Raw genomic sequence first — 133,493 nt, 5'->3', positions numbered from 1 at the left:
CACGGCAGAGCCCGCTACGGAATCAGATAATCAGTGCAGCGATACGGTCAATTCAAGACTCTTGAATCGTTGACACGAACAATAGTAGCAACATGAGCGAAAAAACCCAAGGATTTCGCAGCGAGTGGAAGGGCCGACATGGTCGATGTAGCTAATAATTGGCAAGATCACAGAGCACGCAGGTACAAACAGGCAAGCTAACTGAGGACCGTGCGAACAGACGCGTTACGCCGGGCACCAGTACGTTGTGGCATTAATGCGGCAATAGCCTAGGGACGATGCACTCATACGTTCGCCTGAAGTCGGTGATAATGTGTTGGGTTGGCGTCGGGACGGGGAGCCGCTAGGAAAGCGGGAAACATGCTTACGAGTTAAGACAAACGAGAGATTCTTTGATGTTTACACTACACGAACGGCATTGATGACTTATATCGATATCTTGATGGAATTACGGTGCGTAATGACTTCAGGGGAGTGGAAAGAATATTCTGCTGGAAAGTGTACGAGTGAGCCACGTCGAACAGCTCCACGTCGTTGCTAGATCGAGAGGAAAAATACATCCGTGCCGAGTTATCACGGTTCCGAAGTCCGTACTAACTGTTGTTGACGGTACCGTGACTGCGCCGGTAATTCGAAAATCACGAGCTCTCATAGCTTTGTTGTACAACGTCTTGGTCAATCATCCTCTAACCTTGCCAGCACAAAGAAGATGGCGCCTAGACCAAGAGTCGATGTCAACCAACAGACAGCTGTTGATATGAACGCAGCACGTTCACAAACCTCAATCAACGTTCAGACTGTCAAAAACTATCTATATGGTGAACACTCCAAGACATCCTAGTTCTTGTAACACCCTAACTTCCCTCAGGTGGACAGAAAGCGTGGGATCTGCGTCAACGCCTGGAAAAGATTATTGCGCAAGAACCATTATTTGACAAACAGCACAGGTAGGCGCCGGTCATCTGGTCTTTCGTACGACTTATTCTCTCAGGGACTTTCTAGGCCGGACAGATCAGTATATCAGAGCTGCCGCCATCACAAATAGGCTGACTGAGTTGCAACGAATGCATGGCTGGTCTCAAGAAGAATATAGAACAGCCTCGTCACTTCTATCGGAAGTAGTATCAATCGCACTACATGACGCTGGTATGCAGACATATATCCTTCACGCAGACCACTCACTCATATATTTTTGTAGCATTCCAGCCCGTTTTCCTCGGTCAAGGATCTCCCGCATTGATGGACAACTATTGGGACTTGGTGCATGAGAAGGGTATTCAAGGGTGTGTTGACTTCAACTCATTTTCTCCTGAACTATACTCACTAGGAAGCTTCAGGTGTTATTTGCAAACAGAACTCGGTCACGGTACAAATGTAGCTCGTCTAGAAACTACTTCGACATATATCCCGGAAACCCAAGAGTTCGAATTAAACTCTCCCAGTCTTACGAGCACCAAATGGTGGATCGGTGCTCTGGGAAAGTCTGCAACTCATGGCATTGTTCAAGCAAAATTGATCTTGCCGGATGGGAAGGATATGGGACCTCACCTTTTCTTCGTGCAGCTGCGCTCACTAGGTTCGCCTGGGTGTTGCCTTGTTTATAGCGGCACTGACTGCTTTTGCAGAGGACCACAAACCTCTCCGAGGAATCGCTGTTGGTGACATTGGTCCAAAGGCCTCGGGAGGTAGGTGAAATCTGAAGCCATTTTAATGCCCTGTTTGATGTATTCTCTACAGGCATGGCTGCACAAGACCAAGGCTTCGCGAGATTTGATCACGTACGGATACCCAGGACAAACATGTTCTCGAAGTTTGCTGAGGTCACGATAGAGGGTAGTTATATCCAACCTCCTCACGCAAAACTCAGCTACGGAGGAGTAATTCTCTTCAATTCGCCCTGATATCGATATTACTGACGCGGTGTGCCAGATGATGTATATCAGGGCAACGTCCGTCAATTCTCTGCACTTCTGCTCAACAGCACTAACAATATAACATTCCAGCATGATACCAACGGCCGGATGGACCATAGCCAAAGGTAGAGCTCTAAGCATCCAGCGTAATCCCAAGTGTAACCCTTTCGCAGCTGCAACAGTTGCTATTCGTTACACGACTGTCCGAAGACAAGGTGAACTAGATGCAAAGGGACTCGAACGCCAAGTCTTGACATACCCTTCAACATACTACCGCTTGTTGCCCATCCTCTCTAGGGCATTTGTGTTCATTGAGCTCGGGAGGTATACGGTTTGTTCTACTTCTTCATCCGTTAGTCCAAGTGCTCACCTCCGCGATGGCCAGATTAAAGCGTTGACTCAGATGCAAGAGCGGCTTGCAAGTCGGGACACTTCCCTTCTTCCAGAGATGCATGCTCTCTTGTGTGGCTTAAAAGTCTTTGTTACTACACAAGGAATTATTGATATTGAAACCGCTCGGCGTTCTATGGGTGGACATGGGTACAGTGCATTTGCTGGGCTAGGGCGATTATACATTGAATACCTCCCCTCCGCAACGTGCGTTTTACCTTCTGAGCGTTAATTGACATTGAAGAGGTATCCAGGTTCGAAGGGGACAACTTTGTCCTGGACGGACAAGTAGTGCGTGCCGCCACAAAGCTATGCAAAGCTGTGCTTTCGTCAACCTCAGCTGTTGCCAAGCTTCCCCTTCCATCGGCTTATCTGCGTCTCTTGTCCACAACCAGCGAGGCCCCTCCACAAGTCACCTCATCAACTTGGCACGATGTCCACAGCGTTGTCCTTCTTTTAGAGTGGCGTGCTGCTCTTATGGTAAAGAACTTCACACAAACGCCAGCGAGTGGAGATGTCGATGCGAACGTCAATCAGCGCTTGGCCAGAGCTATAACAGAGGCTTTTGTCGCAGCACAGGTCAGTGAGATGATCAACAATCTCACCAATTTACCTTCGGAGGACGCGAGGGTCGTCGGCTGCCTTTATAGGCTGGTTAGTTGCTATCTTCGCCACCGCAAACGTTCTGATTGCATCGCTTTAACAGTACTTACTAACGAGTGCTGAAAGTGCGCTCGTGGACCTCCTTTCGGTTGGGTTGATTCGTCATACGGGTGCTGGCGATCCTACGCAGGATCTCCGTTTAGCCGTCAAAGCCCTTTGTCTTGAAGTCATGCCCAATGCCATTGGTCTAACAGATGCTTTCGGCTTCTCGGATCGGATCTTAGACAGGTACTTGCAAACTGTATCTATACGGTTGACGTACTGACTACGTTCCATAGCGCACTGGGAGTCTCCGATGGCCGCGTTTACGAGGCACTCTGGAAACGAGTGCAGATGGAGCCGATGAACAAGGATGAAGTTACTCCCGCTTATGCTGTAAGTCCTTGTTCGTTATTTGGTATCATTTACTTAGTCAACGTAGCCTTATATTCGACCCATGCTACAACGCGGGCAAGCTGCAGCTCAGCAGAAGATGAAGCTCAAAAGTAGACTCTGAAATTACCAATGATCATGACATGTTCAGAGCAGAATGTACGTGTTCCTCCTTAAACACATACCCAGACGAGTAATTTGCGCACTCCAGGATGTTTAGTAGTGATGTAAGCTAGTATGTATGACCTGAATCCATTCTTGGTTTTTTTGAATATTTGTCATTTTGTGGGGTATATTGACATGCCGATGTTTCTTTATATTGAGTCAAATTACTCATAACGACCACTCAGTTCGGCACTGGAAGTAATTTCAAAGGCTGATGGTATCCAGATGTGTCGTTCTCTGGCCGCTATGTATGACGAGAAGCGCGTGGTGCCCGGATCATACTACATATTATGATCGTGATAGGCCCGCCTACTCTGGAGTGCCGATCGAGAACCAAACGACTGGCTATATCATGTTTCCTCGGTATGTGTTGCGTGTTTCGCTGGTTTTAAAAGGGGGTCCGTAAAGCTTTGGCTTCCGATTGGGAGAGCCCGGCTCACATCAGACGATGATTCGCACAACATCCTGCCCAAAGTCCTGAGACCCGCCTTGGGTGCTTTAGTGAAGATGTATTTAACCACCATTCACACATCTGGCCTTGACTACTCAGTCTTTCCAACGCCAGCGTCGCCACTTATGGAAGCAGCTATCACATATCACTATGATATCATGGTAACCTGCCGGGACAATGAGCTATCTGAAAGTGGATGAACATTTTTGGGGTTGCTACTACTTGCTCGTAGTTCTTCGGCAAGGTCCGGACCGAGCTGTCGTCTTGATTCTTACGACTTAACTTCATATACATATATCGAGTTTATAAACCATGACATGATATTCTTAACGTTCTCCTTCGAGAATGCTGATATCATGCAAGAACTGTACAAAAAGCGCAAGCAACAGGAGATATCGATGCGGGCGTCAATCAACGCTTGGCCAAAGCCGCCATAACCGAAGATTTGGTCGTTACGGAGGTCGGCGAGGTGATCAGCATTTGATTATCAGAGCCCAGGTTGTCGGCTGCCCTTATGGGCCTCAGTTAGTCATTATCTTCGTCACCGTCCTTATTGATAGCATCACTCTTCTAGTACTTACTGACATCGTTCTTGTGGGTCTTCCGTCCGTGACGGATTCCGATGATCGCACACGGGATCACCGTCTATTCAATGCTAGAAGTTTCGAAGCTCTGCACATGGAATCACCGTCTATTCAATTGCGAAAGTTTCGAGGTTCTGCACACGTAATGTGATTGAACCAATGAATGTTTTGGCTTTTCAGACTGGTGCCAAGGCTTGTGTAATTCACATATGTAATGCATATGGTTTCAGTCGAGCAATTCTCTGGCCGGAATGAAAGAATCGGATGGTATTTATGTAAGTCACGTGTACGCCTAAACTAACTTTCTCAACACCAATCTGATTCTTCGTCTGAGTTGTTTATAACCTAAGGCCGCTGGCCCGGGGGTGAGGACCCTACTTCACGACCAAGCCCTCAATCCGTCATCCATGAATACGGATAGCAGCTGATCGGATAGTTAATTCCCTCTGAATCGGACAGTCGAAGGTACGGGGTGTTCTCAATTCAGAAGGGCGAGCTGTTACAAGAGTTTAGGCTCATCAGTATGCCCCTGATAAGATCTTTTACTGCATCGATACTGTTGCCAATCCGTCTCCCTAGCATCCCCCTACTCAAGCTGACAGAACCATATACTCGGGGACAGCTGACTGCCGCGGGTGCAATGGATGTAGTCTGCTTAGCAGCGCTTGCTTGTATGCTGTCTTCGCTGATCCCACCTGTTGATTATATCTTTGTCATTCTTCACACGGACCGAGATATTCAAGTGGCGTCCAAGAGCCGTCCGCAGTGATGGGCTATCACGAGACTTCTCCAATGATATCACCCTGGATAAGACAGGTCACAAGCAAGTTTGAAATTCGTTGACCAAGGTATTTATACGCAAGGACTGTTGTAAAGACCATCTATCCCCAAAGCTTCACTCGCATCTATGTCTATCCCAACTAGCGAACTCGTCATTTTTGACACTACAGAAGCAGTTCGTAAGGACCGCTCAATTTTGAAACCTGCATTCGAGCTAGTTTCAAAGGCTAATGGCATCCAGATGTGCGTATTGCTCTCCTGGTGGTATACATCACCCGGTGATACAGGCGCCTTAATCATACTATTATTGCAACAGGCCTGCCTACGTTGGAATCCAGATCGAGAATGCTGCTAAAGGCTATGTCTTCATGAGTATGTGTTACATGTTTCATTTACTCTTGAAATAACACCCTTGCTTCAGACTGGGATAGCCTAGCACACCATAAGACGATGCTGGCGTCCCCCTCGTACCCAAACCTGCTCGAAGCTCTGAAACCCGCATATGGGGGCTGGTCGAAGATGTACCATGTGATTTTTAATGCTCAACCCGTCGCAGTCAAGCAGCCTGTCACGGAAGTTCTCCTCCTCACCATCAAGAACCCCAGTAACCGCACAGAGGTGTTTGATATCCTCACCAAGTTCTCGGACTCGACTAAGAAGATGGTCGTGTTTGGTCCTACGCTGGAAGATAAGAATGTGATTATTCTCGTTGGTGGTTGGCGGAGCGTTGAGGTATGCGTGGAGATTAGTTGCAATTTTAGACATACTGATGCCGTCGACTTCTAGGCTCATTGGCAAGCGGTCGCTAAACCTGAGACGAAAGCTGCGCTTGAACGATTGTACACTCTCGCCAACAAGGACCATCTATTCCACACCAGCTTCACCTCTTTCACGGGAAAGTAGTGTTTGTCTCTTAAGGATACCTAAGTCGAATTCAAAGCATGTAATTCTATATTATAAGTTTCGGTATCACAAACTTGTCATGGTGAGACATCACAACGACCCGGAAAACACACCCAGACCAAGCCCAGACTCAGTATAAATTTAGATAGGGTGTAGAGAGATCAGAAGGGGGCGTGACGCAGTAAATTGATATTATCCATATCAAACTTTGAGGAGCTGGCGCAACGCGAGGAGTCTAATCTGTACATGTGATCGATGTGTCCGCTAAGTCACCTCGGCTTTAGTGCTTCAGCAAATGAAAGCGTGCAAATTGGCATTGTCAGTAACCTACGTAACGCCGTCCTGACATCATGCATCAATTCCGTGCCCCATGATTATACTTAATCACAGCTTGTGCAAGGTCGGTCAGACTGGTCATATGCTGGATCTCATCTTGCATGCACAGATAACGGCAAAACCCGATCGTGTTTGTATTTTGAACTTCGCTCACATATATAACCAATATGATTGTTAAGTCTGATGCCTCTTAGACTGCTTTATGAACTAAGTTGCATTCGAAATTTCATTCGCATCAAAAACAACATCAGCAAAATTCAGGTCAAGGTTGAGGACAAATTTACGTCGGACAATGCCGAATCTTCATAGGTGTTTATTGTGAGTGACTTTTGTCCTATGACCGATCAACGCCTCAGACCATATAGGACACATTGATGGGAAGCTGATATACTCCCCGTGCACCAATGAAGACCTATGTAGGAGACTGTCATCCTTGGTCGTAGGCAGACCAATAGAAGGAGGGCAGTCGTTCCCTCTATCAAAACAAAATGGTGACAGGTGTCGGCACATATGCAGCACATGCAGCGCTATTGGGGTTATTAATGGTAGCTCATTCAAGCAAGATCAACGCCGGTGAGGGCGCCTAGTGCATAAAGGCCACAAAGATCATGCATGCACTTACATGGGGAACGCCATTGTGCATTCATTTCATTACCAAGCGCCCAGGACCCGAAATTCCCAGACCGCCGCCTGCTGTCGCAACTCGTTGACTCGGAAAGTCGCTGAATGATCGCAGTCACAGCCTATTACTCCGCACCAAGTCCACCTGGCGTTTCTGCTACATCGCATCACGTTCATCATGTTCATGGTCCAGACAACCAGCACAACTATGCGACAGCAGTGGCCGGAGAGACTTATTAGACAATCTAATAGGCCTTTTGACTTATCGGACAGGTCCGCTCGTGTGAACCTGGTACACCCGTGCGACTCGACGTATCGATAACGTGCCAGGATTTTTGTTGTAGTATTGTACGATTCGTATACATGCATCTTTGTTCGATCATTTGTTTGTCATTTATATGATCGCTGGTCAATGGCGGCATATGCGAAGTTGCGGCTGAGCAGAAGATACATCGATGAAGCTCGAAAACTTTGAATCCGTTAGATCTGTATGGTATCCGCAGAGCACCGACTGTCCTTACCTGTGAGGTGTAGGTGTTCCTCCCACCACATGTTCGGATGGATAGGATCTGAAATTCTAAATAGCAGCCTTGAGGTAGACTGTCAATAGACGTGCTGGTCACGAGTCCGTTGTTCGTATGACATTAATATTGCTCAGTATCTCATAAATACTTGTGTATTGAGCCTGCGAATTAGTAAACGCACCGATATTGATAACATGTGTGCTCATTAATGTAATTACTGGCTTGGATCATCGTCTGTCGGATCGGACGGATCCACGAAGAGGGTGGCGGGTAGAACTCTGCCATTCTTCCACATGACAGAGCAGAATCTCCTGTGTAGAATGCGGCAGAACTACAGGTTCTTTATGATGTTCAAGTCTGGAGGCCGTCCTCTCAATTCCCTTGTCGAAAGTAGGTTTATAAAGCTGGCTTTACTACCGTGACTGCCAAGTGGCTCGAGACTGAACTTAAAGCTGAGTTCGGTCGACTAGAAGACATTTGTAATGGGAAAATAACGATGCATGGAGAATTTTCCTTGACTGGGATGTGAAACGGAGGTATTAGAAGGGAGAGCGCGAAGCCACCGCGTGTTGAGGTCGAAGCCACAGCCTTGGTAATCACAGGATAAATAATAATGTAGTTCCCACGTACCTGACCTAATTAGATACGACAGCGACCTGTTCTGCCGCCGCAGACAGGCTTTTAAATTCGACCTCTTTCTGGTTGTTACCAGCCAAGGCTGCCAACTTGAAGCCGGATACCGAGGAGCCTTGCAGTGCAGAGTGAGTGCTGGTGGTGCTCTCGCTATCTAGCAGTCTCACATCAAAGTAGCAAATTCTACCACCCGACAGAATATGGTTCTGCCGAGAAATTTTGTCAGTTGGCAGGCCTGGGCTGCTTCAAAATAGTTCTGCCCACAACACTATCCACGAACCGCTTCGTGATTCCCTGGGCCAGCTAAACTTCAATCCAGACATTAGCAACACTACTTATCACGCTATTTCTTTCGATGTCAACCAACCATTCAGCTACATACCAAGCTAGTCTCAAGCAGTGCTAGTATGCCCTCTAGCTACAGCCTCTTCCCACACATCAGCTTGTTGTCACCGCAGTGAATTAACTCTATTTTATGATATAGTTTTTTCCGATAGCAGGGGCACTTCCAGAGTCCGACTATATATTTAGGGGATATTGTAAGGGGCTCTTTCAGAAATTCTCCCGCAACCATGTCTACTATCCCAACGACTGAAATCGTCATATTCGAGACATCAGACAAGTTTCGTGAGGACGTCTCATCTATACGTCCTGCATTCGAGATAGTTTCAAAGGCTGATGGTGTCCACAAGTGCGTATGGTTCTCTTGTTGGTAGATATTACTCATAGCATTGGACACCATAATCGTGATGTTATCACGATAGGCCCGGCTACTTCGGGCTACAGATCGAGAACCCAGCTACAGGGTATATCTTCCTCAGTACGTGTTATGCATTTTGCTAGTCGTTGAAAGGGAACCCATTATGCCCTGGCTTTAGACTGGGATAGCCTGGCGCTCCATCAAGCGTTCATGAATTCCTCCTCGTACGGTCCTCTTCTCGAAGCTCTGAAACCCTCCATTGGGGGCCCATTCAAGATGTATCATGTCATTTTCAACGATTATCCCACATTCCAGCAGCCTGTCACGGAGGTCCTCCTCATCACGCTCAAAGATCCCAGCCATCGTGCAGAGGTGTTCGACATCCTCAATAAGCTCTCAGACTTAACCGAGAAGAAGCTCATATTTGGTCCTACGCTGGAGGATGAGAATGCCATTATTCTTGTTGGCGGCTGGTCGAGCGTTGAGGTAGACTTTAATATTATCATGATTTTGTACGTACTGATGCTGTCGTGAATGTCTAGGCTCACTGGGAGATGGTTGCCAATCCTGAGCCGAAAGCAGCGGTCGAACGGCTATTCGTTCTTGCTAACAAGGATCATCTGTTCCACACCGCCTTGAACTCATACGCAGAGAAATAGCGGTCGAAATCAAGTATCTGTACATTATCGCATGTCCTCAAATATTGTAGGGTATGTTAAGAATATCAACAACATATTTCACCATTTTAATCGAGCGATTGATGGAGTGATGTAAGATTGTGTTGCACACGTGCATGAACGAATTGACGAGAACAACTTGAACGTGTGCATTGACGACAATACGATACGTGACACGCTGTAATAATGCAATGCAAATCGACGACGATGAAACGTTTTGACAATGCGATGCACGCAGTCACGGACAATGGTGTCGTTGAAGATTATATGCTGCCAGCAGTCAACTGGCTCCATCACTCGATTGAATATACTACAACTCAAACAATTGAACTTAAGTGAATAAATATGTTAGAACACTGAGTGCAGCACCAGTTTGTCCCCATGCAGCGAGTCAAAGGAAAAAAATGCATCAGTGGCCAATGCTCAGAGGAATTGTAAGTTTGCATAGCAATTTCTGCGGTGCTGTCCCATAGTGTTACCGATTGAATACATAACTCACTATAGTCAGTTGAAAGCGAGTACATTAGGATGCACAACAAATACTGAGCACAACTCCCCGTATTTGTCCGGGGTCCGGCTGTGAATGCCTCGGAGTCACTGGCCAATGCAAGGACAATGTATACAACAATATTAAACATATATGATGCGTTCCTGAGGATCTTGAAAGCAGCAAAACGACACCATGAAGGTGTGAAAAACAGATCCCAGTGGTGGGATATCCGAGAGATACTAGGTGGCTGCACAGTATGAAAGAGACTGTGGGATTCAAAAAATAAATAGATATGTATGACAGGAGACATGCGAGAGAACATTAGTGAGTTGAAGTGGCTTGGAACACCAAATAAGAAGACATAACTTAATCAGTAGCATCATGAAGGTGGGAATAAATCTCTCTGCGCAAGACAAACGCCGAGCATCACACACTACTGCAAGTTGATATATGCATGTGCTCCTGGAAAGCGATTGAGGTCATACCAGTTGCTACGTCGGCATCGGCCCGCACGAGCTTGGCGTGGTATTCTCGGACGCCAAGAATCAGGCCTGCAGGCACGGTCCCTGCACAAACAGCTGCACGTCGTTCAAAATCAGAACAAGTCCAGAAATAATTTGGGCATCCAGGAAATGTTACTACGGAGACGATTGACCGTGGTAGCATGCATAGGTAAGTGAAAGACTGACACACCGTCAATAATATTGGAGAGAACTCGAGAATGAAAATGAAGCAAGAAAAGGCAACAAAGCTACCACGTCCGACCCATCAGTGGAAAAAGGAACAATACCCCTGAAGTATGCATCGTTGCTATTACGCCTAGCTACCACTCCGTCGAAAATATCGACAGCCAAGGTGACAATGAGAAATTTCTGGATCTTTCTGGATCTTTGATAGTACATAGCATGTAACCGAGCGATCATGATGACTTGCAGCATGTTCCAGTCAAGTCAGCATCACTGATATCTCGCAAGTGCCAAGCTCACCCCACAACATGGCAAATACCCAAAAATTTGTCCAATTGTGCACGACGTATATAATCGAGCCTGACGAATCCAATCAGTGACCAGCGGTAGCACACACTCCAAATAGATCTTACATATATGGCAGTATAGCGTGGCGGTCATCAGTGAACCAAAAAGTTAGTAAAGAACCACACTCACTTCTACGGGGAACCACAATTAATTGGAAGGGAATCGTAGGCATCTATACAAAAGACTCACTGCATCTATCGGCGAGATGGTCTGAACATCGACTGTATGCTGTTGGTAAGAAGAAGCGAAGATAGTGGATGTAATAAGGAGACATACCAGGCATGCTGATTATGAGAGATAGACGATTAGCATAACACCCATTGTTTAGCCTTTCCAACATACGCAGCAACTAAGATTCCAAGGTAGCTCACCTAGGATACTTTCAAGTCAGCACTGCATTACAATCACGGTAAACAAGCTACATACATTGAAAACATATCCAAAACATGCCACATTGGATCTATCTTGCAGTTGATGCCCTTCCGTTGACTCACGCTTCCTGGGTGAGAATATAAATTGGAACGCCATATATTTGGAACGAACCAGCTGCTATAACGACGCCTGAGATTATATCGACACCTCAGAACTCTGACTGATGATCAATATCCGAGAACACAGAGAATGCACGGCGAGCAAATATCAAAATGCACAGATTGTGCACAGACAGGCGATCCAGTTCGGCAGTGAGGTAAACGGTGGACATTCCTTTTCGGGGGGTGTAGCAGGATGTCTACATCGTTCCGAAATGAATGTTAGCAGCGTCTGTGCCTCACTACCTTCCTCTGGGGACTTGAGTCTGGGATCGTATTGAATGCAAAAATATGGTAAGTACCTAGGGTTGGCCCAGGATGGCTGATGGGAATTCACGTACCACACTATGTTCATCATGCATCCCACAGTTGACATTTTGAATGGCTGAGGTGAGCGGGTGGGAAGTGAAACAAGTGAAATGGCGTAACTCACCCCTCTCGAGTCCGGACGGTCAACGCGTACACACCACAACCATGTGCCTGCCTCCTATGTTGCAAATACTCTCTTCAGGGATCAGTCGCCAAGTGACGCACACTTGTTCGCTTGAGTCAAGAGTCACCTCTGCCAGTCAGTGGAACTTTGATAAAAATACATGCAAAATGTACCGCACTAAATTATTCAGTGGCCATCATTTTCAAACCAACCTGGGTGTTCTTCAGACAATCTAACCACTTCGCGTGTAGCATTCGGCTGTGGCTACGCACAACATGTCGTATTTTTAATTGTGCGTCAAGGACTCAGGATGAAGTTTCAAAGTCGTAGAATACGTATTGCAACTTCGAGGAACAAGGCAAGAACACAAGAAGAACCTGTGACCTATGCAGTGACCAGTCTGATTTGTTAGCTTACAAAATTGACACGTGACCTAGTTACAAGAGATAAGATAAAATTATGTCTAAACAACTATCGCTGTTTGAATTCGGCCATGCCAGTTTTTACTAGGCCTGGTTATAATTACACGAGTTAAGTTTGATTAGTTTTATGTACTTACATGAGCGCAGGTGCCAATTCAGTCACCCACTAAAACCGTCCCACACAGTAGACAGAAGGTCTGAAAAGCTAATATTATGTAATTGTAATTGTATTTAGATAGCTAATTCAAAATCGTTTATCGTTTATAATAGATATTGCTACTATGCAACTCCTGCTGTGCTGACCCAACTTGACCCGAGCTCTTACCATTATAGAGGACCCATACGAGACCTGTGATACGTCGTACCCATCGCAATCCGCCTGAATGGAATAGCCGGATAGAGAGCACTCAGATCAACGAATCAACGATAAGACACGTTGCTCACTAACTTAGTTTTAGCGGTGCTGGCGATAACTCCAAATGTCAGGCATTGCATCGCGCGCAACGGACCGGAACTTCATGCATGCATATGCATGACCAGCCAGTATCCCGGAAGCAGATTGCAGTAATACAATGTTTCGTGTTCCCAGGCGATTCGATTTCAGCGTCATAGTGCCTACTTTTACGAAAAAACCTCACGTGCACTACGATATCTAAGCCAATACAAACGCAATTAATATTAGTTCTTCGGGTTATGTAGAACTTGCCCTCCGATCAATCTAACATTGTAGCAATATTTGCAGGGACGGTTCGTGGGTAGTAATCGAATTGGCACTACGTAGTGCGCTCATGTAAGCAGGTCTAAAACTAACTTAATCCGGGTAATGATTCAGGAATATTCAGGACCCAGGTGTCACACCGTGTCTACTGGAGTGTGTCACCAACTCAAACTTGCTTGACCCAAACTTATCTCCACGACTCGCAGAACTCAGGCAACTCACTTAATCCCGATAATCAGGTGCCTGTGGCACCAACTCAAACTTTCTCGACCTGCGGTCACCAAACTTGTTTCCACGACCCGCAGGGCCTTGACATGTGGGCATGCATGAAACTTTGACTCGAGTACCAGTATCACGACTCGATCAGATACTATATCTATGCCCTTGGTGCGGATATGTAATAGTGGTTGGTTGATTCGCGCAAGCATTGGAAAAAGGAATCCGAGTCAATCAGTGAGTGGCATTGAGTTTACAGGCACTCGACGTCCAAATTGACTATTTGGGCGGCATCTTCAAGAGACTGCGATCAGGCATCCGCGCTTTCATGGAGGAGCCCACCAGGATGTCTATCAGTGCAAGTTGTGTGCTTCACGTAACTCATATGAAGGTAGTCTTCCCCCTAGGCAGACCGTTACAGAAGGAAGACAGTTTCTTACGCGAAGATATCTCTGCTGCACCCTGCCTCTGGAAGAATAAATTTGTCCAATGAATGTTGTCGCAGTTAAGACTCAAGGTTTGTGACCTGGATGGTGCGATAGACTAACACTAGCGAGCTTCTGAATCTGCCATGCATCAGCAGAAACCCACAGGGAAAGAGATCTACAAGTTGTTCACGCTCATCTATGTTCAAATTTTTTTAATATCATCTATCCCCGAGTTACTCGCACGTCCGATGGTGCCTACCAATCGAAAATAGCATTTGACAGAAGTCCTAAATCAGGATGAGTGCACTGACGTCTTGGGCAGCTCATTCCAACATTCAATATTCAATCTTATCTTCTACGCTATACGCCGTGCATAGGTTGCCCGGAGGCCGGGGCTGCAACCCGTGACCGTGGCACAGTCCCTACTCTACCTCATGAGGCACACGTGCCCACGCTTGTCATCATTCAGAACAGTGAATATACAAGCTAGGCTTATCCTTCCATAAGCCTGTCATAGTCGACCGTATACATGGAGCAGATTCGACATTTTGTCTTCGCTCCTCGGCCACGGGGAGTTTCCTACTCTAAATGTTTACTGCGGTAATTCATTCTTCCTTGCAGTGTTCCTTTGCGTTACCTTTCGTCGAGAATGGGTTTATTAATTGGATACCCAACAGTCCGGCAACCATACTGCGACCGTCTCGTCTTACCCATCCCTATTATAATCGTCTTTGCAAGCATTCTGACTCTCAGTTAAACCTCCCGGGCCCTCTGCGGAAGCTCATGTGCATGAGAATTTGGATAAACATTTTGACAAACTTACTCAACAATTTTAATAACATTATGTGCGTCCACATGACATACAATTCGAGTTTATCGGATAACGAATCATTTAGACACAGACCAAGCCCTGACTGTCAAGATGCTTTGAGTGATGGATCTTCATGGCAGCGGCCGCCCGGAAGTAAATTTTGACCAGTAACTACGAAAGGATGATTTGTTTTACCCTCTGGCTCAAAGGATCAGTGCCGACATCTTCAAGTAAGAGACTACTCCTGATTCCAATTCAGGAGCCAGAACCCACGGGGAAAAGAAAACGACTAGCCAGTCATGGATTTGGGCGCGGAACTCCTGATGATTGGATCGATACGATAAAATAAGGTACATTCCGGTTCTCCTTAGCAGCCTATATCAATAGTCCATCCACATCAATCATCAATCACTTTCAGTCCCCTCTATCATCCCCACTCTGTTATCTCGAAGTCCTGCTCTTTGAGTGATACAATGAACGCACAGCAATCTAAAACAGTCAGTATTGATGTGGGCTCTATCAAAACGGAGCTATGTGCTAACCTTCTGGATACCTCAGGCTGGCTCGACTCAGCCAGACCATCTATACAAAGGAAGGCGAGCTTCAGCTGCCCCTTAACATCGTAGTCATAGGATGTGGTCTGGGAGGTCTCGCTGCTGCATATTGCCTTGCACAGGCAGGCCACAACATCACCATCCTCGAAGCAGCGTCGGCCATCGGTGATGTAGGCGCCGGCATCCAATCCAGTCCGAATGTCTCGCGTCTCTTGATGCGTTGGGGTCTCGGCCCACAGCTTCAAGAAATTGGTGTCAAAATCCAGGCATTAAGCCTTAAACGATGTAAGTTACGTCGAAATGTTCTGACGCTCTTGCTTGATGCCAATATCCAGGGAGCAACGACGAGGTCATAGGGTGGACACCCCTCGGAGATTTGGTTGATAAGGAATACGGGTTTCCTTTCTACCTCTTACATGTTAGTCCTCTCCATATTGCACCTATTCTTTCTGACGAAGCTAGGACAGCGAGCTGATTTCCACCGTGTGCTCTACGAAGCCGCTGAGCCACACTGTAACGTCCGTGTTAATAGTCGCGTTGTATCCGTGGACCCGTCGAAACCTAGTGTGACTCTTGCATCTGGGGAGATCATATATGCCGACTTACTCATTGGCGCCGACGGAGTCAAAAGCGTTACTCGGGAGTATGTTGTTGGCGGACCCGATCAACCCAGGGCTACTGGAGATGCTGCTTACAGAGCCCTCATCCCTGCCGAGAAACTCCTACAGGATGATGACCTGAGACCATTGGTGGAGAAAATGGAATCGAATATATGGATGGGCCCCGGGGGTCACATTGTCGGCTATACTATTGTAAGCCGACTGTTCGCTTAATATGGTTAACCATGAAGCTAATGCGAGGGCTGTGTAGCGTGCCAAGAAAGAATTTAACCTCGTCATGATGCATCCTGATGATACTGAAGGGGGCATAGAATCATGGACTGCTGAAGGTAATGTGGACAAAATGATAGAAACCTACAAGGGATGGAATACTACGTTAGTGACTCTTTTTTAATCCCCACCTTGTGCTCATGCTGAATGATGGCGGGACGCAGTGTTCAAAAGCTTCTGGCACTTGTTCCGTCGACGCTCAATTGGAGGTTGATGGACCGAGACCCACTGCCTTCGTGGATTCACAAGGATGGCAAGTTGGCCTTGTTGGGCGACTCATGCCACCCAATGCTGGTTTGTGTGGATTCTCGATCAAAATAGCGCATGCTGAATGTAATATCTTTATAGCCTTACCGTGCACAAGGGTCGGCCATGGCGGTAAGGAGGAGTGTCGACAGTAAAACGAGTGCTAATATCAGAGTTCTCCAGATTGAAGACGCTGCCGTCCTAGGCAACCTATTCTCGCACTGCTCGGATCGTTCGCAGATTGCACCACTGCTCTATGCCTATCAGTCTATCCGGTACCACCGTGCTACCGCGACACAGAGGTCCTCAAGTCTAAACCGGTTCATATTCCACAAACCCGACGGGCCAGAGCAAGAGGAGCGTGATCGTGAGATGCGCGCGGCCAAGGAGGACGCTTTGCGCGTTGCACGGGGCGAGAAGAGCACATATACACTGACAGGCAATTCGAATCAGTGGGCCGATAAGACGAAGAGCGACATCCAATTTGGATACGATGCGGATGAGGAGGCAGAAAAGTGGTGGCTCGTGAATGGGAAACGGCTTATGGCCCTTGTTCCTTCAATGGAACTCAAGCCAAGAGTCATGTCTTCTGCAAATCGCGATCACTAACTGCATAGGAGTCTTTTGTTTATTTGTTCTGGACTATCTGGCTGATACACGAGAATCTGGTGGCTTTTTAACTCTGCCGTTCTATCCCACACTTGTACTGTACTTATTGAGCAGCCGACCTGTACATAACATTTTGAATCTTCACAATATTCTTTCATTGTTTTTAAACATCTTTTTTTTACAAGTGTAACAATGTAACAATGCAACATGACAAATTGACAGTAATTCTTATCTCAATCTTATCTCATATATTTATGTAAGCAGCCGCCCAGTTGCGAACCGAGTGAAACCCACGACTCCATTTAAAAAATCCTAGGGCAGAACTTCACAGCCAGAAAGTTCAAGTCCTTGTCCATCGCTGTCCATGTGTCCATTTTACGTGCGACGCTAGGCCAGCTATATATACTTAATCGTGCCCACTCAATCCTCGTGATATTGAGTACCGGTATCAAACGCCACTCCGTCTGGTGCCATTGAGTTCTACTTATGTGTCAGAAATCCTCGGGATTCGTGCATGTGAGTCGAATCTGTTGCAATGGACCCGTCTTTGGTTCCTAATGTCGTGTTGGTTTTTTTAGCATTTAGGTTTATTGTTGGTCGTATTTGAGTCGCGCCTCGATTCTGAGACATCCATGATCCGACGCGCTTACCAGAAGCATCACGAGCTTGCATGCAATAGAATTGTTTTAGGTTGACATGGGTCGATCCAGAGCTGGTTGTTCAACGATGGGAACGGCTGTGTAAAGAAGCTACGTCCACTCATGTGATATCGTCAAACGTCACTGCGAACTAGTGATATGTCTGGTATGTACTTTTCGTTTGCCGACTCACCGAGCAACCTTATAAACGCAGTACTCGTAGTTCTCTGGAGTCGAGCCTCGAGTTGCGCAGAAAGTGTGGCTAATGGACAGTCTTAGGGCAGGTCCGTCACGGACTCGGGAATTTTTAAAATACTAGGTATTTTATTTGTTCGCCAAATCTAATTCACTGTTACTTGAATAGAAGACTCAGACGCAAGCCACCTGCCTCTCCCTAGAGCCTTCCCTCAGCTCCTTCAAAAGTACAGCAGCACCCCTCACGGACTCGTACATTCTCGTTAGGAGTTCCACCGGTCCTAGAGGCTGAAAACCCCCAGCATGTTATAAAAGCTTCTCCCGCCGCCGTCGGTATCTTCTACCTCAATTCCTTAAGATGTACAACAACATCCTTGCAAGCCACTCCGTCGTCATCGTTGAGAGGGCAGGCCATGCCGGGGTGCCCCAGCTCGTTATACCAAGCTTCTCCCGTCGGCATCGGTATAATGACCCTCCTGTATCCTCCTATCATCTGTGTTACCACTTATGTTATTCTTATGCGATCATTTGATGAGATGATCCACATACATTCCATGCCTTTCCCGAAAACGTGTCGCACCACTTGTGGAATAAGGATACTGCCGGAGCTCGGCCTTTTCCAGTGATAAACCTCTAACCGAATTCAGCCAAGCGATTGACACGGATCTAGAGCGTCCATTTTCTGGACGTTCTCGCGTGTCGATGCCTTGCCATTTTCTGAGGATGAGGCCATCAGTCTTCCGACAAGACATCAGATGTTCCCGAGACTTCTGGTTCTACTATCGCGCGTCTGATTGGATGTTTGAACGCCTTTCTGCCGTTACCGCTTTCCAGCGGATCCTCCATTAACGATACTCGCATAATCGATTATCCATGGCAGAGGAGCGCTCGACAGCACTTCGACTATGGACGCATATGTAACATATTTAATATCAGATAAGTTGCAGATAAGCATCGTAAGCTCCCAGGTGTAAGCGTCCCTATTTAATCTTGACAATTCAATTATGTACGCTGTCCCTGATGGGCTCCGATAGTTACAGTGTCCGTTTCGCAAGTGGCTTATAACCTGTAGAACTGTTTCTAACTGTCACAGTCGCAATTTGTGGCGAATTCTTTGCTCATTAGAAACAAATTGGACAGGATCATCATCAGCTCAAGTTGAGGCCACGGGTCTCTTACTTTGGCTTGGCTATGTAGAATCACGACAGTATTACATGCGACGCGAACGTTTAATGAACTTCTCGACAACATGCCCACTTTATATCCAATCAGGTCAAATCGGAACGGCTCTTGTTGCACAGGCACAAATCGATTTGATAATAAATAATAAAGTAATCGAAATAAACTTACAAGAGCTGCGTTGAGAGGCAACTTGGCAAGGTACTGCTACATACTTTGATCACGGCAGTGGCGACCTCAAATTTCAACTTGAAGGAAGCTGGGCCGGCAACTGTGAAACTATCGTAAGTCACTGCTTCCAAATCAAAGAGCCAATGCTCAAGTAAGACGGCACTCTTGCTTCCAATTCAAGAGGCCAAATCCACGAAGGGAAGAGAAACGACTAGTCAGCGAAGACTGACGCGAATATCGATATGACCTGATTTCAGTATTTAATCTATTGATCAGAGGGAACCGACTCGGTGACGATAAGTATAAGGCGGCAAAATAGTAAACCCTCCTTTACAGCCTATATCAATCTTCCACTCACACACTCCAGGCCCATCCATCATTTCTAGATCCTTCCAACCCTTGTGTGATATGGACACCACAGAACCTCAAATAATCAGTGACAATGTGAGACCGATCAACACGAGACTATGTACTGACCTTCTGGACGTCTCAGGCTGACACGACCCATCAGCCCGACCATCTATACAACGGAAGGCGAGCTTCTCTACCTCTCGACATCATAGTCATAGGATGCGGTCTGGGAGGTCTCGCTGCTGCATACTGCCTCGCACAAGCAGGTCACAAAGTTACCATCCTTGAAGCAGCGTTCGCCATCAGTGACGTGGGCGCTGGCATTCAAGCCAGCCCTAACGTCTCGCGCCTCTTGAAGCGTTGGGGTCTCGGCCCACATCTCGAAGAGCTTGGTGTCAAACCACACAATTTGAGCATTAGACGATGTGAGTTACGATTAAATGTCCTGGTATTCTTGATTGATGTTCTCCAGGGAAGAATGATGAGGTCGTGGGATTCACGCCATTTGGGGAGACGTTCGTGAAGGAATACGGTTCCCCTTATTACCACGTACATGTTGAGTGCTCTCCCTGATGCACTGATTTTGCCTGATCAGGTTGAATCAGCGAGCCGATTTTCACCGTATGCTCTATGTGGCGGTTGAACCATACTGTAACATACGTGTAGGTTGTCGTGTTGTATCCGTGGACCCGTCAAAACCTAGTGTGACGCTTGCATCTGGGGAGATTGTATCTGCTGACGTACTCATTGGCGCTGACGGAGTCAAAAGTATTACTCGGCAGTATGTCGTCGGCGGGCCCGATGCACCCATGGCTACTGGAGACTCTGCTTACAGAGCCCTCATCCCGACCGAGAAACTTCTGCAGGATGATGACCTGAAATCACTGGTGGAGAAGACGGAATCAATCATTTGGATGGGCCCTAAAGGTCATATCGTCGGCTATAATATTGTAAGTAGTCCGATCAACATAGTCGACAATGGGAGCTAATAGGAGCTGCACAGCGTGCCAAGAAAGAATACAACCTCGTCATGATGCACCCTGATGAAACCGAAGGGGGTGTGGAATCGTGGACTGAGGGAGGTAATGTGGAACGAATGAGAGAGTGCTACAAAGGGTGGAACATTGTGTCAGTGACTCCGATTTGATGCACTCATTGTGCTCATGCTAATTGGTGACAATGGATGCAGTATTCAAAAGCTTCTAGCGCTCATTCCGACAACGCTCGATTGGAAGTTGATGGTCCGAGACCCACTGCCTTCGTGGGTTCACAAGGATGGCAAGTTGGCCTTGTTGGGCGACTCATGCCACCCAATGCTGGTTTGTGTGAATTCTCGATCAAAATAGCGCATGCTAAGTGTCATATTCCTATAGCCTTACCGTGCACAAGGGTCGGCCATGGCGGTAAGGAGGAGTGTCAACAGTAAAACGAGTGCTAACATTAGAGTTATCTAGATTGAAGACGCTGCCGTCCTAGGCAACCTATTCTCGCACTGCTCGGATCGCTCGCAGATTACGCCGCTGCTCTATGCTTACCAGTCTATCCGGTACGAACGTGCCACTGCGACACAGGTGTCCTCAAATCTAAACCGGTACATTTTCCACCACCCCGACGGGCCAGAGCAAGAAGAGCGCGATAACCAAATGCGTGCGGCAATGGAGGACGCTTTGCGCGTGGCGCGCGGTGAGAAGAGCACGCTTGTGCTAGAGGGCAATGCGAATCAGTGGGCTGATAAGACGAAGAGTGACATCCAATATGGATACGACGCGGATGAGGACACGGAAAAGTGGTGGCTTGCGAACGGCGATAAGCTGATGAGCTTCGTCCCTAGTGTATCCGAAGCGGTGAATTAAATTTGTGGCAGCACGAAGTTCTGTAACTTGTACTAGAAGTTGTGAATGTGATCCTAGCAGTTAAGATAATGTAGTACATACTCGTGTGAAACAAGTACCTTTTGTGATCCTGGCATTGATTCTGGTGACCTCTGGTTTGACGTTTATGGTTGCATACTTATTGTTGTATGACTATTTCGTTCAGCACAAACAGAGCGTGAGCAGGGCTGCTCAATTCTAAAAGTTCGAGTTCACTTGGATTCAAGCACCGCTAAGCCTTGTCCTAAACGGGAGTTGTACCTAAACCTTAACCCTACTCAATGACAGTTTATTTCTTCAGTTTATTTGCTGTTTGAATGATAAGTGATGGGAAATAAACTGTCAGAGTTATTGAGTGGCAGTTTATTTCATACCCGAAGTTGTTGGCAAGGTATCAGAGTAAACTGAGTCTGATTGTGTGCCAAGCTGCTGAAGTGCAAAGATTACAAGCAAAGATCAAGTATGATACAGTAACTTAAGTATATGAGAAAAACAACTTACTGCAGCCAGACTTCAAATGTTCTATCTGATGAGACATCAATAAGGGTGTCAAAGAAATCCTTGGACTATACCTACCACTGTGTCTGTCCCATTGTTGGCAGTCCAAGGCTACCAATGCGAGTGAAACAGCAACAAGCTGATCTCCAGAGTTTTTTTTGCCTCAGTGAGCAGCACAACTGCAAGTGGTGCTGCCGTGGTCTGGTCTGGTCCAGTTCGGAGGGTCCTAGATGAGAACCAAGAACCAGACCATCAGTTCAGTTCTACAAAATGTCCAAACCCAGAACTGGACCATAGAGAACCATTCTCTATGGTCTGGTTTGGTTTTTTTTGGGGTCTGAACCCAAACCAAACCAAAAAAAAAATAGAGCACAAGCAGCAGTGAAGGATGGCGATCATGAGCATGGATCAAGGATGGCGGCGAGCAGCAGCGGGAGATAGCAATGAGCAGCAGCGTGAGATGGCAGCGAGCAGCAGCATGAGATTGAGCATCAGTCCCTGAGTCAGAGAGGTAGCAGGAGGGTACTCCAGATTCTCAGCAATGCTATCACAAAACAATGAATTAATCCAAAAACAGTAACAGACACCCATATATACGCAAGCTCACAAACCAACAACTTATTCCCTGTAATCTTCTGCAAATAAGCCAGTGTCCCAGCATCAGCTGTGAGCCCCACATCGACTTCCTATACACAGCAAGCAGCCTACATCAGACAAACAAGTGAGCAGCCATTAACAAGCCTTGATGGAGAACTTGGCGTCTGATGCTGTGTATCAGACATTGCATGCGGAGATGAGGTCTATCCTGAGACCGATCACAAGCCCGTGTGTTGCTGCTGTCATGGGGATTGGGCACTGCTCAGGCACTGCTACTGTGTGTTGGATGTTGAGGATGTCGGCGTGGATGAGGAGTGCGTGGCGGGCAGGGTCTGTAGTGTTGTTGGAACCAAGGTTTATGAGTCCTTGGACTGATGGAGATTAGTTGGTGGTCATTGAGGTAGGTTGGGAGTGGGCAGCGTACCTTATTTGTCTCCTCAACGACTTTCATTCTCCCATTCCTCCTTTCTCTTTTCCCCGGCGTCTTCCTTTCTCCTTCACCAAAGTGTTGTCTGCATTCATCTTAGCCATGCCAGCAAATGCTGGCATGTGCTGGGTGCATATGCTAGACACTGGTTGTTGCTGGAGTGGGGTGGTGGTGGGGTGGTGGTGGCGGCATGGTTGATGCTGGTGGTGATGTGGGCAGGCAATGAAGGTTCAACGATACAGCGAGGCACGAACAATGCTCCAGACTGTATCTATAATTGTTGTAAGGTCATGCGTTGCCTAGTCTGCTATACTTGAGACGACAAGTGCGTTCGACCCTAAAGGGGAAGCGAGTGCAGCAAGGATCTAGAGGTATGCGCTGAAAGCGCTACTGGTTGGCCAATGCGAAGCGCGAGAAAGCGCAGGTGCGCGCAAGGCGCGGGAATGTGCGCGTGTATGGCGCGAAGCGTGGGAAAGCGTGCGCGTGTATACAGATATGAGAGAGAGTAAGAGTGAGTTTGCTTAAGTGATGATATGATGTAAGACAAGAGAAGAGAGATGCGAGGTGTAAACAAATAGATTTCTACTATGTTCTGCTAGGTAAATAGTGGGTAGTAACCAGTAAGTCCTCTGTCGTTCTGGTGGGAGAGTAAGTCTGTCGTTCTGGTGGGAGAGTAAGTTCTTTTGTAAGTATGTACTGCTGGCGCTTAAGTATGGCGCCTAAGCGCTGTCATGCGGAGCCGAAGTGCTACCGAGTAAGGTATGTAAAGATATATGTAAGTAAGGGTCCATGATAAAAATAAAGATGGAACGATATGCAAATGTGAGAAATGGAAATATAAGCACTAGGGAACTTGGTGGACAGTGGATGGATGCTTCTGGATGGCTGGCGCTATAGGGCACTACAGCGCGGGAAAGCGCGGGCGCATATACATCGTGAAGCGCGGGAAAGGTACGCGCGCATGGCGCGCATTGCGCGGGAAAGCTGCGCCTCATATAGAGATAGCTGCAGGTAGCACACAGAGTGATGCTACAAGTTCGTGCCATGTACTCCCCAGTGAAAACTGCCATATTGCACAATGAGAGGCATGAGTCTCTACAGCGATTCACACTGAACCAGATGCTCCATGCCCTTGATGTGGATTCACCATTCACCATAAGCAAATGGTAAAACTGCGACATATTTAAACAAATGTCAGTGTGTGAGAGAATCAAAATTTTGATTAGTTAGTATGTACCTCCAAAAAGGCTAAAGGCAGAGGAGTAGAGTGCAAATCCTGAAGTTCGGTCGATGTCGAGGTAAGTGGCATTGAAGTCAGAGTTGAGAACAGTTCGGAATGGTTCAGCAGGACCTAGAACTGAGAACTGATTTCTGGTTCAGTTCAGGCTGACATCAGAGCCATGGACAGAACTGTCCAGAACTGGACCAAAAGTCTGGTTCAAACCGTGGTTCTGAACTGGACCGCAGCAGCACTAACTGCAAGAGTTTCCAAGAGGTTCATGGTGGATTCTCTCTTGGTGCTCCATTGGCGCTAATGTTGTTGATTTACTCGCCCCATGAGTATACTGAGTGTTCTTGTGGCCACAGCAGTCTGTTGGCAAGTCAGTCAGCTGCTCATATTTCACTCTCCGCAACAGAAACAGCACACAAACCTTGACAGTTTATTCCAGTTTATTTCATTATGCATGCTCAAAAAATAAACTGGCGAAATATACTGTTATTGAGTAGGGTTCTTAGGTGCTGTTTAGCGAATTCCATATTCAAATTTTGAATTCGTGGTCACATGCATTGTAATTATATAAGCTGGGTTACCATTAGGTTCTAATATGATAACAATCAATGCTAGTATGATGACATGTCAGCTGCTGCCCTACAACAAATTGACTATACCAGACCACTTGGGATGGTGCAACAAGAGCATATACAGCACTTGATGTTCATTCTACATCAGGAAATTACCAAGTTCCTTATTTTCCTTTTTGTTCCTTAGATTACTTGAAAAAAATGGAATTAAGGCGGCTAAGTAAGTCTAAGGTGGTTAAGTAAGTCAAGGAGTCTCAGGACATATGGTTTGAAACCTTCTAAGTCCAACTTTTGTACATGTTTGTTCATGTGACAGTGCACTCAACTTCTGTTGCTGCAGTGCTCAACCTACTCATTCCTGCTTGTTTCCACATGTTCTCAGTTGTTTTCACTTGCTATTGACAATCTCCCCTCATTTTCATTTGTTTTCACTGGCTCTCATCTGTCTCTGCTCATATCTGCTCATATCTGCTTATTCTCATTTCACACTTCACAGGGAAGCACTAGCCTTGTACCCCAACAATGAAAACTTGGATTAGCTATTGCACTCTACAGGGAAGTGCTGGTTTTACCTCTGGTCAGTCACACAAATTGGTCTATGTCATTAAATAACCTCGTGACTCTCCTCTCCTCCTGCTTTGAGCACCAAGGCAACAATGAAGACTTGGATGAAGCTATCCTTGTGTCTAATTGGTCACATACAGATCAGTCCAAGTCATTAAATAACCTCGCCATTTGACTCTCCTTCCACTTTGACCACCAAGGCAACCATGACAACTTGGATGAGGCTATTGCACTTCATAGGAAAGCATTGGCTTTGTACCCGGCAGATCACATACATCAGTACCAGTCATTAAACAACCTTATACTTTAACTCTCCTGCTTTGACCAGTGAGACAATGTTGAAGACTTGAATCAGGCTATTGTATTTCAGAGGGAAGTACTAGCTTTACTTCTGGTCAGTCACACAGATCAGTCCATGTCAATAAAAAACCTTATGAATCAACTCTCATCCTGCTTTGAACACTGAGGTAATGGTGAAAACTTACATGAGGCTACTGCACTTCACAGGGAAGCACTGGCTTTTCACCTGGTCAGTCACCCAAATCAGTCTTCATCATTAAACAACCTCACAAATTGACACTCTTCCCACTTTGATCATCAAGAAAAGTGCTGGTTTTGCTCCTGGTTGGTCACATAGATCGGTCTGCATCATTAAACAACCTCACTGGTCAACTCTCCTCCTGCTTTGTATTGGTTTCTACTCCTACTATTGTTGCTTGTTTCAGACACATTTGTTTAATTATTTTTTGGAGATTTTCATAGGACACCTTGAACTCATGTATTAGCCTTAGTGTACTTAGTCTATGTCTCAAAATAATAGTATTTTTGATCTCCTTATCTGCCTTAGTTTAAAGAAAAGTTTTTTATTTTGAGGAAATGGATCTTCTTATTCTTCTTATTTTTGTGTGACCTTATTGTGTGAATTAAGGCAAATAAGGAGCAAATAAGGAACTCAGTGATTTCCTGATCTAGCTACTGTTGTTGCCTAGGCCCTTGTAGACTATCAGACACTCTTCCTAACCTGTTGTAGAGACTAATATCTCTGTAGCCTTGTAGAGGCCATATCTATAACATGTCTTAAAGTGCAATTTAATGCACAACTTGTGCTAAACACCTCCCCAAGCATTACCTATGTGAAGTACAAAGTGCATGCTACTTTCCTGTGACAAGTGCTGCATTCCCATGTGCATGCCTAGTGTGCTTTCCCATGCTTGAAGTGCCCTATATCACACATCCATCCATTATTCAAACTAACCTCAGTGGTACATTTTCATGTTGTTATCTTCATATTGGACTGTATTATATTTAGATCTTAATAATTTGCTCATTTCTCATGTCATGGACCCTTATTACATACTTACCTACTCGCTTCACAAGCACTTCAGCTCTGCTTCATAGGAGCATTTCTAGATATATATAAGCATCTGTAGTTCATGTTTTACAGGAGAAAATCATATAAAAGCTCCCTGCATCACACTATCAGTGTATAGCTCATCCATCATGAAGCCATGGTCAGTAGCTATTGACAATAAGATCATCCTATAATATCTATCATCGCTATCTAATGTCTATTCATCCCTTATGAACCTATCCTTATATCCCCCACCTCACGCTGTCCTGCATACTTTTCTCATACTTTATGCTCCTCAAGCACTCCGTTTCCATACTTGTGCCTTATGTACTTTATATTACCCAATAAGCAGCTCTATTAGTGTCAACTCCTAGATCTCTGCTGCACTTGCTTCCTCTTTAGGATTAAATGCACTTGTCACCACAAGCATAGTGGCTTAGGCAAGCAAGATCTAACACATTTTTCAGTATACACCATCTGAATTGCTGTATCCACAGTGCTTGTGCATGCAAGTGGCCAATGAAGCATGAATGCATGCGAATGGGATATGAGTCACACTGTGTTTGGATAGTGATTAGAGCATTGGAGGATTAGACCTCCACAAGACTATAAAGATGTCAGTTTCTACAGCGGGATGAAAGCTATAGAAACTCCAAAGTATGATTTGAGGCATCTATGCTCAGGATGTAGAGCCATGTCACATGGAGCCCAGAAATGTTTTTGGATACAAAAAAGTACATCCACAAACACTGTATAAAGCAGATGTTTGGGAGTGCAAGCTATAACGTGAAAGTAGACATGAGTCAATGTCAAGGTATGTTCTCCCAGGAAAAAACATATATCATTCATGAGAAAATATTAAGGTCCAATTTTATAAAATAAAAATATTATCATTGACAGGTTTCAAATGTGCGCAGTCCAAGAGGAACAGATTTTGACTCTGATATTCATTTGGAATTTCATCTTTAGCAGGTTTTGAACCCACACAAACAGATTTGGATTCTGTTATATTAACTATTTGATTATAAGAACAGTTGAATGTACTCCCAATGGGCCCATTCACAAGTGAATCCTCAAGGTATATTTATTTGCATTTTGTCAGTTCTAACATTCCTCTTGAGTTCAATCATATGTGATTCTTTCATTGTCAGTTGTCACTTATGACCCAATTGTTAATTCAAAGACATCACAAACATCATTGACCTAATGGTGGTCTACCATCAGTACATTTTTGGAGCAATTGCTAGATAAATATGTCTTGAAGTAGAGGTCCAGAAGAAGTCTGATGTCTTTTGCAATAAGAGTAGAATAAAAAATCAATTATGGCAACCATATTATTAAAAGAACTAACAAAATGCAGATAAATATGCTTTGAGGATTCACTTGTAAATGGGTCCATTAGGGGTGCATCTAATTGGTCTTAGCTGAGCAGTTAATATAACAGAATATAAATCTGTTTGTGTGGGTTCAAAACCTACTAAAGATGTCATTGTTAAGTGATCACCAGAGTCAAAATCTGATTCTCTTGGAGCATGCAGGTTTGAAACCTACTAGTTGCAACATTTGTTTTCTATGAAAACACACCTTAAAATATGCTGATGGTTGGTTTGCTTGCAAGCTGATCAAAGTTGTATTTGGCCAAGTGGTTATCATAACAGAATCAAAATTTGTTTTTATTAGGATGCAATAGGTTTGAAACCCATTAAATGTCACATTTTTTCTATGAGAATATGCCTACATTTGCTCATAGACAGTATCTCAGACATTGATCTTGATTGGTCTTAGTCAAGTTGTCACCAGAGTTAAAATCTGTGTCTCTTGGACTTTGTAGATTTGAAACCTGCCTATGATTATATTTTTATTCTATGCAATTACACTCTGATATTTTCTCATGGATAGTTTTCTCTAAAACCCATCATATATGCTTTTTTCTATATCATTGCCACAATAGATTCAAAATATATTTCAATCAAAGCCTACAGGTTTGCAATCAGTCAAATAATGCATTTCTTTTTCATGTTGCAATATGCTCAATTGAATATTTGCTCATAGATGGTTTCTCAGACTTTGATTTTCATTGTTGCTAGTTCAGGCGTTATCAAAGTCAAAATCTGATTTTCCTGGACATCTATGAGCAAATGTTCAAGATATATTTCAATTAAAAAAATGTAATTATATAGGTTTCAAACCTGCTTAGTCCAGGATAATCAGATTTTTATCTATTGTAGCAATAACATAGCTAAGACCACTTAAGATTCACAAGGAAATGACAAGGTGTGATTTCATAGAATAAAAATATCATCACTGACAGGTTTCAAATCTGCAAAAGTTCAAGAGACACAGATTTTAACTCTGATAACAACTTGACTAAGACTAATCAAGATCAGATACTGTCTATGAGAAAATGTTCAATGCATGTTCTCATAGAAAAAATGCGATGTTCAATGGGTTTCAAACCTATTGCATTCCAATAGAAACAGATTTTGATTCTGTTATGATAACTACTTGGCTAAACACAACTTTGATCAGCTTGCAAGCAAACTGACCATATGCATGTATCAATGTGTGTTTTCATACAAAATGAAAATTTATCATTGCCAGGTTTCAAACCTACGCATTGCAAGAGAAATAGATTTTGACTCTGGTAATCACTTGACAATTTCATCTTTAGCAGGTTTTGAACCTACACAGACAGATTTAGATTTTCTCATATTGACTACTTAGCTAAGACCTGTTGGATTCAATTTCCATGAATCCATTCAGAAGTGAGTCCTCAAGACACATTTATCTGTATTTTGTCAGTTCTTTCAATAGCATGATCACTGTTAATTCTTTTATACTGCTTTTATTGCAAAAGACATAGACTTTTGCTGAGGCTCTTAACTTTAAGACCTGTTTATCTAACAATTTCCTTGAAAAAGTGCTGATGGTAGACCATCACGGTGGGCCCATGAGTGAAAACTGACAATAAAAGAATTATACAATTGAATCTAAGGGGAATATTAAAAATGGATGTCTGCACCTAGTGTAATGAGATGAAATCTCACAGCTGGGCTAATGGTAGTTATGTACAAATGCAAGGGTCAGGCCTAGTTGGATGAGATAGAATTTAATGTCTGGGCCCAAAGTGATGGTCTTAAATCTCACACTTTTACTTATATATTGTTCAGCTTTAAGTGTGTGATTTGAGTTCTTCAGAATCCACTTTTATTGTAAGCTTCACTCTTGTGTAGTCTGGATTAGTGTTCCCTTTCAGACCCTTTGGTCTGTATACTTTTTAAACTCTACATACTCAGAAGGTCTGTCTTTGTTGATCACAAATCCCTTTGAGCATTAGCTGACTTTGTATGATTCATTATCCTCACTCAGACCTCTGCTTTCCTGCACCAGTATGGGAAAGTCAGATCTTCCCACACATAAAACAAATTAAAAATCTGACAACACTATTTTGATTCACAACCAAAGTCTTGAGGCAAACTTGGAAGGATAAGTAAAAGAACAATCCAATTCTTTCCAAAGGTCTTGACTGGATTGAAGAAAAAAAAAAGTAGATTACACATCAAACCTTCAAGTGTGATGCTGATGACCTGGGAAGAAGAAATACAAATTTATCAAGGCTGATGTAGCACTTGGGTTGGCGTTGGGCATGTACAGATAACTTATATTGCACCCCTCAACACTCCCTTGACCTTCTGAAAGCTCCATGCATTCATCTGAGTCATCCAAAGGTCGCCCATCCATTTCCAAAGCCTATTCCTACCTGCGAACCTCCATACCATGTCCTGTCCGTGTCCATTTGACTTCACTGGTGCATTTTCACTTCATTTGTCTGTTATTGATTATGTCTTAGGGGCACATATGTTGTTGGCCCATCGAAAGCTTGGTTAATACATATAGCAGCATGCCTTGCGCATTATTACATGCATATCTCTGTAGTGGCTTGCCTTGAATCTTATTACATTTTAGATAGCTTATCTCGCTACTATTCTCACCTACACAGTTTTCAAACTTTCATGCTGTAGGATATAATCTGGCTCGCTAGCTACTCACACTTTACTTTACTTCCCTTGCTATGAGTCATAGTTAGTAGAGTCACTTTTGGATAGTCATACTTCACACAATTAATCTTTCTTGCTCATTTGGAACAATTGTTTGGCTTGACTGCTGTCATTTTGCACATTGTTATCTCTTAGTTCTTTCGATAGGCTTTGCTTAGTTGTACTTCAGTACTGCTGCAAGTCTTATACTTCAACATACTTTGACATACCCACCATATTTTACTCAGAAACCTCACTGTTTCATCAGAAGCTCTTTAGATGCTTCATGCAACCTTAGACCTTCATTTCTTGACTTCGGACCACCCATTGGTGCATACATTACTTGATTCATACTAGACTGACCATAATTCCAAAGGGATGTAAAGAGTTGATTCTGTGTGGGCTCTACAAAGTGTTACCTTCAGAACTCAATGTGTGAGTGATGTGCTCGTCCCAAAGAGACTGCCTATAGAAATACTCCTTGATATAATGCAAGGGATATCTTGTTAAGATCAAGGATGAGAGAAAGGAAAGTCACCAAGAGTATGCTCGATGTTCCGAGGATGTGTCCGAAGTACTGAAGTACTCGTCCGAAGTGGTCCGAAGGTGGTCCGATGTCAAGAAACAAAGGTCCAAGGTTGCGCGAAGCGTCCGAAGAGCTTCCGATGAACAGTGAGTGTTCCGAGAGAAGTACAGCGGGTGTATTGAAGTATAAGACTCGTGAAGTATAACTAAGCAAAGTCTATCGGGAAGAACTTAGAGACAGCGAGGAGCGAAATGGCAGTGGTCAGGCCAAACAATCATTCTGAATGAACAAAGATCAATTGCGCGAAGTATGACTATCTGAAAGTGACTCTACTGACTATGACTCATAGCAGGGAAAGTGAAGTGAAGTGCGAGTAGCTAGCGAGGCAGATTATATCCTACAGCATGAAGGTCCAGAAACTGCATAGGCAAAAACAGTAGCGAGATAAGCCATCCGAAATGTAATAAGACTCGAGGTGAGCCGCTACAGAGATATGCATGTAATAACGCACGAGGCGTGCTGCTATACGTATAACCAATGGTTTCGACGGGCCGACAACATATGTGCCCCTAAGACATAATCAATAACAGATAACCAAGTGAAAAACACACCAGCGAAGTCAAATGGACACGGATGGGACATGGTACGGGGGATCGGAACTGTATACAGGCCTCAGAATTGGATGGACGAATGCACAGAACTCTCGGAAGGTAAGAGGAGTGTCGAGGAGTGTGTATGTGGAATACCTATGAGATTGGCAGGATACGAACCCAATGCTGATCTGAGTGTTACAGCAATATTGTTTATGTTCTCATTATCACATTATGGACCCTACTTACATATGTATTACTGCTACCTACTCGGCTACGAATAGCTCTTTGGCACTGTAAAAGAAAGATATGGGCTGGGCAAGTACAGGGAAGCAGTATGTTCAGCCCAAGGGCTTCTGATGAGGCCAGAGCTCAGGAGGAAGTGAAAGTGAAAGTGATGCAAACACAGCAAATAGTAATTCCTAGACAGCAGGTAGGAAGTGGGGAATCTAATACCAGGAGCTTTCGACAGAACTACAGCCTATAACTACCTATCGGAGGCATCAGGCATACTGGGATAGCAAAACAGTGAGTATTCAGTAGAAACTGTGTAGGGTTTGGAGTGCAGGTGTCAGGGTACTAGGTGAAGGAAAAGATAATTAGGTAAGCAGTAAAAGTGCAAACCTATTGTGAGGAAAATGACTGTAAATAAAGATGTAACAAAATAAGCCAATATGAGCTCAGCCAGGGGCCAGTGCTACAGCACACTCACATATATATTCATACTTACAATTTTTATGTATTTATTTATCTTCTCTGTGGAATTTATCCTCCATCTGCATGCTATAATGCCCCAACTCAAAATATAAACCTTGGGCAAACTTCCACGCATGCATCTTTATTGGCCACACTAATATTTGCACAAATTGCATTCAAACACCTGCATATCATCTAACTTCCTCTGGTCTCTTGTTATGCCATTTTGCTTTCACACTTTCAGCTTGTCTTTCAGCCCTAGCATAAGTATTGATACAAAGAAGCCTATATACATACTATTATAGAGGCTAGGAATCCTCACTGAATATCCTGTTACTATCCCTGGGTTTGTATTGATAATTATAACAGGATACCCTCCTATTGCCTAGCTTACATGAAGTTGTAAACATCATTGTTGGCGATAAGAGAGAGCATCCACATGGTATGAGTCCCGGAGGATTAACCTCTGGGTGCCTTTGCAAGTTTTCCTTTTTCCTTTTTGATCCTTATCAATTCTTGCCACCTTCGACACCTCATGCTGTCCATAGCTTCTCTCCGTGTCCGTAGCTTCTCTCCATCTCGGACTTCTGCTTCTTTCCATGTCCGTAGCTTCTCTCCATCTTGGACTTCTGCTTCTTTCTGTCTCGGACTTCTTGATACTTGGTACTTAATCCCTCCTTCATATGCACTTCACCTTAGCATTTCTCTACCGTCTGCTAAGGTATGTATATGTCCTGTCGCTTGTATTCTGTCTTGTTAACGTGTTATCTAGACCTTACTCCGTGTCTAGGTACATAACTAATATAGGTGTTTCTCTACCGTCCGCTGAGACCTTACTCCATGTCTAGCTCCCTACAGGTTATGAGCCCTGAGCTCTAAACAAAGCTCAGATCCAGGAAGCTGACTGTTCTTGCACGAACTACAAACACTCCCCACTGTGGGCATACATATCCATTCACTTCCATCATAGGGAAATACGACTTCATTATTGAACTGACTGGTGCAGACGACTATCCTTCTTGGCGTCGTGCGGTCACTCCCACTTATCAAGGAGATGGACTATGGAACCATTGCAGTTCTGGCACTGACCCTAACAACTATGCAGAATTTGCTTTAGCAATGCCTTCACCAGCCATCGTTGGTTCTCCCACCGCTGCTGAGAAGTTAAGCGCAATCGAATGGATCAAAGAGGACACGCAGGCTAAGGGCATCATTTGTAGAAAGCTCTCTGCCATTGTCCAAGGTCTCCTCAGTGAGTCCTGGACTGCGAGAGAACAATGGAATACCTTGGAGACTCACTTTGGACGACTTGATGTCACATCCCAATTTGAGCTTCGTGCACAATTATTTGCCGAAAAACTCAAGGATCCTGATGACACACCCCATTACATCAGCACGTTCGAAAATGCCAGGCATCATTTTGCGGAGATGGCCATTGTAGTGACCGAGGATGAACTAGTATTTCTCCTTCTTCACGGCCTTCCGCACACTCCAGACTGGCTCATCTTCAAACGTATGACGATGAATTTATATAGTACTCCCTTGCCTGTGGCGTCCACTTCCTCTACCACAGTCTCAGCCGCTGCTGTCACTGCAAAGATGACCTTTTCTGCAGTGCTGACATCCTTCTCTGAAGAAGCTAATTGTCTGCGGGGAGAACACAAGTTAAACAGACCAGGATCCGAGTATGCCAATGTCATGTCGTTTAAGTCATTCCTGGATGCAAAAACAAACCCTAAGACAGGTGTCCGAATTCACAAGTTCAACCCCAAGGGGGTGAGCTGCAACAATCCTTTATGCACTGGACTTCCACGCTCACTTACGCACGACTGAGAACATTGCTTCCAGACTGGTGGGGGCATGGAAGGTCAAGGAGGTAATAGAAGCCGTGACTGGAAGCCAAAGAAGCAAGACATTGCTGCAGCCGCTGATAGTACTGCAGCTCCTCCTTCTAACCCTCCTACATACTCTGCCACTGCAACTAGTGCTGTTGCTGACGAATTTTGCAACCTTACATGTGCCCTCATAGAGGATCTCGAACCTGACCCCGAATCCCTTCCCAATTTCAACAACATGGCCTGCATCGTGCGCCAGACCCTCTCCACCATACTTGAGTCAGGGACTACCTCAAATCTCATTGCCGATCGTAGCTACTTCTGGACCTACTCTGAGAGCTCTCGAGTAATGGTCAAGACCGCTAATCATGGCAGTTTGGCGACCTCTGGGCGAGGAAACTGTGTCGCAGACTTAACGCTAGGTGGACGGACATTCAGGATCACCTTCATGGACTGTTTGCATGCGCCCGGTGCCATGATCAATCTCCTCTCCGTAGGACACATGTTGAAGAGGAAGTGGTCTTGTAATTTTGAGCACTCACCAGCGCATTGTCAGCTAAAATATCATGGTGAGATCTTAGGGGAAGTCCCAATGACCGGGAACTTGTTGTTTGTCGACCTGAAATTCATCCATCCAAACATCACTTCGCCGGCACACTTTGAGCCTCTGAGAGAAAAGGTGGCCATCAAACGACTCGAGCACATTGCTACCGGCATCACATTCAACTCTACTGCTCCTCTTCAGCGCTGTGAACCATGCATCATGGTGAAACACCCGTGCAAGCCCTACTCTCCTTCAGAAGAACCATGTACCAATAATATGTTGGATCTTGTTCACTCGGATTTGTGTGGTCCATTCCCCATCGTAACTCCTCATGGAAAACACCACTTTATAATCTTTCTGGACGATCACACGAATCTTCGCAACATTCAACTTCTGGCCACCAAGGACCAGGCTCTAGACGCATGGCATGTTATTAAGGCCCATTGGGAGAACCATTTGGGGCGCATGGTTAAAGTTTTTCGTTCAGATAATGGTAGGGAGTTCTTAAGTAACGCCTTCACTAAAGCACTCGAGGACTCAGGAATTGAACGCCAACTCTCTGCGCCATATGTGCACCAGCAGAACAGTAAAGCCGAGCGAGCCATTTGCACTATCAAAGGGCATCTATTTGCAATGTTAGAAGCCGCAGGGCTTCCTACAAATCTGTGGGGGGAAGCTGCATTGACGGCATGCTATCTTTGGAATCGCAGTGCTTCATGTGCCTTGCCCTCTGATGTCACACCATTCGAAATGGTCAACGGTCGCAAACCGGACCTCTCTCACATCTGCGTTGTGTGTGAGGAATGATAGCTAGATGAGAAGGGGAGAAAGGGGGAGAAAGGGTGAAGTGGGGTAAAACTCAAATAGACCTCTGGACGCGAGTATAGATTCGGCCCAAGGGGATTGCTACTGAGAACAATTCCTCTAAGTAAAATATGGAGGGGAAACTTGGAAACTAGTAAGAGTAACTAAGAATGAAGGAGCATGCAATGTTGCACTGATGCGACGCGAGCACGAGCGAACCGCCGAAGGTGCGATACGATATGCGACTGAGCGGCCAAAATTTGACTGCATGTGAAGATGCGGAGAAAAGCCGAAGGATTTATGAGCGCACTTTTAGCTGATATGCGAAGGAGATGTGATGCGACTATAGAGCGGGAGAAGAGTCTGACGATGCGTGCAATGAGCGAAGTTCGAACGTTATAGTGCAACCATTAATACAGTGCGTGATGTAGTTGGCCGAAGGTTTTAGACTTTGAGTCTGAGTGATGCGTGCAAATGGATGATAATTTTGATAGCGGGAAAGAAAAGATACATGGAAAATCATAAGTCTAAGGTATATATGATAGCATGTGTAGTGCTGTTCGGAACCAAGAAGATAGCAGTAATATGTATTAAGGGTCCATAATGCAAGTAACAAAACATACGCGATATCACCTTCGGAAATATAATCAGTTTAATGCAAATGAGATAAAATACGCACCAATGGACAAGCAGAGGACATGGATAGGACGGAGGAAGGATGCGCAATGGAACTGATGAAAAGCGGATGTGAACCAAAGTGCGCGTGTGAGACGTAGCCATCAGCTGATGATAGGAAGGATGTGCGCCGTGGTAGTGATAGCGCGTGCTGCGCTAGGACCTGAGGGACACTGCAAAAATAGCCTCTACGAGGCTACAAGGACTACAAGTCCTACATCACATACAAACTTTAAATCCTGACTGTCCCCAGTCAGCCTCTATAGAGCGGAGGGACTTAGCGAAATTTCGATGAGATAAGTCACGTGACCGTGTGCATTTCGCACTGTATGTGGGGCACAATAGTGGACCACGGATATGTGGAGCGCCAACCATGGGAACTGTGGCCAATTTTGATGTATTAAAACACATCACGTGCCATGCTTCTCTTCTTCCCAACTTCTCATCGCAAACTTCGCGATTATCTTTTCATATCACACTACCATGTCCTCCACCATCTTTAACCCATCTATGCTGACTGCGTCTCCTTCTCCTTCTCCCTCACCCGAACCTGAGGAGCACCCACTAGAGGGTGGCGATGCATCCGTTGATGACGCCACTCTTGATGATGCGGCTCCAAAGGAGCCCGAGGAGTCTGAGTCCGACCGGGTGGAACATGCTTGGGCTGCCATGCTCAATACTATGCACGTCTGCGTGGACACTGCTCCTCCCTCCAAGCCAGAGCCCTTGGAGGAGCAGGAGTCTTGGCTCCACGACTGGAATGTCATGATGGTGAGTGGCGTGTCTCTTTTTATATGCTTACTCTTTGCTAACGACACGTTGTCAGTCCAATATGACCGTTGTCTATGAGCAGGCGTGTGCAGCTTCACTGCACATGTCCCTTAATGACGTGGATGCTGTAACATTGGCCGAGGGCAAAATTGCTGCGAGGACACTGACAAGAGCCGTGAAGGCTTGGAAGGAGAAGGCAGAAGAGTCTGCGGTGACTGCGCGCCTGGCGCGCGCCGACAAAGGAAAGGGTAAGGAGGTCATCGCGACTGAGAAGACAGTTGAGAAGGTGGCGGAGCCTGTATTGGCTGATATGGGGTGACCGGTAAGTTCATTTTTCTTTTCTTGCCTTTTTCATTTGTGCTGATGTGTCATTCTAGCATTTGGGTGGGCGGATGACCGCGACCTTCAGTCAATTGTCCCGCTGAGCATTGTGAACGCTGCGCCACATCCAGCGCCAAGTGCGTCGTCATGCATGCGGGCGGGAGATGTGAAGGGCATATCAAGGCACGGAAAGGCTGTTCGTTCGGTGAGTCTGTGCTGTCCCTTCTTTTGCTTATGCTTTTTACTGATGCGATGTTTCTTTTCTTTTTAGTCGCGGCTAAGAACAAAGGACGTGCACTGGCTGCGCCCAAGCGCAAGGCACTGCCTTCTGTGCAAACGACTGCACCAGATGCTGGTGAGTCGGAGGTGGAGATTGTGGGTGAGGCTACAGCCGATGAACCTGCTGCTGGTCCTTCCAAGGACATTGTCATGCAGCATCCAAAGCGTGTGCTCAACTCCGGCGCTGTTCCTGCGGCCAAGCACCCTCGTCTGGAAGCTGACCCCAAGTTGGAAGAAGCGCGCATGGAAGCTGTCCGTCTTCGTGCCAAGAACGCTAAGCTCTGTGCACAGAATGATAAGTACCGCCTTGCGCTGATCGATATGCGCCAACACACGTGCACTCAGGAGTCCGAGTTGCTCCACATGAGCAACCAGCTCTATATCTTGGCGCATGACTGGGGGAATTGGGAGAAGGAGCTTGGGGAGATCTTAGAGGATTAAGAGGGACTTCTTAGAATACTTGTTAGATTAGAGTCTCTTGCTGGCGCCAAAGTGCCTTGTACTATAGTGTCTCTGTTTTTCTCCTGCGCCTGGTGCACTCAATAGAATAGTCCTGTCGTGTTCTGTCCATGTCCAAATCCATATCCCATGTCCAGATCTGCTAAGTCCATTGGGCTATAGATAGGATTAAAACGATAGTAAGTAATTGAGTGCGGTGGCAAAAAAAAAACAATTGGAAATGAATACGGAACATTTGCGGGTTGCGCGCCCGACTTGTCTTCTTCATGCGGCTATCGTGTCTACTCTTGCTTTGGCCGCTGATGGCGCGGCTGATTAGAGGTGAGATCTGTAAGTCTATAGTAAAATGTGCACGGCGCGGCAGCGCGCGTTAGAAATGGAAAGGTCTAGGGGGTTAGCGCGCGCGTCTACTGGAATGTTATGTGTTATATATATCCTTGATTCGTTATTATTGCTTTGCGGTGCAGTAGCGATATAGTCTGTTGAATATGTGCGGTCAATGCGCTTATGTGCGGTTATATGGGAAAATAAGAGAAAACAGTCACTGGCCGAAACCCAGGGTAAAACAGAGAGTATGTACTATAGTGGTATATTTTTGCGGTATTCTTGTTATTTTGATGTTTTTGGTATTTTCGATTTTATTGATGCGGGAGCGGTGATTTACAGGTGGAGTGTTGGGTGGTATTCGGGAAGGGGTGTATGCACTAATCATCTTGCGCGCATTCTGGTTCGTCTTTGTCCAGTTCCTCAATATCCTCATTGGCTAGCCGATCTAGCGCTTCGTCATCTTTTCCGGTGACGCTTGTTACCATAACACGCTCACTGTTGCATGGGTGATAGGGGATTACGCAGAACGCTGCGTAGTGTAAGAGCAATATAGCGCTGTCCAACTCGGCCAGAATATATGAGCCTCCCTTCGTGTGGCGCACTACGATCATAGGTCCCAAGTACCATGGCTTCGTCTTCTTGCTCAACTTGTACTCGACCTTGGAATTGCGCACCAACACTAAAGTGCTGGGCGCATGGTCATGTCACGGATGGTATTTTGGAAGCGCTTTTCAAAGTCGCAAATCGACATGAAGTATACTCCTTTGTGACCTAGGTCGTCGTGCGCTTGTTTGAGAATGTTATAGCGTTTCGGCGGCGTCAAGACGAGTTGGTGTTTACCGTGGCACTGGCGGCGCCATAGATTGCCATTGAGCACAAAGAATCGCGCTGCTTGGTTGACCATCATGGTGTAATCTTCGTCTGATAACCCTGACGGGTGCTTGCGTGTTACTAGGAACTGCTTGAGAGTCAGGAGCTTTGCGTCTAGCACGATGGCAGCTTCTGAGTGCGGAATGATTTGCTCGTCGGTTGATGGAGCGACAACATCTAAGAAGACACAAAGGATAGGTAAGCGGTTTGGCGGCATCACAATCGGCGCTAGGCGCGCCACTCACATAATGTGCGCTCCGGCAGATTCTATTGTGAATGCGCGATCATTGAGCAAGGTCAAGCCGAAGGAATAGGCTCGGTCTAGCCAATCCTCATGGTCACCATCTTCAGGATCATCATCATCAGCAGCCAGCCTCCTTGAGAGACCATCGGCGCCTTTGTGCTTTGCAGCGGGTATGTGAACAAGGTTAATCGGAAATAAAAGGATACCTGCGATCCACCGATTGATGGTCGTGTTGGGCTGCAAGTCCGGATTATTGATCATACCTTTGATGTACTTCGCATCGACTTCAACCATAAGGTTGGTAACGCCGAAAATGAAGATGCGCATGGCACGCAATGCGTGGAAGAGTCCGTATAACTCAAGCTTTGCTTGCAAGTAGCGGCTTTCGACTTCGCTGAGCGTGATAGAGCCAAAGCAGTTTGGATAGCGCTTGCCATCCTCACCGACTTGGAGCAGGATATAGCCAACTGCAATGGTGGACGTGTCAACCGATAAGATAACTTCCCAGCCGCTCTCATAGTCAATCGGGCGCAATGCCGGCAAGTTAACGATAGCGGCTTTGAGTAAGTCCATTGCCTCGCGATGTTCGTCTTTGAATTCGAACGGTACATCTTTCCTGGTGAGGTTAGTAAGTGGTCACGTGATGCGCACGAAATCACGGATGAATATATGGAGGACACCACATGTGCCCAAGAACCCGTGCACTTGCGATTGGGTTTTCGGCTCTGGCCAATTACGAATCTTTTCAACTTTCGAGTCTTCTGGAACTCGGCCGTCGAACGTGCACTTATGCCCGACAATTACCGCCGATGGCGCGGCTAATACAAACTTTGACGCGGATACTGTCGCGCCGACATTTTCCAGCCACTGAAGGATGCGGTTGACTACAATAAGGTGCTCCCAGACAAAGCGGCAGATGCCAGCGTTTTTGGGTATAGTCTTGTATGTGCTGTCGGCATTCTGGTAGCGTGTCTTGACTGACTTGATCGGCACGTCATCAATGAATGGCGATGTGAACTCTGGAATCTCGTGCTGCAAGATAAAAGCGGTATCTCCTTGGTATACCTGCATGGCGTTAGCATGTCCTTGCGGTAATGTGGTTAGCCGATGGGGGCCTAGTGGCGTCCCAAAGGTCGTCAGGTTGCGCGAATCAATTTGAAGCGCTCGCTGATCATAACCCGCGTATAAGTCAAGGATCGCGTAGATTGCATAGCCCGCAAAAGCGGCGGCTAAATGCTCTATGAACGGCGGTAGCGATGCATCCCAAATTGTTACCTTGTTGAGCGGCTGCAAGTCATGGACTAGCCGAAGTGACTTCCCATCCTTCTTTACAACACAAAACCATCTTGAGTGGTACGTGGCCATCGATGGCTCGTACATGCCTGAAGAGATCTTTTCTTTGACAATGCGAATGACTTCGCCGACGATAGCTGGTGGGATCGGAATGTTGCGCTGATTCCAAGGCGTGTGCGGGACTGTAGGTATCTTGTATGGCGGGAAATATTTTTCGTCGAGGCGGCCGCACTTGGCGGCACACCAAGTGAATGTGAGTTCATGTATGAGAACAAGCCATCGTACTAGCTTGAGTTCTTCTGGCCATAGCCATTTGGCAGGATCAAGATCGAGCTTGTTGGCTCTTTCTTGCGTGAAGCGGGTACCTGGGACAAAATCGGGAGGATGAGCAGGTAATTCTGGCAAGCCAGCAAGTGGGTCTTCGGGCAATTGCCGCACGATTCTATACTCGGCTGGCATAGCCGTCGGTACCATGTGGACTTTCTTTGCGACTGGTTTATATACCAGCGTGTGCAAATCGTGGTCATAATAATACCACTCATTAAAAGCAGCAATATTCGCCTTATTAATGGCGGATCTGGTGGATGTTAGTTGCGCATAATGCGCCGATTGAAGCGGAGGCGAAGGGAAAACGGATAACAGGGGCGGTGGACGATGTGATGATATGGAAAACGATGTGATGTAGGACTTGTAGTCCTTGTAGCCTTGTAGAGGCTATTTTTGCAGTGTCTCTCAGGTCCTAGTGCAGCGCGCGCTTCGGTTCGCATCCGCTTTTCGTCGGTTCCATCGTGCATCCTCCTCCATCCTATCCATGTCCTCCACTTGTCCATTGGTGCGTATTTTATCTCATTCGCATTAGACTGATTATATTTTCGGAGGTGATATCACATATGTTTCGTTACTTGCGTTATGGACCCTTAATACGTGTTACCGCTATCTTCTCGGTTCTGAACAGCGCTACGTGCGCTATCATATATACTTTATACTTGGGAAATTTTCATGTATCTTCTTTTCCCGCTATCGAAATTATCATCCGTTTGCACGCAACATTCAGACTCTAAGTCTAAAAATCTTCGGCCGACTACATCGCGCGCTGTATTAACGGTCGCGCTATCATTCACGCATCGCTCATCACATCTATCGTCAGAACTCTCCTCCCTCTTTATCATTGTGTCGTGTCTCCTTCGCATATCCACTAGATGTGCGTCTATATAAACCGTCGGCTTTTCTCCGCACCTTCGCACTCCGTCAAACTTTTGGCCGCTCGGTCGCACATCATATCGCACCCTCGGCGGCTCGCTCATGCTCGCATCGCTTCAAGTGCAACGTCGTGTGTTCTTCCATTCTCAGTTACTCTTACCAGTTTCTAAGTTTCCCCTCCATATTTTACTTAGAGGAATCGTTCTCAGTAGCAATCCCCTTGGGCCGAATCTATACTCACGTCCAGAGGTCTATTTGAGTTTTACCCCACTTCACCCTTTCACCCCTTCTCATCTGGCTATCATTCCTCACACAACAATATTGCTCCTTAAGAGCGGTAATGCTTTGCCCTCAGCGTGCGCATATTGCAGCACTTTGGCACTTGAACGGAGATGCGGAATATAATGCGAAGAGGAAACATGGTTAGCGGAATATAATAACGGCAGGTAGATGTCTCCCCACATCAACTGCAGATCATCGATACCTAAAAACCCTTCTCCTCGGCTTTCGCCTTTGCGGAGTGCTTGGCGCAATGTTCGCCATTGAGACAATGGTCGCAGCGCTTGACCCATGGAATGGTCGGGAGGCGCAACTCCTTGTGCGTGTTCGGGTCTGTGATAACAATATCTTGATCTCCGTTAGGGAGATCGTTAGTGCGGCAAGAGGATAATTTGAAAAATGGTCGACCGAGTAAAACTTCGAACGTTGCGCGGTTGGTCACCTGTACTTGGAAGTACATTGGACCACCACTGAAGTTGAGCGGGACATTTTCAATGACGCCAAGTGTAGCGTCGCGAGATGTATTTACCGATTCCATGTTGAGCTTGTGATCCGAGCATAAGCCGATGCCTAATGATTGCCATATCGCGCACGGCATGACAACGACCATGCACCTTGGTCAAGAACGCAGGTTAATACTCGACCGCCGTAAGTGACTGCACAGATACAACGCAATGGCGCGAAGTGGTCAGCAATGACTTTGCTGTCGTCACTTCACATGCGGACGCCGTCATATGCGCCAAGCCATTCTTCCATTGCAGGATGCCCTGATAATTCATTAACGGAGACTGCGCCGACAGTTACCCGTTTGGTAGCCATCATATCGTGGAATTGCTTCCTGATTTCGGATGATACGGCAAACAGTTCTCAAACTGGGATGTTGAGGCTCGTGTCGAGTAGGTGCTCAATAACGCGCTTGTCAGCTTCCTTGTCTTCTAATGCATGTGAATACCGATATTGACCGGTTGATGTTGCGGCGGCAGTGGGCAGGTTGGCGGTGGTTTTTGATGGTTCTGGCGGTGACATGGCGGGCGATGATTTGGTCGATTCTTTGCTGGATGATGCTGTTGGTGGTGGTGCAGTAGTGGTTTTTGAAGTCTCAGCCGCCTTTCCTTTGCCTTTGCCCGACGTAGCTTGAACCTCTGGAGGGACAATCTCCTCAGCCATGGCTATTAGTCTGGATGTGGGACCCGGACGCGTGCGAGTTTCTCTGCCGACCTTAACGCTGTTGAATCGAACGGTCTTGCCCTTGGCGTCGTCTTTGGCACTTCCGCACTTCAGATCCCACCGGGCCGTCGCTAGCGCAAGTGCTTGTGCTGCGCGTGCTACATCTAAATCATCCTCATCCTCGTCGGATTCGAGGTCAGCAATGGTATGGATAAATGCAGATGAATCAACGTCTATGACGACTTCCACACCTGGCGATGCGCGGTAAAACATACTAGTGCTAACACTAGCGCCCGGCAATGCCTCGTTGGCTTGTTGATTGCCGTGATACCGATCTAGGCGCTCTTTAAGTGTGCCATCGCTCTGACAGCCGGGGATCCAATTGCCATTGGGAAGTACAAGCTTATTGATCGTGACATCGAACTTGCATTTACCGGCTGCAATGTACTGGTCGTGTTCGTGACACCAACCCATAAAATGATCAGAGCTGCTGCAGAATATGCAGCTGTTGGGGCCGTAGTTGCCACCATGCTTTGTGAAATACTCCTGCTTTACCACAACATTGGGTGCGGCTTGTTGCTGTACCGGCGCCAGTGATGGAACTGTTGGTACATATGGCGATGCTATTACCAGTATATTTGCAGGCACCGTGCTGGTAACGCCAATGCCCAGCAACAAGAATGTTGCGGCCGTAACAACATCATTAAACAGGTATGGGTCCCACAGGTGATGATCTGGAAATTTAATCATTAGGCGGGTGAGGGTCTGCGCTTGGATATCGCTTGGAAAACCATCTATGAAAATGCAGTTGCGTTCCACTTTACCTATACGATCTTTCTCGATGAGCACCTGCACAATTTTGAGAAATGCGCACTGGTAATCGCCCAGCTCCTTGACCGAGTGCATCGGGATGCTCTTTTGATTGCGCGCAATGGCAACTAGGTCATCAACAGCGTACCGCTGGTCGCCTTCGCAGCCGGGATACATTGTCTTTACCTCTTTGATATAGATGTCATAGTCGCTGCCCTTCGCCTCGGGCATCTCTGCCCATAGTTCGCACTCATTTGTTGACAAGTAGCAAATGATTCCTTTGATGCGGTCCCCGTGTATGAGGCGCGCCTCATTGGCGAGAACCTCATAGTTGTCGATGAACGCTAAAAGGTTTTCGGTTGTGCCATCAAACTTTGGCGCGCCTTCTGTGCCGCGGATCAGCATTCTGAATGTCGGTACAGTTGACATGTTGATTTGTGCGGCAGGTGGGGGTTGGGATACTGATTGTTGGATGAGAGGCGACGGTCCATGCAAGAAAGTAGCGACTGCGGTGCGGATGGAATCGGGTGCAGCTTGTACGGCAGTTGGGTAGTGCAGAATGGTCGATGAAGAGGCGGCGGTTGTTTCGGCTGTTGGGATACTTGGGAATTCTCGATCTAGATCACTGATGGATGTTAGCACGCTTAGGTTATCAGTGTTATGTGTGCTAATAAGTGCCGGTTGTTCGGGTGTCGCGCAGAATGTGCCTGGTAGAAAATTCCTAGGATTATCTAGTGCTTCAAAATCGTCGGACGATTTGCCTTGTACTGAATCCTTTGGTGAAAGCATGACTGGCAAAGCAGGCACACAGTTGCATGCTATGAATAAATCCGGGTCGGGGCAGGTTGGTTCTGAAATGTTGCATGGGTGGCGCTTGTTTTGTGTCATGAATAATTCTTTGATGGGCATTAGCTGCATGTGCGGGAAGGCACAGTTAAAACTGTCAATCGCTTCTTGGTGCGTGGTGCGGTCCTTCGTAGGTCTCAGCTTCCTACTAGTCTTCTCAGATGATCCCCTCGCAGTGGGCTCCAGTTGTGTGTGAGGAATGATAGCTAGATGAGAAGGGGTGAAAGAAGGAGAAAGGGTGAAGTGGGGTAAAACTCAAATAGACCTCTGGACGCGAGTATAGATTCGGCCCAAGGGGATTGCTACTGAGAACGATTCCTCTAAGTAAAATATGGAGGGGAAACTTGGAAACTAGTAAGAGTAACTAAGAATGAAGGAGCGCGCGACGTTGCGCTGATGCAATGCGAACGCGAGCAAACCGCCGAAGGTGCGATATGATATGTGACCAAGCAGCCAAAAGTTTGACTGCATGCGAAGATGCGGAGATGCGACGCAACTATAGAGCGGGAGAAGAGTCTGACGATGCATGCGATGAGCGAAGTTTGAACGTTATAGTGCGACCGTTAATACAGCGCGCGATGTAGTCGGCTGAAGGTTTTAGACTTTGAGTCTGAGTGATGCGTGCAAACGGATGATAATTTCGATAGCGGGAAAGAAAAGATACATGGAAAATCATAAGTCTAAGGTATATATGATAGTGTGCGTAGCACTGTTCGGAACCGAGAAGATAGCGGTACTACGTATTAAGGGTCCATAATGCAAGTAACACAACATACGCGATATCACCTTCGGAAATATAATCAGTCTAACGCAAATGAGATAAAATATGCACCAATGGACAAGCGGAGGACATGGATAGGACGGAGGAAGGATGCACAATGGAACTGATGAAAAGCGGATGCGAACCGAAGTGCGCGCATGAGACACGGCCGTTGGCCGATGATAGGAAGGATGCGCGCTGTGGTAGTGATAGCGTGTGCTGCGCTAGGACCTGAGGGACACTGCAAAAATAGCCTCTATGAGGCTACAAGGACTACAAGTCCTACAGCATGTTCGGCTCATGGTGCTTCGCATGAATTCCCACCGAGTTGCAGACTAAGCTTGGCCCACACTCATGTCCTGCCATGTTCGTTGGGTACCTGGAAGGTACCAAGGGTTACCGTTTGCGTGATGCTAATGGCACTTTCTTTGTGGCTAGGGATGTTATCTTTGATGAGCGTCTGCCCAGCATCCATCCCTTGGCTGATTCTGACTCCGACAATGACTGCTCTCAGCCTGTGCCCTCCGCATCTGCTCCACTCATCCACACGACCATTCCTCCTCCTATCACTCTCCCTTCACAGGTATCGACCACTGTTCCTCGTCGTTCAGGCAGGATGATGGTTCAAATGCCAGCTGGAAGGGCCTATGCCAAAGAATTGGCCGCCACCAAGGAGAGGCTTGGACAACTGCGTGCATCATGTGCGTCACAGGCTGCTGGACCTGCTGCGGCATTGAGTGAGGGGGTGACAGAGGAGCAAAGAGCAGGTACAGAGGAGCAAAGAGCGATGGGTCAATTGGAGGACAACTTAGAGGACAACTTGGAGAATATAGAGCCAAATGTCAACATCCCCGAGGCCTATGTGAACGTCGTGATAGAGGAACACGCACACATTACCATTCGCAGTGACTGCAAATGGAATCCAAACGACCCTGGCTATGACATGGTTGTTCCCCCAGCTACGTATGAAGAAGCCATGCTACACACTGATCGAAATGAATGGCTTGCCGCCATGAAGAAAGAACTCGGCATCATGGATGAAATGCGTGTCTACAAGCTCTCTCCCCTCCCAGACGGACGCAAAGCGATCAGTAATCAATGGGTTCTGGAGTTTAAAGAGGATAATAAGGGTGGATCGGTTTATAAGGCACGTCTCATTGCACAAGGGTTCTCCCAAATACCTGGGGTAGATTTCGGTGCAACCTTTGCACCGGTGCTGAAAACTGCCTCATTATGCCTCATAGCTGCATTGGCTTGCAAGAACGACTGGGAGCTTCATTCATTTGATGCTACATGCGCTTTTCTCTGGGGGGTGCTTAAGGAGGATATCTATATGTGTCAGCCCAAAGAATTTAAAGAGGGAGACTGAAGAATGCTGGTTTGGTGTATGCTTCGTACGATCTACAGATTGAAGCAGTCCGCTATGGAGTGGTATGAGCAGGTTCAAGAAATCATGGAGGAGTTGGGTTTCACTCACTGTGCTGTTGACTATGCAGTATTCCTTTTTGACAGCAGCGCCTCTGGGACTCACATAATCTGCATCATTGGCTTTCACATCGACAACGGGCTGGGGACATCTAACAATTCTGCCTTCTTGGTTTGGGTCAAGCAGAAGATCCACCAATGATTTGGCATCAAGGACATGGGGCTGGTCACCAAGTTCATTGGCATTCAGTTCGAACACAACCGCAGCAGCTGTGAACTTTGGATGCATCAAGGCGAGTACATCACTTATCTACTCGACGAATATGGCCTCCTTGATTGCAACCCCATCCATCTCCCACTTGACTCGCACCATCCCTTTGGAAAACCTGGCGACTTGCACAACACCATTCCAAACCTCCCAATGCTCTTCCGTAAGCTTGTCAGCGAATTGCTTTACCTCGCCATTTGTACTCGCCCAGACATATCATTTGCAGTCAACTCACTTGCTCAACACAGCACAAACCCTCTTCCTGCTCATTATGCATCTGCAAAGCGGCTACTCCGCTACCTCTCTGGCACCATCAATCTGCATCTACATTACGGGGGTGCCAGCATGAATGATGGCTTGCATGCGTATTGCAATGCGGACTGGGCTGGTTCTCCAATTGATCGTTTATCAATCTCGGGTTACATATGGTTTTATGCCAGGGGAATCATAGCTCACGTTTCGAAGAAACAAGCGACTCATGCCCTCTCCTCCACTGAAGCCGAATATATGGCCGTGACTCATGTTATCCAAGAAGGTCTTTGGATCAAATCACTCATTATCACTCTCCATATTCACCTTCCCTTTCCCATTCTCATCTACATGGATAACACCGGCGCCATCTCGTTGTCGACCGAGGCTCCTAATCACATTCGCTTGAAACATATCGACGTGCGCTACCATTTCATATGGGAGCATATTGAGAAGGGGACATTCCTACTCAAGTGGCTCCCCTCTCACAAGAACACTGCAGACATTTTTACAAAAGTGCTTCCCCGTCCTCTGTTTGAAAAGCATTTGCCGGCCTTCAGTTGGTGTCTCGGTGAGGGGGTGTGTTGGCGATAAGAGAGAGCATCCACACGGTACGAGTCCCGGAGGATTAACCTCCAGGTGCCTTTGCAAGTTTTCCTTTTTCCTTTTTGATCCTTATCGATTCTTGCCACCTTCGACACCTCATGCTGTCCGTAGCTTCTCTCCATGTCCGTAGCTTCTCTTCATCTCAGACTTCTTGATACTTGGTACTTAATCCCTCCTTCGTACGCAGTTCACCTCAGCTTTCTCTACCATCCACTGAGGTATGTATATGTCCTGTCACTCATATTCTGTCTTGTTAACGTTGAAGGTACAACAATTCAGATGGTGAGTCTGAATAATGTTGGGTCTTGCAGAACCTAGCTGCTATTCGACCCTAAAGGGTTTCTGGACCAGGCTCAAGGCTCAGAGAAGAGGAAATATGATAGAAACTTGCTGAATACTCAGACTCATAGTAGAACTGGTGAAAAGGTAACTTGATTATGTAAGCTACAAAAGTGCAAACATAACACTAAGGTAAAAACAGTCTCTGCAAGCCCAGCCAGAAATGAATCCCTACAACGTGTCATCTAGACCTTACTCCATGTCTAGGTACATAACTAATATAAGTGTTTCTCTACCATCTGCTGAGACCTTACTCCATGTCTAGCTCCCTACAATCATTGTAACATAATACCAATAGTTCCTGATTACAATCTATTTCAGAAATTTGTGACATATGGAAAGCATGTATGGCCAATGTTGCACTTTGCATGCTTATCATACTTTACAGTGTTGTCAGTGGTCACTGGCAGTGACCTGACAGCAACTCGCGCGAAAGTAGTGCCTTTCTGGGTTAGCTAACTTTATTATATGATGTTTGGTCTGGAAAAACGAGCCAGAATATGTCTGTGTGGCTCAGTGTGGTTCACCTCTGTATTTTCGTGACTGAACGTGGCTGAGGCTGTCGTGAGTTTTAACTGGGCGTCCTAGGGAGATTAAGGCAAATGTTGAACTTGAGAGAAAACGGTGTGGAGCCTGAGCTCGTCTTAGTCAGCAGGGCCTTGAAAGAATGACGTTGCGGCGGAATCCGTGGGAGCTCTTACTTGAATACTCAATATGTTGTCCACCGCAAAATCTGCTCTGCGGCCCTCTCTGGCTCGTCTATTTGCCGCTTCCGCGACCAAAAGGTCTCTTCACACTCTTCCGGAACTACCTTATGCCTACAATGTTGGTGTTTCTTTATATATGAGTGCGGAGGATGCATCTGAAGCTTAATGGTTCAGGCTCTTGAGCCATACATCTCCGAGGCAATAATGAAGCTCCATCACTCTAAGCATCATCAGACCTACGTTAATGGACTTAATGCCGCAGAGCAATCTTATGCGAAGTCACCTTCTGTCAAGGAGAAGATTGCCTTGCAGTCAGCACTGAAATTCAACGGCGGCGGTAGGGCTCAAGCTCAAGGCTTCTTTTCTTGAAAGTTTGACTTTGTGTCATCTAGGCCACATCAACCATTCGTTGTTTTGGAAGAATCTTTCGCCCTCTAATGTTGACGGCGGCAACCTTCCCGATGGTCCCCTGAAAAAAGCCATCGAACGTGACTTTGGATCTGTGGAAGAATTCAAGAAGCAGTTCAATACTGCCACCGCAGCTATCCAGGGTAGCGGATGGGGATGGCTCGTAAGACATTTCACAGGTTGCCTCATTCATATTGTTGACGTTGGCGTGCGAAGGGCTACAACTCTGCCACCAACAGGCTTGAGATCGTTACGACCGCCAACCAGGATCCTTTACTTTGTACGTAGGCTTTGAAGTCGGACGGGATACCCCCCTGACACATTTACGCAGTTCATACACCCATTATCGGCGTTGACATTTGGGAACATGTAAGTGTGGCTGGTCACCAGCCCAGGGTAGTCCACTGACGTTAGCTGTTCACAGGCTTTCTACTTACAGGTATGTCACGATATGGCACATAATGGAGCTATATTTCATGTTTCTTTTTTCTTTTTTCACAGTACCAAAATGTCAAGGCAGATGTACGTATCCCTCTCTCCGTTCGAGGATTACGGCTCATACGTATGCAGTACCTCACCGCAATTTGGAACGTCATCAACTTCAAGGAGGCAGAGCAAAGGTTGGCTGAGGCTGCCAATTAGCTCGGTTGTTTGTGTGTTTTTGCGTCAATTGCATAGTAAACTTCCGTCGCATAATGTGATACGTTCTTATGAAGTTAAACACACGTTGAAGTTGCAGTTAAGTACCAGTCTACACATGTTGTTTGCCTCCACTGTATTACCTGCAACAAAATTTAGCTTTCATGATAGCTGTTTGTGAAGATTCCCCGTGGCGAGGTCAATATGATCCAGACTATAACAGAATATTTGCAGGGTAGGGAATTGGCCCGTCAGAACATCCACAATGTTACGCATGTTCTTTTCTCATGTTCAGAATACCCATTCTACGACTGTCTCGTATAGCCTAGGTGGGCACATCATATATCGAGTACTGCGCCCGCTCGGTGCGCATTACGTTGTCTCGCCATGGGCGTTTACAAGCAGTCCGATTCACGCAACTGCGGTTCAATCCGAGGTTCGGTAGACAAATTAGCCCGATATTTATGTGAGTGTTCTGCGGGGTCATGGCTGGGATGGGCCCCGCTCAAAATTTAAAAGTAGGTCCTGAAAACCTTTTCAGACCCTTTGTTCGGCAAAGGATTGGAAATACCCGAAGGCCCTTAACCATTGACATCTGGTCCCAAATTGCCCAAGCAGGCATGCACTCTAGCGGAAATGAGGACCATGAAGTTTGATAAAAATTGTCCACGAATGACAGGGCATCTCACTTTAACCACTGGCGTCGGTTAACGATCAGGACTGTTCCTCGTAGGCGGTCATCGAGATCAATAATCTTCTGGAAAGAGCAGGTGTCTTATCCCCACGTCCATGTGCGACAAGGTCCAGGAAACTAGCCGAATCCCGAAAATTGCACATGTACACTCTTCGAGAGCGCCACCGGCCTCTACGTGGTGGATATAAGCGAACTCTAGCATCCTCTTCCTTGCTGAAGCATGTGCTTATTTAAAACAGCGTACTAGAACGGTACTACTAGATAGGCTGATTATAAAGGTTTCATTTTTTCAATCTGACTGATATGACTGACATCGCTATAGGGCCCTGACGTGCCCTGACACGATCACAGCCTTTCCTTCATTATCACGTTGCCTTTCATTCTTGATATAGACGATACATAGAGCCTCATGAAGCCTACTGAGTCAAGTTAAGTATAGTTGTCCTTGAGCTGTCCATCGAACACGAGATTCATTGACACCGCCACACCACAAGACAGGCTTCTAAAGTTCTACCGCTATGTCACATTACAACTGATGATAGTGGCGAAACTCACTAACCGTTGGAGCTGATCATTAAGATAGATCGGTTAGATCATGATGCATAATGGATGATCGATTTGAGCTTCGGACCCACTGCGTTTCATTTTACTGCGCTATGATAGTATTCGGCACTAACCGATAGGAGTAATGGGCCTTTGATTGGGCATTCAACTTTGCGAGTCGTTGTGGTGAGTCCTATATCAAGGACACACAAACACTTTGCCATACATTATGGTTTCAGGTGAGTAGCGACGTCGGCCTCATAGCTCAGCGCTAGGAGTTCAACACCTTGTTTCATGAGGCCAGCTTGACCGGACCCGAGTCGGATGTGACTTGATCTAAGTTTCAGTTAGTATTCAGCATGAACAAGCGAGTGATATATGCTCTACTTATGTAAGTACAAAGGTGGCCACTAGTGCTGTAGTTGTAAAATTGAGCGATGTGTCATGAGACACTCGGACCATGGATGAGGCCTAGGTTGTGAATCTGTGTGAGTTCGTCGATTATGCGTATGGTGCCACACACATCATGGAACGTAGAGAGCTGGATTGGTACAGAACTGATGGAAATACCCAGCTGCATTGCTGCTCTACAAAATGCCGACTTCTATTGCAGGGATAGTAATACCAGAATAACCATCGGACTTCCAAATTTAAGTCACGTCAAATCAGCAGTTCCTATCGTCCACTATATGCACAGTTCTTCAGAGTTCTTCCCGGACTTTCCGCACGAAGCAAGCTGGTTGAGACACACTATAATGTACGTTGAAAGTTTTTTTTGATTACCCCAATTGGTTTGCTGGGCGACGACACCGGAGCAGATAATTATTTCCATGAGCGGTTGAGCTCATAGACTCCTAGATTCTGCTCGCAGAGCGTCAGCGGCTTAATGTCAAAAACCTGACAGCGACAAACACCTCCCACAGACCAACGTCTCGATACATTGCTGCTGGTACATACGCATGCAGACAAACCCCTATGTCGCTTCTAGTACGCTCAATACGGCACCCGTGTCTGGTGAGATGCGTTAGACCAAACGCAGCTTAGTTTGATCACTCGATGGCTACCGGAAGATCTTGGTTGACCAGGGCGATATGGTATGTAGCCGGAATCGGCGTTTATTCCAAAGGTGTCGAGGTCATCATCAATCTGTATTTGCTGCCCTGACCCCAAGACAAGGTGACCACACAGATTTGGCACAGATCGATCCCTGCCCAAGACCCCGAGTCTTCACCCGTAATCATATCTAGGCCTTGTACTCGGACGCTAGTAAGCAATCGTCATAGATGACGGCAGGCAGGCCAACTAGTAAGTACCGGCGGATGACAAGCGTGTGCACCCCACATTTTTCTGGTACCTAAGAATACAATGCAGTGTGTAGCCTTGGAACTGACGGAGGGACAGTACACTGGCGGCGGGCGCCCTGACATATTAGCGACGAGATATATGGTGCGGCAAGTACGTCCGAATCGCCGCCGACCAATTGCTTGATATATGTTCCGTATTTACCCAGTGGGAAATCGGCGTTCGGAATAATGGTTCGATTGGTGCAGTCACAGTACCCTCCGAAGACGAGTCTCGACGTTGTGGGTCTCTGAGATCACAGCAGTTCGTCATCCGGTATTAGTGTGAAGATTGCACCACTAGCACTTGTTCACCGAAAAGAAGACTTTAAAACCACGCTGGCGGCACGTTGCTGCCTCGTGTTCTTCTCATGCCGTTCACACATCCCGGCATTTGGTCTTCATGAAAAGTCTGGTTGGTTGGCACTATCCCTTGTCGATGTCTTTCTCGCTATAATGCGGCGCAAAGCACAACCGAGCCTTGTCAGCATCCGCGTTTGAAGTTGTAGAAGTCGGACCTACACTTCTATTCCCGTCACCACCCTTAGATCTAGATTCCTTGCCAGGTGACAACACTACACAATGCGAAGGAGAGTCAGGTCGCCGATCTCCTTTAATCCATCAAGGAGATCAAAGAATGAGATCCAGCATCTTGCATTACAAGACAACGTGAGCCTATACGTTCCGCCTCAAACGTCGTAGACATTTTCGGTGAGTCCTTCCGTGCCCTTCGCAATCAAAGATATCCCAAAATTTCCTCATTCATCCTCGTTTGAGCACCACTCAAACCAGTTAGAGCTAACTGACATGTCAGCAGGCTTTACACTCTTCTTATCTCCAAGACACCCACCACTTGCCGAAAGATCGCAAATCAAAATCAAGGGTGCCAATGGGTCTTCACGTGTAATGTGTCGTGATGTACTGATGATGGTGTGGGCGTCGCCTCCTCAATTTATGTCTTTTTTATACACTTTCGTTTAAGAAGTCTAGCTTCGGACAGGACTGATATGAGGACCCCTCCCTTTCGGTTTTGAATAAGAAGGACCAGATATCCTCTCCTCCTCCACTGTAACCCAAGTACCCATCTCGAGCAAGTCTAAGCTGTATATTCTGTGCAACACACTGTCCTCATAATCATCATGCAACGATACGAATCCCTTCCACCACAATTTTACCTCAAGGATCTAGCTGCCATCACTGGCCGGGTCTGCGAGCTCAGAGTCAATCCCTATCAAGCCGACGCCGACCGTGCAGCGCGCTCATGGTTCAACCAGTGTGTATCATTCACCGTCCATGGCATATACTTTGCACTAACAACCAATTTTAGAATATGTGTGTACGATGATAGGAAGAAGTCAAAGTTCCTCAACTACGGCAAATTCGATCTCTTTGCTGCATTAAGCTTTCCAGATGCTGACTCTGCGCATCTTGAAACTTGTATTATGTTCTTTTTCTGGGCTTTTTCGGTGCACAAGCTAGTCGTTATTCATGCAGTTCTATCAACTCACATACTGTATTTTAGACCGACGATCTTTCTGACGAAGGCGACCTACAATCCAAACCTGACGCAGTGCAAGCTGGGCATGATATCTCCGTTAGTGTTTACACAAACCCTGATGGTTCCCGCCCAAAATACCCATATGCTGCAATGTTGTACGAGTATGTATTCTCGTTGCTAAACCCTGTGACGTAACTTATGTGTATGTTATCTAGCTTGCTAACACGATTCCGCGGAACATCTACCAGTGGAGCCTATGACCGGTAAGTTGACGCTGTAGTTCAAGGACTTTTATTCTGATGCGGAACTCCGTTCAGGTTCATCAAGGCATTTGAGGCATGGAGTAGCTCTCAAGTATCACAATCTCGCAACCGTTCTCAAGATCGAATGCCCTCGGTTGAGGAATTCATTCTCATGCGTCGTGCGACCATCGGCGGCGCTCTTGTGGAAGGTGAGAATATTCGTATCCCCCTCGGCCTCACATGTTGCTGAAAGTGTCACTTCAGCGATGATCGAGTATTCTCTTGACCTGGATCTTCCGGACGTTGTCTTTGAAAATCCTATCATCAAAGCGATGTCAGACGCGACAACCGACCTTATGACATGGCCAAACGTTTGTTATTCACTCATTTGACCTTTTGACTTGGAGGCTCATGTTTTCTCTTGAAACAGGACCTTTGTTCTTTTAATGTGAGGAAAACGACATTGACCACTGGATCATACTGACTTGTTCATTCCTCTTCAGAAAGAACAAGCTGACGGCGATTACCAAAACCTTGTCTTCTGTATCATGCATGAACGCGATGTCGGGTTGCAGGAAGCCATTAACATTCTCACTGAGATGTTGAATCAACGCGTGGACGACTATATCAATCTCAAGAGCCAGCTTCCGTCGTTTGGTGCCGATGTGGATGCCGAGCTGGAAAGATACCTCCATGCGCTGGAGAACTTCACGCAGGGGACCGTAATGTGGTATTATCTCAGCCCGAGTAAGTGCCGAGCGTCACTTTCTTGACAGCAAGCTTGACACGGTCTGTTGTACAGGGTACTTCCGCGGCGTCGATGTCACCAATCGCGAGTACCTCGTTGTGCCACTCTTCGAGAAAGGAGCATTCTAATGTGTGGCGCTGTGTAACATATCTTGTTTTTATTTTGTAAATAATGCTCATATTACGCGGAGTTTGTGATAACACATCTAATGAGGTTGTTGTTGTACTACCACTAGACCACTCACTTAATATGACCTGTTTGTGTATGTTCTGCGGTCCATATCTTATGGGCCAAGATTTCGCATAAATGTTACTGCGGCTGCCAAATACTGCAATCAGGAGAACCAAATTACCGAAGTACCGCATCTGCAGCACCATTTCAAGGTTAAATCTTAAGCTTCATAATCTGACTAGCGCCAAGAAATGAACGTGACATACACATAGAAGGCATCACTCCTCTTCAGCCCCTTGAGCATCAAAGGATATATGGCATCAGAACGTTGTAGTACTAGTAGTAGAACCAAATCATTTGCACTGAACCAGAATAGTAACCAAGTGTATGAATTCTAAAGTAAGCACTACTAGTAACAGCTAACACCGCGAGCCCGTGACCGGATGATCGAGGATAACGTACTATTGATCCGACTTATGTTATGACTTCTGCCGCGCGTAATAATTTTCCACTTCTACTTCTGGGGTCTTTGAGTTCAAAAGGGACTGCTTGGAGTATCAGTATGTAAAAAAACTGGCAGGCAAGGGCGCGCAGGTGACAGGATCCTCAATTGGAACTAGTTCTGGTAATTAAAAATAATTCTGCTGTTTAACCTTTTCCCCTTGAGTCCTACGTTTGCCAAATCCTGGGAAGTTTTCTGGAAGTTCATTCACTCTTAAGTTTTCGATCTCTCTAACCCTCACGCAACTCGGAACTACTGGCAGGGGATTAAGGGATATGACATTTCTCCTGGTATGTATAACGGTTTCACTTTCGCTACCGCATCGGTCATTTTGACAGGTCTCTGTTTCCTAGACTCGGAATACTAAGCTTGATTTAAGATTCACCATAGTGCGGATAGTGATATGCTGATTGCAATGGAAGGTTTAGTAGATTATGCCAAATGATACCCAAGCTATGGCTCGCGGGAGCTAATCGTGGCTTGCAGGTCCCTTGTGGTACTCTGCGTGCATCAGGTGGGTCTGTCGGCAATTAATGATTCATTGACAGATCGGAAATTGCATTCTACAGATGCCTCGTGCAAATTCTATCTCTTATGGACAACTGGCAGCATGCTGTTCGTCTCTCGTTACGATTATTGAAATTGAGCGCAGGCGGGATCCGGGACCTCATCGTGAGCTAAGTGTCACGTACCTGCCTATCTGGAAAACTCGTGGTTTCGATTTGCAAGGACTGATAGACCCGCGGCTGAACAAGACCCTGAAGTTTGCATTTACGGTCAGGTGGAAGGCCGCTTCTGTAATGCCCGTTTTTCGGGTCTGACATGTATACCATCATTGATGGCAGAATACTGATTGTGAGTATTTTATCGAAGCAGTCGAAACGGTAATGTTGCATATTAGCATCAGGCAGACAGCTGATTCGATAGCAAATGACCTGAATGATGGTACGCTTGTTAGTGAATCATATCGTGCACGATGCTCTTTTTGAGGTCATTCAACATGGCAGATCGAGGTGTTCCTTCCAGATCCTAATGCGCCAGAGGTGGCCAAACCAGAAGCAAAGCTTGCTCAGTGACGACGCTCACCCGAACACTGATAGCTCATACGTGAGATTGGCATGATAATCCACCGGAGTTCGCAATCTTTTCGGTTCCTGTGCAACGACACTATTAGACCAGACTTCTCGACGCATTGTCAAATGAACTTCTGTGCTTCGGAATTAAGCTGATTTGGAGAAGCTTCCCTGCTGTCCCCTTTATCTCTGCCGCACCACAGAGCCACTACTGTTGACTTGCCGTATGGTGCAGCAGAAGTGAGCGGTCCGCGATTTTTCGCTCCCGTTCTGACCATACTAATAGCTACATCATTGCCTGCCTCTATTGTCTGATAAGGAGAGATCATTTGCAAACTCAGAGCTCATGTTTTTTCGCACATCCATAGGCAAAATTAATTAATATTCAGTCAGTCACACCTAAACCTAATAAAGTGCGTCGTATCTCTACCATACAATAATGTCAGTTCAAGTCTAGTGAGTCGCAGTCCATCCCCCAGGACTCCCCCTCCCGTCTCTCTTTCGAAGCACTGATTTTCTAGTGATTCAAGATGATCGAGGGAAGAGGTCTATCACACTTTAAGCCGCCAAGGTTCAAGCCCGAACGTAAATCCTGACTCATGGGCTTCTCGTATTCTCGCCAAACGCGACCTGACGCTGCGGGACAATCCTATGCATGTGTATTACTTGCGAAGTATTCGAGAACAGCTAGGTTCCACAACCATAATGCAAAGGCGTACTACTATGTGATGCGGGAGACATCTAGCGGCTCATCGAAATAGGGTAAGGCACACACGTAAAATTTCCTCTGGACTCAGATCAGAAAATAAATGCTCATGCCGAACAACTCTTATGATAACATTCAGGGTCCAGGAGCTTTCGTCAGACGAGCACAATTGGAGGGCTTTCTCCATCAACCGGTTTTCAAACTCCTATTGGAGCCGATTGATCTATCACGTGATTAATGCGTGCTTTTATTGCGGAGTACTGACTTGGGGGGCGTCACTTTGTACTGAAGGAAGCGATCCATCATGACCTCCAAACGCAATTTCTTTGGTAAAGGCTCTGTCGTGGTTGCTACCGACGATGGCAGCCCAATTCGACGCCTGGCAATCACTGCTGACAATCTCGTGACTCAACCATTCGAGGGCATCGACATCATTCCAGATGTCATCGACTACGCCGCCCGAACACATGGCACGAAAGATGCTGTGGGTTGGCGTGATATCGTCGGCATTCACGAAGAAGAGAAGGAAGTAAAAAAGACGGTCAATGGAAAGGAGGTCACCGAGAAGAAGATCTGGAAGTACTTCCAGCTCAGTGACTACAAGTACCTCAATTTCCTGGATGTCCAAGAGCGAGTTTCGGAGCTTGCACGAGGTCTTCTTCACCATCAAATCACGAAGGAAGACATATTCAATATCTATGCTCAGACGAGGTATGCCTGATTTCCTGCAGAAACCTTCATGGCTGACGCGTCACATAGCGTAAACTGGCAGCTTATGTCTCATGCATGCACAGCAATTGCAACTCCTGTAGCCACTGCCTACGATACCCTTGGCGAATCTGGACTCACACATTCATTGAACGAGCCAAATTGCGTTGGTGTTTTCACTAATGCCGACCTCCTGACGACCCTGAAGAATGTGCTTCCGAATACCCCGTCGGTCAGGCTCATAGTCTATGATGGTGATGCCAAGTCATCACTTCTAGATGATATCCGCAACATCAGGGAAAACGTAGTCATTCTCTCCATTGATGAACTGCGTGAGATTGGTGCAAAGCAATCCAAGGAGGGTCTGAAGGAGCGAAGGCCATCTAGAGACGATGTGGCTCTGATCATGTATACCAGCGGCACTACTGGTGCCCCTAAGGGTGTGGTACTTACTCATGGCAACGTCATTGCCTCTGTCGGTGCTGTCTACACGCTTCTTGGTCACCACCTCGGTAACGATGACAGTTTCCTGGCATACCTCCCGCTCGCCCATATTCTTGAATACATCGTGGAGCTTATCTTATTTTTTGTCGGTATGAAGACAGGCTACGGCCGCGTGAAGACCCTCACAGATGCATCCGTACGGCAATGCAAGGGTGACATTGTCACTTTTCGCCCCAGCATCATGGTTGGCGTGCCCGCCGTGTGGGAACAGATCCGTAAGGGGATTACCACTAAGGTTAACGCTAGCGGCAGCTTGAAGAAGGCCATCTTCAATGGGGCGATGGCGGCCAAGAAGGCTGATGTTCCTGGCCTTAGCCAGCTGGCAGATGCTGCTGTGCTCAATAACATCAAGCAAGCCACCGGAGGACGACTCCGTCTCGCATTGAGTGGTGGCGCTGCTCTTAGCAAAGAAACTCAAGAGTTCTTGTCCGTTGCACTCGTCACTATGCTCCAAGGTCAGTAACTTCTTGAGCCGATTTGCGAATATGTTAACGTAATTGAGGGCAGGTTATGGTATGACTGAGTCTTGCGGGATGTGCGCCATCTTACCCCCCGAGCTCATGCAATATCGCTCCGTTGGACTGCCTGTTCCTTCAGCTGAAATAAAGCTCCGGGATGTCCCTGAAGCGGGCTACAAGTCGACTAACAACCCTCCCCAGGGAGAAGTTTGTATTAGGGGCCCGTCGGTCACCAAAGGATACTACAAGCGGGACGACCTCAACAACGACGAGTCTATCTTCACTAAGGATGGCTGGCTTAGGACTGGTGATGTCGGTCAATGGAATGCTGATGGGACTCTTTCTTTGATCGACAGGTAATCTGACCTCCTGAACAATCTTCTTCGTCTGATACGCATTCATTTCAGGATTAAGAATCTCATCAAGCTGCAGGGTGGCGAGGTGTGTTAAGTTGTCTTTTTTTGCCACAGATCAACTAATCTGCCGCTTCTCAGTACATAGCCCTTGAACAACTCGAATCGACGTATAAGTCATGCTACCTTGTGGCGAACATTTGTGTATACGCAGATGCTGAAGCCAAACAACCCGTTGGTATTATCATCCCCCATGAAGCCAATCTGCGCCAGGCTCTCGAAGCCAAGTCCATCCCCACAGATGCGAACGCTCAGTTATCGGATTTGTGCGCCAACAAGGCGGTGCAAGATCTCATCCTCAAGGAGTGCAATGCCATCGGGAAAAAGAACAGCTTCAAACAGATGGAGATTCTAGAAGCTGTTATTCTGACGGCAGAGGAGTGGACGCCCGAAAGTGGCCTCGTTACCGCGGCACAGAAGGTGCAACGCTCCAAGGTTGCGAAGAAATTCGAGAAGGAGATTAAGGTGAGCTTCAACCTTTATGCTTTTCGGCCTTCCGTTGACGACAGCTATAATAGGCAGCATATGCTGTCCAATGATTTCATGTAATTTGGTTGACTAACCATTTGTGTTTTTACTTCTCGATTTACTTCAGTCTTTGACAATTTCACCTATTGTACAGTTTGTATGTTTTAGTCGGATTTTTAGTATGATAAATGTGATAGAGTACACAGTTTGTTGTTGCTTCTACGGTTTTTGATGAGCGGGAGTGGGTGCTATGTATAGTACTAGTGTGAGTGGCATCTGACTGCGGTTTCTCTGCAATTGGGTTTTGTATGGTCAGACTAGAGGATGCGGTGCTGTGATGGCTTATATAAGTGGTCCCAACCCGCGCGCAAGAAGCCAGCGGTCAAACGCAGTCACCGTGTTCTTCTGCTTCTCACCTCTCTTCTTTACTTGGGCTTCATTCTCATCACAATACTCATTATACACCTTTTTGTTTTCTAACGCTCCTTGTAATTGTTGAATTTCATCGCGGCTAGCGCGCAGGCTTGCCTCCGTCTTCCATTAGTCCGAATAATCTGACCGCTCACAGCCCAGCAACATTCATGTCGTCCCAAAACCCGGTACGCATATTTTGTTCCTCTATTCGAGTACTGGCTCTCAAGTCTTACATTCCGGCGCCTTGTTTGCCTTGCGCGTAGATTCGCAGAAAACTGGTCATCGTCGGTGACGGCACGTAACCGCAGCCCTTTGTTTCTGGACATGTCCGGCTAAACTTGGGCTATACTCACAGGTGCTTGTGGGAAGACCTCCCTACTATGCTCTTTTGCGCTGGGAGAATTTCCAAAGGAATATGTGAGTCTATATACCGTTGTGGCATGTGCCTATCGAGCGCAACTGATCTCACTCTCAAGCAACCGAGTAAGCTCCCTTTGGAGGGGCACTTATCCGGCACTGGCTTACCTATTGACCCTCTCAGCTATATTTGAAAATTATGTTGCGGAAATCAGGCTAGATGGTAAACCTGTGCAATTGGCACTTTGGGATACTGCGTTTGTGCCTTCTCTTCTTGTATAGACTTCTCTTTTATCTAACTATTGTGTCATGCAGAGGGCAGGAAGAGTATGAAGTAAGATATTGATATTTCATTACCGAGTTTTCCCGCTTGCTCATTATCTCCTGCGTCAGCGTTTACGACCACTGTCCTACTCCAAGTCACATGTTATTTTAATTGCTTTCGCTATCGACACCCCAGATTCTCTGGATAACGTATCTGTAAAAGTAGGTTTATATCGACACGTTTTCTTGGCGCGCCTGTCGATCCCTGATCCGTCCTGTCTAGTGGATCGAAGAAGTTCGGAGCATATGTGGCCCAACTATCCCAATTCTACTCGTTGGGTGTAAAGCCGACCTGCGTCCATCTCCCAATTCTCCTGATATCGGCAATTTCGTCTCGCGTGCTGAAGCTGAACGCGTGGCATCAATGATCGGTGCGCGCGCTTACAAGGAGTGCTCCGCCCTCAAGATTGAGGGTGTGGATGATGTGTTCGAGGCTGCCACCCGAGCAAGCATGCTCATGAGAGAGGGCGTGCCTTCCTCTGCTCATCATAGAAGGAAGAGCAGTGGACGTAGTGGTGAAGCGTCTAACGGAGACTCGACTGGTGGAAGCTGGAAGTGTTGCGTTGTCTGCTGATAACCTCACTTACCCGCGTTCATTTCGGGTTCATTGATAGCTCTTCGGATGGCCCGCTTCTTCCTCGGCATCATCATTGATCTATGGACTAGCTTCAGCTTTTGCACATACGTGATATGTCGCGTTGTTCTCGCTTTGATTTCGATCCGGAGCTAACTTGTTCACATTGCCCCACCTTCCCCAAGTAGTCTGCTAATATCACAGGATCTCATTTGTCTGATTTTTGTTCAATGCATAGCATACTTTTCTTTTTCGTTCGCTCGGCGTTTGCCCTATACGCTATGTCAAAGCTAAGTCTTGGACTAGGTTCATGTTTAGACTTCGGATCGTACTTAGCATCTTATACATGCAATATCTGCACACCGGAGAAGCTGGATGAATTGTCAAACAGAAGCTAAGTAAGGTGAAATTGTACATGTGGATCTGTCGAACCCTGGACGCACATCTATCGTATACAAAGGATGCATAAAAGCGAGGAATTGTCGCAAGGGCTTTCGCGGGAGTCCGGGTCTGGCCGCGCATAATTGGCTCCGACTTGTAAATGCCGTCGACCCGTAAGATCAACGAAGTTAGCCTCAGCGACCATCACATCACTCTCAGATAACCCGGAAGGGCCGAAAGTTCCAACGAATTAAGTGAAGGGGGTCAACCAGCGTGTGAGTGAGTCGTGAGGGTTCGGTGGCAGTGGCAGATACAGTTGCTCTGGCACCTCCGCAGAGCTGTGACCGACGGGAACAACTTACATCGAAACATCATGTACGTACTAGGCGATGTTCTTATGTGCAAAGATAGTGCCAGACATGGATAGAGGCTGGCCCGGGTCCTCGCAAGTCGGCAGTCAATGCAATGAACAGATGATCAACTTGAACGCTCCATCACGACTAGAAGACTTCCTCATTCCTTCAATGCTCTATGCAGCTAATCTAAATTATGTGGTCAGCGCTAGCTGATTTAGGCCCAGCCATGGTAGCTAGAAGCTTACACAGATTGATGTGACCACCTGTTGAAATCAACGGAAAATTCAAACCCACGATCCTGAACAAATCTTGGTGGCGGCGCCCGTATACATGCTGTAACGTTCAAGCATCAGATCTCAGACGCCGGACAAGATCCGAAGGACTGAATAGTGGCGCCTTCTGCTTTTGAAGTGAGACTTATCAGGATCACCAGTCGTAATGCTGAGCTGTCAATGATTAATGAAGTTCCAGGTCAGACCGCGCACGCGTAACGGTTGCACCAAAAAGTAGAATGCTGAAATTCGAAAGCTTATCTTTCAGCATCGCATCAGTGACAGTACATATACTGAATATGCAGGTGAGCCAGCTTGCTTACATCCCAATTGAAACCGAGCGCTGGAAGTCTGGGAACTTTACCTCGGGGTCTGAAAGAGAAGGTTGCCCGGAAAATTTGTTGCCACACTGTCATGGACCATGCAGTGGCATCGCATTGGGTCGCGTTCTTCATTTCTTCTTGTGAGCAGCGATTCAAAAATGTTGATGAGAAAATGACGATGCATTATGGGAAAACGAAATATGTCTAATGTTTGAATTTGAACTTTGAGACTGTTCTTTAGCGGCATGTACTTATAATTTACAAATAATATTTACCACATTCTTGATGTGTACAGCCATCTAGGGGAAATCTAGTGAAGAATGCGGCGAGAATTGGAATTGTCCCTAAGACTTGGAATTGTCATAAAAAAGGACGAGTCAAAAACTGTTCCCATCAAGCCTGAGCTTCCCGGAAGACGAGCTCATCGATGTGTCCACGGGCGAGGTCATACACCCATCCGTGCACAGTGACTTTCTTCGCATTCGGGTCTGCCCATACAGTGGTGATCGGTTCCGAGTTGCAGATATTGTCGACTTGCGTAATGACATTGGTTTGAACGACTTTATCCAACGCCTCACTTGCGGAGCACGCGGAAAGGTCGAGGGATTTGACCAGCGCAATGAGGGGGCTCAACCAGCGCGTGAGTGGGGTGTCGGGTTGGGGCGCTCCGGTATCGGCAGCTGCGTCTTCAGCTGCTTTCAGGCAAGCAGCAGCACCTCCGCAGTTGGTATGGCCAACAAGGACGACTGTTAACGATATATACCCGTTAGAGGAATAATCGAAACCTTATCATGAGTATAATGAGACACTCGCCGTGTTCGACGCCGACTACTTTGACAGCATAAGTGAGAACGGAGAGTGCGCTATCATCGTTGAGGTGGAATTGGCTGCAAGGACGGTTGTGAGCTCCATGGCCTCAGCCTTCGATGGTTATACGTACTTGGCGATGTTCCTGTGCACAAAGATATCGCCAGGCTTAGATGCTGTAATGACTGATTCTGGCACCCGCGAATCGGAGCAGCCAAACCAAAGGATCTGAAATGACCTTCATAAATGGAGTTAGATAGGACATGGGGTGGGCATACCTTGGGGCTCTGGCCCGTGGCCGACTGAGTGAAAAAATCGGGTGTGTCCTTAATTACTTTTTGCGCCCACTCCTCATTGGCGTTGAGTAGGGTTTGGATAGGCTCGTGGGACATCATGCTGTAAGGAAGTGGGAGGCGAAGAGGTTTCGGAGGGCGGTCGGACTACAGATGCCAAGGCCCAATATATAGCCGATATCGATAGTGGCACCATCATGCTTATATATCTTGACTGGCACTGCTAAGTAGATAATCAAGGGCTCACTGATGCCAAAGATAAAGTTCGGTAAGTAATTTATTCTATAGCTGTTTTTAGTCTACTGATGTAAGTATAGCTGTACTTATAACTACGGCCTGTCTGATCCCGCTGTTCCGTACACTCACGGGTCGGTCATTTGACAATGACCTCCAAAATGACCAAAGCTCGTCCAGCAAGCCAAGTCCTTCCAACAATTCCAGCGACTTGTGATATTTTATGGACAGAGCTAGTATCATATGGTCCGCATCATTCCTCCTGCATGCTTAAAGCCCGTCTTGAGGGATGCCGACAAATACACGAACAGCTTCTCGCTTGGCGTCAGTGTCTCCTTTGATGGGCAGACCATAAGCCTTGAGAATAGCCTCGTAGCGCTCCTCTAAATAACACCACGCGATCAGTGAACCATTCCAAACCCAAGTTCCAAAATGCACTGACTTGTAATATGCTCGAATTCTCCCCTAGTAGCAGGGAAGTTCGGCGGTGGCTTGCCATCGCTTCCAACGGGCGCCTTGAGTGGCGTATTCAAAACTGAACACCGAGAGTTGTTCAAACGCGCAGGAAGTCGCTGTTGGCTGTGGTAGACAGAAGAGGTACGTCAGCCTCCATATAGTTCATCTCAAATACTAACGTACTCAATTTCCACGATTTTCTTAAGTGCCTCGATCTTCTTGTCCAACTCCTCCAACGCAGGTCCTTTATCCGTGTTCAACTGCGTAAACTGCTCTTTCAAGGCAGCAAACTCAGCCGCGAGGCGTTCTTGTGTGCTCTCAATCGACGCGAGTTTCGACTTGAGAGACGCAAACTCAACTGTCACGTCATTGCCGCTGAATGCCGTGGAAGGAACAAGCGCGAGTGCTTGTGATGCAGCTGCTATCTGGTCTGCCATCGCTGCGAATGATGCGGAGAGACGGTGTGGCCATAACGGCGCATTCAAGCTAGCGTAGTCAAAAGATGGACTCGCCAGCGAGACATCAATAGTCGGCGCGGATGACCCAGGTCGGGACTCTCCTGAAAAAAGGCCGTTTGGCGACTGAGGTTCCCTGCTAAACATGGTGGTGAATGATCGGTTCTGCCAAAGGCTAAGTTCTTGAAGGATTTATGGCAGAAAAAGAAGGGGCGCGGCTGGGCCCAGCAGGGGGAAGTTCCAAGCTCACGGACACAGGAACATGAGATTGAATATGTTAACCTTGACAAAATTCTCATACGATGTGCGAGAAATTTTTCGTCGATGGGACTAGGAGACAAAAGAATATATGCCTATTGGACATGCCATGCCAACGGATGTGAACTGGCTATGAACCGTGAGCGAGGGCTTACTATATATGCGCGAGTCTGATCATTGACAGAGTGCTCGGCAATTCCTGCTGCGCACCCGGTGTGCGAATTTGTAAAACTACTTAACAGACAGCCAGGAACGATGTTGTGTTGTCCTAGGTTGTCCTACACGGCGAATCTCAGACGTGGACTCTGGTGGAATCGGCTTATCGCATGTAATTGTAAGATGTAGTACCTACCGAGACCATATCACTCCAGCCATGGCCAATTCGTCGTCGATTTCCCAGATTCAGGCAAGCTGGGACCTTAGTGCAGTGCTTGGCGTTCACTGCTCCGCGGCCATCAGTCGCCATTCCCCATTCTTCGAGCGAACTCTTGAGGTACCCTGACACTTTCTAGTGACCCTGAACAACGGGGCGTAAATTGCTGAATGTCCACAAATTACTTCATATCATTTCACTTCTGAGGAATGAAATGAAATCCCCACGAGTCCAACGGATACACATCAAGTACTGTGATCGACCCCATGTCGATGTTGTTTTCACCAGCATGCATCCTTATCTTCATGTCCTTGCCTAATGAATCGACAAGCTTAGCCTATCATGTAGGATTTAAATATAAAATCGCACTATCAAACATCCACCGGTGGTTTACGACCTGCTGATAGCTAACTGCATAGTCAAGCGAGGGACCTTCGGGGTCAGGCCAGCCCCACTAAGTCAATCTAGGGTGTTGACACAAATATACATGGTTACAGAATGACACACATATAGGGGTACAGGGTGGGTAATGCCGATATTTTCCAAGTAGTCTTGTGGACAAGACAACGTCAGTGAGTACGAGAGGACAAGCAGACCGCAAGCTGAGAACCTGATAGAACACAGACGCCGTAATGTTATTTCCGCTGTCGTTTAGCGTGAACCGGAGCCGCATCAAGGTCAGCGTCATTATTAGCGGCCACGTTGCAAGCAAGAGGTAGCAAAGATCTAGATTGGAACTCATCTGATCATCCATACGACATGGGCGGCAGCGGGGTAGTCTCGCTTGAAGTTCTGGGGTGCTGTGTAGTCGTGCAAGGGGTCTGTTCTCTTCCGCGAGATTTGCGTAACATTAATTCGAGAAGATCAAAGAAGATCAGATTTACCATAGTATTTTTTGTCTTCGAAATCACCATGAGGTCATAGAGTTTAGAAGAGACAAAAGGAAGGCTAACTTTGGAAATTCCGTGATCACTTCCGTACGAGTCGATACCCTACGGAGCCAGATATCAGGGTATATTGATCATTCCGAATGGGTGCAGTTGTAGACTGACTGAGAGGGCAATTGCAGGTTGAGCCTGAATGTTATGTTCACTTCTGGAGTAGTCAGATATCGGGAATGGCCAAGCTTGGTCGACGTCCAACGGAAGGTATTAGACTGGCAAACGTGCGTACTTGGGACGTGCGTGACACCTCAAGTACTTACAGCAGACAGCGAGTCCCCAATGCACTGGAAAGCAAATGGAATGGTTCATGCGGCAGAAAACTGGCACCCTGGTTGAACAAGATGTGATTAACTGACAAGACACCCATCCCGATTTTAACCATTAAGCTCAATGCTCTAGAAAGTTGTCTTGTGGGTTGTCTTGTCATCCTACCCAGTCGACCTTCACTACTGTATTCGATGCAGAAAAGAGGTCGCCGAAAAGGATGTCATTAATCCTTTGTGTAGCATTAATAGTCTAGAATTCCCGTAGCTTATTGACATCTAGAAAACGGGATTGGACGTGTAGGGGCCCAGGTTCGATGTCAGGGTTTCGCACATTGATCTCGAAGCCAGAACTGGTCCTAAGAATCGCTGGATAAATTTGCTGGGAAGACAGACTCAGAACGTACCAGTATGTCTCTGAGTTATCATAGGCAAGCACGACACCCCCAGCTTCAGCAAACTCTGGATGCAAAGTAGAAAGAGTGCTGCCTTGACCCGTAACAATGAAGAAATAAACTGTGCTCATTGTGGAGGATGACATCGATGACGCGTGAGGATCGGCATCACAACTTTATACAAAGACTGCATTCTGCCGTTCGGCTGTGCGCTCTATTCAGTTGCCTCAAGTTTCAGCCCGATAATGATAGTGAACGCTTGCGGATTTAGAGATATCCATTCTTTAACTTGCCAAAGCCTATATTGCTGCATATAGGTCCTAGGTTGGGCCGATGACTTGTGGCCAATGGAAGGGCCCTTAAATGAGTTTACAGTGTTCGAGGTTGTTAAGGATATCGGGTGGTCGGTATGCTAGCAGTGGTAAAAGTCTTTAGACAGCACACACAATCAGGTATCTCTTCACGTCAATCTAAGCAACACCATCAGTAAGGAAAGCTGTTGACCGAGTAGTTTCTTACGTGTGGTTAAATCTAAATTGTCCATCCTGTAGTGTTTCATTCGAGTCTGGGAAAGGATCCGTAAACCAGTCATTTGTAGGTGACGCCCATCCATATCAATTAGATTGCATGCTCGGCGACTCACGTTACAGCATTACAGCATAATTCTGTTAGGTCCATAAGCCAAGCTTATTGGTTCGGTAATGGTTGCAGGGACATGAGATCGAATACCCAGAAGAACGCTGAAAAGGCATGCTATAATGGCTCGACTGTGGTGCATGGTGGAGCGTTAATACTGGATTTACATTTGGCACTTGCACAAGCCATCTTTCTGTGGCCTTGAAAGTCGCAAATGACGAAATGTGGGCTCACTAGCAGTCAATGAACAACAAAGAGATCGCGGGAAGCGCCTCCTTGGCCGTTCCCTCGGTTTTGTATTTCTCCTTATATGAGATATAGATGTCTAGGGGCGAGTTGAGGTGTGCCTGCAATCCGCTAATCGATAGTCAGTGCACGAAAAGTAAGCACTAAGTGCCCGGATGGAGGCGTGGCCTCCATTAGTCCGCCATTCCGCCGGCCGTTTAAATGCGCAAGTCTTCCAACTCGCGGAACCACTGTTGTGCTGTTCGTGGTATAGTGATCCCTGGCGTTTGTTGTGGATGGTACAAGTACTCGGATGTCAACCCCTCCACCCTGACCGTTGGTAGGGTCCTGTTTCCCGTCGTTGTCAACTGGGGAGAAATGAACCGGCGACCTGCGCCCGTTGACGAGTGTGAAATCTGCATCGAGTCTGCCTGTAAGAAGACTAGTCATCATTCGTATTTACGAGCCCGAGGAGATACATCACCGAAGGTGGCATGTAGGTGGCCTGAGCTTTTGACACAACAGACTCAGGTGAGCCGAGCACCTGCCCTCGAGGAGAGATTCGGCGTTAATTGACTTGAAGTAGCTAGCATCACTTCTGTTTATGTAAATGGCGTCGCTCAGCGCTCGAGCGCCCAGCCTCCAATAAAAGCGGAAGTGAATTCTGGTCTATCGATATATAGGGCATTTGTAATCATATATATCTTACGTTGAACAGTGAACACAGCTTCCCGGCACCAATTTGTAGTCTTTCGATGATGCCAAGGTCTTCAAGTTGTAAGGCACTTTGAAGGCACTAACTAAACCTGTGGCATTATAGGTTTTTTTCCGACGTATGTCACATAGCCCACAGTATCTGCGTCTCGGTATTACCGAAACTTTGAAGGTCGTCTCAGTGACAATGCCAGCATCATGATATCGAGCGAAGTTAAGACGTATCCATGGAGCTGGTAAAGGTTCAGCCTTCCAAGTCATCCCTGGTACATCCCTTGTACATCCCCTCCATTGCAACCATGACTTCAAGAGGCATTCCGCTCGATGTGGCTGCCATAATGTCAACTACACTGGAAGGTATTCTATATGGCGAGTAAAATAGTTCATTCATCACATGTGTACTCTAGTACTAAGCTACAAGTTGCTCTTCAGGGTTCTCCATCCTCATGTTTATAGGTACCATTTGGGCGCTAACCTACAAGCGTCGCCTGCGGGAGGTCAATCGCCTAATTGTTGCAGTGACCGTCATGTTGTTAATACTGAGCACCGCAGTTAGTTTCTCGCTTCTTTAATGCTGTATCAACTACTGAAATTCCCCAAGCACATGATCGTAGACATCATTCGCCTTGAAGATGGATTGATGAAGTATCGTGACACGTTTCCAGGCGGGCCCGCAGCATTCTTCGCGGACGTGTCCCAAATTACATATGTGATCAAGAATGCGATATATATTTCGCAGACTCTGCTTGGCGATGGGGTTGTGGTGGGTCCAACTTTCTGACTGCCAGCTTGGAACCCTCTTGACTTATAGAAATGTAACTCCAACCAAAGATATACCGGTGTTACGTTGTTTGGCGATCTGCCCGGATCGTTATTCTGCCAAATATACTGTGGTGCTGTAGTGCATGTAAGTTTACAACCATGCTCAAAAAGTCGTGTGTTCTAACGTTGCCTTGAAGTCACCGGTTTTTCTGCAGTCTACAGCGTTTCGCAAGCAACTAGCAATGCTGGAAATATCTTCACGAAGGCTACTGGACAGTCTTTCTTCGCTTTGACACTTTCGACTAATCTAATAAGTTCAGGTAAGTACGTTTCTATGCCAGCACAATGTCGAAGTTTCATCCCAACCTGAACGTAACCAGGTTTACTGGCATATCGCATCTGGAAGATTGAGTGCAACGTCTCTGCATTACGCACTTCAAACAGAACCTTAACGCCCATATTGCGGGTTCTCGTGGATGCCGCCATTTTGTACTCTGTGGTGCTCTTCCCCACACTCATCTGTTTCGTCTGTTCGAACAATGGGCAGTATGTTATGCTGGACATGGTGCGTCCGCTGTTAACACTTGTTATCAAGCATCTGAGCTTCGATTATCTAGCTCGTGCCGATCATCTCAATTGCTTTCTACATGGTGCTCCTTCGCGTCGCGATCAGTAAACACGCTCAAGATTACGTTTTGACGACTTTCCATAGAGGGACGACGACAGAACAAGAAACCTTGCCTTCTGTGAAACCTTTGCGGGTGCATATATCCCGTATTACTCAAATTGACGATACCTCGACGCACGACATGGAGAGTGAGAACCCACCATTGACATGCAAGGTATATCCTATTGAAGAGCAATCTTGCGCCGTGTAAACTATTGCAATATTTATCGCTTCCTCCTATGTTTCCAACACTATCAATGAATGGGGTTTCCACAATCGTCTTTACCAATTTGGTGTCGGATCATCTGCGATGTAGTATCAGAAGAAGACAAGATTTACATGTGCACCCAACCAGATCCGAAACAAAAGGACCTGTTGATGGCTGTGGATCCGGAATAACTTATCACGAACGGGTCGAAAATCAAATGGACCAGGACGATCGGACGCTCAGTTTCGGTTAGTATACTAGCAAACAACTAGCCATCAGTGTTTAGCCCCACTCAATTCTTATTTTATTCTGCCATTTTATTGTCCCGTACGTGTGTTTTGTTCCCTCTCTCTGACCCCAGCTTTACTGACGCGTCTGCAGGATGGAGAAGTCAGTATATATAATGCGGTCTTTGGCCATCGTTATACTAACAATGCCTTTGGCACCAACTTCAACTACTCTTTCATGTCAAACTATGTGTAGCTTCTCTATCTGGCCCGAACTCTGGAGGGTCACCGTACATCGACTCCACGAAATTGCGTGTTTGACAATCGTCATGCAGACAGCCGGCCACAGGGCCCCGTTGTCGCTACGCTACGACAAAGCCCAAAGGACACTCCTTGGATGACTACTCGAAGCTACGACCCTACTGCAATATAACGTTACGCTTCCGGACAGTAACTGACTAGAACTCGTACACTCTCATAGAATCATTGCACACTGCGAGTTTGCCCGTGATAATTCTGGAATCTGAATGGCAAAGGCAACGTCAAATGCTCCATACAGCAAGCAATTTTTTTCCTTCGGAGCGGCCATAGTAAGGCTTGGGACTATCTGATATCATGACCCTTGCTAAAAAAAAACTCTTCTTCATGATAACACAAATACTCTAGTACTGCGCGCACCTGGCCCTCATAGCCTCTTGAGTCTTCTGTCTTCCCAACAGCCAGCTTCGCGACCGTAAATATATCATCCATCATGGTTTCTTCACACCACACATTCTCTCCATGAGGGATCTTCATTTCGCTGGGATTCAATACGCAACATAACTCACTTTGTTTATCGATGACAAATATACGGCAATATTGGACCTGGTGTCCATCTTACACTTGGAATTCTATCGAGCTTGCCATCGTGCCACCCAGAAAATTGGACCAGGTCGTGCAGGAGCAGACAGGAAGATCGTCGCTCTGGGAACTCAGACACCTAGCGGTATTCATGGAGTATCATCCTCATTGGATTGCTTGTATGTGAATGCGTTTCCTAAGCAACGTTCTGACTACACCTATTTTAAGCCATTCGCCTCGTAATTCAGTAGTGGCAAATTAACATGATGCAGAAAACGAACTGCCGTCATTTAATCACCACTCCCCGTGCTCTCTCAATTTTCTCATCGACGGGGATTTCGAGTCTCAGGTACTGAAACGAGCTGTACCCTGCACTCGTCAGGGGTTCTCCAAACGGAGCTCTTCTTCCATATCCTCCCTCAGCTTTACGGCCGCCGTCTGAGAATGTCATGATATTCTGCATGCATTCCTCAGGTAGTACTGGCTTCCCAAAACCTATTTCAATATCTAATGTGACTGTTATTCACTACATAGCCCTAATCCTGTGAGTCACTGAAACAATCTGTGCATCTAAGATGGTTCTAGCATCCCATCCGCGTTGGTTCTGCACATTTGCCATAGTTTTATTGGTTTATATATTCAGCTGCTCACACCAGTCGCCTCCCTCAGCAGTGTGTCTATTTACCCACTCGCATCCTCCCAAATCCCCTCGGCGGCCCCCTATGATTCCCAACTTGCAAAATTTCTTGAACTCTGTAGTCAAGGCGAAGTCGAATACTTCAGTAGTAGTCGTGCCCAGCTTCCTGGAGCAAAAGATGTTGTCGCACAATGTTGTTGACAAGTAGAAGACGCTCGAATATGTTGTATGTCATAAGTTCATTATTGAGTCTTCAGACAAGGAATGGCTCACATTATCTGTAGTGATAGGCCTTTGCCGGTGGTCCGCTCACACCCAAGATAGTAGGAGATACTCTAGTGGATGCAGGGGTCAAGCTGCATTCTCTTTACGGTGCTACAGAAGTGGGATACACGACTTGCTTCTTCCGAGATGAAGTTGTGCGAATATTAAAGGTCTGGGTGCGATTTGGACCAAACTTCAAGATCAGGTGGATCCATCAGAAAGACAATATATATGAATGTCGAGTTTTGGTAGGTCTCGGTCTTTACATCCCCTCTCAGTTTTTGAATACTTCAAGTTGCTCGCGAATAGTTCTGGCACAGAGAATCTCTCGGACATCAAAGGTTATGCTTCTTCAGATGTATTATCAAACATCCAACAGTCGAGGGTATGTGGAAGATGTAACACAGAAGCTCGTGTCATCCATATCGCTTTCTGATATTGTCCTTGCAGCGTAGGAAGATGAATGACGTGTTAGTGCTCTCATCTGGCGAAAATCCAGTGCCAGCACTCATATAGAGTACTATTGTCGCCAACCCCTACGTGAACGGTACCGTCATGTTCAACCGGGGGATGCAACCATGTCGGAATCCTCATAGTACTACGGGCGGGGCACGAAATCGACGTCGATGACGGGAAGCGGCTTGCTGGGTTCAGGAATGGAGTTTGGTAAGCTCGTGCCACATACACTTGCTGCTATCGAGTCTGACGATACCGGTGAACTTGAAGGCCAGATATAGAAGCGAATCAGGAGGCTCCTGCTTCCAGCAGGATCTTCAAGGAGATCGTTCTTGTGATACGCAGTGAAAGTGCGTGCTGCGAGTTGGAAAGGGAACTGTCAAGTTTAACGACGAGGAGATCAATGCCCTATGAGCATTTCATACATCCGCCAATGCGCGAACATGACATTCATGGGCGACAGGTACGAAAAGGTGGAGGGCAGCACTACAGCAGGCATTGATGTGCCTTTGCCTAGTACGAACTAGACTATAGATAACGTTGAGAGCTGGCTCGTGGCATGCTGCTGCTGTGAGTGCTGCCAACGTGGTTGATACTTGATAGTTCTTTGCTCAAGGCTTTGACAGGCGGGTCGAGGGCAAATTAAGGTTTATGTTCTACTGACCCCCCTTACGTCTAGTCTGTCCGCGATATTCCTCAAAAACATCGGCTCCCTGAGGGATCGCGCAGAACATCGTTTTTTTTTTCAAATTTTTCGATTAGCCAGCTCACGAGAGTCATACAATACCGGTTGATACCAAAATTGGCATCGAGAACATGATCGAAATGACTCTGTTACTTTGATTGACGGACGCAGGCGAGGTGATTATGTGGTTATCTTGACTGGGTCCACAGTTGGTCCACAGACGGTCTTGGCTCATACCTGCTTTCATATCTGCTCCAGCACGGGGATGTGTCTGTAGCGTATATGCCTTAGATCGTCCATCAGCATCTAACGAACGATGACAGAAATTTGGTTTCAAAGGAGGCAGCCTGGATATCACCCTTCCGTGTCGGAGGGGCTGGTGCATGTAGAAACTGATACTTCTCACTATGATCTGGGTCTGGATGAGCAATTGTATCACAAGGTTTGTTTCATTGCCAGTCTGACTATAATAGTCAATTCAAATACATTCAAACATAACGTAGATCCGCACGTCTGTAACCGGCGCCGCCGTCTTAGAGCCTCAAGCGAGGGGAACGCAGACCTCACACTATTTTCTTCGCGCCATCCAAGGCCGGGTTCCATGTTCACCTATCCTGCATCAACTGCTCAAGGCTGGGATAGAGCGAATAGACCTTTCCTGGAAAAAAATGCAGTGCGACGCGTGTATAGTCACAGAATTTGGCCCTGGCTGTGCTGCGAGTAAATACGTTTGTGAAAGGGTAAGTCATATCCTGCTTCTAGGAGTGTACAAATCTGCCAAACAAGGTCAACAAGTGCACCCTCGTTTAGGTTTAGAACTGATCAAAGGCACCCACGAGGAGCTTGGTCGACGACATGATAGCTGTCGATCATCGTCAAGTCTGTCGGTCTAGGTGGGCTTCCGAAAGCCCGATAAGTGTATCTTTCCCGAACGTACCCAGGAGGTACCCATCATTGACACACGGTTCAGCTTCTAAGCTGGATCCCTCCCCACGCTGTATCAAATGCTATTCTTGATGTGGCTTTCGCGGAAGAAGTGCCTCCCTTTGCGGTTAATGTCGTACACCCGAGGCCGATAGCGTGGGGGCAGTTATGCGGCCTGTTGTGCACGCGATAGTCGACCATAAGGTCACAAGCATCTCGTTGCGTCTCGTTCCATTCTTGGTGTGGCTTGAAAAGCTTGAACCGAGTGCCAAGGACGCGAAGGATGAAAGTATTAAGCGTATCGTACGTGTGTTTCAATGGCTAGCAGAATGATTCCCACCTGACTTCGATTGCAGCCTGCTATCAAGCTTCTGAACTTCATGCGTTCCATGACACGATCAGATATCACGATCAGGGCATCTTGCGAGATGCCCTCAGAAGCAGGTGGCTTTACTCCATTGGCCACGGATGTAGCTCAGCGCGTCAGTCCGACGGTCAAGGAACTGGAGCCGCTGCCGTCGGCAGATGCAGTGAATACAGTGGGTGGACTATTGAGCGGCGGTGAGGGTGTTGAAATGAATGAGCAGGCCGCAGGCAATCCCTGTATTTGCTTCTAACGCAATGTGGTTACTTGGAACTTGTACTAAGATAAGTCGGAGTCCTCTCAGGGCCATCTTACCCTTTTAGGTGGTTTCATCATGCATGCATTAAGTGCGTGCAGCTCCCGAACTTTCTAGCTGAGCAGATAGTGGAGTAAAATCCATTTGGGTGCTTTGCACGAGAAGGGCCCACGATTCTCTGACTGTCTTCTGTTTGGGCGAGGGACTAGCTATTAGAGCTGGTGATACCCTGTAACCGGTAGTGCTAGGGTTCAAATAGCAAGTCGAAATCATGGGAGGATGTGTCTCTCCACAGGACAGCCTTCTTGGAATCGGATCTGATTCGAATCAGGACAGCACAATCCAGATGCGGCACGCGGTCGACTGCAAACTTGAGAGATAAGCTAAAAAGTATCACTGTTCATCTCCGACGTCCTCGAGTATTGTCGACGACAGCTGTCAAACACGTACTGATCATGCATGGCCGAGATGAGAGTGCCTTCGAGTTGTTCACGTGAAACGAAACTGCAATCAAAAAAAAAAGAGACAGGCAGAATTCCGGTGGCCCGGCACGTGGCGACCCAAATTGTGCGGTTTGCTTGTTAGGCTGGTGATCACCTTATAATGAACCTACTGTGCCAGGGCGTGCGCCATTGCTGTGTATCTTCCGTGGCCTCCACCTTGCTTCCTGGATAAATTTGAAGACTTGTACTGCGGCTAGCACCAGGATTTTGTAATTTTACTGCCCAATTATAGGCCCAAGATCACTCAGGTGCGCTGCATTCATTCACTGCGCCACCGCCCGTAGTAATAGACTGTTTGAATTCTCTCTCAGTCCCTGTGAAACAATGGCCATGGATTGTCCACTTCTCGTCTGGATGCTCTCACTGAATCGTGATGTATTGACAGAGGTTTGACCAATATTGTTGTTGATAGTCCAGCGCCTGACCTTGTCTCCGCAGGAGTACGACAAATGTTTTCACCTTGTGCAGGATTGCGTCCCTCATGCCAGACTGCCGTACCAGCCTACTTCTATAGATTCTTTCCGTGAGCACCACTCCACTACTCGCTTGATTTGGGTTCTGACGGCTCAGCAGGACAGCTTATTTGCCACATGTTACCCCTTCTTATGATGCGCCACCGACGAATATCGCGTGCAAAATGGAAAGACTGCGTTACCTCGAATGGAAAGCACTGGATCGAGCAGGTGAGCGGTAGTATCGACTCTCAGAGTAGCATAACTCATCGATACTCATGGCACTTCCCTACAACAGTCACCGGATGACATGCCCCCAGAAAAATTTCTACAGTCCATGATTGGATACCACCTCGCATATGACAACTCACTCTGCGGCATGGTGATGACGCAGGGACGGCAGCGCCAAGTAATAAACATCGGGTTGGGCATTAAACAGATTTCCGTAGAGCCCAAGGGTGTCTCAGTAGCAGCCTACGCTGAATCCTTTGCACATAAAGTAAGCCAAACGACAGGCACAGAATATCACCAAAGACTAACGAGCTACTGGCCACAGCTAACCCCGCTAGAGATGACCTTCCTCAATCCTGAACTCGGGGACGAAGTCGTTCTTCGGCGCCTCTCCATCCTCCTCTCGCTTAAAGCGGCATATATCAAAGCTGTTGGCCAGAGCACCGCTTTCGACTGGTCACGCCTCGAATTCAACATTCCCTCCGAGTCCGCGCGCGGTGATGACCACCCACTACAGGGATGGGAGTTCCGTGTATTCAAAGCTCAGCTCGGCGTACAACGCATGGGTGGGGTCATGCTCGAGGAATCGTATCAGTGTGCATGCGCGTTCTTCAGGGGTACGAAGGAGTCTAAATTCATCTGGCATGATAACGCGAAAGATCTAGAGGCTTGGGTCCAGTTTATCAACATTGACCAAATGGTCAAAGTGATCCCGAAACTACGCGCGTAGTGAAATCGGGCGTGATTGCTCCCTCCAATCATATCATTTCACTGCACTTGCTTGCTATTGTTATACCATGTTTCCTGCTGCTGACACTCGTTGCATGATATCTCATACCCTCTAATACCTGTTACCATTATTTAGGAAGGAATCTGAATGTGATTCATTGCAATCAAAGCGCAGGGAACTCAAGACATTTTGTACATAGTTTGAAAGTAATACTGTAATAGCAGGGAGACCATGACATGGTAGACCTTCGACTTTTTAAATCATCCTTGAAGTGGGGAGGTCGACCGATTGGATTCCGAGGAAGCCGCGGACTCTTCCGGGATGGGAGGCCCTGTATAGTGAAACTGGCCATCTAAACCACGATAAGCAAGTTGCCAAAGTGCAAACAAAAAACCTACTGATCAAATACCACACAGCGCTGATCACCCCAAAGCCCACAAACACTACCGAAGCATAGTCTAACCGATTATATTTAGCGTCTCAGCCCACACACGCAAGACAAATACACTCACTCATCGAAACCCTCGTGACTGGGATGACAGCAGGCATTGAGAATAGCACCATAGCGAACATGATCCACAGTACTGCGACTGCATTGATCGCGGTACCGAACCTGCCAAGGTTGAATGGGGCATCATGCATGTCTCGCCGGGCGTTCATGAGCGACATCGCAACGGGCATGGCGTAGGATGCTCCGAGGCACATGACAGCGACGCCCACGAAGGCATTGAATGCAGCCGTGGAGCCGAGGTAGATGAGTCCAAGGAGAATCTGGATGACGGTGGAGAGTAGCAGGGCATTGACGGGGACATCGTCGAGGTATGGACTGATCTTTGAAAACAACTGATGGAATGGGATGGCTTTGTCGCGTGCAAACGCCCATGTTGCGCGAGAAGCGGCGCAAGATATGGAGATCGCACAAAACATACCGATACCAAATACTTCGAATAGTGAGATAAGAGGGCGAGGTTACTTGGTAGAGACCAATTGTGACGTACCAATGAACCACTGAACACCAATCCAAATCAGAGATGCAGCACCGGACGAAAGGTCGTGACAGACTCACCAGCCCGAAACCACCAGCCTTAGAGCCCATGATCAAAGTAAACATAACACCAATCGGTTGACCGGAAGAAACTGGTTGACATATATAAATGAAGAGCACAAGTTCCTCCAGCGTGAAACTGACCTTGAAGCAAAGTGTCGATATCCGGGAGCGTGAAAAGGATTGGCAGAAGGAATACTATGCCAGATAATGTGCCAATGGGTATGGACCAGGTGATAGCCTTCGGGAGTATTTCAGAAGGGTTGTGAACCTCTTCGGCCATGTTGGTGACTGGTTTCAAGGTGTAAGTCAGTGAACATGATGCAAAGGTATTGGCGTACTCATTCCTATAGCAGAATATGTGTATGCTAGGATGTTGTTCAGCTCTGAGTCTTACAGCTTGGTAAATAACAGCTTCTCACCAGGCTGTTAAATGCATCGTGAGTATTGAGTAAGAGTTTCAATATCTAACAGCGATCATACCGGTAATGTACCAATAAAGAAAGACCACCCAGGCGTCCATCCTGAATAAGATGCATCGAAATGTCCAAGCGCAAAAGAGATAGAATGGCGTCCTGCCGCAGCCTTGACGGATACACATATCAAGATTACTTGAAACGACTCAACTCAGCGCAGAGGGACGAGCTACAATGCAAAACGTACCGATGATGCCTAAACCAGTCCAGCAAGCGCAGATAATCTGGCAACGTATAAATTTCAGAGTAGATCCGTAAGTGAGAGCTTACATCGATGGCCGGCAGGTGCTTGTTAAAGAATAGGCAGAACAAACAGGCAACAGCAGTCACGCCGAGGAAAATCATATCTAGAATGAGTCATAGACTGGTCAGAAAACCATATTGATGGACTATAGATGAAGCCTTGCATGTTTGCCACGCCGTTGCAGTCCATTCAGGGTGGTATATTCCGGCACCAGCCACAATAAGTTGAGCGGTTCCTGATAGACTGCATCAGTTATACTCGGAAGTGATGTGCACAGGATGGAATACCAAATGTGACACTCAGAGCAATCGTCCAAACACCAACGACTGTCAACCAGCCATTGATCCAAGAGGCAAGAACTCGCGTGTGTGGAGATCCAAGTCGATAACACCAGTAGTATGCCCCTGCCGATGTGGGATATTTGGAGCATATCTCTGCAAGTGAAAGAGCGAGTGTTTGGGTCAAGATTGACACCAGGATCCATCTACACCGTGTCAAATCATGTTCGAGCTATAAAGGGTAAATTTACCCCCATATCATTACCGCTGGACCACCTCCAACGAGCGATGTCGCGATAGGAGCCGCAAGACCGTATGCTACAAGGGGCGTAAGTCGTAGTATTCATCAAGACTGCTGCTTAAACGCACGGACTGCCATGATTGCTAATTGAATCGTTAAACTAACAGATCAGGATGTGTCTTCGCTTGAACTGAAGAACTGACCCAGCGTCACTTTTGGAATGTATATTAATTTGTGCGACACGACGAGAAGGGCGCCCTACTCACTGAACAAGATGTGTACCAGTCCTCTAGACTAGTGACGACCAAAGGCATGAGATGCGGACCGAGGTGAACAAGAACAAGCACAAACCCGTGTCATCTCCTGCTTGTAGCCTAGCTTCTCCAGCCCGACACGGGCAACAGCGTCCACATCGACTGGATCCTTCAAGCTCATCGTGGTAGCACAAAGAAAAGTAACGGCATCTGATATGGGGCAAGGGTGATGCATATATTGCTTCGGATGCGAACAGAACTCTAGCTTGGGAATAAAGATTGCCCATCATATGTACTCATGCGGTTTAGATGCGCAGCGGCCCTTGTGGAGAACCTTAAGTATGAGCGGCTGATAAGCAAGGGGTGTCCATCAGCGTGAAAAGAACTACAGTGAAAGTTCTTTTCGCGTCCCACTACCACATTAATGGCGTACTACTACTAGTAGACGATGATGCCGTAGGGGGGGCGAAAGAACTGATATATAGGAAAGAATTCCGCGGCTCTACGGTTGGGAATTCTATCCCGAAGTGAGGTACGAGTGTAGGGTTAGGGTTCGTACAGTGGCCGTGCAGCATGTGGCTTCTCCCTCAACCACACAGCACCCAGGATACACTCCAGTAAGCTCCGGCGCCCTGTCTGCAGCCTGCCACCTTTCGGGTTTTCTTTGTCACAAACTTCGGTGAGCTTTGATGACTCAGGTCTGAACTTGTGTGCCATCTGCATGCAATGAAGGCAAGTCCGGCGGGGGAAGCCGGCCATAAGTAGAGAGCACTCGAGAGTGCTATAGCATTGCTCTCTCAAGCTTACTCGTGTAGGAAGTTCACCGTTGTGAACTCTCTCACCACGGAACCTGATCATTAAAGGGAGGAATCACCCACCCCAGTGGCAAACGAGCGGCCCCAAAGTATCTCCTTGCCAACACCTGCTGCAGTGCGCATGTATAGATCCGCGCACTTCTGTGGACATGGACACCTGCATTGACGCAAATGGGCCCGCAATTATGCTTTCTTGCTACCTTTGTTACTAACCGTCCCCTCATCTTAATGCGTCGCTTTGCGGCTCCTATGATTTTGGGATCTGAGGTTCACTTCGCTCATATAATCCTACTGTGGTCAGGTCACTACGGGGCCGGGTTGCCCGTCAGGCACCTTTGATGAAACGAGCGGTCCGTCTATTACCGAGACTAGCGGGCAATCAACGCATGATCAGGATGCGACTCTTAGTAGTTTAGTTCCCTGCCTTCTATCTTATCTGTTCTACCACTCTATTTGATTATTTCCTTCTGGAGCTTCGCCACAACTCTCTGATCTAGCTCAACGTGCCGCTGACATTAGATCAAATGCACTTGCAACCACAAAATCACCATTGGAGTGGTACTAGGCTTTTACTTTGAAAAAAAAGGGGTTCTTCACCATCATGCGACATCTAGTCTAGTCTAACACAACATCATGTTTACAGACTCTGCACAATGGCTTAACTGCTATAAATAATCACAACCATATGCATGGGAGACCGAAAGGCGAGAGCTACCATGCGCTGACACCTTGATCTTGACCACCATCGTTTGATGATAGTATCTTCACCACGATTGTCGCGGAGAATTATTTCAATTCAAAGCAGAGTCCGAGGATCCGGACGAGCTAGTTGAATCCTCCTGGATTGGAGGTCCTCTATAGTAAAACCGGCCGTCTGAATGACATTAATCCCAAGAAGTTCCCAAACAGCAAGCAAACGACCTACTGATCATGTACCACGCTGCACTAATCACCCCGAACCCCCCAAACACTACCGAAGCATAATCTACCCGCACACATTCAGTGCATCAACCCACCCACGTGACCAAAAGCCACTCACTCATCGACCACATCGTTACTGGGATGACCGCAGGCATCGAGAATAGCACGGTGACAAATATGATCCACAGCACCGCGACTGCATTGATGATGGTACCGAACCTGCCAAGGTTGAATGGGGCATCATGCATGTCTCGCCGGGCGTCCATCAACGAGATGGCAATGGGCATCGCGTAAGATGCTCCAAGACACATGACGGCGACTCCTGCAAAAGCGTTGAATGCAGCTGAGGAACCGAGGTAGACGAGTCCAAGGAGAACTTCGATCACGGTGGAGAGTGCACACGCGTTCACGGGGACATCTCCAAAGTAAGGGCCGATTTTGGAGAACCACCGATGAAATGGAATAGCTTTGTCACGTGCGAACGCCCATGTTGCACGAGAACTGATACACGACGTGGACATTGAACAAAACATACCGATACCGAATACTTTGGAAGCTGATGAGAAAGCTAGCCTAATCAGTGGTGGAGACCAATTGTAACGTACTAATGAACCACTGGATACCCCGCCAAATCAGAGATGCAGCGCGCCGGACGAAAGGCCACGATGGACACTCACTAGCCCGAAACCACCAGCCCTGGAGCCCATGATCAAAGTAAACATGACACCAATAGGTTGACCGGAAGAAACTGGATGGCATATTACGTGAGGAGCACGAGTTACCTCAGCATAAAACTAACCTTGAAGCAATGTGTCGACATCTGGGAGTGTGAAAAGGATTGGGAGAAGGAATAATATGCCAGATAATGTGCCAATGGGTATGGACCAGGTGATAGCCTTTGGGAGTATTTCAGAAGGGTTATAAACCTCTTCGGCCATATTTGTGACTGATTCTTGAATATCAGCCGGGTGAATATGGTCATGACCGCTGTGAGAGACGTACTCATTCCTATACCGGAGAATGTATATGCTGAGACATGGTTCAGATCCCTATCCCACTGTGATAAATAACGTTAACATCTTACCAGGCTGTTTTGATTCATTGTGGTAATATTGAGTACGAGTTTCGATAGGTAATAGCGATCGTACCGGCAATATACCGATGAAGAACGACCACCCAGGCGTCCATCCTGAAAATGAGGGATCGAAGTTCCAGAGCGCGAAAGAGGCGGGATGACGGCCTACTGCGGCCTTGGTTAACAAGCATATCGAGATAACTTCAAACATTCAAATTTAGGATAATAATAAACAAAGAACAGTCACGGTAAAACGTACCGATGATGCCTAAACCCGTCCAGCAAGCACAAATAATCTGGCAGGTTATGGGTATCTCGGTAACAATAAACAGGCGAGGACCTACATCGATGGTTGGTAGGAGCCTGTTAAAGAATATGCAGAATATGCCAGCAATAGCAGTCACGCCGAGGAAAATCATGTCTACATCGGGGAATTAAGTGGTCAGCGAGCGAAATATTACTACACAGAAGGATCCTTGCATGTTTGCAATGCTGTCGCGTCCCATTCAGAATAATATATTCCGACTCCGGCAACAACAAGTTGAGCAGTCGCTGGGAAAATGCGTTACTGATATAGGTAATCGGAAGTGACAAAGCATAGGGATAAATACCAAATTTGACACTCAAATCAGCCGTCCAACTACCAACGACCGTCAACCAACCATTGATCCAGGAGGAAAGAAGTCGCGTGCGGGGGGACGCAAGTCGATAACACCAGTAGTATGTCCCTGCTGATGTAGGATATTTGGAGCATATCTCCGCCAGTGAAAGAGCGAGGGTTTGGGTCAGGACTGAAACCAGGATCCAACTACAATATGTCAAATCACGTTCTAGATAAGGTGGAAAGTGTACATTTACCCCCATATCATTACCGCTGGACCACCTCCAATGAGCGACGTTGCTATTGGCGTTGCAAGACTGAATGCTACCAGAGGGTAAGTCGTGGCGTTGAGAAAAATCGCTGCTCAGACATACGGACTGCCATGATTGCTAACCAAATCATTGGGTCAACAGTTCAGTGGGCAGTTTCGCTCAAGCCGGTGGACTGACCTAGCGTCACTTGTTTGGAAGCATTCAATTTCTGTGACGCAGTGAAAGGAACGCTCTACGCACTGAACAATATTTGTACTAGTCCTCGAGACTAGCAACGACCGCGAACATCACATATTTATCGAACAGGAACAAGCACAAGTACAAACCCGTGTCATCTCTTGCTTGTAGCCTAGCTTCTCCAGACTATCCCGGGCGACAGCGTCCACATTGACTTCATCTTTGAAGTTCATCTTGACGGCACAATGGGAGAAATAGGTAGCAGACCCATATGCGAAGGAGAAATTTATGTACCAGGTGCTAACAAAAATGCAACGTGGCACCTGGGCCTTTGGACGGGGAACTGTTTATCATATTCATGCAGTTCACGGGTGCCTCCGCCGTGGGACGCCCGTTGAGAAGTGGTACAACCTATTCAATAGAAATACGTCAATATCATAGCAAGTACGACAGAAGACAATTCATGTTCCCACACCACTTGCGAATGGCGGAAGTGTATGGGTTATTTGGGTTTATCACACCGCAGACAAGTAAACGTGCACCGATAAAACGAATGATAGTGAGGAGGAAATGGTAGGACGCCTATTGGGTATCTGCAAACATATAGCCACTTGGGAAACTCGAGCCTCGTTCGTGGTTATTAAAAGCAGGTGATATACTCAACTGCGCCAGCGCCCGACATTCGAAACTGAGCGGTGTTACCAGTACCGGGGTCCAGAGATGTGACGGTGTCTCTTGGATCCGAGACCTGAGGGTCTCGTTCTACGGAGTACGATACAGAATTTTGAATTTTGTCATGATTGACACAGACTTGCCCGTCATTTGGCCACTGCAGATATATATCACAAGGGTGCGAAATGACAGTGGGTTCAATGTATTGGATAGTCGTTGGATACATCAACGTGTGTTAGCCAACAAACGTCAAACCCCACAATCCAACGTGCTGAACTCACCCCCATTTGAAGACCAAAGCCGAACTACATTATCATTCTCTTGAGCCTGACTCACATTGCCGCAATGCGCCACGAAGAATATTGCCTTTAGAATCTGCTAGAGTTATCAGTGCAACGTCACAAGACCGCGATGGCGTACCGTAATGGGCGTACATGCGGCTGAATATTTCTAACCCCATTGATTGTATCTTCAGAGCATTCAGGATTCGAAAAAGCCGCGAGACGGTGACAGTGAGAGTAGGAAGATGCGGGAAGGTAGCCTTAATCGTCACCTTGCTTGATCATATGCCAACCCCGAATCGTCTACAATTACAAACAACGGCATTTTCCGCATTCGTAGTCCTCGCTCATACATTTGCTAGGATTGTGACCAGTCTCTGTCCTTCCAAAATATCGTTTCAAGTGCGCTCGTTCCCTTCGTCTTTCCAATTACAAACGAAAGCAAGGTCATCGCCGGCGATGGCGCCTAGTAATGTATACAGTCGAAAATTTGAAGTGGATTTGTCAAAGCCGGGTTCGCCGAATTCGGACTTGGTTCCACATCGTCACGCTTAGCGTCTGCAAATATCTAGATATCTATTGGTCACCGTAGCTTCAACAGATCAACCATGCAAATGACTCCGAGTCTTTAGAGAACAGCTTAGCCCCAGAAGACATAGCGGAAGACTAACTTACAGCACTATGACTTACACGGTACTGCCATCATCTGCTTGATAAGGTGCCACGTAGGTTCCAAAGCGAGCTCGAGGCCATTCAAAAATTCAACTTCAGCATCATGCTGCATGGTGGTTGTCAATAACTTGCTTGATAAGGCAACGAACACTAGCCACTGACGACAGCTTGGGGACTCACACGACCATCCTCATCGTGTCAAATTCCGTGATTGCACTTGATCCATTGCCACTGCTGTGACGATATTTTACCTACCGAGACACTGCGTTTGTCTTCCGTCCCGCTCTGTGGTTGACGGGTGCCAAGTTCATACGTTCCTCCGACGGTTACATGAACATCGCGGAACGGCAACGTCAGGTCATCCTGTGAGAGCTGGAGGCGCCATAGCACTCGCTATTACGGGAATGACACCAGATCTCATTCAGGTAGCAGGTCAGTGGTCTTTCGATGAATTCAAAAAGTACATGCACCAACATGCGTTCTTACTAAACGCTCTACTGCATGGCTCAGCTCGGGCGCCTTCAAACACGGACACAACACCATAACTGTCTCGATCTCGGCTCACAGGACTCATTTTCTCTGAACGACTCTCGCCCTACTTTATTCGCATTGTTGACTTTGACTCACCACCGTGACATCAGTGAATCGGTGAGGAAAGTAGAAGGCGATATATCGCAATATATAGTACATGATCAGAACAATCAACATAATTCTGTTATCGAGCATCACATTATCATATTTGCTCTTATATAGGAAAGGAGTTTTACATGATTTCACTATAAAACTTCAAGATCAGGAAGAGGTCGCATCATCGCTCAAACTGAAAGTCAAAGGGAAGGTGGAACAACAGCTACTGGTTGATCTACATGAATCAAAATTGATTTTAACACCACTTTGATACCAAATTCAAATGTAAACACGAATGCTCATATCCTCTCAACTGCGAGATATTCATCCGAGCGCGTGACCACAAAAAAATACTTTATGGCTTCGACTTTGAAGGGAAGGTGGAACAACAGCTACCGGTTGATCTACATGAATCAAAATTGATTTCAACACCACTTTGATACCAAATTCAAATGTAAACACGAATGCTCATATCCTCTCAACTACGAGATATTCATCCGAGCACATGACCACAAAAAATTCCTTCATGCTTCGACTTTGAACGCATCAAATATGACGTTTGGAATGTTTGTCAGCAATGTATCAATTTGAAATGCGTGTGAATAAGCTATACTGTAGAGATACGACACTAGGTTCGTCACAGGTCACAGCCCTTAACGAATCGAATCTATTTGGTGTGACTGTCACATGAATTTTTGGTGGGACGAAGCTAATTTGTGACATATGGGAAAAAAAACATAGGTTATGCGCTAATGGGACCAGAAATCATCATACATCGAATTTGCGATGCGTCTACGCTTTCCACGCCCGTAATCAACCTTCGGAACACTATTCGAGCCACTCTCCACATCTTTGGCAGTAATGTCACCCACATCATAGACTTCGGAGTGGTTTGAACACAGAAGTCCGCCATCTGCATCGATACGGCAGTCAGAACGGACGTGTTCACCCCCGGAAGCCATATGATCAAGGAGTGCATCCATTGGCACGTCACTGGCATCGAGGTCATGCTCGCTAGCATCGTCGAAGGGGGATTCGGCTCCGGTAGTATCAGTGGCCTCGTTCTCTGACTCGGAGTTTGTTGCCTGGTCAACGCTGACAGTCTTGTACTGAGCAGTAGCAATCCTCGTCCATCCAGCTGGATCATTCTTCTGAACATCACGTAAATATTGCAATGCCTCTCGACTTGCGAGGCTCGCGAATCTCCAATTCCACTCGTTACCAGTCAGCGCTATGCGAGGCGAATCCATGACAGACTGAAGCAAGTTGCTTGAATCACGAAGCAGCATGTCAGATGGTTGCAAACGGCGTTGCGAGCGGCGAAGCACTACGATCCGCAGGCGAATCTATTTGGGTAAGGTCACAGGTCACCTGGACATTCGAACCTGTAAGACTAAGCGTGACATCGTCACGGGCTGCACGTGACGAACCTAGTGTCGTATCTCTACAGTACCTTTTCGTGGCAGCCCAACAAGTGGCCGACAACCAATTTGTATCATGCCTCTAGTCTCAAGGCGACCTTCTTTGTGTAGCTAATGGCTAACAATAGTATACTGCTTGCGACTGTGTCCTGAGAAGTTAGATTTGCTCAGAACAGCGGAACATGTCTATCAAGTGCGTGAGAACCAACATAAGTCTTGCTTTGAGTTCGTACACGACATTCTACTTTTATCTGATGACTAGCAGATGCATCGTACTTATGAAAACCAACGATGTGTTTACTGAGTGAGTGAAAGCAAACGTAAGTACTACTTTGAATTTTGACGTTATCTGCTCTAGATTTCCAAGGATGATTTGTTAAATGTCGACTTTCAAGAATTCATCGGTGGGAGTTTGAATTAAATATTTCTTTCAATTGCGCTCATCTCACAGTCTATGCTTTCTATTCTAAGATTGACATGAAGAATAGAAATACAGATATCTTCATGATCGTGCTATATTTTTTGGATCCAGCCCATTAAAGACAGGTAGCCAGATCTGCAGGGTAGACGAACCTTATGTATATTTCGCCATGCATCATCGCCCTGCGCGTCTTTTCGCGCTTCAAGAGGATGCCTTTATGCGTGTATTTTGGAGCAATGTTATATATTCTGCCTTGCATCAGTGTTCTGCATTTCTTTTCGCGCTTTAGGAGAAAATCTTTACGCGTGGATTTGGGACCTCGGTGATTCAGCCCCCCAATGCAAAGCCGCTGTTACTATTCGGTAAAGGGGTATCTCTATTCTACCTTCTCATGTATTGTTCATTAGGGTATTAAATTCCACATCGGAAACACAGGTAGGCGAGTCTAGAACAGAGCTTCAATGAGTTGTGCCCCAGAGATCACTCTAATTATTCAGTTGCACACAACATTAAATTTATCAACATCATTAAATTATCGCATTGATTAGCAAACAGCAGATCTAATATGGAACATAGTAATATCTAGGGTGAATCAAACACAGTGTCATCACGTTGTGCTCTCTGCCTTGCGAGAGCATTGACAGACATATTGGCCTTCATTGTGTCGCTAAGTCCGCCTCGGCGATTCCTCCCAAAAACTTTTCTAAAAATGAAATTCTAGTAAGGCTTGGTTTGGAGGGAAAATTACGCACCTAGTCCACCATTTGAGAAGTTTCGCCACCCTGCGCTGCGCTTCTCGACCAGGGGCCCTTTCGAAAAAGTCAACGATGGTCCGCCAAAATTGTTGGTAGTCGAAGTCACCATCCATGGACCGCCAAGAGGTACAGTGATCCCACAGTCCTTTGTACAGGACCGCTCTATTGTACAATTCAATTTCCTCGACGAGTTCCTCATCAACTCCTTGTAAATCTTGTATCATCATGTTCAGAATATATCCTGCTATTTAATAGTACCAAAAAATACAGTACTCAAATTTAGAAAATCATCAGAATCTGCAAAATATCACTCTGGAGCAATATGTTTGAATTTCTCGAGCATCAAAACCTCACCATTGCATATAGTTTCACCCCTTCCAATTTATCTGCAAACAATTAGAAGTAGTGGAGATGATTTTAGTTAAAGTTTCATTGGTGCAACACGTTGTGATCCACGAGTGATGGTCCAATTTTGTTAGCCAGACTAAGCATGGACACGAGGTGTCCTCAGTTTGACTCAGTCTCGCTCGACATCTCCTTTTCACTGCCAGTATTCAATATACCTTCAAATCACACATATAGTCTTCCAACATGGTTGGGAGGCCAAAATCATTGACGAAGAAGGCACAGGTCACACGTGAGGAGAAAGACAAAGTCATGGCTCATGCTGTGGCTAAGTACCAAGCTGAACTTGCAAAACCGAGCTCAGAGAAGAAACAAGGCCTTCGGAAAGTGTGCATAAATGTTCAGAAGGAGTACCTCAAGGAGACGGGATGAGTTATCAGTTTAAATCATAATACTTTGGCCAATCTTGCCAAGGGAGGAGTTCGGCTTAGTGAATTCAATAGCTCGACGAAAAGTTGGCTCACACTTGCAGAAACAGACAAAGTTCTCAAATATGTTGTGGAAATGGCTAGACGAGGCTTTCCCCTTAGCCACAAGTGGCTCAAGGAGCATGTTGATGAAGTATGTCAAGCTCGACTTGGAGATTCATTCCTGGAGTCTGGAGTGGGAAAAAACTGGACTCAGTGTTTCGTCAAGAAGCACTCTGACCATCTACGAGCTTACCGAGCACATTCACTTGATGGTGCTCGTGGCCGTGCTGTGAACCCAACAACTAACAAGGCATGGTTCGAAATGTTGAAGGATGTCCTGGAGAGTGGAGATGACGACAAACCTATGGCACCAGAGTGTATTTGGGGTGTTGACGAGACTGGAATTCAACCAGGAGGAGGGAGCTCACAAGAATGAGCACTTGGTGGAGCTGGAACACAGGTTCAATATCAGCAGTGAAATGGAAATCGTGAAAACATTACTGTTTTGGTCACAATCTGCGCAGATGGGAGTACAATTGCACCAGCAGTGATCTTCAAAGGAAAAGCATATCAATCAAAGTGGAACGAAAACAATCCACTCAAAGCATCGTGAGTCCAACTCATGTGTTGTCTCGTACCTTATATAACATTGTTCCTCATAGTATTGGTTATTTGAAGAAGGGCTGGACTGACGGCGAGATTGGTGCACTCTGGATCAAGCAATTTGATGAGCAGACACGCAACAAAGCTAATGGTCATACTCGCCTACTTCTTGTTGATGGGCATAATTCTCACTACACTCGTGCATTCCTGGAGTATGCTCGACAGCACCGAATTCACATCCTCTGCTATCCTGCACACAGTACCCACATCTATCAGGGCCTGGATGTTGCAGTGTTCAGTGTCCTTAAACAGTATTGGTCAGAAGAACGTGACAAATGGGAGCGCAAGAACGGAGAGAAAGTGACAAAGAGCAACTTCCTTGTGATCTATGGTGCTGCCCATGTTCATGCACTCACACCAGAAACAATTAGATCTGCATTCCGAAAAACCGGTGTATGGCCTTTCAATCCTAAAGTTGTCACAGACAAAATGTTGGCTCCTGCTTGTGAATCATCTAAACAGGGATTCCACCTATCCCCCAGCTGATCAGGCTGTCTCATTTTCCCACCACGACTCAGACTTCTACTACCGTGACGACTTCGTGAATGTGCAAATGTCACTCCTCCATGACCTGTTTCAGCTCGCCGTTAGTAATGCACACACAGGGTATCATCCGGTGTAGAGACTCATGCCTCTCATTGTGCAATATGGCAGTTTTCACTGGGGAGTACATGGCACGAACTTGTAGCATCACTCTGTGTGCTACCCGCAGCTATCTCTATATGAGGCGCAGCTTTCCCGCGCAACGCGCGCCATGCGCGCGTACCTTTCTTGCGCTTTAGCGCCTTATAGCGCCAGCCATCCGGAAGCATCCATCCACTGTCCACCAAGTTCCCTAGTGCGTATATTTCCATTTCTCACATTTGCATATCGTTCCATCTTTATTTTTATCATGGACCCTTACTTACATATATCCTTACATACCTTACTCGGTAGCGCTTCGGCTCTGCATGACAGCGCTTAGGCGCCATATATAAGTGCCAGCAGTACATACTATTAGGGAGGGACTCACTGGTTACTACCCACTATTTACCTAGCAGAACATAGTAGAAATCTATTTGTTTACACCTCGCATCTCTCTTCTCTTGTCTTACATCATATCATCACTTAAGCAAACTCACTCTTACTCTCTCTCGTATCTGTATACACGCGCACGCTTTCCCACGCTTCGCGCCATACACGCGCGCATTCCCGCGCCTTGCGCGCACCTGCACTTTCTCGCGCTTCGCATTGGCCAACCAGTAGCGCTTTCAGCGCATACCTCTAGATCCTTGCTGCACTCGCTTCCCCTTTAGGGTCGAACACACTTGTCATCTCAAGTATAGCAGACTAGGCAACGCACGACCTTACAACATTTATAGATACAGTCAGGACCTTTGTTCGTGCCTCGCTGTATTGTTGAACCTTCACCGGTTTATTACCCTTCTACTATGTCTTATGCAGACTCCGAGCCACCACATTTGTATCCTCCTCCCATCGTGTCTGTTGACGGGATATCTACTTTGACGCCAGAGGCAGAGGATATTCAGCCTCTTCAAATCGGAGAGCCGCTGCTACATCTCAACGAGCCACTACCTCTTGGAGATACATTTGCTGTCAGGGAGGCCTCGCCTCCCATTCCTGATCTGTCTGGATCACAGAGTCGCCAACTGCCGGCAAAACCAATGGCTATTAAATTTTGGCCGTACCCGCACGCCCGACCAAAGCTGAGGGGCCTCACTAGCGCTAAGGTGAGCAATCATAATTTACAAATCGTCAATTACTCATGACTTATCAGGGCTCTTCGGGTGCTGCCCTGCCTATGGTGCTCCCACGAACATCTGCCCTCGCACCTTTACAGTACAGCGACAAGATCCGAATCCACCAAAGAATTTTCGAAGAGGCACGTGTAACGCTCATTCGATCCGCACTCGTAGATTGTCCCTTCTTGAGCGAGCAAGAAAGAAAGGAGGCAGCTCTTCGAGCACTGGCTTCAACAGCAGAGGTACATGATAAAAGTAAGCCGCAGTACTACCTACCTTAAGATTGACAGTGTCTGATGCTTCCACCAGAGCATGGGAACGGATGGGCTACAGAAAACCTACCTGCGTTCTATAGAACCTTCACTGTGCTGCCATTGGCAGATATCATATCAGCCTGCAAAAAAGCCGCCCATGCCATTGTTCAATTTGGATACAAACTGCACCCCTCAATCTGGTCTGAAGAGTCCGAACCACAGTATCAGATCGATGAGATAAAGGACCTCATTGACGACCCTTCATTCCCCTTAAAATACATATTCAGGAATTCATCTGACCTCCAACGCGACAAATTGTTTGCATTCGAACATCCCGTGATAGAAACTGTTCTTCTGAACGCGATTCTGAAACTTGGTTACGTGCCTTTCATCACAGAACTTGACAGCTTGTATTGCACAGCTACAGTGGCCGTGGAGTGCATTCTAATGGAGCTAGTGGGTGGGCGGTTTGCAGTGACCATTGATTTTGGGGTAACTACTTTCAAACCTAAGCATGCATTGCTACAGAAGTATATTTGAGAGTTCATTCTACCCAACCCAGAATTATCGACGCGATGGCAGCAGTACAAGCTGCGCACTCGTGATAGATTGATAGATATATACAACGCAAACCAGAGTAATACTTACTAATGTTTGATTTTTGTATAGTCGATTTACCAGTATATAATCAAATCTATTGTGAACCTACTCTTTGTTTTTCTCACTGTAGAGGGCACCTATCGAGTGGAACACGCGGCGAGCCAGGTATGTTCAATATTATATGTTTATTATAACTTGTCAGGGATTCTAATTCAATAGTAGGGTGGTGCAATTTTTTGTTTACTATTGTTTGTCTTCTTCCTTTGTGCAAGCTGACTTGAGTCATCTGCTGGCATAGTGACGGCTACTCAGGCTTTCTACTCTTAGCATGAAACCCATCCTTATTATTCATGGTTGGATTTGTAAATTCTTTGTTGTGCTATCATACTGATCGACTGTCATGGTGGTGACCGCTTTGTGAGCTTTTATAATTTATCTACCATCTCCAAGTCATGATTGACCATTTTATTTTGCTTGCTAGATCAGTGGAGAAAGATTTGCACTTTCTTCAGTTACCTCTTGACCACCCAGAACTGCCACTCTTAAAGTGGCAGGTCCAAAGGGGCACCACTTGATTGGGAGAACTGCAATGCAGAGATTCTTCAACTTGAGCTTTCATGGGCTCTTGATTGCAAAGAACATGATCATACGACTACCCAGGTGATATCTTTAGTATATCCTCAAGTTTCAATGCACTCGTGATATATAATCATGGCCACTATTTGGTTTATATAGATGGTGACAAATGGATGACACCTTTTGGCCGATCACAGCGATCACACTCTTATTCATGCAGCATCACCATAACCTGCACCCGGTCTGAGGCCTCTGCATCATTGGGAGGAGGATTGCAAGCAACTGCGGTAAGTTTCTGGACATTACTGGGCACCTTTCAGGCTCAACGCAGGCCATGGGACGTCTTCAAGTTGCGGTGTCATTTTGAAATGCGCAGATTGTGGCGAGTATTTTATTGAATGAAGTAAGTTTTTCATTATCCTTCATAAAGTTGTCGATGGTTGAGCCTCATTAACAGCGCTATTCCGATTTTCAAGGATACCTGCTAGGCATGAATTACCCTTGCAAGAGCTATCTATTCTTCGGTGAACACACTGTTACTTGATGATGTTGGTCATTCTATCTCTATTCTGAACTATTAGTGAGTAGACACAAACAGGGTTTGGCCGCTCTGGATGTCCATACGTCCAAGTGGATTGTAGATAAGTGTTTTGCAGGAGATCTTGTCCAAGATCGAACAATTATCCTTGTGGTACGTGCAGTAGGTTCAATTTGACTACCTCTTTTCTAAGGCAGTGCAGACACATAATGTCGCTATGGCGAGTTCTATAGTGCACTTCAGTCGTGTCTATGGGTTCCAATGGACGGATTGTCAGCCATGTATCGATATCGGAGGCCATTGCAAAGGACGACAAGCTTGCAGCGGAAATGGCTAAAGAACAGGAAGTCCTCGCTGAAGATGCCCAGGTTGTAGACACTCCAGAAGAACCGAAGGCCAAGTCCGATGGCAAGTTGGTGATGTCTGAGGAAATTGCAGTGGGCCATGTCTCCTGGCCAGCTTGTTGGTTCCTTCCTCCGTACATCCTTGGTACCTTGCTGATATCACGTTACAGTCAAGCTCTACTTGACCGGCTTGGGGGGGAACTATCCTATAACATTCTGGGTCGTGTTCTTGGCTCTGATGGGGTTGACGGACTTTGTCAACATTGCAAACCTGGTTCCTTGGGTACTGCGCATCTCAATATGGACGTCATCTACCCTCAGAGGTCGATGTCAAATTGTAATGTTTTTTTCATTATGTGTGGATCCCCACAATCAGTAACACTCTTACAGACCAGTATGGCTACACTGAAGATGATATTGTGATGTTGGTGGACAACCGCGAATTGCACAAATCATTCTGGCCTTCTGAAGTTAATATTGTGAGCTTGAACTGAATCAGCTTCAATACTTCTTATTCATCCTTACTTTGTACCTAGCTCAAGAGGATCGAATGGCTCATTGAAGATGTTGGAGAGCACGACAGGCTGGCATTCTACTGTTGGTCTTCACTCATAGCTATATTGGTTAGAGTCACCCTTCATCCTATCTCGTCAGACTTGGGTCACGGCGGACAGACTATTTGCCAACATAATAGTGAAGATAATGGTCAAGATCAAGGTGATGTCCATCTTCCCAGTGATTTTGCCCAACTAATGTTTCTCCAGCTATCTATGAATATAAGGGTGGCAAGATCATTGACAATGTAAGTTTAAGGATCATATAGCCAACTGTGGCACTGAATATTATGTTAGGTCCTGAAGCAGCATCTGGTGGAACCAGTGTTGAAAGCAAAGGGTTGTCAATTGTTTGTGAGTACTTCTGTATATTCATCAGAGTCAAGTATTTAATATTGGTCTTTCATAGGCTGTGTTCGATTGCTGTCATTCCGGAACTATCCTCAGTGATTACTCTACTCTCCCTGCCATGTCTACCGACTAACAATCCACATAGACCTCAAGCATTCTAACTGTTGCTTTGCATCACTGTCCCCTGTTAAACCCATTGCAACCTCCAGCCAGCAAAGCGACATGGATGCAAGTCGAGCACCACTCGTTGAGAAATGGTCATGGTTGTCAAAGAAATATCATATTTCCCTCCTGGTAAGCATACCGCGGCTGAGAACCAATGTCTTGGTTATGTCTTCGCAGTCCGCCATTGGTATGTACCTTCTCTACCTTGCAGCCTCCCATTTTCAACATTGCATTGATAGGGCTTGTAAATTGTGTCGTGTTGCATCGTAAGTTCGATGTTACAGTGCTTTGTGTCATCTGACGCAGACTCTAGTTCACAATCACGCCTTGAGAATACTGAAGGTCTTTCTCTCGAGCACACCACCTTGTGCCAATGAAGTTGATGGATCTGTGCAGACTGCACCTTCAAGACTACCAGTCTCAGTCAATACTAGCTTTGTTTCTCAGTCTCACTGGCTCACGTCCCCACATCGGACTGTGATGTCACCCATCTCAATGTACCCAAATGCCAGATGCAACGGTACTTGTGTCATGACTGAAGAAGAGAATCAAGGTCGTGTTGTAAGTTAATACGTATTTTTAGCATTCACGTAGCTAAAACTTCCACTATAGGTGTGCCTGTCAGCTTGCAGAGACAGCGAAGAGGCACATGACGATAATATGACAGGTGCAACTTTCACAAAGGTGAAGAACAAGCTTGTGCCGCATTTGCTACATCCTCATGAATACGTAACAGTTTTTTATTTCTTCTCTGAGTAAGTCCACCACTCTCGTATCCCCTGCTCTGCATAGTCTCGATATTGACCCACCAGCACACATGCTACATCGACAAGAGGAGCAACACCGAGCTTCAAGAATCGGTCAACTCCATGTTCGTCTGGTATCACCATTCAGTGCTCACCATTGTATACCTATCCGATGTGCCTCCTTTATCCCTGTCTGGAACCAGCGAGGGTGGGCCTTTCAAGAGTTTGTCGCTCCAAAAGTTGTATTATTCTATCAGAATGATTGGTCATTATATCTGGACAATCACTCTTCCAACCACAAAGAGTCCCCTGCAATCATGAAGGAGTTGCAGGATGTGACTGGAATAGATGCACGGGCTCTGATCTCCTTCTGTCCAGGCTTGACAGAGACTTCAATGGGCGTCATCTCACGTCATCACACTGCAAGAAGACATCGCATACTCATTATTTGGGATCTTCGGTGTCCACCTACCTGTAATCTACAGCAAGAAGAAGCAGAATGCGCTCAGGCGACTCTTGCAGGAAATTGTGGCTCGGTCGAGAGACATCATGATCCTCGACTGGGTCGGACAACCTTCCGAGTTCAACAACTGTCTTCCAGCCTATATCACTTCTTACGCCACTCCTCCACGTGCTCTTCCATCTTTGTCCGAAGATCAGATTCAGACAACTATCTCTTCCCTGCGAGAAAATCCCATGGTTGTGAATTTGGCTTTGGAACATTACAACCGGCTTGATAACACGAGCACTGCTCATTTCGCAAACTGTAGACTGTATCTACCTTGCATGGTATTCCGTGTCACACAAGTCAGTCTGAGCTATGGTACATCCCAGGAGACTCAATATGAAGTCAAGGCAGATGGGCTTTATGACCTGATGATTTTGCTGTTCTCAAAGAAGCTGACCTTTCAGATATTGTAAGCTAAGATACATTTCATTCCAATGACGCTGACAATGGTTCCCTCAGGTTGATGCTACACCAGTCTCAAAGATAAAAGGTGCTCCCCGAATACCTCCAGGATCCTTTGACGATGCACTGCGATATGCTAATGTATGTGATCGCCATCTATTATTCAATGCTTTGACTGATATATGTTCTTAGTTGCACAACACACCCCTCCTGACGCCATTGATCCCGCTTATCCGGGAGAATGTGGACTTTCCTAGTGATGGACACGAACCTAGTACCACTCAAATGTACTAAGAAGAATTTTGGATCTTGTTGAAATACACCTTGCCTGTCTTTGGGTGAGCTCGTACACCAAATGTACTGTCAACTGACCCAAACCTTTTTGTCAGCACACATGTTTTTGAGCACAGCATGATATTGTCATTTGTGATCTCCATCGGCCATATTTCAACCATTGCTCTTGCTGCCGCAACTATTGGGTTCATGACTGCTAATGTCACCGGTCTGAGCATTATTCATGGTCTTGTTTCAACCTTAGACACAATGCTTCCCGGGGCTTGGACTTCTGATCAACCGCACCTTGTTGGACTGTGGACGCAGCACATGAGTGAGTATGATTGTTTTTTTGATGCTCGCTACTTAACATTCGTTATTAAAAGCGGTTGTCATGGCTGTTACACTTATAGTAAGTCGTCGAATCCCATCAAACATGTTTTTCGCTGAATCATCGGCTTATCAGCCTATGTTTGTTATATGGTTTAATGCGGAGCCTATCCTGCTTTTACTGAGGCAAGAACCGGAGGTTGCGCGGCTTGCTGGTATTTACTTGAAATGGGCCTCGTTAGGTCTGCCGGCCTATGCATTCAATTGCATTTCCTGGTAAGCTTGGCTTCCTTCACTGTTAAACCATCGTCCTAATTGGCACGTTAGCCAACATTTCCAGTCCCAAGGTGTGTAGGTCTGTAGCTCGATGCTCACCATCAATTCTCGTCAAGGTCTCTTCGCTGTGCCAACTCGTATCATCATGGCAGTGGCACCTATCAACGTGCTTTTAAATTATGTGCTGGGTGTGTTTTGACGATTGGGTTTGACCATCTCACACTTACACATTCACTGTAGTATAGGGTCTGGAACCAATCAGATTAGGTTTCATTGGCGCCCCGATAGCGACATCGATTTCCTAGGTGTGTGTGACCCTTGGCGTGAGGTGACTGTCTCTGCTAATGGGCTGAATAAGCCCGCCCGACACTACCAGCAGCCAATCTATGAGGGCGACATTCGTCAGGTGAACCTGACTTGAATTTATCAATGCCATGCCTGTCCGCTGAAAAAACTTCGTAAAGGTATCTAGTACATCATATATCATACATCTATCCGGTGTATGCAGTCACTCAATCCCACTCTCCACCTCCTGAATCTTTCCGATCCTCTTCGTATGTACGTTCTGAAACTCGTCAGTCGATTTGTAATTTTTTTAGTTTTGAAAGTATTTACTTAATAGGCACTAACACGCAGCACCTCCAAGTCCCAGTATATACTCAAGTTCAGCCATCTCCATTTCGAACATGCGGCGCTCTCTCGCTACCCACAGTATCATCATCACCCGTACCTCGTCTGACCAGACTGGATGCGGGGGGTAGGGAGGGAATGGCAACTCCAGTTGATGGACGCGTTGATGCACATGGTGTCGCACGACAGCCCAGGTAATGTACATGATTGCCTTTCAAAACTTCAGCGTTGTAACTAATGAATGATTGCATCACTTACCAGCTGGGTTCTTGTCAACATGAACACCACCTCCCGGGGCCTTGGAGTGTGTCGAAGAAGACGCTGAGGTATCTACTGATGATCAGCGAGTAGCTGATATCAGAGAATGATTAACGTACCTCGTAATGTAGATTTTCAAGCTCTCCATTCGCATTGGCGTAGTTATCGTTATTCATGCTGGTATTGTATAGATTTGTAGATACAAAATTGAATCGATAGTGAACACAAGTCGTTGAGTTATCATCCAAGAGAATGTCCTGATTTGGACAACAATCTATTTATAATGGTATCCGGCAAATGCCGGAAGAGTATATGCAATACTCGAACAAGTCAGTGGCTCCAGGGGCTCTATACTACTAACGGCTGTATAGTACACTCGCAAGAGCGCTCTTTACTGGTTCGAGTCCCGCTAAGTACCTTATCGTGTGATTCATATTCATGCAGACTCATTCACTTTTAATAATGACGAGGTTGTTTGTTTGTATCACATGACTCAAGATTCTGTCCAACTTGAAAGTGGTGAGTTCCTGCTTTCCTGTCAAGCGCTCGCTGACTCAAACCAGGGGGAGGACTTGGGTCCATACAAAGTGTTCATTCTTCCCATCAATGAGGTGAGTTTGGTTTTTCTAATTATGTATGCTACACTAACAAACTATTGTGCTCAATGAATTTGCAGGGAATCCTGCATATGTTTTACCATCGCATGCCTGGACAGGCAATGCTACAAGGTCCATAGCTTGGAATGGAGAAAGGCGGACCTGGTTGTGTGCCTCGCTGGTACAGTGCCCCAGAGGTATGTTGGGTGTGTTTCTCCCCTTATTTCCATTGTTCTCACCAATTTTGGCATTTCGTCTGCAGTACCATGCTTTCCACCAGTATACCCACCACCCCAGCAACCGGCTCTCCACACTCGGTGCTGCTCTCAGCTGTGAACTTTATTGTGCCAGCAAGCCACGCATTCGCATCTCAATTCATAGACATGTGTCGAGATGTCCAAGAAATTTTCCGTGCAACACCTCACCACAAGCAGGTGATGATGTTCAGTGCTATGCTAGCAAAAGAAATATGTACATTATGTATTCTTTCTTTCGGACTTCTGACTGATGTTTACCGCAGCCTTTAGGAAAATGCCTGGCATATGTTCATCACATCAACCTCTGCATGTTTGTTTAGATATGTTATCATTATTCACCCTCTGTAATGTTTAGTATTATCAGTAGTCATACCTGCAAGAATTGATTATCGTCTGTCTGAACGCTTCAGCACCTGATTTTGTAGTGCCACGAATGCTTTTGTACAGGACCATTTCAACTGCGGTTCCAAAGTACATAGCATGATAAATATTAATATTGGAAACTGTTTGGCTCGGCATCGTATTCATATATAAGGCCTTGAATAGCCCCGAAAGAATCTCAACAATGAAAAATAAGAAAAATACTGACACGAATACACTATCAATCCCTAATAGCTGTGAAGTCGCGAAGTCACAATCTTGTCGCATGCTTCCATATTAACATATATTTGATTACTGATGCGAAAGCCACTGTCCATGAAATAGGCTTACATAGCATTTCAATTTGACGCGTAAGAGTGAGAAATGAGAATGTTTAACAGCTGGGACACAACTGCACTACATGTGCTTGCTAGCCGTGATGATGCAATATCACCACATATTCACAAGCGCCCATAGTAATATATGTTTTACTTGTGATGCTAATCCCACTTTCTGTGATAAACCCATAAATAGCCTTGTAATTCAAACATTAAATGAGAAATATGGAAAATTTTGACCATATGGACACGGTTACTGTTACGTCGACTGTTGGTCGGCGTAGTGGGAACTAGGATAGGTCTTCTCAGCGACGAGTCGAGTGACTCTACTGAAGCTGAGCGTGGTCTGGCCTTGACGGAACGTCAAGGATTCCTCCGGCGATCTCGGTAAGACGGCGCTCGTCGAGATGCAGGGCTAGCGGATACGTGCAGAGGCGTATGGGAGCGACTCTGAAGTGCGGTCTCACACAAGGAAGCTTTGTTAGAGCTAAGATGAGCAAGTTCTTGGTAGAACCTAGTAGATTAAAGTGAAGTATAATCTACAACAATGTATGTACTTATACATAGTGTATCTAAGTGTTCAAGCTCAGTCTGTAATCTATAGTATATCGTATATCTAAGATAACCAGACATGAGGTTAGATAAAGTACATGAGGCTTAACCTCTGATCATACATGCAGCGCCAAGTGCAGCTGCGCATAGGTCCAGGAAGCGCCAAGCGCTCCGGGTCTTCATACATGAGGCGCCAAGGGCGCTCCGGATCTTCATGAAGCGACATGCTGTATACATGCGCTGATCTAGGGTGTCCATGAGGCGTACAGCCTCCATGGAACAGGTACAAGGCCGTCTAGGCCAGGGACGGGGTCATAGCATCAGGCGGGGTCATAGCGCCTTGAGGCGGGGTCATGGCGGTCCAGACCGCTGTCTTTCTAGGCGCAGGCGGCGCACCGCCGCGCGGGGAGTCTAGCAGAGCGGGGGCAGGTGTAGGGAGAGCTGGGGCTCTAGCAGGTGTTACAGATCCCTGTAACAGTTACACCATAATACCTTGCTGGCCGTTATGTTAATGTATCACACCATTGTCATGAATGCCTCATAGTAACCTAAATTTGTAGGCATACATACCTACATACCAAGACGTCAAATTTATTGATGTATAAATTGTCATATTTGGCAGGAGCAAAATTATGTATCTATATAATTCTCATGGTTACAATATCGAGGACTCTTGAATTCACTGATGGAGACCTCGGCGTAAAATTGATTCCATTTCTTCATGCAAGACTGATACTGACGACTCCTGTTTACCGCCGGCATCCTAACTTCAGCTACCTTTGCGTGATTGATGGTGATATCTTCCGCATGGTCACCTTCATTTTAGGCTTCAGCGCTATCCTAGCCATGCACATGGGCTACTGAAACCATATACATGGATTCAAGCGGGACGACATATACATCACCCAAGGCTGAGTGATGTATATAGTGGAGGGGGTAAAACCACAGGCTATATGTAGACTATATGCAAAATCAAAAGCATTTCCTTCCAGCACTTTGACTTCATTAATGTCCTGAACTTTTTCAGGCTTCTTCGAGAGGTGCAAAATTCAACAGCAATGATGTCGTCAGACGAGACCAACAAGAAGGTGATCTGCATCACGAGGCTCAGTCGAGAGCAGGGCGTGCCCATGCGAAAGATATGCAGTCTCGACAACAATGTTAACTTCTTCATGAGTGTACACATGAGCATGTTGACGAGTGCTGCGGCTTATATTGCAATGTGGTGTCGAAGGTTTGCACAAAGGTTTGCACAAAGATTTGCATGAATGCCCACTTGTCTCAACTGAGAGATTATACCGTCGCATAGATGGTGTCAGACCATTAGACATATAGTGTCATGTTGGATAACTCTCTCGGGAAATTAGCCATCATCTGAATCGTTATGGAAGAGACGTCAGCACTCTCCGCATCATGGCTATCACTGATGCCCAACCCAAAGAACTTGAAGATAGTGTCGAAGGTTTGCACAAATTTTTCAGAGTGCTTAACAGAGAGATTACACTATCACGCGGCTTGTGTTGGACTGGTTCGCAAAACTGCCGAGTTTTGCCAACAACACTAGATAGTAGATATAGTGTCACATATGTTGGATACTCTATCACAGGCAATAGCCATCATCTGAATTGTGGTTATGAAACAGATGTCAGTACTCCCCACATCATAGCCCAGGCTATAATGTCATTCTGATGCATTAAAAAATGTTATCTAGCAGTCATTTTTAATGCAACAAGGATGATAAGTTGACAGTGCATTACTTTTGTGTTCTATGGCATCAGTAAATTCACACATTGCTTGAACTTCCTTTTTTGCAACTTGCCGCCAGGTAATTCCAAAAAAGGAGCGGAAAAGTCATTCATAAGAACAGTGACACTAACTTGCCATCAACTTGCCGCAAGGCAATTTAAGTCGAAAAAGTAGATGCCTCCTCTTGACTTCGACTTTTTTCAAGCTTTTTGTTGGCTTTTTTGGCACTTATTTGTAAAATAGCCCACATTGCAAGTAGTGCAAGTTGGGGCTACTTATTTCACACTTGTTTCGACAAAAATGACAAAATATTGCATTCAAGGATAATTACATGATAGGACTACTAAGTACTAGTGGGGAAAACAATACAACTACTTGTGGCGGCGGCGACAACTAGATGCAGAAACAAACTCAAAGAATGGGGAGCCAGCAGCAGCAAATTTTGAAGAGGGTGAAAGGCGGGATGTGAGGAATGAAAGGTGGCATACAAGGCAGACGGCACATGAGGCAAGTGGCAGACTGCAATGAAGCAGACGCTATTAGTAAAAGGAAGTAAAACAAATGAAAAAAACTTACTTGGAGGTATGCGAAAGGACAGGCAAAGTTTGGACACTGAGGCAAGCAGACATTATTAGTAAAGGGAAATTTAAAAAAATGAAAAAAAAACTTACTTGGAGGTACATGAAAGGACGGGCGAAGTTTCAGATGCTGAGGGCAAGCAGACATTATATTAGTAAAAGAAAATACAACAAATAAATAAAAACTTACTTGGAGGCTATGCGAAAGGACGGGCGAAGTTTCAGACACTGAGACAAACAGACATTTTTAGTAAAATAGAAAAAAAAAACAAATAAAAAAATTACTGAGAGGTGTGTGAAAGGGTGCGAGACCATGAGAGTGAAGTTTCAGACACTGAGGTATGGAGGTATGTGAGATGATGTGTGGAAGTTAGATTGAGAGTCAGACAAGGTTGAACGTTAACGTTGAGAGTGAACTTCATGTGAAAAACTGACGTGGTTCAAATATGACATGTGACGCATGATGGTTCACAGTGCTCGTTTTTGACAAGTCCTGAAACTGCATGCACCCGTCTTTGTCATACTGACTTTAGCTTCACACAGATTGAAGGAATCAGTTTGTATAGTTTGGGTTTGGGTACTGTACGTGCGTCTATCAATTGTTCTTTCAATTTTTGCTAACTGCAGCCTTCCACACACACCCCAGCACATCTCTCACATCCTCCCAATCCAACCATGCCCAACTGCGCCCTCCAGCACCCTCCTTGTTTGAGTTCGAGCCACGCTGATCCAAGTCGTTGCCACTGTTCGCAGGAAGTGAGTGTGTCGATCCTCATTCAAGCAAGACCCATGCTGATCCAAGTCGTTTCCTGCCGTTTGCAGTTTGTGAGTCTGTCAATCCCCCTTCGAGCTCGAGCCACGCTGATCCAAGTCGTTTCCTGCAGTTCACAGTTCATGAGTCTGTCAATCTCGTTATTGTGTTGCTACTACTGATATGCATTGTACCTACACCCATATGTCTAGTACATGAATACATAGGTCATGAGTTACTACCTGCCGCAGGTTACATACCAAGTTGAACTACTTATTTACTTGCTGTACTTATTTCTGTTTTGAATACTTGAACTGACTTTTTTGATCTTATGCTACTTTTCAGCACTTGTGTGTCATACACTTCCTTTTTTGACTTGTGAAAACAAACAGCCAAGTGAATAAAGGTGAATAAGTGTCAATAAGTTAAAAATAAGTTTTAATTTTTGAAAAAAGGTCTGCCAAGAAATGTGTGAATTTACTGATGATATGTGGAATCTCATGCATCAAACGATTCCTTTGTCAGCTGCAGTATTAGCGCTTCTTTGATTCTTCCGCACATCATACATTGATGATGCGTACCTGCAGGCCAGTGGTTCTTTGAATCTTTGATTTCTGACACATGCCGCCGCTTCCCCATCATCATACTAATCTGATACTACTGCAGCCAGCTCCAGCACTTTTGGGCCACTCATTGCTTGCTGCCCTCAGCTGTTGCTAACTTCTGGTACCTTCAAGTTGTTCTACTTTCCCGCATCGTCTGCTAGCAGCTTCCAAGTCCTGCACTTCCGGTTGTCCTGCCTTTCTACACCTCCTGCCACCTTCCTGCATGTCCCATTCACCCTCCCACACCTCTTATTCACTCTTTTGCACCTCATGACACCTCCTACCTGGGCCACCCTCCTGCACCTCCTGTTCACCCTCCTGCACCTATTATTCACCCTTCTCTGCTGTGCTACACCTCCTGCCACCCTGCCACACACCTCTCATCCACTGATTGTGCCTCTTGTGCCTCCCAGCCTCACTTGAAGTTCAGGGCTGTCCGATTTCACTGTGTTCGAACTAGTTTATAATATATCATAGCACTCTAGTAGATGTATTCCAGTCGCTATTGAATTATGATGCATGTCTCTGCTGCATCTGTATCACTCTTATGTTCTTTTTAAATCCAACTTGAGTATTTCATACCTCTGAATCGGCTCCAGATGCAGATATCATTTTCAATATTATGGTCATTGAAATGCTAGGTGCGCGTGCTCAGATGAGACTTGAACCTGAAGCTTGAAGCTTTGAAGCTTTGGGGTTTGTTTACAAGTATTAATCATGTTCATCGTTATAACATCAAATCATCTTGTTCGAACCAGCTACCTTTAGCAAACCTCTGGTGTCTTCATTCAATCTGAATATATTGGGACTACTAAACAGCCTTTTGGCTTATTGAAAACTCGCTCTGAATGATCAGTCCGATTGTTTTTGCATTGCTATATGTCTTGTACTGCTACGAGCATTGAGTAAATCTCCAACCCCCGCAAGCTTCCTAACATCTGCTCGTTCAAGTCAAGGAATTCAGGCAAGTATTCGTTTGAAATGTCTGTTAAGGTGCGTGGTCTACTTATCATCATATATTCACTGCAAATTACATGTTTTAGTGCTGGTGTCTGGCTTTGACATCTTGTTGGTCCCTGCTACCTCGACTCACTACCATAGTGGCCACCACACTGCCTACCCCAGCCTTCCAGGACCCTCCCAATGCCCAGTTAGGTCCACATCCACTATGTAGGGAGTAGGTGAGGTTGACCTAGAGGTGGTGAGTCTTTCTACCCTTTTTGTCTCATTCGCTAACCCCAATTCACATCCATCACACCTAGACACACCCACACACCCACCTACTTTATTCATTGCACCATACTGTATTTCTCCACAATCCCAGCACACTCTTGCTTCCTTTGGCACCCTCGCTACCTTTGGAGCCCTCCCGCTATCAAATTCAGCACCCTCCCATTATCAAGTTCAGTGCCCTCCCGCTACCTCCTGCATCCTCCCGCTACTTCTGCTGTGCCCTCAATGCTCTCACCTCTAGTATCCTCTCACTACCTTCAGCACCCTCTCGCTACCTACCACTACTTTCTACCACTACTCCTCCCACTATCTACATGTCACTCTCGTTTTTTTGTAGCTTCATTTGATCAATATAACACTCTACTCCACTCCTTGTGCAGCTGCCTGATAATGTACTATTTGAGTATCAAACCACTGCATTAGATTGCTGCATAAATAGTACAAATAACAAGTGAGATAGTATCGGTGAGCTCATCATCATCAACAATGAGTGCAGCAGTGTCACATAATGTGCACTTCGTGGCAATGTAAGGTACAGAAGTTCAAGTTTAAGGTGTACCTTGAGCGAGCTCGAGATCCATTTGCGATGCTATCTAGATTTGTTTGACAAAGCAGGCTTAGGCAGTAAGGCACTACAGGTCTGCTTGTTAGCACATTATTATGCATCATAATAACTGCTAATGAGCAAGGTTAATGCAAGACTTATGTGCTGTAATTAGCAGACTTAATGCATTATACACCCAGGGACTGGTGCATAGCCATCGCTAATGCCCAACTAAAACAACTTGAAGATAACACTAGGGAAGGCTCTCTCCACTGCTGCACAAGTTGAGTTAATGTATCATGAGACAGGTCCCTTGATTTAGTTGTAGCACCCTGTAGGGTTGGTGTAAACTAGCCTTTGGGACTGTGATGCGCCGATGCCATGCTACGCAAATGAACATGTCAAGGTTCGCAAGCTGAGTTCAATATGCTCCACACGGAGCGAACTCAGCAAGGAAGTTTGGATACTAGTGGCTCTATGATGATAAGAGATCTGTGATAGGGAAACACTACAGAGGCGAGTGGAATAATCAGATCATCGTGATGGGTTTATTAGTAACTTATCATCCAAGGAGAATATCCCCTGAAAGCAGGTGGAAAGGGAGTCATAGTGCTATCCAACTCAGCCAGCAGATATGAGCCTCCTTTCATGTGGTGCACTATAATCATAGGTCCCAAGTATTGCAGCTTTGTCTTCTTGCTTAACTCATATTCAATCTTCAAGTTGCACGCTAGCACCAAGGTGCCGGGTGCATGGGGTGTGCAATGCACAATATAAGCCATAAAGTTTGAGCTTTGCTTGTGAATAGTGGCTCTCCTCTTCATTCAGTACAATTGATCCAAACCTGTTGGGGTAGCACTTGCCATTTTTGCCTACTTGCAGCAGGATATACCTGATTGCAATGCATGATGTGTCTACCACTAGGATGAATTTATGGCCACTTTCATAGTCTATCCACTGAAGCATGGGTGAATCTATGATGGAGTCCTTGAGAATTTGCATCGCTTGACACTGCTCTTTGCCAAACTCAGATGGTACATCTTTTTTGGTCAAATTGATCAGCAGGTGCGCAATGCACAAGAAGTTACAGATGAAAATGCGCAAGACACTGCATGTGTGACTGATTTTTTGGCTCTGGCCAATCACAGATCTTTTGTACCTTATATTCATCAGGCATGCACCCTTTGAAAGTGCACTTGTGGCTGACAATAGTCGCTGATGGTGCAGCTAGTACAAACTTGGTTGTGGATACTATTGCACCTATGTTTTCTAGGCACTGCAGGATGCGGTGGATGTCAATGCAGTGTTCCCATATAATGGCAGATGCCTGGAATGCCAGATATGGTCTTATAAGAGCCATCTACATTTTGGTATTGAATCTTTACCGACTTTATTGGCACATTGTCTATGAATGGCAATATGAGCTTGGGCATTTTGTCTTGCAGTATAAACAAGATATTGCCTTGGTAAACCTGTATAGCATTAGCATGTCCTTGCAGAAGTGTGGTCAAATGATGCAGCCCTAGGGGTGTCCTGAAGGTAGTCATGTCATACAAGTCTATGTGAAGCACATGCTGGTCATAACTGGCATACAAATTCAACATAGCATAAACTGGATATCTAGCAAACATTTCAGCTAGGAAGTCAGGGAAAGACAGAACTGATGTGTCACAAATTGTGACTTCATTGAGTGGCTGTAGGTCATGGACTAAGCACAATGAATGGCTATCCTTCTTGATGACACAAAACCAGCATGAGCGATAGGTGGCTGTTAGCAGCTCATATATGCCTGACAAATTCTTTTCCTTGATAATGCAAATGACCTGGCTGGTGATTGCAGGTGGTATTGCGATGTTGCGCTGTGACTATGAAGTGTGTGGCACTGTCAGGATCTCATAGGGTGGGAAATATGTTTCATTGAGGTAGCCCTGCTCCACATAATTCAGTAAATACTTTCCGTGTTACATGGACACCCGAAGTTGAGATTCATCTAAGTGAGATGGGCCATCCAAACGGGCCCAGATCCAACTGTAGGCTGAAAAACATGGGTGGGCCCAGGTTGATGGTCTTACATTTCACAGCTGGGCCTGAGGGTCTGATGGTTGAAATCCACTACTGAAAATGATGAACCAAACTGGATGTGGATGAAATAGTTCAGATGTCATCAATAAATCATGCTTGGTCTGGTACAATGACCTCCAGAAAAAGTTTCCTTTGAATATGTGCTGATATTCATCTACCATCCCATTGTATGATCAAAACATCAAACCTTGTACCAAGAGTGATGATCCGAGCTGAAAGTGTGTTGAATAGTTCGGATAATATCAATGAATTATCCTGGGCCCAGTAGAATGACCTCTGGAAAAAGTTTACTCTCAATATGTGCTGGTATTCATTTACTGCCTGATTGTATGACCCAAACATCAAACCTTGTACCAAGAGTGATGATCTGAACTGAAAGTGTGTTGAATAGTTCGGATAATATCAATGAATCATCCCAGGTCCAGTGAAATGACCCCCAGAAGAAGTTTTTTTTTTCAATATGTGCCAATATTATCTACTGTCCGATTGTATGACCAAAATGTGAAACCTTGTACCAAGAGTGATGATACAAACTGAAAGTGCATTGAATAGTTTGGATAACACCAATGAATCATCCTGGGTCCAGTAGAATCACCTCCAGACAAATTTTCCTTTCAATATGTGCCAATATTCATCTACCACCTGATTGTATGACTGAAATGTGAAATCTTGTACCAAGAGTGATGATCCAAACTGGATGTGTGTTCAATAGTTTGGAATCATCCCGGATCTGGTAGAATGACCTTCGGAATGCATGTTTCTATAGCTTATATGATAAGAAAAAATGTAAGGAGACACCAGCACAGCAACAACAACAAAGAGAGTTGAACAGGTAGTATTGGACATCATTACAACATGGATAATTAATGATAGCATTGTAGAGAGTTGAACAGTAGAGCAGTCTCCTGGCCAAAATCCCGCACTGTATCACAACAGGGACCAAGTTACCACTAAACTATCCAGCTGATATTGAGGATAGAGGTACTAAGTATATGCCACCTGAATAGTGTAAGAATTGCAAACAACAACGTTATGGCACAATTAAACTACTAAGCCAAGACAATAGTTCACTAAGACTGCAACTTTGATCACAAACAGGTTGATTCACATATCTAGCATTACACATCAAATGTACATAGTTAAGGATCGTTGTAGGATGGTAGATGAATTTTGGCACATACTGAAAGGTAGCTTTGTCAGAAGTCATTCCACTGGACCTGTATGATAAATTGATGTTATCTAATGTGATTATTCAACACACTTCCAGCTTAGGTCATCACACTCAGTACAAGGGTCCACATTAGGTCATTCTACTGGACCCAGGATGATTCATTGATATTATCCGAACTATTCAACATACTTCCAGTTTGGATCATCACCCTCAGTACAAGGTTTCACATTTTCAGGTATATAATTGGGAGGTAGATGAATATTGGCACATATTGAAAGGTAGCTTTTTCCAGAGGTCATTGTACCAGATCCAGGATGATTCATTGATATTATCTGAACTATTCAACACACTTCCGGTTTGGATCATCACCCTCAGTACAAGGTTTCACATTTCGGTCATACAATTGGGTGGTAGATGAATATTGGCACATATTGAAAGGAACTCTTTCTGGAGGTCATTCTATCAGACCAAGGATGATTTATGGATGTCATCCAAACTATTTAACATACTTTCAGTTTAGATCATTATTTTCAGTTGGTACAAGGTCTCAACATCTCGGTCATACCATCTGGCAGTGGATGAATCCTAGAAAATATGGAAATGCAACTTTTCCAGAGGTCGTTGTACCGGACCAAGAATGATTTATTGATGACATCTGAACTATTTCATCCACATCCAGTTTGGTTCATCATTTTTGGTAGTGGATTTCCGCCATCAGACCCTCGGGCCTGGCTGTGAAATGTGAGACCATCACCTTTCAGCCCATCCAAAATATTTCACCTCATTACACTGGGCCCAGACATCAATTTCTAACACCCCCCTTTGGCTCAACCATGTGATCATTCTATTGTCAGTTATCACCCATGGGCCCAGCTGTCAATGCTGAGGCATCACAAACATCATGGGCCTACCCGTGTTTTTTAGCCCACAGTTGGATCTGGGCCCATTCAGATGGCCCGTCTCACTCAGAAGAATCTCAACTTCAGGTGTCAGTGTAAAATGGAAAAAACTGACTGAATGGGCCCCCTGCTCTGGGGCACCCCAAGCAAATGCAAGTTTGTGAACCCTAATGAGCCAGTGTATTAGCTTAAGATGTTTGAGTTATAGCCAATTGGTGGGATCTAGCTCAAGCTTTTTAGTGTGCTCATGCATGAAGCATACACCTGGAACAAATTCTGAGAGATGTGTCAGTTTCTGGAGTTGCCACATCCATTCCTGGAATCAGGAACTTGGTGGCTGCATCTACATCTGCAAATGGGTAAGAGTCATGCAGGTGATGGTCAGGAAATTTGATCATTAGGCATGTACATAGGAGCACTTGGATATCGCTAGGAAAACCTGCTAGCCACATGTGGTTCCTTTTGGCCTTCCCTATATGATCTGTTTCAATCAGGGAATCAGCAACCTTTTGGAAGGTGTGACAAAAATTGCCAAGTTCTGTGAGTGAGGGCATCGGCAGCTTTGTGTACTTGCTCTTTACCACCTGCATGTCAGATGCTGTGTATCGCTTCAGTGCATATTTCTATTCTATTTCTGTGTTTCTGACAATATCTCTGGTGCTATGCACACACATTCCATATGCATATGGAATGGACCCTTATATTACATATTATCACATACTTGCTTTGCTTCCTGGTTCACCTTAGGTTTGCTTAGGGTGTATTGATAATGGGTGGGAGTTGTGTGAATCATGTTTTGTTCCTAGTTTGGGGGTTATCACTTAGCATATTTTAAGCATGCATGCAGAGTCTAAGCCCAAGAGAAACAGACTTTAATTCTGTTGTAACAACCACTTGGCTAAGACAGGTTATGATGAGTTTTTGAGACAACCATCCGTAGGCAAATGTTTATTCAAGGTATATTTTAATGAAAAAAACAGTAATCATATAGGTTTCAAACCTGATCAGTTAGAATAATCAGATTTTGAATCTATTGTGGCAATAACATGACGAAGACTATCTTGGAGAAAAGATGTTGTGACTCTGGTGAAAAATTGACTAAGACCAATGAAGATCAATGTCTGAGATGCTATCTATGAGTAAATGTCTAAGACATGTTCTCATAGAAAAAATGTGACATTCAATAGGTTTCAAACCTGGTGCATTCCAATAGAAACAGATTGTGATTCTGTTTATGACAACTGCTTGGCCAAACACAACTTTGATCAGCATGCAAGCAAACTGATAATGAGCATATGTCAAAGTAGGTTTTCATAAAAAAATGAAATTTTATCATGGACAGGTTTCAAACCTACACAGTCCAAGAGAAACAGATTTTGACTCTGATAATCACTTGGCAATTTCATTTTTAGCAGGTTTTGAACCCACATAGACAGATTTAGATTCTGTTGTATCAACTGCTTGGCTAAGACCAGTTATATGCACTCCCAATGAACTCATTCAGAAGCGACTTACATACTTTTGTGAGCAAATATTCAAGGCATGTTCTGATAGGAAAAATGTGACATTCAATGGGTTTCAAACCTAAGTGCGTGAATTCACTGGATGCTGAGCTTTCATATTCTTGTACTTACATCAGGAAATGTCAGGGTGTAATTGCATAGAATAAAAATATTACCATTGGCAGGTTTGAAACCTGCAAAGTACAAGAGAAACAGATTTTTACTCTGATGATAACTTGACTTGACTAAGGCTAATGAAGATCTATGTCTGAGACACTGTCTATGAGCAAATATTCAAGGCCTGCTCTTATGGAAAAAATGTGACACTCAACAGGTTTGAAACCTGTTGCACTCCAATAGAAACAGATTTTGATTCTGTCAGAACAACGACTTGCCTAAAACACAACTCTGATGAGCTTGTGTCAAGGTGCGGTTTTATAAAAAATGAAGTTTATCATTGGCAGGTTTCAAACCTGCACATTCTAAGAGAAACAAATTTTGACTCTGATAATCACTAGCAATTTCATCTTTAGCAGGTTTTGAACCCACACACACAGATTTGAAACAGATTTGGATTCTGTTGTAGCAACTGTTTGACTAGCACCAGTTAGATCCATCTTTAAAGAAAACATTCAGAAGTGAATCTGCAAGGCAAGTCTACCGTTCCCTGTCACTCGCAATGTTTTCCCTCAGCTGAACAGATGAATTAAATACAGACTGCAATACAGCACTTTCAAAAAGCAAGAGGAGAGTAACATGATGATGAAAGGTCTCAAATACAGTGCACTTCAACCTTATACATAAGTGAATAATGACTGGATGGCTCTTTTGAATCTCAGTCTTGACAGATGTGTATTCTTCCTCATTCCCCAGGTCATTAGGATCAAACTTGAAAGTTTGATGTGTAATCTACTCTTCTTCTTCTTCAACCAAGTCAAGACCTTTGGAGAGAATAAAATTGCTCTTGTACTTATCATCCCAAGTTTGCATCAAGACTTTGGTCATATATTGAACTTTGCGTCAAAGATACTTGCATTTGCCTCTGGTGATTTTTTAGAGGGAAAAAGCAGAATAAAAGAATCAACAGTGATCATGCTATTGAAAGAACTGACAAAATACAGATAAAATGTGCCTTGATAATTCACTTCTGAATGAGATTCATTGGAAGTGAATCTCACTGGTCTTAGCCAAGCAGTTGATACAACAGAATCTAAATCTGTATGTGTGGGTTCAAAACCTACTAAAGATCAAATTGCCAAGTGATTATCAGAGTCAAAATCTGTTTGTCCTGGACTGTGTGGGTTTAAAACCTGCCAATGATAAGATTCATTTTCTATGAAAATGCACCTTGACACATGCTCATGGTCGATTTGCTTAAACGCTCATCAAAGTTGTGTTTAGCCAAGCGGTTGTCATAACAGAATCAAAATCTGTTTTCATTGGAATGTAACAGGTTTGAAACCTGTTGAATGTTGCATTTTTTCTATTAGAACATTCCTTGAATACTTGCTGATAGATGGTATCTCAGATACTCAATCTTTATTGGTCTTGGTCTTGGTCAAGTTATCATCAGAGTCAAAATCTGTTTTTCTTGGACTTTGTGGGATTCAAATCTGTTTCTCTTGGAATGTGTGGGTTTGAAACCTGCCAATGATAAAATATATTTTCTATGAAAACACATCTTGACAATCATCTCATGAATGATTTTCTCAAAAACTTGTCTCAACTGATGTTAGCTGTGTCATTGCTGCAATAGATTCAAAATCTGTTGAGTAATGCATTTTTTGTATTAGAACATGAACATGTCTTGAATATCTGCTCATAGACAGCATCTCAAATATTGATCTTCATTGGTCTTAGTTGAGTTGTCACCAGAGTCGAAATCTGTTTCTCTTGAACTGTGCAGGTTTGAAACCTACCAATGACAGCATTTTTATTTTTATTCTATGAAATCACACCTTCACATTTCCCACATGAATCTTAAAATGAATCAGAAGGTGTCAATTTTCTGGGTGGCATTATGACTTTCTTGCAAGAAAAATCAAAAAATGCAGCATTCAATGGCTTTCAAACTGTCAAGGCGCATTTTCATAAAATAAAAATGTTATTGTTGGCAGGTTTCAAACCTGCGCAGTCCAAGTGAAACAGATTTTGACTCTGATGATCACTTGCAATATTATCTTTAGCAGGTTTTGAACCCACACAAATAGATTTAGATTCTGTTTTATTGACTGCTCAGCTAAGACCAGTTGGATGCACTGCCAATGAATTCATTCAGAAGCGAATCCTCAAGGTATATTTATCTGCATTTTGTCAGTTCTAACATTACATCATCAGCCCACCATGGTGGTCTGCCATCAGTACATTTTTGGAGCAATTGCTGGATAAATAGGCCTTGAAGTAGAGGCCCAGAAGAAGTCGGATGTCTTTTGTGATAAGAGTAGAATTAAAAAAATCAATTGCGGTGACCGTATTATTAAAAGAACTGACATAATGCAGATAAATATGCCTTGAGGATTCACTTATGAATGGGTCCATTAGGAGTGCATCTAACTGGTCTTAGCCGAGCAGTTAATACAACAGAATCTAAATATGTCTGCGTGGGTTCAAAACCTGCTAAAGATGTCATTGTCAAGTGATCACCAGAGTCAAAATCTGTTTCTCTTGGACCATGCAGGTTTCAAACCTGCCAGTTGTGACATTTTTTTATATGAAATCACACCTTGAAATATGCTGATGGTCAGTTTGCTTGCAAGCTGATCAAAGTTGTATTTGGCCGAGTGGTTGTCATAACAGAATCAAAATCTGTTTCTATTGGAATGCAACAGATTTGAAACCCATTGAATGTCACATTTTTTCTATGAGAACATGTCTTGAACATTTTCTCATAGACAGTATCTCAGACATCAATCTTCATTAGTCTTAGTCAAGTTGTCACCAGAGTTAAGATCTGTGTTTCTCGGACTTTGCAGATTTGAAACCTGCCAATGATTATATTTTTATTCTATGCAATTACACTCTGATATTTTCTCATGGATAGTTTTCTCCAAAACCCATCATAAATACTCTTTTCCATATCATTGCCACCATAGATTCAAAATATGTTTCAATCAAAGCCTACAGATTTGCAAACAGTCAAATGATGCATTTCTTTTTCATGCTGCAACATGCTCAATTGAATATTTGCTCATGGACAGTTTCTCAGACTTTGATTAAAAAACCTAACAACACTATTTTGATTCACAACCAAAGTCTTGATGCAAACTTGGAGGGATAAGTAAAAGAACAATCCAATTCTTTCTAAAGGTCTTGACTTGGTCGAAGAAAAAGAAGAGCAGGTTACACATCAAACCTTCAAGTTTGATGCTAATGACCCGGGGAAGAAGAAAAAATACAAATTTATCAAGGCTGAGATTCTTTATTGTACTTATTCAAGTGGTTGTCAGAGTCAAAATATATTTCTCTTAAACTAAGCAGGTCTGTAATCTGTATAATGATGTGTATTGAAAGAACTGACAAAATGCAAATAAATATGCCATGAGAATTCACTTTTGAACGAGTTCATTGGAAGTACATTCAACTAGTCTTAGCCAAGCAGTTAATAGAACAGAATCTAAATCTGTCTGCATGGGTTCAAAACCTGCTAAAGATGAAATTGCAAGTGATCACCAGACTCAAAATCATGTTTCTCTTGAACCATAACAGGTTTGAAACCTGTCAATGATAAATTCTTTTTTTCTATAAAAATATGTCTTGACATTTTCTCATGGAGTTTGAAATCTGTTGAATGGTGCATTTTTGCTATTAGAAGCATATCTGCTCATGGACAGCATCTCAGACATTGATCTTGATAAGGAAATGTCAATGTGTGATTTCATAGAACAAAAATGTTGTTAGTGGCAGGTTTCAAACCTGCACACTTCAAGAGAAACAGATTTTGAATCTGGCGACAACTTGACCAAGATCAATGTCTGAGATACCGTCTACGAGCAAACATTTAAGATATGTTCTTACAGGAAAAATGTGACATCCCACAAGTTTCAAACTTGTTGCACTCCAATGGAAACAGATTTTGATTCTGTGATCACAGCCACTTGGCTAAACACAACCATGATCAGCTTGCAAGCAAACTGACTATGAGCAAATTTTAAGATGTGCTTTCATAGAAAATGAATTGTATCACTGGCAGGTTTCAAACACCTGCACAGTCCAAGAGAAACAGATTTTGACTCTGGTGATCACTTGGCAAATTCATCTTCAGCAGGTTTTGAACCTGCACAGACAGATTTGGATTCTGTTGCATTAACTGCTTGGCTAAGACCAGGTAGATGCACTCCCAATAAATACATTCAGAAGCGAATCCTCGAGGCACATTTATCTGTATTTTGTCAGTTCTTTTAATATGTTTGAAACCACCAACAGTGATGTCATTTTGTTTTTATAAAAAAACACATCTTGTTATGACTCATGCCACACATGTGGCTTCCCTTTCTTGACTCATGCTTCCTGCACATTGTATTCTTACCATTGGTCCATTCCAAATTTTCTTGGTCTCATTCCCATTTCGACAATCCAACTGGTCTTAGCCAGGCAGTTGATACAACAGAATCTAAATCTGTCTGTGCAGGTTCAAAACCTGCTAAGGATGAATTTGCCAAGTGATCACCAGAGTTAAAATCTGTTTCTCTCCGACTGTGCAGGTTTGAAATCTGCCAGTGATAAAATTCATTTTCTATGAAAACACACCTTGAAATTTGCTCATGGTCAGTTTGCTTGCAAGCTGATCACAGTTGTATTTAGCTAAGTGGCTGTCATAACAGAATCAAAATCTGTTTCTATCAGAGTGCGACAGATTTAAAATCTATTTCTCTTCAGCTGTGCAGGTTTGAAACCTGCCAACAACAATATTTTTATTCTATGAAATCCAAAATGGTGGAACGTGATGAATCACGAGTCAATGCGAAAGACACATCATTATACAAATTACACACCTGCTTAGTTCAAGAGAAATATATTTTGACTCTGGCAACCACTTGTTGAATAAGCACAATAAAGAATTTCAGCCTTAATAGATAGATTTGTATTTTTCCTCATTCCCCGGGTTATTAGGATCAAACTTGAAAGTTTGATGTGTAATCTGCTCTTCTTCTTCTTCTTCTTCAACCAAGTTAAGACCTTTGCAAAGAATTATATTGTTCTTATACTCATCCTTCCGAGTTTGCATCAAGACTCTGGTCATATATTGAACTCTGTGTCAAAAACACACTGTGTGATTCTTCCATTGTCAGTTTTCACTTATGGACCCACCGTGGTGGTCTGCTGTCAGCACTTTTTCAGGGCAATTGTTAGATAAACAGGTCTTGAAGTTAAAAGCCCCAGCAGGAGTCTGCATTTTTTGCAATAAGAGCAGTATAAAAGAATCAACAGTGATCATGCTATTGAAAAAACTGACAAAATGCAGATAAATGTACCTCAAGGACTCACTTCTGAATCATTGGGCTCATTGGAAGTAAATCTAACTGGTTTTAGCCAAGCAGTTGATACAACAGAATCTAAATCTGTCTGTGTGGGTTCAAAACCTACTAAAGATCAAATTGTCAAGTGATTACCAGAGTCAAAATCTGTTTCTCTTGAACAGTGCAGGTTTGAAACCTGTCTTTGATTTTTATTTTTATTCTATGAAAGCACACCTTGACATATGCTTATGGTCAGTCAGCTTGTCAGCTAATCAGAGGCAGGTTTGAGCAGGATAAAAAAGAATCATTTCTGAATGTATGTATTGGAAGTGCATCTAACTGGTCTTAGACAAGTGGTTAAATACAACAGAATCTAAATCTGTCTCTGTGGGTTCAAAACCTGCTGAAGATCAATTTACCAAGTGATCACCAGAATCAAAATCTGTTTCTCTTGGACCTGTGCAGGTTTGAAACCTGCTAGTGGTATAATTTATTTTTTATGAAAACACACCTTAAAATTTGCTCATGGTCGGTTTGCTTGCAAGCTAATCACAGTTGTGTTTGGTCAAGTGGCTGTGATCACAGAATTGAACTCTGTTTCCATTGGAGCCCAACAAGTTTGAAACTTGCGCGACATCACATTTGTTCATATAAGAACATGTCTTGAATATTTGCTCATAGACAGTGTCTCAGACATTGATCTTCATTGATCTTGGTCAAGTTGTCGCCAGATTCAAAATCTGTTTCTCTTGAAGTGTGCAGGTTTGAAACCTGCCACTAACAACATTTTTGTTCTATGAAATCACACATTGACATTTCCTTATCAAGATCAATGTCTGAGATGCTGTCCATGAGCAGATATGCTTCTAATAGCAAAAATGCACCATTCAACAGATTTCAAACTCCATAAAGAAATATTATCAAGGCATATTTTTATAGAAAAAAAGAATTTATCATTGACAGGTTTCAAACCTGTCATGGTTCAGGAGAAACAGATTTTGAGTCTGGTGATCACTTGCAATTTCATCTTTAGCAGGTTTTTAACCCGCACAGACAGATTTAGATTCTGTCATATCAACTGCTCAGCTAAGACCAGTTGGATGCACTTCCAATGAACTCATTCAAAAGTGAATCCTCAAGGCACATTTATTTGCATTTTGTCAGTTCTTTCAATACACATTATTATACAGATTACAGACCTGCTTAGTTTAAGAGAAATACATTTTAACTCTGGCAACCACTTGGGATTCACTTATGAATGAATTCATTGGCAGTGCATCCAACTGGTCTTAGCCGAGCAGTTGATACAACAGAATGTAAATCTGTTTCTGTGGGTTCAAAACCTGCTAAAAATAAAATTGAAAGTGATCATCAGAGTCAAAATCTGCTTCTCTTCAGACTGCGCAGGTTTGAAACCTGCCAATGATAACATTTATTTTATTTTATGAAAATGCACCTTGACGGTTTGGAACCCATTGAATGCTGCATTTTGTCTATTAGAAGATATCTTGAATATTGAATCATAGACAGTCTCTCAGACACTAACCTTCATTAGTCTTAGTCAAGTTGCCATCCAGCCATTATTCACTTATGTATGAGGTTGAAGTGCACTGTATTTGAGACCTTTCATCATCATGTTACTCTCCTCTTGCTTTTTGAAAGTGCTGTATTGCGGTTTGTATTCAATTTATCTGTTCAGCTGAGGAAAAACATTGCAAGTGACAGATATTAATCTTATTATTAGAATTAGAAACTCAGAGGTGTTTAGGATCAGAGGAGCAGAGCTCCGGCCTAGGGAATTCTTCCCTAGGCCTGAGATGAATATTGACTAAGTTAGAGAACTAGAACTAGTATGAGGACTTAGTGTGAGATCTAGTGCAAGGACTAATATGATAATCAGACTGAGGAAATACAGGAGTATCTACAGGGGTTTTGATACTGGAGATAGTCCGAGTGGATAAGTAAGCAGAGGGGTAAGGCTATGTACGAGCATGTGGAGATGTATTAGTAAGTGAGACAGATCATAGAGAAATGAACTTGGAGATGAAACTCATACAAGGATCAATAAGCAAAACAGAAACACAGATAACCGAAGACTGGAGACAGGTGATTACCATAAGGGGATGGGTGCTGATTTAAGGTTTGGCTTCAGATATGAAGCATAGGTCGGTGTAGGTGAGGAATGTAGAATGTTATGAAATGGGTAGTATGAATATACTCAGATGGTCCTCTGTGCACGAATCTAATGTCAGCCCAAGGGGATTGCTACTGAGAAGGTTCCTCTATATATAATAGTGGAGGGAAACACTGAACCGGGCTGTCGGATAAGCCTGGTGAGGCGCACGACGATGAGTGAAGCGCGATGAGCGAAAGCGCTATGAAGCACTACTGAGCGACAAGTACGATGGCGCACGCTGAGTGTGAGCGAAGCGTGCGCATGGGTGGTGGAGCGCAGTGACTCTTAAGTGAGTCGGGAGACAGGTAAGACAATGTTTTATATACAGAATATGAGAACTGGTGCTCATGTCGGCTCTGGCACTTTAGTGTCAGTCGGCAGATACGACGGAGATTTTAGACTTAGAGTCCAATGTTTTGTGTGGGAAAAAGAAGATAATCATTATACATTGAGGCATGAGTATATATATTGTAAGTAGCGTTAAGTGCTGTCAAGCGTTAAAGTGAGTTGGAAAGTGAAGTAAGTACGTGATGATATGTAAAATAAGGGTCCATGACGAAACATACGGAATATGTGCGCAAGCGCCGGAGATATGTCAGAATACATGAGAATAAATTAGGAACACGCACCGATGAACCAAACGGACATGGAATGGATAAACCAGAGGACGAGTGACGGAACCGAGGTGCGTGCACCGATGCGCGACCAAGACGCCTGTGCGCGGTGAGCGGCCAACGAAGCGCAAGTGCACAGAAATGAGATACAGGTCGCGCTGTGTTTGGGAGGTGATTGGGACATTGGAGAATTAGACCTCTATGAGGGCCACAGAGATGTTAGTCCTCTACATCAGATCTGGAAGATGTCTGTACCTTGGTGGATATGACACAGATCCAATAGTGGTATATATATGATCCTGCCGTAAGTACCTGTCATATCCTGTATTCCAGACCTACATCTGACAATGTTCCCACGCCTCATCTGGACCTCTGGACCCCTTGTCCATGTCTTTTATCTGTCCAGATGCCTGTACCTTTGCATATCCAGACGTCTGGATCCGATATCTGGACACCTGATCTGATATCCACTTCTTAGGATCTCCAGATCCGACCTATGCTTCATATCTGAAGCCAAACCTTAAATCAGCACCCATCCCCTTATGGTAATCACCTGTCTCCAGTCTTCGGTTATCTGTGTTTCTGTTTTGCTTATTGATCCTTGTATGAGTTTCATCTCCAAGTTCATTTCTCTATGATCTGTCTCACTTACTAATACATCTCCACATGCTCGTACATAGCCTTACCCCTCTGCTTACTTATCCACTCGGACTTATCTCCAGTATCAAAACCCCTGTAGATACTCCTGTATTTCCTCAGTCTGATTATCATATTAGTCCTTGCACTAGATCTCACACTAAGTCCTCATACTAGTTCTAGTTCTCTAACTTAGTCAATATTCATCTCAGGCCTAGGGAAGAATTCCCTAGGCCGGAGCTCTGCTCCTCTGATCCTAAACACCTCTGAGTTTCTAATTCTAATAATAAGATTAATATCTGTCACTTGCAATGTTTTTCCTCAGCTGAACAGATAAATTGAATACAGACCACTGTGTGTGAGGAATGATAGCTAGATGAGAAGGGGTGAAAGGGGGAGAAAGGATGAAGTGGGGTAAAACTCAAATAGACCTCTGGACACGAGTATAGATTCAGCCCAAGGGGATTGCTACTGAGAATGATTCCTCTAAGTAAAATATGGAGGGGAAACTTAGAAACTGGTAAGAGTAACTGAGAATGGAAGAGCACGCGACGTTGTGCTTGATGCGATGCAAGCGCGAGCGAGCCGCCAAAGGTGCAAAACGATGTGCGACAGAGCGGCCGAAAGTTTGACAGAGCACGAAGATGCAGAGAAAAGCCGATGGATATACGAGCGCGCCCTTAGGCAGATATGCAAAGGAGATGTGACGCGACAATAAGGAGGGAGGAGAGTTTCAATGATAGATGCGATGAGCGATGCGTGAATGTTAGTGCGACCGTTAATACAGCGCACGATGTAGTTGACCGAAAGTTTTAGACTTAGAGTCTGAGTGTTGCGTGTAAACGGATGATAATTTTGATAATGGGAAAAAGAAGATACATGAAAAATCATAAGTCTAAGGTATATATGATAGCGCGCATAGCACTGTTCAGAACCGAGAAGATAGCGGTAATACATATTAAGGGTCCATAACACAAGTAATGAAACATACGTGATATCACCTTTGGGAATATAATCAGTCTAATGCGAATGAGATAAAATACACACCAATGGACAAGCGGAGGACATGGATAGGACAGAGGAAGGATGCGCGACGGAACCAACGAAAAGCGGATGCGAACCGAAGCGCGCGTGTGAGGCGTGGCCATTGGCTGATGATAGGAAGGATGCGCGCCATGGTAGTGATAGCGCGCGCTGCGCTAGGACCTGAGGGATGCTGCAAAAATAGCCTCTACGAGGCTACAAGGACTACAAGTCCTACATCACATACACACTTTAAATCCTGACTGTCCCCAGTCAGCCTCTATAGAGCGGAGGGACTTAGCGAAATTTCAGTGAGATAAGTCATGTGACCGTGTGCATTTCATGCTGTATGTGGAGCACAATAGTGGACCACGGATATGTGGAGTGCCAACCGTGGGAACTGTGGCCAATTTTGATGTATTAAAACACGTCACGTGCCGCGCTTCTCTTCTTCCCAACTTCTCATCGCAAACTTCGCAATTATCTTTTCATATCACACCACCATGTCTTCCACCATCTTCAATCCATCTATGCTGACTGCGTCTCCTTCTCCCTCTCCCTCACCTGAACCTGAGGAGCACCCACTAGAGGGTGGCAATGTGTCCATCGACGACACCACTCTTGATGATGCGGCTCCGAAGGAGCCTGAGGAGTCTGAGTCCAACCGGGTGGAACGTGCTTGGGCCGCTGTAGAGATACAACAATTGCTGGACACTACACAAAGTAAGCAGCCAGCAATATGAAAAATGTTGTGGTCGTGCACAGCCTAGTCTACTTATACTTGCAAGACAAGTGCGTTCGACCCAAGGGGCTTGCTGTTGGTATTAGAATAATCAGTTATATCAAAAGGAAGATAGTCCGAAGTGCGGGAAACAAAGTCCGAAGGTATAATTACGAGTCCGATGTCAAAAACGTCGAGTCCGATGTTTTCGGGTTTCAGGTTAGCGGGTTTTGTCGGGTTTGCATTGGGTTTGCGTCGGGTTAGCGTCGGGAATATAGTGAATGTCGGGGATAGCGAATGGCGGGTTACTGTCAGATGTTTCAGATAAAGAAGGATGATATTGCGGAATCCAACTAAGAACTACGAATATCAGATGACCTCCTACTCAGAGGTAGAAAGGTAAAGTAATAGGTAGGAGGTATGCGAAATATATAGTATCTATGTAGAATTTCGGAGTGCTATAGGCGAAAGTAGTAGCACTGATTTTCGGGTCCGATGTCCTATGTAATAAGACATGATGTACTGCGGACATGTAATAACGCGTTCTACAATGTTAGCGATGTGAAAATGAATAACTGCGCACCTAGTGGGGATAGATACGACAGGACAGAACATAGGGAGGACAAGTGCGCGGGAAAACATTGGGTCCGATGCACAGGAAACATCGGGTCCGTCGGGTTAGCGTCGGGTTTAGCGGGTTAGTGTCGGGTTTAGCGGATAAACATCGGATTGTGTGGATGAGTGTCTGATAACATTGGAAGTGATTTGTGTGTCTGACATGCATGGGAAAATAGCTGAATACGAGCCTAGCGCGAGCTCGAGTGCTACACCGCCATGCTCAATACTATGCACGTTTGTGTGGACACTGCTCCTCCCTTTTGCTTACGCTTTTTACTGATGCGATTTTGAGTCACAGCTAAGAACAAAGGACGTGCACCGGCTGCGCCCAAGCGCAAGGCGCCGCCCTCCGTGCAAACGACTGCACCGGACACTGGTGAGTCGGAAGTGGAGATTGTGGGTGAGGCTATGGCCGATGAACCTGTTCCTGCCCCTTCCAAGGAGATCGTTGTGCAGCGCCCCAAGCGTGCATCGACTCTGATGCTGCTCCTGCGGTGAAGCGCCCTCACTTAGAGGCCGACCCCGAGTTGGAGGAGGTGTGTGGAAGCCGTTCATCTTCGCATCGAGAACGCTAAGCTCCGCGCACAGAATGACAAGTACCGCCTTGCGCTGATCTGTCATGAGTTCCAAATATGAACCATTATACTTTCCTAAATTCAAAGTCCTTTAAGCGCACAAGTATAGCGCCTGTACCTAAAGATAAACCTAAGAACATATTTATAGTTGAAGAAGCGCCTATGGCGTCTATTGTAGAATTACTGAATTTCCCTGTACCTGAATCACGTGACTTATCAGAAGATGACATCATGCCACACGACACTCCTGGAATGTTTCAGAGTCTTACTGCGGCTGCGGCACATGTTATGACATCATAAATATATATTCCGAAGGTGGTCCGACGTCTAGAAACGAAGGTCCGAGGTTGCGCGAAGCGTCCGAAGAGCTTCCAATGAACAGCGAGTGTTCCGAGAGAAGTACGGTGGGTATATCGAAGTATAAGACTTCGCAAAGTATAACTAAGCAAAGACTATCGGGAGAACTTAGAGGCAGTGAAGAGCGAAATGGCAGTGGTCAGGCCAAACAATCGTTCTGAATGAACAAAGATCGATTGCGCGAAGTATGACTATCTGAAAGTGACTCTACTAACTATGACTCGTAGCAGGGAAAGTGAAGTGAAGTGCGAGTAGTTAGCGAGGCAGATTATATCCTATAGCGTGAAAGTCCAGAAACTGCGTAGGCGAAACCAGTAGTGAGATAAGACATCCGAAATGTAATAAGACTCAAGGCAAGCCACTACAGAGATATGCATGTAATAAGACGCAAGGCGTGTATAACCGACGGGCCGACGACATATGTGCCCCTAGACATAATCAATAACAGAGAACCAAGTGAAAAATGCACCAGCAAAGTCAAACGGACACGGACGGGACATGGTACGGAGGATCGGAACTGTATACAGGCCTCGGAAATGGACGGACAACCTTCGGACGACTCGGACAAATGCACAGAACTCTCAGAAGGTAAATGGAGTGTCGAGGAATGTGTATGAGGGATACCTATGAGTTTGGCAGGATATGAGCCCAACACCGATCCGAGTGCTACAGCGCATTAGAAATGGAAAGGTCTAGGGGGTTAGTTATGCGCGCGTCTACTGGAATGATATGTGTTATATATATGCTTGATTCTTTATTATTGTTTTGTGGTGCGATAGCGATAGAGTCTGTTGAATATGTGCGGTCAATGCGCTTATGTGCGGTTATATGAGAGAATAAGAGAAAATGATCGCCGGCCGAAACCCAGGGTAAAATGGAGAGTATGTACTATAGTGGTATATTTTTGCGGTATTCTTGTTATCTGATGTTTTTGGTATTTTCGGTTTTATCGATGTGGGAGCGGTGATTTACATGTAGAGTGTCGGGTGGTATGTGGGAAGGGGTGTATGCGCTAATCATCTTGTACGCGTTCTGGTTCGTCTTCGTCTGGTTCCTCAATGTCCTCGTCGGCTAGCCGATCTAGCGCTTCGTCGCCTTTTCTGGTGACGCTTGTTACCATAACGCGCTCACCGTTGCACAGGTGATAGGGGATTATGCGAAACGCTGCATAGCATAAGAGCGATATAGTGCCGTCCAACTCAGCCAGGATATAGGAGCCTCCCTTCATGTGGCGCACTACAATCATAGGTCCCAAGTACCGCAGCTTCGTCTTCTTGCTCAATTCATACTCGACCTTGGAATTGCGCACCAACACTAAAGTGCCAGGCACATGGTCATAATCGCAGATGGTATTGCAGAAGCACTTTTCAAAGTCGCGAACTGACGTGAAACGCGCTTTTACTACCTTGTCTTGGATTTCGCTAAGATCTTCGATGCACTTTTGTAATTGGTGTGCGCGCCATGCTATGAGGTCAGCAGTGGTGAATACGCCGCACGCAGGCATCGGCGCTAGAAACGTAGCTTCAGCAAGATCAAAAGTAAATATCAGCTCCACGCCGTGCACCATAAAGTAGGGCGATAAACCTGTAGACTTATGAATGGTAACACGCTCAGCCCAGAACATGGAATGAACGACCTGATGCCATTGTAGGTCATCGCCATTGCATGTCTTCATGATAGCTTTGTGGATGTCGCGATGGTGCTGCTTGACTATGCTGTTTGCTTGTGAATTATATGGCGAAATATGTATCAGATGGACATCATATTTTTCGGCTAACATGTCAGCAGCAAGTCTGTAAGCGGGTGCGTTATCAGTAATCAGCTTGGTGACCAGACCCCATCGACAGAGGATCTATTCATAGATGAAAGCCGCTAGCGACCTGGTATTCTCCTTGCGCAGCATGTGCCATTCTGGATACGACATTAGCACACAACGCGCTTGAACGAGATACTCAAAACTGCCTGCCCGGGGCATTTTCATGGTGTCAATATGCACCCTGTGGAACAAGCCGCCGGGTGTTGGTACCATCGGCAGGATATGAAGCTTGCACGTCTGCCTTATCTGGCATTCGTGACATGTGCGCACATACCATTTGATATCGTCCATCATGAATGGCCACCAAAACCGTAAGATTAGTTGTACGCGGATCGCGTATACTCCCTTGTGACCTAGATCATTGTGCGCTTGTTTGAGAATATTATAACGTTTCGGCAGCACCAAGATGAGTTGGTGTTTACTGTGGTGCTTGCAGCGCCATAGATTGCCATCAAGTACAAAGAATCGCGCTGCTTGGTTGACCATCGTAGTGTAATCTTCATCCAATAATCCTGTCGGGCGCTTGCACATTATCAGGAACTGCTTGAGAGTCAGGAGCTTCGCATCTAGCGCGACAGCGGCTTCCGAGCACGGAATGATCTGTTTGTCGGATGACGGAGCAACAACATCTAAGAAGACACGGAGGATAGGTAAGCGATTCGGCGGCGTCACCACATATTACAGTGACCTATCTCTGTATAATACGAGGGAACGGACATGCATAATATCCCGTATGATACGGGCCAGCGGACCATGGGCCCATGATAAAAATATCCTCAACTATGACAGATGGGCCAGGAGGCAAATTATTCCCGATGGAGGCGGGTGGCCCATGCAGGGAATATATAGAGTAGATGAGTGGGCCGATGTACATGAATATTAGGTAGACGGGTGGGCCGAGGGTAGTTGGATATTATGCAGATGGGTGTATTAAGGTAGATGTGTATGAGATAGATGGGTAGGTACTTGTTATCACATTCACGGGTGGGCCCAGATACATATTAAATTAGACGGGTGGGCCGAGGGTATTATAAAATATTGTATTAGACGGGTGGGCCCAGACATATTAATTAGACGGGTGGGCCGAGGGTGGTATAAAATATAGATGGGTGGGCCCATGTGTATCATAATTGTAGACATGATGGAGCTGAGGTAGTTGTACATCAACCAAATCAGAGGAGGTAATAAATCAAAGTTACCAAGTTCCCGGAGCAGCAGGTGATCTCTTGACATGGCCTTTGATGGTGCATAGGTTGTCTTGCAGAATTTGGAATCCAGGGTGCGAAGCTTGTGTTGCCCTATGAGATGCCAAGTTCCAACCACCCAAATTTGGGTCAACTGTACCGACTTCCGAGTTCCGGGACCCGGGAGTTGACAAATGAATATCTGATAACCAGCACACTTCCAATCAGGTAGTATTTCATTGAGCAATGGATCATCCAAGGGGTCCCTTATCGGACTTGGTAGTCCATATAGGCAAATGATAATGAAAACATGAAAGTTGTTATTATGCTATTTTTCAAACCCGAGACCCTGAAACCCATTGTTCAACATGTCCATTTTTCACTCACTGCACAAATCACCGAGTTTCAAGTGCCAAAACCCAAAACTCGAAACCCAGTGTGCAACACGTCGATTGTTCATTTACATTACACAGATCATTGAGTTCCGAGTGCTGAGTGCTGAAACCCGAAGCCCAAAACCCGAAAATATGTATGGAACATGTCCATTTCTTACTCATTGCACATATCACTGAGTTTCGAGTGCTGAAACCCGAAACTCGAAACCCAGTGTGCATCATGTCCATTGTTCAATTATATTACACAAGTCATCAAATTCCGAGTTCCGAGAGCCAAAATACGAACCCTGAACCCCGAAAATATGTGCGCAACATGTCCATTTTTCACTCACTGCACAAATCACTGAGTTTCGAGTGCCAAAGCATGAAACTTGAAACCCAGTGTGCAACATGTTGATTTTTCATTTATATCACACAAATAACCAAGTGCCAAGTGCCAAGTGCCGAAACCCGAGACCCGAAAATATGTATGCAACATTTCCATTTTTCACTTGTTGCACAAATCACCGAGTTTCAAGTGTCGAAACCTGAAACTCAAAACCGGGTGTGCAACATGTCCATTGTTCAATTATATTACACAAGTCATCGAGTTCCGAGTTCCGAGGGCTGAACCCCGAAAATATGTGCACAACATGTCCATTTTTCACTCACTGCACAAATCACCAAGTTTCGAGTGCCAAAACCAGAAACTCAAAACCCGGCGTGCAACATGTCCATTTTTCATTTACATTACACAGATCATCGAGTTCCGAGTGCCGAGGGCCAAGACCCGAACCCCGAAACCCGAAAATATGTACACAACATGTCCATTTTTCACTCATTGCACAAATCACCGAGTTTTGAGTGCCGAAACCCGAAACTCAAAACCCGGCGTGCAACATGTTGATTTTTCATTTATATTACACAGATCATCGACTTCCGAGTGCCGAGGGCTGAAACCCGAACCCCGAGACCCGAAAATATGTACACAACATGTCCATTTTTCACCCATTGCACAAATCACCGAGTTTTGAGTGCCAAAACCTGAAACTCAAACCTGGCAGTGCAACATGTCCATTTTTCATTTATATTACACAAATCATTGAGTTCCGAGTGCCAAGGGCCGAGACCCAAAGCCCAAGACCCGAAAATATGTATGCAACATTTCCATTTTTCACTTGTTGCACAAATCACCGAGTTTCAAGTGCTGAAACCTGAAACTCAAAACCAGGGTGTGCAACATGTCCATTGTTCAATTATATTACACAAGTCATCGAGTTCCGAGTTCCGAGGGCCGAAACCCAAACCCCGAAAATATGTGCACAACATGTCCATTTTTCACTCACTGCACAAATCACCAAGTTTCGAGTGCCAAAACCCGAAACTCAATCCCCAGTGTGTAACATGTCCATTTTTCATTTACATTACATGGATCATCGAGTTCCGAGTGCAGAGGGCCGAGACCCGAAGCCCAAAACCCAAAATCATGTACACAACATGTCCATTTTTCACTTGTTGCACAAATCACCAAGTGTCGAGTGTCAAAACCTGAAACCCAGTACTTCACATGGACATGAATTGTATTTGTATGTATTATCCATTGGTGTAGGGTTCAAATAACTTGGTAATTGTATTTGTCAGTACTCGGTACTTGGTACTCGGTGATCGGTGGTCAGTGGTCAGTACTCGAGACTCGGTAGTCAATATAGGCAAATGATAATGAAAAATGACAGTTGTAGTCCACGTCAAGGTGAGTGTCTTGGTAGTCTTTCCTTGTCATTCGGCAAAACATCAGCAATAATGAAAAAATGAAAGTTGTTATTATGCTTAACTTCCTTACCGAAGGTTGTAGTCCAAGTCCAGGTGAGTGTAGTGGTAGTCTTTTCTTGTCAATTGGTTATCTTGTTACTCATTATGCAGTACTCGGTACATGGTAATTGGTACTCAGTATTTGGTTTTGATACTCTGTACCCGGGAATCAGTAGTCAGCTTAATGAAGGTTGTAGTCCGAGTCTAGGTGAGTTTATTTGTAGTCTTTTCTCATCCATTGGTTACCATGTGACCGAGATATAAGCTAAAGAAATCCGAAACATCAATAATGACAAATGAAATACATGTGTGCAGTAAGTGAGTGTAAAGATAAAAGAATGAATATTAATAGCAAGACTTGCACATTATGTCGAGATATCCAACATAACAAGCCTGTGATGTGATGAGAGACCTGGAATAACACCCATATACATCCATTATAATAGCTCAAAAGCCTAGAAAGATTCATGAAGGATTGATGTAATGATAGGCAAAATGACATATGTGTGGAGAGTGACAATAGACATCTTTTATACAAAGTCACATTTATATATGATTCAGGCCGAAAATATCATTACAAATATGTAGGATAGATCGTAAACTACCCAAGGAACCCATACTGCCTACTGCCCTGAGGGTAGGGGGTGGGTAGAAGGGATATAGTGAAAATATGAGTTGACCCAGCATTAAAGTCCGAGTACTGATTCCCTTGTACCAAGTACCAAGTAACGAGATAACCAATTGACAAGAAAAAACTACCAATACACTCACCTTGGCTCGGACTACAACTTTTGTTCAGGAACTTAAACATAATAATAACTTTCATTTTTCATTATCGCCGATGTTTCAGATTTCTTTAGCTTATATCTCGGTTAAATGATAACTGATGGACAAGAAAAGACTACCAATACACTCCCCTAGACTCAGACTACAACCTTTGGTAAGGAAGTTAAGTGTAATAACAACTTTCATTTTTCATTATCATTTGCCTATATTGACTACCAACCACCAACTACCAACTACCAACTACCAACTACCGAGCACTGACAAATACAATTCCCAAGTTATTTCAACCCTACACCAATGGATAATACATACAAAGACAGAATTCATGTCCATTTGAAGTACCACGTTTCGGGTTTCGGCACTCAACACTTGGTGATTTGTGCAATGAGTAGATGGGCATGTGGCATACATGTTTTCGGGCTTCGGATTTCAGTATTCGGCCCTTGGCACTCAATGATCTGTGTAATGTAAATGAACAATGAACATGTTGCACACTGGGTTTCGAGTTTCGGCACTTGAAACTCGGTGATTTGTGCAACAAGTGAAAAATGGAAATGTTGCATACATATTTTCGGCCCTCGGCCCTCGGAACTCAATGAATTGTGTAATGTACATAAAAAATGGACATGTTGCACACTGGGTTTCAAGTTTCATGCTTTGGCACTCGAAACTCGGTGATTTGTGCAGTAAGTGAAAAATGGACATGTTGTGTACATATTTTCGGGTCTCGGGCTTCGGGTTTTGGCCCTTGGCACTCGGAACTCGATGATCTGTGTAATGTAAATGAACAATGAACATGTTGCACACCAGGTTTCGAGTTTCAGGTTTCGGCACTTGAAACTCAGTGATTTGTGCAACAAGTGAAAAATGGAAATGTTATATACATATTTTCGGGTCTCAGGCTTCGGGCTTCGGCACTTGGCACTTGGCACTTGGTTATTTGTGTGATATAAATGAAAAATCAACATGTTGCACACTGGGTTTCAAGTTTCACGCTTTGGCACTTGAAACTTGGTGATTTGTGCAGTGAGTGAAAAATGGACATGTTGTGTAAATATTTTCGGGTCTCGGGCTTCAGGTCTCAGCACTTGGCACTCGGAACTCAATGATTTGTGTGATATAAATGAAAAATCAACATGTTGCACACTGGGTTTCAAGTTTCACGCTTTGGCAGAACTCAAAGCTGTTGTGATTTAGATATCACCCGAAACCTGATGTAGGACTTATAGTCCTTGTAGCCTCGTAGAGGCTATTTTTGCAGTATCCCTCAGGTCCTACTGCAGCACGCGCTATCACTACCATGGCGCGCATCCTTCCTATCATTGGCCGACGGCCGTGGCTCATGCGCGCGCTTCGGTTCACATCCGCTTTTCGTCGGTTCCATCGTGCGTCCTTCCTCCGTCCTATCCATGTCCTCCGCTTGTCCATTGGTGCGTATTTTATCTCATTCACGTTAGACTGATTATATTCCCGAAGGTGATATCGCGTATATCTTGTTACTTGCATTATAGACCCTTAATACGTATTACCGTTATCTTCTCGGCTCCGAACAGCGCTACGCACGCTATCATATATACCTTAGACTTATGATTTTTCATGTATCTTCTTTTCCCGCTATCAAAATTATCATCCGTTTGCACACATCTCTCAGACTCTAAGTCAGAAACCTTCGGCTGACTACATCGTGCGCTGTATTAACGGTCGCGCTATCGCCCACACATCGCTCATCGCATCCATAGTCAGAACTCTCTTCCCTCACAATCGTCGCTTTGCATCTCCTTTGCATATTCATTAGTCATGCGTTCATATAAACCGTCGGCTTTTCTTCGCATCTCCGTGCCCCGTCAACTTTCGGCTGTTCCGTTGCACATCGTATCACGCCTTCGGCGGCTCGCTCACGCTCGCATCACTTCAAGCGCAATGTCACGCACTCTTCCATTCTCACTTACTCTTACCAGTTCAAAAGTTTCCCCTCCATATTTTTACTTAGAGGAATCATTCTCAGTAGCAATCCCCTTGGGCCGAATCTATACTCGCGTCCAGAGGTCTATTTGAGTTTTACCCCACTTCACCCTTTCTCCCCCTTTCACCCCTTCTCATCTAGCTATCATTCCTCACACACACCAAAACACCCGAATGTCAAATTTTCAGTGCTGAACCCTGAGTGCCGGGTGCCGGGTGCCAAGTCCCGAAACCCGGAACTCAGGATTTGACATTTGAGATGAATGAAATTTTTCAGACATGTTTGAATTAACCTATGTATATCTATAAACATTTCACTAACCCCTGAACCCCGAAAGATATTTTTGTTGTCTTACATACCGAGTTCCGAGTTCCGAGACCCCCAAACCCTGAAACCCAGCAGTCCACAATTTCAGGGTTCGGGGGTTGGTAAAATGTGTATGGATATATGAAAGGTTGATTTAAACCTTTTTGAAAGATGTCTCATATCAAATGTCAAGTCCTGAGTTTTGATTTCCAGGTTTTGGGACTCCAGGTTTCAGGACTCCAGGCTTTGGGACTCGGCACTCCCGAAACCCGGAAATCGAAACTTGGGACTTGACATTTGATATGAGACATCTTTTAAAAATGTTTAAATCAACCCTTCATATATCCATACACATTTTACCAAGCCCCGAACCCCGAAATTGTGGACTGCCGGGTTTCAGGGTTCGGGGGTCCCGGAACTCGGAACTCGGTATGTGAGACAACAAAAATATATTTCAAAATGGGTAAGTCAATGTGTTTGTCAATCAACTCAGTTGTAAATCAAATTTTATTGATCTCCCCAAATTTCCCAAGTCCCGAGTGCCCACCCCCG

At 45.5% G+C, this 133,493-nt stretch overlaps 26 protein-coding genes and 1 pseudogene across 27 annotated transcripts; 17 read left to right on the top strand and 10 right to left on the bottom strand.

The window, feature by feature from the left end:
* The first annotated feature begins 593 nt into the window (after positions 1 to 593).
* On the top strand, positions 594 to 3,681 carry F5147DRAFT_702493 (peroxisomal oxidase). The gene is made up of 15 exons (XM_041437792.1): positions 594 to 818; positions 869 to 947; positions 992 to 1,146; positions 1,199 to 1,283; positions 1,338 to 1,576; positions 1,626 to 1,685; positions 1,738 to 1,877; positions 1,930 to 1,949; positions 2,004 to 2,038; positions 2,087 to 2,244; positions 2,299 to 2,510; positions 2,558 to 2,957; positions 3,010 to 3,194; positions 3,245 to 3,341; positions 3,388 to 3,681. Exons 1-15 carry the CDS (start codon positions 710 to 712, stop codon positions 3,460 to 3,462), a joined length of 2,049 nt encoding a protein of 682 aa, XP_041291217.1. The 5' UTR covers positions 594 to 709; the 3' UTR covers positions 3,463 to 3,681.
* Positions 3,682 to 5,393: 1,712 nt separating this feature from the next.
* F5147DRAFT_702482 (uncharacterized protein) lies at positions 5,394 to 6,314 on the top strand. Its single transcript, XM_041437791.1, has 4 exons — positions 5,394 to 5,561; positions 5,635 to 5,690; positions 5,740 to 6,050; positions 6,105 to 6,314. The coding sequence occupies exons 1-4, from the start codon at positions 5,446 to 5,448 to the stop codon at positions 6,219 to 6,221; spliced, it is 600 nt and encodes a 199-aa protein (XP_041291216.1). The 5' UTR covers positions 5,394 to 5,445; the 3' UTR covers positions 6,222 to 6,314.
* Positions 6,315 to 8,884: 2,570 nt separating this feature from the next.
* On the top strand, positions 8,885 to 9,784 carry F5147DRAFT_702479 (uncharacterized protein). The gene is made up of 4 exons (XM_041437790.1): positions 8,885 to 9,026; positions 9,100 to 9,155; positions 9,214 to 9,521; positions 9,578 to 9,784. Exons 1-4 carry the CDS (start codon positions 8,908 to 8,910, stop codon positions 9,692 to 9,694), a joined length of 600 nt encoding a protein of 199 aa, XP_041291215.1. The 5' UTR covers positions 8,885 to 8,907; the 3' UTR covers positions 9,695 to 9,784.
* Positions 9,785 to 15,267: 5,483 nt separating this feature from the next.
* Positions 15,268 to 17,330, top strand: F5147DRAFT_838071 (uncharacterized protein; the record flags this gene model as incomplete). The annotated part of the gene is made up of 8 exons (XM_041444122.1): positions 15,268 to 15,291; positions 15,372 to 15,633; positions 15,684 to 15,766; positions 15,816 to 16,160; positions 16,219 to 16,343; positions 16,403 to 16,532; positions 16,587 to 16,616; positions 16,668 to 17,330. 8 exons carry the CDS (start codon positions 15,268 to 15,270, stop codon positions 17,091 to 17,093), a joined length of 1,425 nt encoding a protein of 474 aa, XP_041291214.1. The 3' UTR covers positions 17,094 to 17,330.
* Positions 17,331 to 19,287: 1,957 nt separating this feature from the next.
* F5147DRAFT_637993 (uncharacterized protein) lies at positions 19,288 to 21,601 on the top strand. Its single transcript, XM_041432958.1, has 10 exons — positions 19,288 to 19,389; positions 19,458 to 19,594; positions 19,644 to 19,720; positions 19,770 to 20,052; positions 20,100 to 20,182; positions 20,233 to 20,577; positions 20,631 to 20,755; positions 20,817 to 20,946; positions 21,001 to 21,030; positions 21,082 to 21,601. The coding sequence occupies exons 3-10, from the start codon at positions 19,685 to 19,687 to the stop codon at positions 21,478 to 21,480; spliced, it is 1,431 nt and encodes a 476-aa protein (XP_041291213.1). The 5' UTR covers positions 19,288 to 19,389; positions 19,458 to 19,594; positions 19,644 to 19,684; the 3' UTR covers positions 21,481 to 21,601.
* A 2,562-nt stretch (positions 21,602 to 24,163) lies between these two features.
* Positions 24,164 to 24,521, bottom strand: F5147DRAFT_775227 (uncharacterized protein; the record flags this gene model as incomplete). The annotated part of the gene is made up of 3 exons (XM_041441685.1): positions 24,164 to 24,192; positions 24,258 to 24,384; positions 24,465 to 24,521. 3 exons carry the CDS (start codon positions 24,519 to 24,521, stop codon positions 24,164 to 24,166), a joined length of 213 nt encoding a protein of 70 aa, XP_041291212.1.
* A 12,407-nt stretch (positions 24,522 to 36,928) lies between these two features.
* Positions 36,929 to 38,257, top strand: F5147DRAFT_775225 (uncharacterized protein; the record flags this gene model as incomplete). Its single annotated transcript, XM_041441684.1, has 4 exons — positions 36,929 to 37,216; positions 37,272 to 37,464; positions 37,594 to 37,746; positions 37,809 to 38,257. 4 exons carry the CDS (start codon positions 36,929 to 36,931, stop codon positions 38,255 to 38,257), a joined length of 1,083 nt encoding a protein of 360 aa, XP_041291211.1.
* An 11,399-nt stretch (positions 38,258 to 49,656) lies between these two features.
* Positions 49,657 to 50,931, top strand: F5147DRAFT_702438 (Mn superoxide dismutase). The gene is made up of 8 exons (XM_041437789.1): positions 49,657 to 49,783; positions 49,840 to 50,002; positions 50,058 to 50,236; positions 50,290 to 50,353; positions 50,405 to 50,442; positions 50,498 to 50,512; positions 50,575 to 50,595; positions 50,644 to 50,931. The coding sequence occupies exons 1-8, from the start codon at positions 49,673 to 49,675 to the stop codon at positions 50,713 to 50,715; spliced, it is 663 nt and encodes a 220-aa protein (XP_041291210.1). The 5' UTR covers positions 49,657 to 49,672; the 3' UTR covers positions 50,716 to 50,931.
* A 3,047-nt stretch (positions 50,932 to 53,978) lies between these two features.
* On the top strand, positions 53,979 to 56,105 carry F5147DRAFT_702433 (terpenoid synthase). Its single transcript, XM_041437788.1, has 11 exons — positions 53,979 to 54,000; positions 54,107 to 54,219; positions 54,275 to 54,562; positions 54,617 to 54,755; positions 54,812 to 54,948; positions 55,003 to 55,050; positions 55,105 to 55,238; positions 55,294 to 55,400; positions 55,460 to 55,477; positions 55,533 to 55,776; positions 55,832 to 56,105. Exons 3-11 carry the CDS (start codon positions 54,429 to 54,431, stop codon positions 55,903 to 55,905), a joined length of 1,035 nt encoding a protein of 344 aa, XP_041291209.1. The 5' UTR covers positions 53,979 to 54,000; positions 54,107 to 54,219; positions 54,275 to 54,428; the 3' UTR covers positions 55,906 to 56,105.
* Positions 56,106 to 56,429: 324 nt separating this feature from the next.
* On the top strand, positions 56,430 to 57,887 carry F5147DRAFT_761900 (uncharacterized protein; the record flags this gene model as incomplete). Its single annotated transcript, XM_041440550.1, has 5 exons — positions 56,430 to 56,508; positions 56,616 to 56,740; positions 57,020 to 57,226; positions 57,296 to 57,395; positions 57,441 to 57,887. 5 exons carry the CDS (start codon positions 56,430 to 56,432, stop codon positions 57,524 to 57,526), a joined length of 597 nt encoding a protein of 198 aa, XP_041291208.1. The 3' UTR covers positions 57,527 to 57,887.
* A 557-nt stretch (positions 57,888 to 58,444) lies between these two features.
* On the top strand, positions 58,445 to 61,106 carry F5147DRAFT_240678 (uncharacterized protein). Its single transcript, XM_041428791.1, has 6 exons — positions 58,445 to 58,940; positions 58,989 to 59,896; positions 59,949 to 60,255; positions 60,307 to 60,340; positions 60,394 to 60,777; positions 60,831 to 61,106. The coding sequence occupies exons 1-6, from the start codon at positions 58,534 to 58,536 to the stop codon at positions 60,849 to 60,851; spliced, it is 2,061 nt and encodes a 686-aa protein (XP_041291207.1). The 5' UTR covers positions 58,445 to 58,533; the 3' UTR covers positions 60,852 to 61,106.
* On the top strand, positions 61,107 to 62,564 carry F5147DRAFT_240679 (ras family-domain-containing protein). The gene is made up of 8 exons (XM_041428792.1): positions 61,107 to 61,379; positions 61,458 to 61,488; positions 61,550 to 61,611; positions 61,671 to 61,677; positions 61,736 to 61,808; positions 61,867 to 61,885; positions 61,945 to 62,037; positions 62,099 to 62,564. The coding sequence occupies exons 1-8, from the start codon at positions 61,362 to 61,364 to the stop codon at positions 62,447 to 62,449; spliced, it is 654 nt and encodes a 217-aa protein (XP_041291206.1). The 5' UTR covers positions 61,107 to 61,361; the 3' UTR covers positions 62,450 to 62,564.
* Positions 62,565 to 63,942: 1,378 nt separating this feature from the next.
* Positions 63,943 to 65,080, bottom strand: F5147DRAFT_702409 (carbonic anhydrase). The gene is made up of 4 exons (XM_041437787.1): positions 64,867 to 65,080; positions 64,722 to 64,816; positions 64,595 to 64,668; positions 63,943 to 64,527 (listed from the first exon to the last, which is right to left on the bottom strand). The coding sequence occupies exons 1-4, from the start codon at positions 64,981 to 64,983 to the stop codon at positions 64,175 to 64,177; spliced, it is 639 nt and encodes a 212-aa protein (XP_041291205.1). The 5' UTR covers positions 64,984 to 65,080; the 3' UTR covers positions 63,943 to 64,174.
* Positions 65,081 to 65,385: 305 nt separating this feature from the next.
* F5147DRAFT_547360 (uncharacterized protein) lies at positions 65,386 to 66,038 on the bottom strand (the record flags this gene model as incomplete). The annotated part of the gene is made up of 3 exons (XM_041430344.1): positions 65,386 to 65,498; positions 65,558 to 65,694; positions 65,755 to 66,038. Coding segments are annotated over 3 exons (534 nt in total), but the record flags the coding sequence as incomplete, so codon positions are not given.
* Positions 66,039 to 67,188: 1,150 nt separating this feature from the next.
* On the bottom strand, positions 67,189 to 68,458 carry F5147DRAFT_761896 (uncharacterized protein). Its single transcript, XM_041440549.1, has 6 exons — positions 68,272 to 68,458; positions 68,034 to 68,097; positions 67,862 to 67,885; positions 67,710 to 67,733; positions 67,542 to 67,649; positions 67,189 to 67,485 (listed from the first exon to the last, which is right to left on the bottom strand). Exons 1-6 carry the CDS (start codon positions 68,403 to 68,405, stop codon positions 67,396 to 67,398), a joined length of 444 nt encoding a protein of 147 aa, XP_041291203.1. The 5' UTR covers positions 68,406 to 68,458; the 3' UTR covers positions 67,189 to 67,395.
* Positions 68,459 to 69,837: 1,379 nt separating this feature from the next.
* F5147DRAFT_702397 (uncharacterized protein) lies at positions 69,838 to 71,785 on the top strand. Its single transcript, XM_041437786.1, has 7 exons — positions 69,838 to 70,203; positions 70,267 to 70,385; positions 70,436 to 70,597; positions 70,666 to 70,741; positions 70,794 to 70,916; positions 70,977 to 71,161; positions 71,214 to 71,785. Exons 1-7 carry the CDS (start codon positions 70,062 to 70,064, stop codon positions 71,472 to 71,474), a joined length of 1,068 nt encoding a protein of 355 aa, XP_041291202.1. The 5' UTR covers positions 69,838 to 70,061; the 3' UTR covers positions 71,475 to 71,785.
* A 3,457-nt stretch (positions 71,786 to 75,242) lies between these two features.
* F5147DRAFT_702392 (uncharacterized protein) lies at positions 75,243 to 76,597 on the top strand. The gene is made up of 3 exons (XM_041437785.1): positions 75,243 to 75,320; positions 75,376 to 75,807; positions 75,861 to 76,597. Exons 2-3 carry the CDS (start codon positions 75,673 to 75,675, stop codon positions 76,119 to 76,121), a joined length of 396 nt encoding a protein of 131 aa, XP_041291201.1. The 5' UTR covers positions 75,243 to 75,320; positions 75,376 to 75,672; the 3' UTR covers positions 76,122 to 76,597.
* Positions 76,598 to 76,678: 81 nt separating this feature from the next.
* F5147DRAFT_753979 (uncharacterized protein) lies at positions 76,679 to 78,209 on the top strand. Its single transcript, XM_041440270.1, has 6 exons — positions 76,679 to 76,875; positions 76,939 to 77,014; positions 77,066 to 77,150; positions 77,201 to 77,310; positions 77,378 to 77,578; positions 77,636 to 78,209. The coding sequence occupies exons 2-6, from the start codon at positions 76,952 to 76,954 to the stop codon at positions 78,038 to 78,040; spliced, it is 864 nt and encodes a 287-aa protein (XP_041291200.1). The 5' UTR covers positions 76,679 to 76,875; positions 76,939 to 76,951; the 3' UTR covers positions 78,041 to 78,209.
* F5147DRAFT_240505 (amino acid transporter) lies at positions 78,171 to 81,045 on the bottom strand. The gene is made up of 18 exons (XM_041428790.1): positions 80,676 to 81,045; positions 80,591 to 80,618; positions 80,528 to 80,536; positions 80,453 to 80,467; positions 80,335 to 80,401; positions 80,093 to 80,289; positions 79,969 to 80,040; positions 79,832 to 79,908; positions 79,749 to 79,785; positions 79,569 to 79,696; positions 79,508 to 79,511; positions 79,427 to 79,453; positions 79,230 to 79,376; positions 79,107 to 79,177; positions 79,039 to 79,048; positions 78,553 to 78,981; positions 78,439 to 78,498; positions 78,171 to 78,392 (listed from the first exon to the last, which is right to left on the bottom strand). The coding sequence occupies exons 1-18, from the start codon at positions 80,811 to 80,813 to the stop codon at positions 78,301 to 78,303; spliced, it is 1,608 nt and encodes a 535-aa protein (XP_041291199.1). The 5' UTR covers positions 80,814 to 81,045; the 3' UTR covers positions 78,171 to 78,300.
* A 797-nt stretch (positions 81,046 to 81,842) lies between these two features.
* On the bottom strand, positions 81,843 to 85,143 carry F5147DRAFT_240427 (amino acid transporter). The gene is made up of 20 exons (XM_041428789.1): positions 85,104 to 85,143; positions 84,734 to 84,850; positions 84,589 to 84,672; positions 84,503 to 84,530; positions 84,440 to 84,448; positions 84,365 to 84,379; positions 84,248 to 84,314; positions 84,001 to 84,197; positions 83,870 to 83,941; positions 83,734 to 83,810; positions 83,649 to 83,685; positions 83,463 to 83,590; positions 83,399 to 83,402; positions 83,317 to 83,343; positions 83,114 to 83,260; positions 82,992 to 83,062; positions 82,920 to 82,929; positions 82,433 to 82,861; positions 82,315 to 82,378; positions 81,843 to 82,267 (listed from the first exon to the last, which is right to left on the bottom strand). Exons 3-20 carry the CDS (start codon positions 84,670 to 84,672, stop codon positions 82,249 to 82,251), a joined length of 1,485 nt encoding a protein of 494 aa, XP_041291198.1. The 5' UTR covers positions 84,734 to 84,850; positions 85,104 to 85,143; the 3' UTR covers positions 81,843 to 82,248.
* A 1,235-nt stretch (positions 85,144 to 86,378) lies between these two features.
* F5147DRAFT_548552 (uncharacterized protein) lies at positions 86,379 to 86,561 on the top strand (the record flags this gene model as incomplete). The annotated part of the gene is made up of 1 exon (XM_041430365.1): positions 86,379 to 86,561. A coding segment is annotated over one exon (183 nt), but the record flags the coding sequence as incomplete, so codon positions are not given.
* Positions 86,562 to 89,115: 2,554 nt separating this feature from the next.
* F5147DRAFT_775206 (uncharacterized protein) lies at positions 89,116 to 89,401 on the bottom strand (the record flags this gene model as incomplete). The annotated part of the gene is made up of 2 exons (XM_041441683.1): positions 89,116 to 89,236; positions 89,286 to 89,401. The coding sequence occupies 2 exons, from the start codon at positions 89,399 to 89,401 to the stop codon at positions 89,116 to 89,118; spliced, it is 237 nt and encodes a 78-aa protein (XP_041291196.1).
* A 2,795-nt stretch (positions 89,402 to 92,196) lies between these two features.
* On the top strand, positions 92,197 to 93,302 carry F5147DRAFT_775204 (uncharacterized protein; the record flags this gene model as incomplete). The annotated part of the gene is made up of 3 exons (XM_041441682.1): positions 92,197 to 92,496; positions 92,544 to 92,763; positions 92,818 to 93,302. The coding sequence occupies 3 exons, from the start codon at positions 92,197 to 92,199 to the stop codon at positions 93,300 to 93,302; spliced, it is 1,005 nt and encodes a 334-aa protein (XP_041291195.1).
* Positions 93,303 to 98,255: 4,953 nt separating this feature from the next.
* F5147DRAFT_579425 (uncharacterized protein) lies at positions 98,256 to 98,730 on the top strand (the record flags this gene model as incomplete). The annotated part of the gene is made up of 3 exons (XM_041431485.1): positions 98,256 to 98,425; positions 98,513 to 98,615; positions 98,671 to 98,730. The coding sequence occupies 3 exons, from the start codon at positions 98,256 to 98,258 to the stop codon at positions 98,728 to 98,730; spliced, it is 333 nt and encodes a 110-aa protein (XP_041291194.1).
* A 320-nt stretch (positions 98,731 to 99,050) lies between these two features.
* Positions 99,051 to 99,489, bottom strand: F5147DRAFT_775202 (uncharacterized protein; the record flags this gene model as incomplete). The annotated part of the gene is made up of 3 exons (XM_041441681.1): positions 99,051 to 99,266; positions 99,314 to 99,385; positions 99,433 to 99,489. The coding sequence occupies 3 exons, from the start codon at positions 99,487 to 99,489 to the stop codon at positions 99,051 to 99,053; spliced, it is 345 nt and encodes a 114-aa protein (XP_041291193.1).
* Positions 99,490 to 103,505: 4,016 nt separating this feature from the next.
* Positions 103,506 to 105,114, bottom strand: F5147DRAFT_654116 (uncharacterized protein; the record flags this gene model as incomplete). The annotated part of the gene is made up of 9 exons (XM_041433847.1): positions 103,506 to 103,681; positions 103,739 to 103,774; positions 103,834 to 103,870; positions 103,931 to 103,968; positions 104,176 to 104,239; positions 104,269 to 104,320; positions 104,382 to 104,483; positions 104,811 to 104,866; positions 105,073 to 105,114. The coding sequence occupies 9 exons, from the start codon at positions 105,112 to 105,114 to the stop codon at positions 103,506 to 103,508; spliced, it is 603 nt and encodes a 200-aa protein (XP_041291192.1).
* Positions 105,115 to 116,779: 11,665 nt separating this feature from the next.
* Positions 116,780 to 116,848, bottom strand: F5147DRAFT_t90 (annotated as a pseudogene). The gene has a single exon. The product of its transcript is annotated as a tRNA-OTHER (tRNA).
* Between the last annotated feature and the right edge of the window lie 16,645 nt (positions 116,849 to 133,493).

This window comes from Suillus discolor (genome assembly GCF_016758755.1).
Source record: "Suillus discolor strain FC423 chromosome Unknown F5147scaffold_38, whole genome shotgun sequence".
NCBI classification, from domain to species: domain Eukaryota; kingdom Fungi; phylum Basidiomycota; class Agaricomycetes; order Boletales; family Suillaceae; genus Suillus; species Suillus discolor.
Note: the sequence above shows the minus strand (reverse complement) of the source record. Positions and strands in the feature narration are given on the sequence as shown.

Excerpts from the sequence above, each read along its gene's own strand:
- F5147DRAFT_240678 (XM_041428791.1), top strand. The coding sequence starts at position 58,534 with ATGACCTCCAAACGCAATTTCTTTGGTAAAGGCTCTGTCGTGGTTGCT. Across the intron at positions 60,256-60,306 it reads ACTCTTTCTTTGATCGACAG|GATTAAGAATCTCATCAAGC; the intron begins GTAATCTGACCT and ends CATTCATTTCAG. Across the intron at positions 60,341-60,393 it reads TCAAGCTGCAGGGTGGCGAG|TACATAGCCCTTGAACAACT; the intron begins GTGTGTTAAGTT and ends GCCGCTTCTCAG.
- F5147DRAFT_240505 (XM_041428790.1), bottom strand. The coding sequence starts at position 80,813 with ATGCATCACCCTTGCCCCATATCAGATGCCGTTACTTTTCTTTGTGCT. Across the intron at positions 79,178-79,229 it reads TATCGACACTTTGCTTCAAG|TTTCTTCCGGTCAACCGATT; the intron begins GTCAGTTTCACG and ends TATGTCAACCAG. Across the intron at positions 78,393-78,438 it reads CGCTGTGTGGTATTTGATCA|ATGGCCAGTTTCACTATACA; the intron begins GTAGGTTTTTTG and ends ATCGTGGTTTAG.
- F5147DRAFT_702493 (XM_041437792.1), top strand. The coding sequence starts at position 710 with ATGGCGCCTAGACCAAGAGTCGATGTCAACCAACAGACAGCTGTTGAT. Across the intron at positions 1,284-1,337 it reads CATGAGAAGGGTATTCAAGG|GTGTTATTTGCAAACAGAAC; the intron begins GTGTGTTGACTT and ends AGGAAGCTTCAG. Across the intron at positions 1,577-1,625 it reads CGTGCAGCTGCGCTCACTAG|AGGACCACAAACCTCTCCGA; the intron begins GTTCGCCTGGGT and ends CTGCTTTTGCAG.
- F5147DRAFT_761896 (XM_041440549.1), bottom strand. The coding sequence starts at position 68,405 with ATGTCATCCTCCACAATGAGCACAGTTTATTTCTTCATTGTTACGGGT. Across the intron at positions 68,098-68,271 it reads GATAACTCAGAGACATACTG|GATTAATGACATCCTTTTCG; the intron begins GTACGTTCTGAG and ends TGCTACACAAAG. Across the intron at positions 67,886-68,033 it reads CAGTAGTGAAGGTCGACTGG|TGCATTGGGGACTCGCTGTC; the intron begins GTAGGATGACAA and ends TTTGCTTTCCAG.
- F5147DRAFT_637993 (XM_041432958.1), top strand. The coding sequence starts at position 19,685 with ATGGACACCACAGAACCTCAAATAATCAGTGACAAT. Across the intron at positions 19,721-19,769 it reads CTCAAATAATCAGTGACAAT|GCTGACACGACCCATCAGCC; the intron begins GTGAGACCGATC and ends TGGACGTCTCAG. Across the intron at positions 20,053-20,099 it reads CAATTTGAGCATTAGACGAT|GGAAGAATGATGAGGTCGTG; the intron begins GTGAGTTACGAT and ends GATGTTCTCCAG.
- F5147DRAFT_702409 (XM_041437787.1), bottom strand. The coding sequence starts at position 64,983 with ATGATGTCCCACGAGCCTATCCAAACCCTACTCAACGCCAATGAGGAG. Across the intron at positions 64,669-64,721 it reads GTGCACAGGAACATCGCCAA|CCAATTCCACCTCAACGATG; the intron begins GTACGTATAACC and ends CCGTCCTTGCAG. Across the intron at positions 64,528-64,594 it reads AGTAGTCGGCGTCGAACACG|TCGTCCTTGTTGGCCATACC; the intron begins GCGAGTGTCTCA and ends TATCGTTAACAG.
- F5147DRAFT_702397 (XM_041437786.1), top strand. The coding sequence starts at position 70,062 with ATGGAGCTGGTAAAGGTTCAGCCTTCCAAGTCATCCCTGGTACATCCC. Across the intron at positions 70,386-70,435 it reads TGTTAATACTGAGCACCGCA|CACATGATCGTAGACATCAT; the intron begins GTTAGTTTCTCG and ends AAATTCCCCAAG. Across the intron at positions 70,598-70,665 it reads TGCTTGGCGATGGGGTTGTG|ATATACCGGTGTTACGTTGT; the intron begins GTGGGTCCAACT and ends CTCCAACCAAAG.
- F5147DRAFT_240427 (XM_041428789.1), bottom strand. The coding sequence starts at position 84,672 with ATGAACTTCAAAGATGAAGTCAATGTGGACGCTGTCGCCCGGGATAGT. Across the intron at positions 83,686-83,733 it reads GGCTCCTACCAACCATCGAT|ATTATTTGTGCTTGCTGGAC; the intron begins GTAGGTCCTCGC and ends ATAACCTGCCAG. Across the intron at positions 83,261-83,316 it reads ATTCTCCGGTATAGGAATGA|TCACAAATATGGCCGAAGAG; the intron begins GTACGTCTCTCA and ends TTCAAGAATCAG.
- F5147DRAFT_702482 (XM_041437791.1), top strand. The coding sequence starts at position 5,446 with ATGTCTATCCCAACTAGCGAACTCGTCATTTTTGACACTACAGAAGCA. Across the intron at positions 5,691-5,739 it reads TAAAGGCTATGTCTTCATGA|ACTGGGATAGCCTAGCACAC; the intron begins GTATGTGTTACA and ends CCCTTGCTTCAG. Across the intron at positions 6,051-6,104 it reads GTGGTTGGCGGAGCGTTGAG|GCTCATTGGCAAGCGGTCGC; the intron begins GTATGCGTGGAG and ends GTCGACTTCTAG.
- F5147DRAFT_702479 (XM_041437790.1), top strand. The coding sequence starts at position 8,908 with ATGTCTACTATCCCAACGACTGAAATCGTCATATTCGAGACATCAGAC. Across the intron at positions 9,027-9,099 it reads AAGGCTGATGGTGTCCACAA|GCCCGGCTACTTCGGGCTAC; the intron begins GTGCGTATGGTT and ends TTATCACGATAG. Across the intron at positions 9,156-9,213 it reads TACAGGGTATATCTTCCTCA|ACTGGGATAGCCTGGCGCTC; the intron begins GTACGTGTTATG and ends CCCTGGCTTTAG.
- F5147DRAFT_702433 (XM_041437788.1), top strand. The coding sequence starts at position 54,429 with ATGCAACGATACGAATCCCTTCCACCACAATTTTACCTCAAGGATCTA. Across the intron at positions 54,563-54,616 it reads GCGCGCTCATGGTTCAACCA|AATATGTGTGTACGATGATA; the intron begins GTGTGTATCATT and ends AACCAATTTTAG. Across the intron at positions 55,051-55,104 it reads ACCAGTGGAGCCTATGACCG|GTTCATCAAGGCATTTGAGG; the intron begins GTAAGTTGACGC and ends AACTCCGTTCAG.
- F5147DRAFT_240679 (XM_041428792.1), top strand. Across the intron at positions 61,489-61,549 it reads ACTGGTCATCGTCGGTGACG|GTGCTTGTGGGAAGACCTCC; the intron begins GCACGTAACCGC and ends CTATACTCACAG. Across the intron at positions 62,038-62,098 it reads TGGATAACGTATCTGTAAAA|TGGATCGAAGAAGTTCGGAG; the intron begins GTAGGTTTATAT and ends CGTCCTGTCTAG.
- F5147DRAFT_753979 (XM_041440270.1), top strand. The coding sequence starts at position 76,952 with ATGGCCATGGATTGTCCACTTCTCGTCTGGATGCTCTCACTGAATCGT. Across the intron at positions 77,311-77,377 it reads GAAAGCACTGGATCGAGCAG|TCACCGGATGACATGCCCCC; the intron begins GTGAGCGGTAGT and ends TCCCTACAACAG. Across the intron at positions 77,579-77,635 it reads CTGAATCCTTTGCACATAAA|CTAACCCCGCTAGAGATGAC; the intron begins GTAAGCCAAACG and ends TACTGGCCACAG.
- F5147DRAFT_702392 (XM_041437785.1), top strand. The coding sequence starts at position 75,673 with ATGCGGCCTGTTGTGCACGCGATAGTCGACCATAAGGTCACAAGCATC. Across the intron at positions 75,808-75,860 it reads ATGAAAGTATTAAGCGTATC|CCTGCTATCAAGCTTCTGAA; the intron begins GTACGTGTGTTT and ends CTTCGATTGCAG.
- F5147DRAFT_702438 (XM_041437789.1), top strand. The coding sequence starts at position 49,673 with ATGTTGTCCACCGCAAAATCTGCTCTGCGGCCCTCTCTGGCTCGTCTA. Across the intron at positions 49,784-49,839 it reads AACTACCTTATGCCTACAAT|GCTCTTGAGCCATACATCTC; the intron begins GTTGGTGTTTCT and ends TTAATGGTTCAG. Across the intron at positions 50,237-50,289 it reads GTAGCGGATGGGGATGGCTC|GGCTACAACTCTGCCACCAA; the intron begins GTAAGACATTTC and ends TGGCGTGCGAAG.